The sequence below is a fragment of the Rhinolophus hipposideros genome, assembly GCF_964194185.1.
Source record: "Rhinolophus hipposideros genome assembly, chromosome: 9".
NCBI lineage: Eukaryota > Metazoa > Chordata > Mammalia > Chiroptera > Rhinolophidae > Rhinolophus > Rhinolophus hipposideros.
The window spans coordinates 15,533,194-15,638,261 of NC_138055.1; the positions used below are offsets into that span (position 1 = coordinate 15,533,194).

At 41.8% G+C, this 105,068-nt stretch overlaps 2 protein-coding genes across 8 annotated transcripts; both read right to left on the reverse strand.

The window, feature by feature from the left end:
- Positions 1-19,724: 19,724 nt before the first annotated feature.
- On the reverse strand, positions 19,725-104,843 carry TXNRD1 (thioredoxin reductase 1). Of its 7 annotated transcripts, none has more exons than XM_081061030.1 (16): positions 104,677-104,843; positions 100,076-100,136; positions 75,447-75,556; positions 56,241-56,363; positions 54,756-54,828; positions 53,288-53,407; positions 45,229-45,371; positions 44,682-44,797; positions 43,028-43,253; positions 40,494-40,586; positions 39,804-39,880; positions 38,406-38,562; positions 35,320-35,427; positions 32,636-32,731; positions 30,301-30,435; positions 19,725-21,689 (listed from the first exon to the last, which is right to left on the reverse strand). In XM_081061030.1, exons 4-16 carry the CDS (start codon positions 56,325-56,327, stop codon positions 21,627-21,629), a joined length of 1,494 nt encoding a protein of 497 aa, XP_080917156.1. In that variant the 5' UTR covers positions 56,328-56,363; positions 75,447-75,556; positions 100,076-100,136; positions 104,677-104,843; the 3' UTR covers positions 19,725-21,626. The 7 variants fall into 7 exon arrangements, with proteins under 7 accessions (XP_080917156.1, XP_080917151.1, XP_080917150.1 ...); XM_081061025.1 differs by lacking the exons at positions 100,076-100,136; positions 104,677-104,843 and adding exons at positions 57,195-57,517; positions 77,059-77,158; XM_081061024.1 differs by lacking the exons at positions 100,076-100,136; positions 104,677-104,843 and adding exons at positions 57,195-57,517; positions 76,904-77,138.
- On the reverse strand, positions 64,798-66,315 carry EID3 (EP300 interacting inhibitor of differentiation 3). The gene has a single exon (XM_081058888.1). The coding sequence runs from the start codon at positions 66,251-66,253 to the stop codon at positions 65,120-65,122; it is 1,134 nt and encodes a 377-aa protein (XP_080915014.1). The 5' UTR covers positions 66,254-66,315; the 3' UTR covers positions 64,798-65,119.
- Positions 104,844-105,068: the final 225 nt, after the last annotated feature.

Genomic DNA, 105,068 nt, shown 5'->3' on the forward strand with positions numbered 1-105,068 from the left:
GGAATGGAATTTCCCCTGAAGTCTCCAAAAAGAACGCAGCTTCTACCAACACCTTGATTATAGGCTTCTGGCCTCTACAACGACAAGAAAATAAATTTGCACCATTTCAAGCCACTAAGTTAAAAGTACTTGTTACAGCAGCAGTAGGAAACGAATACATGTGGTCCTAGCACGGGCCTGGGAAAGGCACAAAAATTAGTAATAGGAGGGATGATAAAAATAACTGCAAACTTCCACCGGGTGTTTACTCTGTGCTGCTTACCTACCTAGATTCAAGCTTCGCAACACTGCGAGACGCGTATTCCCATGTGAGAGATGTGAACCGAAGGCTCACAAAGTTTAAGTAACTTCCCCAAAGTGGCGCAGCCCGTGAGTGGTTGAGTCAAGATTTGGGTTTAGTCCAGAATCTGGCAAAGACGCTGCATTAAGACTTGCCCCAAAGCACATGGTGAGTGGCAGACGTAGGACCAACTGGGGGCCTCCCAACTGACTCCAGAGGACTCTTTCCTTAAAGTACATTCAGTGAGAAGGGATCCTTGTGCATCCACAGAAGGCTGGAAGCGATGGGGGAGCCAGGTCTGGAAGGGGATCAGGGTGGATTCTTCAGGCTTCTCCTCCAGGCCTGGCTGGAGGTGTCACTGCTTCCTGACCAGACAGGGCTCCATGTGGCCATTCTCGCCTCAGTGTGGATGGTCTTTGTCTCCGCAGCTGCTCTTTGGTGCTCATAACATCTCCCAGAAGCCTCTAGTCAACACTACCCTCTCGAGCTATAGATCCTTTGTCTGCAGGGAAGTCTGAGAAAGTGTAGCAAACTCCACCAGCCCTGAGTTGCTGGGGTCCTTGTAGTCTCTAGACTCTAGAGTTCTTCTCACTGAAAGAACAAAATGCCCCACAGACGGGTCTAGCGGAGCTGAGCTTTCTGGATCTACCACTGGCAATTGCAAGCTGTGTGTTGAGTGCCACCTAGTGGTGTCCTAGGGTTTCTCCTCAAACCTGGTCTGGAGGAAGGGCTCCTACCTTCCTTCCTCTTACGTCTCTCCAGAGAAGCTTAGGTGACTAAGAGGGTCTCCAGCTGCCTTGGGTTCCACGACACTTTAGAGAAGCCCAGGGCTAATTGGTTCCCTAAAACTCTGTGAGTTTACATTGGGACCGTCCCATGCTGGGCTCTGCCTGAGGGTCCACGGTGCTGGTTCCCGATCAAGACACAGAAGAGTGCTTTTTGTCATTTATCATCTCTGTGATCTGAATGAGAGTGGGGAAGGTGTGTGGGTGAATCAATATCTCATTTCGATGAAGAACTAATAAAGGAACTAATAAAGGAAAGGAACTGATAAAGGAGACTAATAAAAGAAAGTGAACTTTTAAAAAACTAGTGAGAACACACATTATTTGAAACTTCGATAAAAAGGACCAATGCCTCGAAAAACACAAATGACCATAACTTACTCAATATGAACTTGATGACTTAAATATGCCTACAACTATTAAGGAAATTAAAATTGTAATTTAAAAGCTCCCCAAGAAAGAAATCTCCAGACCCAGATGGTTTCACTAGAGAATCCTACCAAATGCTTAAAGAAAAATTAACACAATCTCTAAAATTCTCTATCAGAAAATATAAGAGGAGGGAACAATTGCCAATTCACTTTATGAAGTTAGTATTACCCTGATATCAAAACCAGATAAAGAAAAAAGAAAAGAAAAACCAGATAAAGAAAAAAGAAAGCTACAAATTAATATTCTTCATGAATATAGACACAAAAATCCTTAATGAAATATTAGCAAGTGGAATTCAGCAACATATAAAAAGAATTCTACACCATGACCAAGTGGGGATCATCCCAGGGATGCAAGGCTGATTCAGTATTTGAAAATCAATCAGTGGGGTCCACCACATTCACAAGCTAAAGTAGAAAAAAATCACATAATCATATAAATTGATGCAGAAATGCATTTGACAAAATTCAATGCCCATTCATGATGAAAACTCTCAGAAAAATGGGACTAGAACAACACTTTCTTAATTTAGTAGAGACACCTACCCAGAAAACCATACAGATCACATACTTAATGGTGAAAGATTGAATGTTTTCCCGTAAGATCAGGAACAAAGCAAAGATGTTTACTCTTACCATTCTTATTCAACATTGTGCTGTGAGTACCAGCCAGTGAAGTAAAGGAAGAAAAGGAAATAAAAGACAGACCAGAAAAGAAGATAGGTTTTCAGTTGACGTGATTATCTATGTAAAAAATTGCCCAGGAATCTACAAAAATATCCTCAAACTAATAAGTGGGTTGAGCAAAGACACAAGATACAAGATAAATATACAAAAATAAGTTGTATATCTATATACTGAACTGCAAAAACAATACCATTTACAATTGTTCACAAAAAGATCAAATACTTAGGTATAAATATAGCAAAACATGTACAGGACGTATATGCTGAAAACCACAAAATATTTATTAAAGAAATCAAAGATCAAAATACCTGAAGAGACATAACATGTTCATGGATTGGCAGACTTGATATGGTACAGATATCAATTCTCCCCTAACTGGTAAACAGGTTTAACCCAATTCCTACCAAACTCCCAGTAAGATTTTTGTGGATACAGACGAGATTGTCCTAAACTTTATATAGGAAGGCAAAGGAACTAGAAGAGCTGAAACAATTTTGACAGAGGAGAATAAAGTGGGAAGATGAGGGCTCAGGCAATGGAATATTGTTCAGTCCCAAAAAGAAATGAGCTATTAAGCCATGAAAAGACACAGAGGAACCTTAAATGTACATTAATTTTCCCCCATTACTAAAGGGGAAAAAAGTCCGTGTGTCATGGCTACATACTATATTCTTCCAATTATATGACGTTCTGGAAAAGGCAAAACTATGGGGACGGTAAAAAAATGATCAATGGTTGTCACATGGCATTTTTAAGGCAGTGAAATTGAAATTCTGAAAAATAAAATGGCTCCCCCTGTGAACGCCTCAGGACCCCACCTCTCCCATGAGCCCCTTGAACTGAGAGATAGCAAAGGGAAGGAGAACACGCTGGCTTAAAAGGCAGAAACCTAAATCATCTTCTTCGTGCCATCCTGTATTAGGAACCCAACACGAGGGCCTTTTGCCCTGGCTCCTCGATGGCACTGGTGTTCACACACAGTCTCTGCTCTGAGGCGCTAAGTAAGCTTGTTGTCTTTGCGATGGAGTTAACCTTGAGGTTAGAGGTAATAAGATCATCCATCCAGAAGAGAGTGTTTGCGAAACCAACAAAGGCTGAATTAGAGCCAGTCTTCCCCCTCCTTCTCCTCCCCCAGAATGAATCATCCCTCCTGTGTGTGCCCTCTGGGACACGCCACCAACACGTTATCAAAGTTTATTTCTTTATCTGTTTCCCTTTCCAAGACTCTGACAGGAACCCCATTCATTTGTCATCCGTTTAGCGAGCTCCCATCTATGAGGTTGCAGACACCATGTGAAACATGCACGACAGAGATGATAAGACGCAGACACAGCCCCTGGGGAAGAGTACAATTTAGGCATCTTGTGTCTTGCTCATTTCCACATCCTTGGCATTGAGCACAGTGCCTGTCAAATAAAAGACATGTTTGTTGAAGGAATGGATGAAAATCTCTAAATACCCCACCTCAGGTTGCAGAAAGTGCTGCCACGGAAATCTGTTCTAGTGCTTCAGCCATCGAGGCCTGGCCCCATGCACTCAGGAAGGGGCAGTGATGAGGACAGGAAGGGCCCTAGTCACATCAGCGTCAAAGCTGTCCTTTATCATCGCAGATCAATAGCCAGCCCTGCCAGCTCAGTGCTGACAGCCCAGTGCTGCTCTCTGTGTTAAGAGAGCTGCAAAAAAAAATGAGAACTGTTCTTCCAGGAGTGGAAATGATTGACAGTGTTCTTTCTTGTCATTTCTTTTTCTTTTAACAAAAACAGGACCACACAGTATGTACTACTTCGTAATTTTGGGGGTTTGCCCCGCCCTCACACTTAATAGCACTTAATGAATATTTTTCCATATTACTAAATGTGCAAGTCAAGCACAGATTTTTAAGGGTTGCATGGTGTCCCATTATATGAATGTATCAGCCTTTACTTAAGCTATTTCCCTAGGATGGGATGTTTAGGCTGTTTCTAGATTTTCATGGGCTGAATAGCCTTATCCTTCAATCCTTAGAAATTCCTGGAAGAGGAATTGCTGAGTCAAAGCGCACGTACATGTCAACTTTTGACCTTTATTACCAAACAGCCTAACGGCAGAGGTCCTCCATGCAAGGGATGAGCTTGAGTGGGCAATTTTATACAGACACACAGCTCTTAGCTGAATCTCTTGGGACCAAATAGATTTCAGAATTTTTCCAGGTTCTAGAGAAGCGCGACAGAATACATTCCAATTACCATGTCATACCGCCAGCAGGTTCCGGGATGGACCCACAATCCAACTCATTATTAATATTTTCTCGGTACACATAGGAACATTCACAATAAGAGAGATAAATCAAGACCACAAAGAGCCTCACGGCAGCTCAGGGCAGGTTTTGCCACGATATGAGTTTTGGAGCTAGAAGTATATTTTTGTGTGTGTTTTTTTCTGGGTTTTTGTTTGTTTTTGTTTTTAAAGCAACTTTCAGTGTTCAGAATTTTTGTGTTTGGGTTGATGGAGACGGGAACGTGGTCTGTAGTCATTCTGTAGCTTCGTGAGGGAAACTGACTTAGCGGGACAGAAGGAGGTAGTGAGGATAAGGATTACGGCATCAGCTCAGGAGGAAAATGCTTGTTTGGATCCTGACCCCCAACTACGAGGCGGGTGCCCCAGGCCAGTCGCTTGCTCTTTCTGGGTCTCATCTCTGAAGAATACACATCCCCCTGAGATGTGGAGAAGATTACAAAGGATGAAGCATATAAAGCGCTCAGCATATAACCTAACTCGTGCTGAATAGATGAGAGTTGTTATTAAATTTGCTCTAGTAAATGGCAGGGCCTGGAAAGTGAAAGTGAAAAGAAGCCCTTGTTTTTCGTGTAATGCCAGGTAGGGCCAGCTAAACACTAAGACCCTTCTAATCTGTCAGCCTCCAAAGTCGGCCCGTAGAATTCTGCTCTAACTCACCTAGGAGGAAGGCCTAGAAATGTGGGCAGAAGGAACGGCCCAACAGGAGCTGCAGTGGAATTTCTCTCAGTGGCCCCAAATGGGTTCTGCCTGCCACGGTGACACTTGGCATTCTGTCTCGCTGGCACCCCAGCCGGGTGGGGTCGAGCCCAGGCCAACTCCACCTGGACCTCCACAGAGACCTATTTTAGTGTCCCAGAGTATGGTTGTTGCAAACAAAGGCTTGGATAGTTCAAAGCTGCAGCTCCAGGAGCAAGTCAACCCAACACCTGGGCAGGGCACCAGCAGGTCCCACAAGGAGTCAAACTGTCTCGTTAAGGACATGGGACGTTCAGTGGGAAGAGGAGTGAGAATGGGCAAAGGTTCGCTTTCTGAGAGTGCCAGGATCCTCTGTCAGACCACAAGTGGGTGCCGGGGTTGGAGGGGGGGATGAAGGCAGCGGGAGAGCCTGGGGGGACAGAGCAGAGGGGAGGGGAAGGACTGGCACCAGGCTTCCTTCCACACGTTCCAACCACACAGAACTGGGAGACTAAAACTACGCCTGTGGGTTGTTTACTAAAATTGAGAAAGAAGAAAAAAAAAAGGAAGAAGAGAAGGAATAAACTTGGAAATAAAAGCCTGAAAAGCCCTCTGTCAAATCGCCACTGTTGACCAAGTTTGACCAGCGCAAATTGTGGCTCCTCTGTTGCTGGAGGCTCTTGGCACCAGAACCCTGAGACTGCTAGCTTTAGCCTCAAATAACTTTGTCAGGCCCCCACTGCTTCACACCAGGAGGTGGGGAGATGGAAATTTTCAGAAACCCCTTATCTAATGAGGCTTTCACAGCTCACCAAATAGACCCTGGAAAACAGTAAACTGGTTCATCTTTCTAGAAAGCACTGCAGGGGGTTCTTTAAAAGAGTTTAAAAATATTCTAGAATCCACTGAAAAACATTATCAAATGCTTCTTAAATACTCATAAGCCCACTAATTTTACACGTAACTTTACTTCCAAATGCGCCTTCCCACCTTAATCTATATAGATTTATATTGTTTAATCATAGTATCATTAAATTTCATCGATACCTTTTTCCTGTATTTTCCATAAACATTTTTTCATGTTTTTATACTCATGTTAATTCTAATACTAGCATTCATTTCATTGTATTCAATACCACAGATTTCTAAACCAGACTATGAAAAGTGTTTCACTATTATAAATAATGCTGCAACAAACATCTTCATGCCTATGGTATTTTCACATACCAACAACTTAAATTCATTTTCAGTTATTTATTCAATATATGTTTACTGGATACCTATTGTGTGAAGCCCTGGGGATAAGTGAACAAAATAGACAGCAGTTTTTTCTAAAGGCCAAGTCTGGGTTCCTAGCCTTCGTGCGATAGCACCTGGTCACCCCCATCTTGTCTTCTTCAAAATGCATGGACTGCTTTCAAAATTACTGCTCGGGTTACCAAAAAGGAAATAAAAAGAAAGAGTGTCTTTTGAAAGACCACACAGGACATTCATGGCTCTAGCCGGGGAAACGCCAGCATCCCCCACTGGCCACGTCTGCTGCCTGCCGATGGTTTCACATCTAATAATTACCGATGCCGATAGAGCACTTTCTATCGCCAGTTCCGTTGTCGGTGCCTTACTGACCTAAGTTAACTTCTTTATCATAACAATCACACAAGGGAGGTACTGGTGTTATCACCTCCATCTGAGAGCTAAGGAAACCACAGACAGGTTCAACAGCAAGCCCAAAGCCACGCGGTAAGTGGTTAAGCTAGGAATTGAATCACCCGTCCCTAATTCCTTTCTGACTGAAGAACAAAGCAGCCAATCCGTTCAGCCTATGGGACACTGTGGGGATTGGTAGCAGTGGTTTTCCCCTCAGTCCTTTTGGCACAAACGCCCCTAGATTAGTGCACAAAACAGTCCCTGGGAAATGTCCATTATGTCCTAAAATGGGGACATGGGACAGCAGAGGTAGGGAGGGGATAGGTTACGGAAGTCTCGTTTTGTTTCTTAGCCAGTAGATTCGTCTGCGCCTTATGCTTACATACACACACTTAACCCTTCTTAGCCTCTTTATTGGCCCTCCCTGACTCTAAAATGTCTCTCTGCATAAAACATTTCATTTCCATAATGTGGCCTTTCTTAGGCAGGGAGACTTCTTTTCCCTGCAAATATTGACAGTTTTTCCCCCCAGTTCATGAATTAACAGATGTCCCCGCTCAGTCAGCATTCCCTGCGCACATGTACGCCTTGAAATACACCTGGAGGCTTTTCACTGATTTTATTTGCAGAATGAACTGACTGGCTGCTGTTCCACGGGAACAAAGAATGAACAGACAGGGAGGGATCACAAGAGGTGAGGTTTTAATGCTAGTGCTTTGGCTGCTTAATGATGATGCAACTTAAATCCAAACCTTCTAACAAATAAACAGGAGGAAACGCAGACTGCTTTAGAATGGTTCGTTTTGCTTTCTCTTTGGGCGGGTCTGATATTCTGAAGGACGATTATAACTCGTTGTGTGATACACTACGGAACTCTTTCATGTACACAATCTCCTCTGGGCCCTACAACTGTAGGGGAATGATGGAGCCTGGAGGAGAAGGACAGACATGAAACAAAGATTTGTTTTTCCCGGTTCCCTCCTCCGCCTAGTTTTGTCTCTGCTCTAAATGCTGAGATAGACACTGTGCTGATCCACTCAATAGACTGGAAAAGCTAAAAGACACTCATGTTCCCAGCCTCCCTTGCAGCTAGAAGTGGCCATGGGACATAGATCTGGCCAAGGAGGTAAAAGCATAAATCTTTCGGGAAATGTTGGGACAGCTGCATAAAAGGTAAAGAGGTGGTTCCACCCCTCTTCTCACTGCCTTGAATATGGACTTGATGCCTGGAGCTGTGGCAGCCATCTTGTGACCATGAGGAAAAGGACGAGAGAATTGCAAAGAGCAGACCCAGAACCCTGACTCATCCGTTCAGTTGACTTCCTGGACCGTGTTCTGTTTCTGGAGCAATGCTGGCCTGGAAGGGGAAACCATAAGTCAAGGCTAGGATGTGGAGACTTAGGAAAGAGGATGACTAAGGGTAAAAAGGAAAAGGAAGGCAGCATGAATAACCGCATGTGAAAGATAGTCTCTTGTTGTTTCAACTCTTTTACCACATCAAAGAGAAAGTTTCGGTTGGATGCTATAGTTTCCTCACCATCTCCCTCTGCTCACTAGCCCTCTTTATCAGAGAGGCCTTGGGCTTGAGATCTTCAGGAGGCAACAGTATGCAGCCAGAATTTAATGTCAATGTTTCGTTTTCATTACATTTTTTCCAAACTATTTGTTTTTATTTAATTCCAAAAGCAAAAGGTATAAATGGGAATGCACAGGATAGTCACCAAAAGTTTAAAGTATAGTGTAAATACAGAGATGACAAAAAGTGTGACTGAGGTATATAATGACACATTCGGGCAAAGCTGTGAAGTTCAAGGGGCACTGCTCTCACCTCTGCTCTCTGCAAAAACAGACCTCCCTCCCTCCACCAATGAGGGAGGCTGGAAGATGCTTTCTTTGCTGACTCAGGCCTCTTGTTCAAAAACAGCCCTTGCACAGGAAAGGAAGAAAGGAAAATGAGCCAGGTGGAGGACACAGACCCTCATCAGGAAGGCTCCCAGCCATTAAGGGAATCTGTAGGGGGGACCCCGGCCCCCTGAGTTCCACAGAATGTCAGGACTGTTTGGGGCCTGTTTCTATTGCTACATCCATATCATAGAAGTTCTGTTAGATCATGTCTGACATATATTTGCTTCTAGAAAGAACATGTCACCTGGACACCATTCTTCTTCCTGCTGCATGAGGGGCCTGGGCACAGGTGTGTACACTCAAGCCTGCGCGACTGCCTGTGGGTGGGTCCCCATGTGTGTCTGAGCAAAGGAGCAGAGAAACTGCAGAAACGGAGCCCTGACTCAAAACGTGTACCCAGCACTACGCTGGCCTGTCTACCAGCACTGATAGTAATGAATAAAATACTAATGCATCTTACTTATGCAGTAATGAATTTCATTATAAATACAATCAATGCTCTCATTCTCCTCAGATACAACAAACACCTCATGAATCTAATGAATGAAGTTGAGAGAGAGCCATATACTGTCATTCTCCATACTAACTTCAGATTTCTGGAGATATACGCAGACTCTCAAAATATAACTCGGCCCTTATAACTCGAAGCAGTTTTAGTAGCTGTGTTGAATTCAAAAGAGGTGCGACATGTTTACCATTGCACAGAACAGTTCTAAGATTAATTTCAAAAGGGTCAAACGTCAACATGCTCAGAAAGGCCTGCGCTTGTCAGTCACTCTGGGATGCCACATGACAGTCACTTCCGCAGTAACAGGCTTGATTTTCCTGTGACTAGATTCTTGTTCATTCATTGGTTGGAGGGATCCTTAGACCCTCAGGCCAAGGTGAAGCTTGGGGAACCTACCTGAGCATCTTACACAGAGAGTTCCTCACTGGGATACAAAAACCTCTAAGCCCCAGGTGCTGCCTTCAAGTAAACAGGAGGGTCTCGCAGCCATGAGAAGACGGAGGCCACACCACAGAAAAACAGTGTGGGTCTTCCATGTTTGGGGTACATCTGTGTAGCTGGGTTTTTTTAATAGACTATATTTTAGAGCAGTTTTAGGTTCACAGCCAACTTGAGCAGAAGGTAGAGATTTCCCGGGTACCCCCGGCCTCTAAACACACACTGATCCTTCTGCATTATCAACTCCCCCATCAGAGTGGCATATTTGTTATAATCCCTGAACATACAGGGGCACATTATATTCACCCAAAGTCCAGTTCACATTGGGGTTTTTTTTTTTTTTTTTTATTTCACCGTTAATGCTTTTCTTTTTTTTTTTTTTTTTTAAAGATTTTATTGGGGAAGGGGAACGAGTACTTCCAGGCCTTTTTTCCAAGTCAAGTTGTTGTCCCTTCAATCTTAGTTGTGGAGGGTGCCGTTCAGCTTCAAGTTGTTGTCCTTTCAGTCTTAGTTGTGGAGGGCGCAGCTCAGCTCCAGGTCCAGTTGCTGTTGTTAGTTGCGGGGGGACGCAGCCCACCATCCCTTGCAGGACTGGAGGAATCGAACTGGCAACCTTGTGGTTGAGAGGACACGCTCCAACCAACTGAGCCATCCGGGGGGCATCTCAGCTCAAGGTGCTGTGTTCAATCTTAGTTGCAGGGGGCAGAGCCCACCAGTCCTTGCGGGAGTCAAGGAGTTGAACCGACAACCTCGTGGTTGAGAGCCCACTGGCCCATGTGGGAATCGAACCGGTAGACCTTGGAGTTAGGAGCATGGCGCTCCGACCACCTGAGCCACCAGGCCAGCCCTGGGGTTCACTCTAGGTTGTTGCCCATTCTAGGTAGGGGTTTGGACAAATGTATCCACCATTATAGAGTAGTTTCACTGCCCTAAAAAAAATCTCCTTTTTATATATTGATTTCTTTTCACTGAGCTACAAACTGTAAGCTTTTTTTGCATAGCAGTAAATATTTTCTACAACGAAATGATTTAAATGGCTGTATTAGTTGGAGTACAGGCTAAGCTGCTGTATCAGAGCTCCCGGCTGTGCTGTTGTCACTGAGTGGTCCAAATAAGACACATATTTCGTTCTCTCTCATCCAGCAGATGGAGGTGGGCAGGCATTCCAGGCGAGTCATCCAGGTGCCCTGGTTCCTTCCATCTTGTGGTTTCCCCCTGGTGCTTTATTTGCTGAAGAAACCAGATTGTTTGTTCACATTCTGTACCAAGTGTCACTACCCAGGTGTTCTTCTGGAAAATGGGGTGATATGCCCATCTTTCTGGTCCATCTGGGAGCTGAATGAGAACGTGCACGAAAGAGCCTCGGCTGGTGTGTGGCACAACGGGTGCTTTTATTTCAGAGGCTCAGGGGAGAGCAGTTTATGGTGGTGACAGTGAGTCGGGTCGTTTTGAATGAAGCACGTCTTGACAGTCCGTATGTGGCGGTGGGGAGTGCCCGCCCCAGAGCTGCCTGATTCCACAGCCCCCCGAGATGAGCCCAGCCCTGATCACCGACGGTTTCCTTCCCTTCCTTTGCTTACTGGTCCCGCATGTGGACCTCAGCAGAGTGCCACCAGAATCCTAGTAAGACGTGTGTAACAAGGCAACCATTAAGCTGTGTGTGCCACACAAGAGGCAAGGCACTCATTCCCAATCATGTTCCTATCTCCTCACTTCACCATGAGAAATTCATTTCACCAACTATTAGGCACAAATTCACTACAGGAGGTAGGAGGCCAGGGAAGGGAGGTGCCCGTGATAGAGCTAGTGACCACCCCACCCTCTGGAGAGGGGACTCATCCCACAAAATCCATTTCCCAAGACTGTTTCCACAGTAGGGATGGGGGTGCAGGAGAGGAAGGTATTAGTTCCCGACAACACCCATCGCGATATCACCTTACAGGGTCCCTAAATGGAAAGACACATTAAAAGGCCATTTTTTAATTCTGTAATTACTCTCTTGGGGGCCTAGGTGGGTTCCGGGTGGGCCTATGGGGGCCAGAGCATGGTGGCGATTTTCCCCCCGGGCCCCTGCACTTGTCCCGGTGGCAGACAAGCCTTTCCTTCTGCGTCTCCCTCCTGCTGGCCCAGCGCTCTCCCTAAGGTCACTCTCACATCCTGGAGTATAAACGGGGGGCTCTGAGTCACACTCCAAGTCAGCTGGACTGAGTCACCTGGGAGGTATTTAAAAATGTGGCGCCCCCTTCCTCCTTCCCAGACCAACAAACTCTCCAGACAGAGCTCAGGTCAACATTTGGAGGCTGCTGCCTGGGCGGGAGGGAGTAGGGGGCTGCAGTAGGAAGAGACAGACATTGCCGTCCTGAGCTTGAATCCCAGCGCTGCCCCTTTACTTCTTTGGACCTCCCAGGCTGAGAGTTGAGTTATCCCCTCCCCACCCCACCCTCCTCTTCCTCCTTTTCCTAATATTAATAGCCCCCACTCACCCAGCACCCCCTTGTGCCAGCCACAAAGCACAAGATCTAAGTACTTTGACATGTGTATTAACTAATGCGATCCTCACAGCAACTCTGGGAGGTGAGCACTATTACTATGTCCACTTTATTGGGAAGAAAAGCAGCACTGGAAGTCTACATCAGGTAGGCTGTGGCGTCCTCGCTCCCAACATTGCCTGCGGGAAAGCTGGCAGCGGCGTGGTGCCCTCTTGTTCAGCTTCCTCCATTTCCATTGGCTTCCTGCTCTGTTCTCCACAGTCGGCAACTCTGAGGCGCTGGCTGTACCCTCTCCTGTCTGTAGAGGTTCTTGTAAAACACGTGTCATTAAAAAGAATTGTTTTTAAATAATTTTTAATTTTTCAGTGACAGCTGGCATACATTAGTTTCAGTGTACAACAGTGACCAGACGTTTACATAACCTACAGTGTGATCCCCAATAAATCTAGTACCCATCTGACACCACACAGAGTTATTACATTATTGTTGACTATATTCCCTGTGTTGTACTTTACAGCCCATGCTGCTTTTGTAACTACCAATTTGTAACTACCAATCTTCTTCATCCCTTCAGCTTTTTCACCCTGCCCCCTAACCCCTCCCACCTGGCAACCAACAGAATGTTCTATTCATGAGTTTGTTTCATTTATTGTTTTTTTTAGATTCCACATGTAAGTAAAATCATATGGTATTTGTCTTTCTCTAATTTATTTCACATAGCATAATGCCCTTTAGGTCCATCCATGTTGTCACAAATAGTAAGATCTCATTCTTTTTTATGGCCAAGTAATATTCCACTGTATATATGTACCACATCTTCTTTATCCAGTCGTCTATTGATGGACACTTAGGTTGCTTCCATATCTTGGCTATTGTAAATAATGCTTCAGTGAACATAGGGGTACATATATCTTTTCACATTGGTGTTTTGGGTTTCTCCAGGTAAATACCCAGAAGTGGAATTGCTGGGTCCTTGTCTCTTGTTATTGCCTTCATTTCAAAGTCTATTTTGTCTGATATAAGTATTACCACTGAAGTTTTTTCATTTCCATTTGCATGAAATATCATTTTCCATCCCTTTACTCTCAGTCTGTGTGTGTCTTTTGATCTGAAGTGGGTTTCTTGTAGGCAGCATATGTAAAGGTCTTGTTTTCTTATCATTCAGCCTCCCTATGTCTTTTGATTGAAGCATTTAATCCACTTACATTTAAGGTAATTATTGATAAGTATGTAGTTATTGCCATTTTATTATTCATATTTTGGATGCTTTTTTTTTCTTCTTCCTCTTCTTAAAGAAGTCCCTTTAACATTTCTTGTAATACTGGGTTGTAGTCATGAACTCCTTTAGTTTTTTCTGGTCTGGGAAGCTCTTTATCTGTCCTTTGGGTCTACATGATAGTTTTGCTGGGTAATCTTGGTTGTAGGTCCTTGCTATGTGTGTCATTTTCAATGTACACAAGCAGTTGTAATTCTCTTGCTTGGTTTTTTTCATTCTCATCTACCCATATCATGGTACATCCCAGAACACTGCTGCATGTCCTCCATCCACTCAGGCCTACTCCATCCCTCAGTGAGACATCAGGATTGGCTCCAACTTCCCAGCATCACAATGATGTTACAACAGACATCTTTATGCATGTTCCCTACGGACAAGTGTAAGAATTTCTCCAGGGTTGATGTCCAGGAGTGGAACTGCGAGATCACGGGGTACACAGTGCTTGATCTGTCCCAAGCAGCAGGGTATTACCGCATCAGCAGAGCCCAAAAGCCCCCTCGTTAGGCATTGATCAGCTGATGTCTGCAGATCTTGTGAGTATCAAGTACCTCTCGTTATTCTAATTTGCCTCTCTTAATTACCCATGAGTCTGTGCATCTCTCCTATCATGTTAGACTGTGGGGCTTCCTCTTCAAGGAAAAACCAATTCAATGTCCTTTGCCCCATTTCTTTTGGGTTCCTGTCTTCTTGCTGATTGGGCAGAATTCCTTGTTGTCACCTGGGTCTAAGACCCTCGCCGGTTTCAGACAGTGAAACCGTCTTCTTCAGATTTTGTTTTCTATTAACTCTTTCCATGGTGGTCTTTGTGGTAAGAACTTAGGATGCGGTTGGCCTGTTTGATGGTGTTGCCTTACGGTTCATGCTCTGACGTCATGGTTTAAGAAGTCCTTCCCCACCTCTACGTCACAGAGATATTTTCCTATATTTACCATATAAACTTTATGGTCGCATCCATATACATTTAAGTCTTTAATCTGCTTCAAATCTACCTTTGTTATAAGGTGCTGAGGTTCCAGTTTTATAGTTATACATATAATGACTGAGCTGTTTGTCCTTCCCTTTTGATTTGGAAGCTCTGTAACTTTTTAGGTCTGTGGCCTTATTCATTCAAGCGCATAGGTGGTGTTCCAATGAAAGTACTGGATTATGGCTGTCAGATGGAAGCTGCAGCCTGCTGTTCCCCGCGATGGACACTGGGGGCACACCTCTTCGTGGACTTACACACTGTGTGAGCTTGGACAAACGACTGGATGACACCCAGCCTCATTTTTCTACTCAAAAAAATGGGTACAACAGTTCTAAGGGTTCTTACAAAGATTAATTGAACCGCTGGATGTAAAGTACCTTGGATGTGCGGGTCTTTCTTTCTTCTTGCCCGCAGCTCCCATCAATAATGCCTCTTCTCTTTACAGTTCCTCTAAGGGCCATTTTAAGGCCTTCATTCCACATGCACTGTACTTGCAGGGCGACCCCCACATCATTCCAAACATAAAAATGCATCCTCTTCCACGTTAAATGTAATGTTTACAAATGTATGGGACTCGGATCCAACCTCACTTGATTGGTTGAAATAATATTATGTACACATCTAAAGATTCGTCTATTGCAATTTTGCTGTGTTGGGCTTTTTCCTTCATAGTCTGAAGCATTTTTTTTTTAAAGATCTGAAATGTTCTTACTAGGTTTTTGGCTCATGGCACTTAGTGGACAAAACAGCCCTGCCTTCTCTGCCTCAGTAACACTAATCTTTTGGCTACTATCAGCCATCTGCCTCAGTAACACTAATCTTATGGCTACCATCAGCCATTGTGTAGGTACTGACTCGGAACACGGCCTCTCCTCCCTCCTGAGCCTGAGTCCCACCTTCCTATATTCTTGGGGTCCGTTGGAGGACCCCCCTGAGTGCCTGGCCTGAGCCTACAACTTGAGGACCTATGGTATTCTTTGCTAGTGCAGTAGCCGAGAACACAGGCCCTGAACCAGACTGGCTGAGTTCAAATTCTTTTTCTGCCATTAACTAGCTGCAAACTTAGGCAAGTTTGTTAACCTCTCTCTGCCCATCTCCCAATTTGTAAAATGGAACATAAATGATACCCACCTCAGAAGGGTTGTGGTGAGGACATGTAAAAGGAGTTCTATGTGCAAAGTGCCTGGATAAATACTAAATCCCTGTTTGCTATTACAGTTCTGTTGAGAGAAGTAGCCGTCTCCACAGGATGTACCCTAGTGTTTCCAAAACTGGCTTGCTCATAAAAATCACCCGGAGTACTTGATGAAAATAGATTCCCCAGGCCAATCCCTTTAGGAATCTGATTCTGTTGGTCTGGAGTTGGGCTCTGGAATCTATATTTTAACAAGTGCTCAAAACCTAGATTCAATACCAATTTTATATTCCAATAATCACATAATGTTAGGCAAATTATGGAATCTCCCTGAGCCTTTTTCTTCCTATGTAAAATGGGGATAATACTTACCCAGGTTGTTGAGAATTAAAATAATGTGTGTAATGCCCTGTAAAGTGCCTGGGGCACAGCTCCCCTTTCCTTTTTACCAGCTTAATCCCTCTGGCATAAAAACTTTAGACTGATTTTATTTTCTTTTTCCAGTTTCTTGAACCTAATCCTTATTTCATTTTTTTGCAAATTTTTACCATTTTGTTTTTTAATAAAAAGGCTCTAAATTTTCCTCTGGGCACCCCATAGGTATTCTCTTTTACTTCCAATTATTACAGCTTTAACTACCTCTTTGATCCAGGAACTTAAAAGAATGTTTCTCAATTTTCAGATGGGTAAGTTTTCTGAGTTATATTTTTGCTTCTGATTTACTGGAATCAGATATGATAGTTATTATAGCAAGAACATCTCTTAAGGTTTCTTTTGTGGTCTCTAGAAACATTTCATGGACTTAAGAGAAAAATGCGTATTTTCTATTTGTAGGGGCAGAGTTGTATAAGCCCTTTGATTGTCATTCAAATATCCTGTATCCTCACTAATTATTTTGGTGTTTTTCAGCGTCGTCTAAACTGGGGTCATTAAAAAACTCACCTTTGTGATTTTCCCCCCATATCCATCGATCAGCTATACTGCTCTTTAATACATTTATTTTAAAAGGAAGCCAGTGTCATTTGTCCCTTCAGCTCAATATGAATATGGATCAGCGAAATATTTGAGAATGAACATTATGGGCTGAATTGTGCCCCACCCCACAAATTCATGTTGAAGCCCTAAATGTGACTATTTTTTGGAGATGGGGCCTTTAGGGAGATAATTATGGTTAAATGAGGGTATCTGAGTGAACCTAATCCTATAAGGACTGGTGTCCTTGTCAAAAGAGGGTGTAGCACAAGAAAAGGCCATGTGAGGACACAGCAAGAAGGCAACCAGCCATCTACGAACTAAGATGAGATGCCTCAGAAGAAACTGAGTTTGCCAATACCTTGATCTCAGCCTTCGAGCCTCAAGAACTGAGAAAATAATTTTGTTGCTTTGTTGATGTTTTGATACAGCAGCCCTAGCAAACTAACACAACGAATGTTCTCTATGACCCGACCTTCAGTTCCGCCTGCCCGCTGGGGAGATGGGCCTTGCATGGGACTCACAGGGCAAGAGGACTTGCCTGAAAGCTCGCAGAGCTCAGACCGCACTCTTTGCTGAGGGCTCCCTGGGTCAGGCCCTTTTGGGAAACAAGCATCCTGACCCCAAATCCCTGCTGGACAAACAGCGTTCCTCCTGTTGTTTCTAGATCTCCAGCCCCTGCATCATGAGAGTCCCCCCAGGCCAACAGATGATCCGTGTGTCTGGCTTGTTTTGCTGAACTGCACAGCTGGAAGCTGGGGATTGAGCTGAGGCTGCCAAACGCCTATCTCCTCTTATCCCTCACAGTCGTGTTTAGATTAGACTTTCCCTTGCTTTCCAATCACCGCAGCTCTCAGTACAACAGCTCTCAGTACAATTCCAAGTACATCATAGAAACTTTACACGTTAACTGTGGAATGAATGAGCACACTGTCAAATCCCATGGATTTTATCGCTCTTTTCTTGATAATATCCATCACCTCATCTTTTCCATAACAACTGCCTCTTTTCAGGCCGCCTTTATGTCTTGCAAGTGCCTATGAATTCTTCGCTCCAACCCTCCTTCCCCACTCTTCCTCTTGCCAAATGGTGTAATCATAAGTTAAATTTTACCATATGTGTATTCTCTGCATAGTAAGGTCATGTTCTAAGCACTTAATGTGTTTCAGCTCATGTAACCCTCACAGCCCCCACAGGAAGGCACGATATTCCCATTTTACACATAAGGAAACTGAGGCAGAGCGAGTTTAAGCATGCATAACTTGGCCAAGAGGTGGCAGAGTGGCACTTCAAACCTGTGTTGCCTCAGTCTGGAAAGGGGTAGGGCGCTAACCTGCTCCCAACCCAGGTGCCCACCCATTATGCAAGGCTGGGATTAGGGTGAGCTGAGTGAAGAATCACGGGCACAAAAATGAACTCTGAATGTGTAAAGGCCTTACTTCCTTCACCCGTCATGTCCCTGCAGTTATGTACCTTCCCTGCTCCCCACAGCCCAGAATGGTCGGAAAGCGCTGGCCTGCTGTTTGGGGCCTTCCACGGGCTGCTCACAACTCACCTCTCTCATTTTGTTTCCAGATCTTGTCTGGTTGTCTGCCCAGAATGTCCTTACACTGCCCGTGTTTACGGATCTAAAGCCTGCCATCTCTCATCACAAAAACAATTCCCAAGAGATCCTCTCGCCGTTCTCCTTTGGGGCAGCTGCTGGTTTCTAAGAGCTCCTTTCTAACCTGCACTCGTGCCCTGGGGGCCTCATTCTGGGGACTCCACACACCCTCTGAGCTGTCCCCTGACGTTTAACTCTATCCTGAATTTCTTTCTGCAACTCCAGACTTGTGTGTCTAACTGCCTACTCAACATCTCTACTCACATCTAACAGGCATCTCAGACTCTGCACCCCAAACTCAAGCTTCATGATATTCCCCTTGAACCCGCACCTTCTCCCAGTTTTCCCATCTCAGTAAAATGGCACCTTCAGCCTTCATCCTTCCAGCGGCTGAAGCCCAAAACGTTGGGAGTTATCCTTGACTTCTCTTTCCCACCTCACATCCAATCCAACGCCAAATTCTACTGGTTCTAGTCTCAATGTGTCAGAATAGGATTAACTCAGCATTTATCTCCTGCTGCCACCTTGGACCAAGACATCGTCTTCTGTCCCCTGGATTACTGCAGGGGCTCCACCCTGTCCCAGGCCTCCAGCTGCCCTCAACGCATCCCGCAGGGGTCCTGGCAGTCGTAGGTGGAACCACAATCACGCCCCTCCACTGCTCAGAGTAAATGGTGCCTGTTCCTACGAGATCTAGGCACTCAGCATTAGCTGACGTTCTACATAATTGACTTACGTCATTTTTGCCTGTTTCCCTCAATTGTAACGTAAATCCCTTGAGGACAGGATCATTGATGTTTTGTTCACCGCTAAACTCACCTGTAACTACACATTCACCCACCTACCTAACCATACCCACTATCAGTGAGGTCTGTGTTTGTTTTAGTCACATGTACATATACGTATATACACACAAGAAAAAATTTACTATAAGAAATTGGGTCACACAAGTCGCATGATCTGCCGTCTGCAAGCTGGCGTCCCAGGAGAGCGGTGATGTAGTTCGGTTTGAGTCCAACGGTTTGAGAACAAGGAGCACGGAGGGCAGAAAGTGGATGTCCCATCTCAAGCAATCCAAAAAAGGTAGGAAGAGCCAGACTCTTTTTCCCTTCTATTAAGAGCGTTGGTGGGCTGCATGAGGCCCACCCACGCTGGGAGAGCAAACTGCTTTACCTAGTCCACTGATTCAAATACTAATTTCATTCAGAATCACCCGCACTGACACACCAGAAATAACATTTAGTCAAATATCTGGGTACCCCATAATGCAGTCATTGACACCTAATTTAGCCATCACAGTGTTTATTCACTTTGTATCCACTGTGCCTTGGACATAGGACAGTCCCATAACTTCGTTTCTTGTCTCTTTACTCAATCCCAAAGATAGGCAGCCAGGGGTATACGAAGTGCTGGGACCCAGTGTGAGCTGGAGTGGGGTGGTTTTGCCGCCCTAAAGATCAAGACTGACAGGTCCAATCAGGACCAATGGAATTTGAAAAGCCAACACCACTGAAATGGGACGTCAGCATGTCGAGCAGGCCTGAGAGCCCGGCGTCACTGCCGCTTCCTTGGCAGCTGGTTCTCAGGACCCTCGCTACAAAAGCGCGCACAGACTCCCAAGACCACATTCAGCAAGAAGGCACACAGGGTGGGCAGCAATACCTTTTAATGGTTAACATTGTGGTTTTTTCCCCAGAAGATTTATAACAAAAATACCTGGAACACACTATGAATTTCGATACATTGGACAATTACAGTATCTAAACAAGATAAGTCTTTAAAATACGATCCTTCTTGTGGGGGCTAGAACCTTCTATTTCACTAAGCGGAGAGAGCCACATGGTTAGGCACGACCATCTCACGCTGCCTACTGTTCTAACTTCAGAGATTGGCAGACTCCAAGACAAAACAGATTTAAAAAATAAATAAAACTCAACACAGTGAGCTGCTCCAGTCTCCCTCTCCTTTTTTCCCTTTGCTCATTTTTGCCGTATAACCAGATGGCATGAGGGCATGAGGCAGAGCCCTGGGGGACAGGGTTAGGTGCTCTGCTGACTCAATGCCAGCAGACGCGTGAATTCCCTGAGGTGACCAAGAGATGTACTTTGAGTCAACCACCTGATGTTGTCGCTGAGAATACAAGCAGAGGGGAGGGAATGAAAAGCAGCTACAAAAACTGCTGGTGGGAGGCCTGATGTCCACAGCACATGTTTAAAATCCAACTTATAGAGTGAGAAGATGGCCTAAATAGAACCCTTAGTCAGGACATTTACACAGAAATCTGTACCTGCAGAGTATTACCTCTTGGAAATAATGCAAGTTGGGATGGAAACGCAGCAGGAACACTTCTGCCCAAATCCCACCAGGTACAGTCATTCATTCAACAAAAGAAACCAAAACCATGTGGTTTTTAAATGAAAATCCTTCACATCCACCTGTCTTCAAAAATAATAATAACTTACAATATTAACAGCTTCCTAAAAAAAAGCAATTACCACAAGAGAGTTAAATCATAAGTGTGTAAAGACCTATTTTTCCTATAAATGTAGTTCTTAGGAAGGTACAGACACATAACACACATGAAAAATAAAGCCGTGATATTTTGTTTTTAGCATGAAGCTACTAACACTACCAAAAAAGTCTTAAACAAGTGTTAAGTGTTTTAGCTCACTTAAATCAATCAGCGTACAATACACTAAATAAAGACATTCACTGGTTTTCCCCATTTAAGGTGTACACCTGCCTCTATGATGAATAACAGTGGAAATCATCCTAGACTACCGAGTTCCATGCAATTGAATATTACTTCAAACAGGCTGGCCAAGAAGCCATTTCCTTTCCTAAACAGAACTAAAAATAATAGCAATTAGTGACGTAGCACCTGGGGGTGAATTTGGCCAGAGTGAATCACAAATGTACTTGTTTGGAACATGTAACTTAGTAGCGGGGAGACACTGCTGGACAAGCCAGTTGAGTACAACAACATAGTTGAGTCCCAGGCTAGTTCTCTTTCGGGGGACAAGCCTATTCGCCTCACAGTGAGCTAAATCACGTCTTCGGAGCGAGAAGGCACCTCATGTACCTCCTCGAGCCACGACTTGGTTTCGGACAAAATCAAGTTCTAATTAACATTTTTCATCTCGAGTATCATAAACTCCTTGGAGAAAAGAGGAGAAAACATAATCAACATGAGAAATCTCGACAATGAAAATAAGAAAACCCACAAGGTAAAAGTCATGCGAAAACTGCTTCGACAGTTGTTCCATCACGGCCCACCGCGTGGGCTTGAGGCCAGTGACTTCATGGACGCACCCTTCGATGCAATGCCGAAGGTCAGTTTGGAGTCCGTTATGGTGACCCCAGTGTGATGCTGTCTGCCTTCCAATCACCGCCTCCCACCCATGAGATCCAAGGGGACCTGGCATGCTGTACGCACAGGACACACAGGTCAAAGCCCAAGAACCTTCTGGAAAGCTCCGCCTTGGATTTGGGCGAGGAAACACGGCAGTGGTTTGGAATCTCGCCAACAGCATCCACACTGGGGCTTAACCTCAGCAGCCGGCCTGCAGGATGCTTCCCCCCGAGCGCTTGGTCACTGACAGAGTGGTGAATACCTGTGGGAGAAGACAGCACGAGATTCTCAGACACGGGAGCAAATGAGTTCACCCGGAGCACTTCCAATCACACCACCGAGCAAGAGGGAGCTAAGTGCTACTTAAAATGAACGAAACAGAGAAGTGATATGATTGCTTCCTCCATTTCTCCAGAGGATAGAGGGGGAAAAGCATTTTAAAACCAAGGTGAAAGAGAAAACAAGTTTCCATTATCTAATGAAGCATTTTATTAGCAGGAGGATGATTAAAACAAATTCGTCACCCTGGTTGCTTGTCTATTCTCTAAAAGAAATGCGTCAGAAAATATTCTGGATCCACAGAAAGGAATCAGGTGTATTGTTACAAAGACCCACGTGCCCATCCAGCTCAGGGGGCTTTATGCATAGGGTTAGAGCCCCACGTGTGCCCCTCCCTGGCCACCTCCACCCCACCCCCCATAAGCAGTGCTTACCCCATTCCTATGCATTTCGTCCTGCTTTCTTTTGTAGGCTTTTAAAAACTTTACATGAAAATGGCAAGATGGTATATGTACTCTTCCACTACCTGCTTTCTTGGCACAAATTCTGTATTTCTGGAATTCACTCATGTGGACACAAATAGCTCTAATTCTTCCATTTTTCAAGGAATAGCATTCATTTATTCAAATAGTGAGTATATTACGATTACACATCCAGGCTCCTTTGGCTGGCCATCCAAGCTATTGCCAACACGCTATTTGCAACATCTTGGGAGCAGGGCCCCGCGAGGCCAGGAAAGAAACCACAGCCAGTAAGCTGAAGCGACACCAGAGCCCATCCAGTGTTGGGAAACGTTCCAGTTCTCACCAGCTGCAGTCCAGAGGCCTCTCTGAGCCCCCGCCACCCCAGCCCAGGGCAATCAGCAAAGACGCAGAAAGCCACAGTCGGTATTCTTTAAAGGAGGACAACAAAATCCAGGTATCTGACAGATTCAAAGAGCTAAAAGGGGGAGGGGGGACCCAAAACACTGTCAACTTAAAATTCTATGGTCAACAACAAAAATCTACTTCCATGAAGAAAGCAAAATAAAGACCTTTTCAAACAAATAAAAGCTGAGTGACTGTCACTAGCAGACCAACATTACCAAAAAAATGTTCAAGGAAGTTCTTACAGCTGAGGGAATGGTGGTAATAAGGGGATGAGACCTTTTCCTACACAGGGGAAACCGAGTCACCACCACCTCCCTGGCCCGCCTGTTCTTAGGAACCAGTCTTTCCTTCTTTCATGATTTGGGGCAAGAATGCCCCCATCCTCCTGCCAGGCTGGGCTCTGGATCCCACCCCTCACATGCTGATTTCATACATCACCTGCTGCCACCCTTTTTCATTCTTAACCTTGCTTATTCTACTGGTTCTTTCTTAGGCTGCATTAATCTTGAACTAATTCTCCCTCAGCCTTATGGTCACACCTCTCACCACCACCGTCTCTTGTCCTCTTTACAGCCAGAATGTAAGCTGTTAACATTTATGATCTATTTTTATTCCTCATTTCACTGGAATCTGGCTTCCGTCCCCACTATTCCACCTGAACACCTTTCTTGCAGCTCATCAGTAACACTAACTGCCAAACCTAGAGGGCACCTTGCAGCCTTCATTTCACACAGCCTCCCTGGGGCATTTCTTGTTGCTCTCAGCTACCTTTGAACAATTCTTTCCTCTTCTTATTTCCATCAGATTGACATTTCCTGTTTCCTTATTTTGTGGCTTCTCCTTGGCCATGAAACACCAATTTCCCCAGCCTCTGGGGTGGCCAGAACCCCTGGGCTGGCTGGCTGCAGACCTCAACAACCTAATGTATTTACATCATGTGCTGCACAAACATTGCCACTGTCCGTGGGTGCAGGACATGACAAGGCCAGAAAGCACGGCCCCAGAGTGCCATCCTCCGTGCCCTCACCTTTAGGTACTCACACGCCAGCCTAGTGGTACCGGTCAGTCAGCTGCACGCTGTGAGGCTGATGAGTTCGCAGTCTCTCCAGCCACTGTCTCCCTCCTGAGCCACACACCGGCAGGACATACTAAACACCTCGGATGACACTTCCAACTTAACGCGACCAGCACTGACTCCTTCCTCTTCCCTTAACATGGCTGCTCTCAGGGACTGGCATGGATGCCCAGTACGTGGATACCCCGGCTGCACACTGGGAATTACCTCTTAATTCTGTCTTCCTGACTGTGGTAAGTAATCATTTACTAAGTCATATATTTCGCTTCTTGTCTGTCAAATCTCATCTCTTTGTTAACGCTGACACTTAGTTCAGATCTTTATAATTCTGACTGAACTGTTGTGAGATTTTCATTAGTTTCCAAAACGCACAGCGCTTTCAGCTCCCTCTGATGACCTTCCGTGTGCCACGCGTTATACATTTCCTCCCTGCGGGGACACAGAGACGGGGCCAGGGCTGGCTTTGGCCAAGGGCACGTGTGTGGAGGTGGGATGCGTCGCTTCCTGCACACCAACGTGTGCTTTCCTACATCGCTTCCCCGCTGCCAGGTAGCCAGCAATGCCCCAGGGAGACAGGGAGAGGCAGCTCCATCAGCAGCCTGGTCCTGGAGTGAAGATGGCGGAAACTGACTTGCCGCTGACCCATAGGGATGACAAAGCACCAGCCAGGAATAAACCTTTGCTTTTACAGGCGAAACGCACCAAAACAAAAACACCAGCCAAACTGTCCACCTCTACTGTCCAGGCATGAAAACATAAAAGGGCTTTGGGTTCACTCAATGAAATTTAGAAACGTGGTCGCCGAGTACAATTAAGACCAGTCCAAACCGTTTTGGTCACACCAAGTAAGCCGGAAGGTAACACTGTAAGACTCTATAATAGTCTATCTGTCCTACCCTATCAGGCCAACCTTCTCAAGCCATTACGTGTCCTGCTGAGACCTGGGGCCACAGCTTATTTGGGGGAGTCTTGAGTGAACTCACTCACTGAGTGACTGCAACCTTGTTGGCAGACCTACGCACCTGGGCAATTTTTCAGTCAGCTGCCCTTTTGGCACCTGAGAAACAACTGGTTTCCTTGTTTGTAATACAAAAAAGGAAGCGCACACACACACACAAAACTCAAGGCCAGTTTGACTTGTACCGATCAAAGCACCAGGAATCAGCATCAAAACTATTTTGAATAAAAGGGGAAAATAGCTGTGTAAAGCAGAAATAATATTGAGAAAAGCCTTGGTCAGTTTTAGCCCTAAGCAGTGACAAAGCCTTTTTACTTCCTTATACACCAATCCTTATACACCAATTCATCAGCAGCATCTCAAAAAATTCAGGCCCCAGTAATAATGGCCAATATCTGAAAACATTTAAAATATGAAGCCAGAAGAAACTACGAACAATTTACATCCAAAAATATAACAATTATAAGAGATTCATCTTTGTTAGCAAAGATATGTAAAAATCCCTGAAGCAGTTATCCCTTTTATACTTACTGGAGAAAAATTTACATTGCGTTTTGCAACATTTTCACTTGCACTCTTAAATTCAATGCTGAGGACATTGTAAACTAGTACAACACTTCTGAAAAGCAATAAAATTCCTTTGTTTAAAAAATATGTGACTGTGGAAGAGGACAGAAAGACAATATGCAATAATGAAAATAGCTGTAGTAGGATGATGATGCCATGGGCAATTTAAAATACCATCAAACACGCTCTCTTTTCAATTTTTACAAAGGAAGAGAAATAAAGAGCCAGGGAATGCATTAAAACAAATTTCAGGCTTGTGAATTTGCCAGCTTTTCTTTCTCAGGAATTAATTTAGAAATAGAACTTGTAGGAGATTTGGATAGAAAAATAAACCCAACAAGAATGGAAGCAGATTTTTAAAAAAGAGCACTTATCTAGTTCTTAATACATGCCAACAGATAACATGCTGATGTTGAAAAGATGGAAAAGCCAATGTACTGCCACTGTGGATTAGTTTACACGAAAAAACTGATGGGGTCAGTTTTTACAAAGATTTTATTTGCACATAGCTGCTTTACAATTTTCATAAAAACACAGTTTTACAAAGTGAGCACAGAGGCTGCCCCTTCATGCTTTTCTATCCCAACACAAAGAACACCTACAAAGGGCCAAATGTTGGCTGGAGGCATTCACTCACATCCGTATCTGGCCCCAATGCCTCCCAGCCTCACAAGACTGCCCCACTCTAGACTGTGATTATGTTGACTATTAAAACACAAAACTTTTGATGTGTGGCACTAAAATTCATTTTAAGACATCTCACAGGTGTCTTTTCTATTGTTCCTTCCTTCCTCTTGAGCTATTATATTTCCACTACAAATAAACTCGATGAGTTGAAATCATCACTCCCAATGATGTACGACCAGTTTCCCATTCAATTATTGCTGCTCCGCTGTCCAGAGTAAATGGCCACCATACTATCTTCACACTGAATAACGCTAATGATTACTGAGGCTCCCAGCCTTTAAAGATCCCTCTCGTACTGACACGAAGGGGCTTTCAGTTAAAACTAGAGTAGTCTCTCCTCCACTGAGAGCAATTACAGAAAGAAACCCTTTGGAAATGATTTTGCTCCCAAGAGCAAAGTCTCAACTGAGGAATTTGTCAACTTTTCTAATTACTCCCTCCTCAGAGCCAAAAGTTGCTCAATTGCCTGGGTTATTGTATCGAAATAGTATGTAAGACTTTATTCTGTAAGACTTTATTCTGTAAGAAGCTTCACTCCGTGAACCACGCACAGCTGGCCCCGGAAGCTGTCGCTAGTTGTGAACACTTTAAAGCAGTACTCAAGACCAGTTTCTAAATTATTACTTCTAATCCAGCCAATGGGCTGACATTTGTGAAATTCAATAAAAATGTATTAGGAAAATGAATTTTTAAAAGCCATGTAAAATTAAAACCCAGTATTTTATTATTGCATCAGGTACTGTCAAATTACTCAAGTTTCTAAACCTTCTTCATGCCCATGTTATTACGGACTAGTGATAAACATCCCGCGGCCAGCCTTTTGAGTAGCACCCCTGTACAGTACATGGTTGGACATGAAAAAACAGTAGGTCCAGCAGCAAATCCAATCACTGTCCAAGTCAGAACCCGGCACAGTCCCTAAAAATCGTGTCAGTCAAATTTCACCTTCCCTCCATCAAGAAACTTTAGATAAGACACATATAGTCAGGGACTAGAAAGAAGCCTTGGTTTTTCAAAATCTAGTTTCTAAGCAAGTGGTTTACAACCAGGGGTTTTTAAATCACCCGAGGAGCTTTTTCAAAATATACGTCCTTCCCCACTCCCATCCCCTTAAAAATACTGTAATGATGACCTTTCAGTCAAGCCACATCTTCTGTAATGAAAGACGGTGGGGAAACCCAGCTAACAGATGTAGTCACTGAGTGTGCCACATGCCGGGAACTCTCCACGGCACTTCCCACACAGCACTGCTCATCGACCCTGACAGTTAGACATTACCTGTATTTTACTTCACGTGGAAAGCAAGCTTCTAAAAGCTGGGGGGCGTGGCCAGGCGCACTGAAAGAATGTGCTGAGATTACAACCCAGGTCTATGTGTCTCCACCACGCTCATGTTGCCATCCGTAATCATTCCATGTATTAAAATCCACATCAAGATTGTAGAAAGGCCTGTGGACACGGAGTGTCATCTGTACGGTGGTGCCTTGGGAGTCAGTCAGACTGCTTGGGTGTGAATTCTGGTTCTGCCACGTCCGAGCTGGGGCAAGTTCCTCAACCTCTCTGTCCTCACTTGTCAGATGGGGATACCGCGGCCACCTACCTCATGGGGTTCACCTCAGGACTATGTAAGCTAACACACTGAGCAGGGCCTGACACACACACATTCGTGCTCCTGTCAGTGGTTTCCCCTGGAACCTGCTCCCCCTACTATTGCTTCCCACCGCAGTCCAAATGTGAATCATTCTCAGTTCTCCCTCTTCTCATTTCCAATCAGTTAGCCAGTACTGCCAACTCTATTTCCTATTTCAATGTATCAATCAATGTGTCTCAATTTCCACCGCCAGCACCCCAGTTCAGGCTACCCCCACCTTCTCTCTCTTGCCTCTAGACGTGCATGCCTCCTCTGGTCCATTTTCCACACCATGGCCAGAGTGATTTCTGTCAACAACGTATGTCATCATGTTATTCCCACTTCGCGCGCGCGCACGCGTGTGTGTACTAAGGGTGTCTCCCACAGACGCCTTTTACTTCGTGTTCCTTCTGCCTGGCTAACATCAACACATCCCCCTGGTCTCAGGCAAGAAATCCGCCCTTTACCACCTGCCCCGACATCCTTACTCCAAACACCGCGTTATACTACGTACCCTGATGCTAGGACTCGTCATGCTGAACTGTAATTGGCACGTCACTCCTCTGCCTCCCTGCTCTTAACTGCGTCTTAAACCCCTGCTGTATCCCCAAGTGACCAGCACTATGCTAGGCACGTAACTGCACAGCAAATGCATCTACAGAGTGAGACAGCACCCAACTTTTTTACCTCATTCATCAGCCACCAGGTTGGAAAAAAGGCAAAAAAAAGAAAGCCCTATCAAAGCAGTGGAACATGAGCTTCTGAGCTTCAAAGTCATAAGAGCTCCAACAGATGGAGAGGCACAGCAGCCAGTGTTTCAAACAGGTCCCCCAACGTGCCAGGTATTCATACCAGGAGAACAGGCCTTTGGCTGGCCTCCCTGTAGGCAGGACCTTCAGGAGGACGTCCTGCCCTTTCAAGGTAGCTCCCTGCCCAGCTGGCAGCCATCCTGCCAGGCTCACCACTGCTGGATCACAACACAACACAACTACAACCAAGTGGGGTGGCAGGAGTCAGGCCCACGGCAGTCTCTTTACCAGCCCAATGACAGCTGAGCCCAGATTAAAAAATTAGACACATGTATGTAAATTGGGAAGCTACCTTTTCATTCACATTGGAGAGGATTGTGGTAGCTTTTATGTATCTTGGACTAGCATCAAAATGTTTGAAGATGCTCACTGTGTGGGTTGAATTAAGTCCCCCAGAACGATATGCTCAAGTCCTCAGCCCCAGGACCCGTGAATGTGACCTTATTTGGAAATAGGGTCTTTGCAGATGTAACCAAGGTAAGATAAGGTCATGAAGAATTAGAGTAGGCTCTAATCCAATGACTAATGTCTTTGTATTAAGAGGGAAATTTGGACACAGACCCACAAAGATAAGGCCATGTGAAGACAGAGACAGAAATTGGAGTGGGGCATCTATAAGTAAAGGAACACCAAAGATTGCCAGCAACCACAAAAAGTTAAAAGAGGCAAGAAGAATTCTTTTCCAGAGTGTTGGGAGGGAGCCTGGCCCTGCTGACACCTTGATTTCAGACTTCTAGCCTCCAGAGCTGTGAGAAAATAACATTTGCTGTTTTAAGCCACCCAGTCTGTTTTACACTGTTACGGCAGCCCTAGGAAACTAACACACTCACTGTAAGTGTTTTTTTGGGGGAAAAAAAGAATTAACTGGCTCCTTCCCTAGGCAGATAGTGATAGTCTTAGTCATAACACTGAATAAAAGCTGTATCGCACATTCTTTAAGAGCATTAATCTAGATTCTTTTCAATTTTTATGTTATATTTTTGAAGCTTAGTTTTAGTTCACAAGACAGCAGTTTTCTATGAATGATGTCCCAGTCACTGAACATGTTACTATTTCATGCTGCCGTCCCAGCCAGGTGCTTATGAATTTAGAGGAGGATACTATCCCTAATCATAGAAACGGCAAAGCAAAAGGAACTCAAATATTCCTCCAAACTGACACTTCATACTCAGCAAAGAGTTCAGTTGTGCAAAGGCCATAAAGAACAGAAACCAACCAGTTAACAAGATGCTGAATGAAATCTGGCAGGAGCGAGCACGTGTGTGCGTGCGTGCACAATGTACATCGTGGAAACCATTGACTGTGGTGGCCAGGTAAGAGCTGCAACGAACTCCATACTTAACTCCATACTTAAGCCGGTGTCATATGAGATACCGCCTCCCAACCTTCACCAAGTTCTCCAACATTTTTGGTTTATATTCACTACTTAACAGTAAGCATCACAATATTCAACTCTTGGATAACCACTGACAAAGATGAAGAAACACTGACACCCAGAGGCACGGAGTGGTCCATTTCCAATTCTATTGTCCTTTGCTCAATCTTTTAAAAGCACCACTTTCTAATCTCTTTCTTTGATATACAGGCTAAAGAAACAGACATACCAGTTAGTCTCATGGTGGCTCCAAGGAAACCAGTACTGAAGCTCTTTCTGGGTATGAATGGCATTATTAGCTGACTGCCACGGAAAGAATTTAGGACATGTGATAAAAGACTTAAGGCACATCTCTACAAATCACTCTCATCGTTTTTACCATTTCATAGCATAACAGTACTATCCAGTTCATACCAGGAACAAAAAATATTTGAAAGAGGAAATATAGATTCTAGAGACAAGGCCTCCTTTTGAGGTGTTCCCACTCATTCATGCGCTGTGAGGAGGTACAGAAGCAGCTCAAGAACAGCAGAAAGAACACTGGCTTCAGAGCCCTAGACCTGCCACTTGGAAGCTGGATGTTGTGCACTTTTAAACAGAACTGTGTGAGTGCCGGTGACCCACCTCTGCACAGACGGGATGGATTCCAATGGTGCTGTCCAGCTGACGCTTGGTCAGTCCGCACTTGAGCGCGGCTGCAAAGCCCTGTGTAACTTCTCCAGCATTTGGACCCAGCATGTGGAAGCCCACAACGCGTTCCTAAGATATAAAACAAAGTAATAACATTACACTGATATATTTTTTTCCCTTCACAGCATGGAATAGGTCCCCAGTGTATTCTAAAAACCCCATTCAGAAATGGCCAAAGACTTATATTAATGCTTGTCGCTAAAAGCTGTTTAGGCTGAAGGTAACTCCAACAACGGCCCGTACATACAGGGTGTGGTGATCACATCGATCAAGAAGAAAGAGACAAGAACTGGCCACGAGGGATGAGGAGGAAAAACATTAACAGCAAAATGTCTGCAATTCGACAAACACCCGCATGTTCTGGAAAACACTTTCAAAGGACAATTGTGTCCTCGTCTCCTCTGTCTGGTTGTCTCAAAGCTCTAGATAAACAATCTGTGACAGCTGAAACGTTTGAGAGCAGTCATTCAAATTAAAAAATTGTAACTAAAGTTTTAGGGATAGATAGCAAATTAGACTTAGGACCCTTCCAATCTGAAAACGTCTGATACCAATAGAAAACTGTTTGGCAACTTGAAATACCTGTGTGGGAATTCTGGATAAATTCTAAATCCCAGACTCAGGTGAACCTCTGCCAAGAGCAGAGAAATGGGATGCATTCTACTGTTCAGACTTTCAGAGTCAGCACTGCCTGAGCTAGACTAGTCCTATCTCCTCAAAGCAGAGGAGGCAACTCGGGCTGTGGGGTGCAGAGCCTTACCTAAACTTCAGTCCCTCTATGGGAAACACTCAGCAAGGGCGTTCTGCTGCCACAGTACTGTACTATAATCCACACTGGCCTGACATTATGCATCCTGACAATCAGGGGTTGAGTATATGGATAAATAAAGCACGAAATATACTAGGTCTTAAAATATACTAGATGTACGTGTAATAATGCGGGTACTTCTCAAAAAATGAGATTAAATAAGTTGCAGGCTTCTATTTAACTGACGCTACCACTCAATTAAACCATAATGTTTATGGATGCACGATAGGTGGCAAACATATAAAAACATGAACAGGTGAGATACTCCAACATCAAGACAGTGTTGCCTCTGGGGTAGGGAAGAAGTGAGGGGTACAGGATCAGGAAGGAATGCAAAAGACTACACGGGCATAGAATAACAGTTAATAGCATGGGATATATATTGCCCGGGGTTGAATTCCAGCTCTGCCATTAAATAGCAAGTGTCCTTCCTGGCACAATTATTCAACTTTCTGTCTAATGTATACTCATACAAATAAACTTAATAAAATTTGTCTAAAAAAAAAAGACTCTACATGAAATTGTTCTTTATGTCAAATGTGTATAGCTTGCTATGGGGTTATCCTAATATATTCAGTTATTTAATATATCCATGATGACCTTTTTGCAGAGGATCCAGGTTTTCCTAAAACCCTGGGTTCTGTAAAAAGTAATCTGCAACCGTACATCTGTCTGAAGCAGTAATTTCTAACCAGGATACACAGCTTAATATTAAAACCCCAAGACAGGAAAATTATGAGTTTATTAGGCTTTTAACATATGGGTTCTTTAGCATCATTTCTATTTTTACTGAAGACATTTTTTTCTTAAAGATCCCAGTAAGTTAAAAACACCAGTTCTCATTCACCACACTTACAGAGTGTATGTGTACAGACATATGTGTGTCCTGGGCCACAATATAAAATGGGGGCAGCAGAGAGAGAAGTTTGAAAAACAGTGATTTATTTATTCAATCACTTTGTAAGTATGGAAACCAGTTCTGTGAGGTCAAGGAATTTGCCCAGAGGCCTTCGTTTCCGATTGTTCCATGCAGCAGCAAGCAATGAAGTCTTAAATCAGAACCCAATTAAGCACTCTTTCCCATGACAGCTTTCCCATTTATGCCAGCTGCTTAGGATATATAAACCTGTAATACTCCTATTCTTTTTCGTTCTGTCATTATTTTTAGGTATCGATGACTTAATTGGTTCCCTTTCACACACATAAACACCAACAGTCCTCAGGTTGTCCCTCTGGTTCCCTCACTAAGCAAGTTTTGACTGCCTGCCTCCTCTGTGAGGCCAACGGGGAATCAAGCTTTGCCACCACGGTCCTGGCCCTGGGATAACGTCTGCACCGCTGAGGTAAGACAGGTAAGACAGTAAAGGAAGGCAGTGTGTAGCACGTGATCAAAATAGAGCTACATATTAAAAACAAAATGAAGTTAGTTGAAAGGATTAAATGAGAATTGCATGCACTTACATTGTCTTTCATATTACAGACTATTTTTGCGTAGCATCTGTTGCTGTCTCTTGATGGAACCGTCCATTCCAATGGCCAAAAGTAACTATGGTAAACCTAAGAAGATACAAGCACAATTAGACCCATCATTTGAAGAAGGACCTTTGTCAAACACTAGCTGTGGTGCGAAGACAGTGGAGGCTCTTTAGTAATTAGACTTCGTTAAATATAAAATTCATGGACTAAGAATCTGGTCAGAAAGTAAATGACTTTAATCTCCTTATTGTCAGACCCTTTTGCTATAAGCTCATCCTTTAATGACATCTCAACCTCAAAAAAGGAAACCTTAAGTAACAATAACAACAAAGAACAAGCAAATGAGAGAATGAAGCCATATAATTACTTGCTGTCTTGCATAAAAATACCTAAAAAAACACCACAAACAAATCCACCAACACTGTCTTGTTATCTTATAGGAATGACAACTTTGGGAAAGAAACAAGTTAAGAGGCCAGGAACAATTATAGCAACTATATAGTTCTCTTGTAAAATACTTCTAAAGACATTTCCTCCTTTGGCATTATTCACCAAAAGTATTGAAGGGAAAAACAAAAGAGGGCGGGAAGATGGGCAAATGGAAGGACACACAGATATCCTCACTGATGCTTCAAAAACTTAAGTCCTGGGGGTGGCCAGATGGCTCAGTTGGTTAGAGCAGGAGCTCTGAACAGTGAGCCGCACCCTCCACAACTAGATTGAAGACAACGAGCTGCCGCTGAGCTTCCGTAGGGATGACCGGATGGCTCAGTTGATTAGAGCGCAAACTCTTAACAACAAGGTTGCTGGTTCAATTCCCACATGGGAGGCTGGGCTGTGCCCCCCCCCCCCCCCCCCCGCAATTAAAGACTGAAAACGGTGACTGGATTTGGAGCTGAGCTGTGCCCTCCACAACTAGATTGAAGGACAACGACTTGGAGCTGATGGGCCCTGGAGAAACATACTGTTCCCCAATATTCCCCAATAAAATTAAAAAAAAAAAAAAAAAAGCTTAAGCCCTGGATGACTAAAGGGACTTATTTTCTCTTCCAACTGCTAACCTCAATTAGAAACATATGATTGGCTACCTTTTGAAAACATACTAATGGTGTAGACATATAAGTGTTCTTTTTATATTATAAAATGATGTGAATTTTTTTAATGTGGGTTACAAAACTGAATGTATAGTATCATAGCATCACAATTACAGAGAAAAGATGATGAAAGAAATTAACCCAACTGCTAAAAATTGCTGTTACAGCCGTAACTCTATGAGTAATTGTTTCCTACTTCCCTTATTTTTCAAAATTTCTTCAACTCAAATGCATTACTCTTAAAATAAAAAATGAAAATTCTAATAAAATAAAATCCAAAGATTGTTAAGAAGTATGATGTATTAAGAACCTTAAAATTTAAAAACTTTTGCTAGGAACCTATTCTCAGAAAATAATCAGAGAAGCAGACAATAAAAAATTAAGAGATTCATCACTCTATTAATAATAGTGAAAAACTGTAAACAATCTAATAAAAGAATGGAGTAACAAATTATTGTATAGCATCCCTAAAAGGAAAGATTACATGAGCTATTTAAAAAACGGTGTTTTAAAGGGGAAATGCTCGTGACCTAATATTAATTTTAAAGGACAGAAAATGACATGTAACTTAATCACACCGTTTAAAAAAATTTAAGCATTATGTACCTGCACAAAATTACACACAATATATATGAACACATATAAATCACTTAGAGACCAGAATGTGCCAAAATATTAATAGTTCTCTCTTCATGAATTAAAATGTCCTCTTTTACAGTTTATTTTTCAAACTTCTTATGAGGATATACTATGTTTAGAATCGGAAAACAAAGGTTAATAATGTGTTACTAATAGACCAAGATATTATATGCTACTACTAATGCATATATAAAGAAAAAGATTGCTGAGAGATTTAAAATAGACTCATATCGTAAAGTTTACTTTGATTTACAAGTCTGGTCTTTTAGAAGACTTTACTAAAAACTTTTCCCCAAATGATTTAAAACAGCAGTCCGTTTGTGTACCATTATCTGTGTATATGAAAATAGCATCCTTGACTATATGATAAATGGTGAGTGGCAAAGTTAGTGTAAATTAGAGAGTAACGGTAGGGGGAAAAATACTAATACAACACAATAGAAATGTAGCTAACTTTTAATTTTCTTCTTTGTATTTTCCATATTTCTAACAATATTGTTTTAATAATAAACGAAATCAGTAAAAGTAGCTTTAAAAAGAAGTGTTATTGGGTCAACTGATGAAAGTGAAAAATAGAAGGTAGATCAGATTATAAAAGTATTGTATTGGTGTTAAGTTTCCTAAATATAACTATCCTGCGGTTATATAAAAAAAGATCCAGTTCATAGGAAACAAACACTAAAGTATTTAGGAGTAAAGAGGCACTGAACTTACTCTCAAATGGTTCAGGGGAACAAAATGCAATCAGAGAGGGAAAGAGAGAATATGAAAAGTATAAAACAAATGGGCAAAATATTAATAATAAGTGAGTCTGGATAAAGGGCATACAGAAGTTCTTCGTACTATTTTCAACTTTTCTGTATGCTTGAAATTACTTTAAATTTTGGGGAAAAAAATTAGTAGTAACTTAACATAGGTGTAAAGAGTAGAACTTACCTCAATATTTTCTTCCCCAAATTTCTCCACAGCTTTCTCTTCAGAAAGACCACAGGCACCATATTCCAAAGGAGTAAATACAGTTGTTGGAACATTTTCATAGTCACACTATAGGTTGAAGAAGAGTTATAATGAGAGAAATTATAACTCAAAAAATCGTCTACTTCAAAACGGTTCAAAGGTAGGGGAGGAAAGCAAACTAACAAATTTCTACCAAAACTATGGAAATTCCAGGTATAAACCTCTCCTCTGAGAACCATTAACTGATGGGATGACGTTTTAGCAGAGGTTTAAAATCCGGAAAGACTAGTCAGGAATCCGGATGGCTCAGGCGGTTAGAGAGCGCGCTCTGAACAACAGGGTTGTCAGTTCGATTCCCACATGTGCCAGTGAGCTGCGCCGTCTACAACGAGATTGAAGACAACGAGCAGCCGGAGGGATGGCCGGATGACTCAGTTGGTTAGAGCGCAAGGTCTTAACAAGGTTGCTGGTTCAATTCCTGTATGGGATGGTGGGCTGCGCTCCCTGCAACTAAAGATTGAAAAACGGCAAATGGACTTGGAGCTGAGCTGCGCCCTCCACAAGATGGAAGGACAACAACTTGGAGCTGATGGGCCCTGGAGAAACACACAGTTCCCTAATATTGCCCAATTAGAAAAAAAAAGACTAGTCATGAATAAATGAAGCACATGGCTTCTCCATCCACCTGCCAAATGATGTTACCAACAATAACATACGTTTTCTTTTGAAAAAGCAGCCAAAAACAATGCTAGTGTACCCAATGCTGACGGTCTCATTAAGGGTGATAGAAACTAATAGACTTCTTTGGAAAATCAATTAGGTAATACATATTAAGAGCCATAAAAAGTATTTTATACCTTTTGGCCCAATAACCCCATTCTTAGAAATCTATAGTAATAACTTTATAATATACGGAAGAAGTTACATGCATTAACTGAGCAATGCTCCAGTATTCATCAATAGTGGCAATACTGGAATGGCTTTAAAATGCAAATAAGGAAGTGGTTCTACAGCATGTACTCTCAGTGTAATATTATGCAGCCATTAGAATGAAATGAAAATGTAATAAAAACCACATAAACAAAAAAAGTTAATGATTATGACAGTATTTCCAAAGCATCTTTTGTTAATAGGCATAGATGACAAAAGGGTTCTGAAGTCAAAGAAGTCGTAAAATGCTGTGTTATACAAACAAATAGGTTTCTCAACTATCAGATTTCTCAGAGCCTTTAATGTGCTGAGGTGAATTGGGAAAAATATGTAAATGCCAAATATGTCTGTAAATGCTATTTGATAAAAACCTACCCTGTCACATTTGTACATAGAGGTGAGGCATTCTGCATTTAAAATATGAGAAACTGAATTCTCCCTCTCTGAAAACAATAGGGTGAAATCTTTAGAACGTGTCTCCCTCTAGAAACAATATAATCCTTATCTTCTAAGAACATAAACCTTTGGAATTCTGATGCAAAAGTAAAGGAAGACATCCACTTAGAGCCATGAATGTATTAGGGACCAAATTTACCTTCCTGATTTCAACAACTAGAAAACCAGACAAATACGAAGCAACACTTTTTAGACATTGGACAACAGCTGCAGGGCAGAACCCCGAAAAGGGCAGAACCGCACAAAGAGAACCCCTGAGATCTACAGGGAGGTCCTCCAGATTTAGGCTGAGTTCTGACCTGTGAGTGTCCCGTCAGATGCTAGAATATAGCGCTATACCCACACACGGACGGACACGGCCAGAGTTGGTTGACGGATCCATTAATATTTTTTTTCTTTTTAGGAATTTTGTGCTACAATGATTTCAAATTTATTGGGGAGCAAATTTTTCCATGTGTACCCTTTGGTTATTGTTGGTATGCAATAGTATTTCTTTCCATTTTAGGAATCCACAAAGATATAAGGTCAAAAACAAATCAAATACCTCTCAAGCTATATTTCTAAATATGCTTTCTTGGTTTACCAGACACTAAACTCTAACAATGAATATAAGATGCCACTCACTCAAAGAGATAGTTACGTTTATTTCAAATAGTAATACAAAACCAACAGACTGCTATTCCGTGGATGATCAGACAACCTGGACTCAAAGCCCTTTTTATCCTCAATCCTGTTAATTTCAAAATATAAGATTTTATTATGCTACAATCCAAACTAAACCCACGTACATTCAAGATGCTCGTTACAAATTTTACTACCAGCGTTCTTTGAGGTTTCCCTTATTCTAACCAATCTAATTCTACCCATGATGATTTATGCATAAGGAAAATGGATAGTGACTAAATTCTTTACAATTAATGTTTCTAGAATCCTTTTTAAAAAATAATTAGGGAGGGAATACTGATAATGGGGAAGGTTATGCATGTGTCTGGGCAAGGGATATGTGGAAAATCTCTGCACCTTCCTCTCAGTTCTGCTATGAACCTAAAACTGCTCTAAAAAATAGTCTTACAGTATATTTATTATTTTTCGCCATCTAGTCCCATGAAACACACCATAGAGTTTCAATTTCCTACAGTGACTTTTAAAAAACACTTTACAAACATTAATGTAACACATTCAACATTCCAAGAGCAGAATATATATTAGACGGGAAGGGGAATAAAGCCTGAATATTGGTTCAAGCAGCTCTGCACACTGATATTATTTCCGAGGTCCCCAAATCCTTTTATATAGCCTAGAGAGGTGCCATAAAAATATTACTTAATTTACTAATAACGAAACTGATGTACAATGCAACTATTATGAGTAGATGGAACATTACAGTGCTGAAACTTGATTCATCAAGCTCATTGTATTCTTAGTGTGATTCCAAGAGTGACTATTTCATAATAAAGTCACAAAGGTACAGCAGTCTTGACAATGTCTTGTTTGGAATACAGCTAATAAAACACATCTCAGATGCCATCATCAAAATAACTAAATAGTGCTCGCTTTGGCAGCACATATACTAAAATAACTAAATTATTCAAGACATGGAAAATCCCCAACTGTCCCTAAATAGGGAACTGGGAGTGTTATTAAAAACAGTATCTCAGTGGGACAGCCATGACACTCACCTTGACAGTGGAGCCAGCATAAAGCCTCTGAGCCAGCAGCCTTCCTGCCTGGATTGCTACTGGGGTGAGCTCCAGCTTCCCTTCCAGAATATCGCCAATGGCATAAATGTAAGGCACATTGGTCTGTTCTTCATCTGTGACAGGTATTTTTCCAGTCCTGCAAATCGATTCAATTCAAAAAAATGATCATTAATTACCATTATTTACTAAGTAGAACAAAATCCTCTTTCTCCCAAAGAAACCCCAAATTGTGACTCTAGCTGAGGGCCATGTTCTAATGTACTACCAAAACAAAACAAACAACAACAACAACAAAAACTCAGAGGAAGCAAAAGCTTAGAGACAATTCTGATTGCTATTTTGAAAACTGAAGGAATAGACAACGATAAGAAACCCTGGAATGGGAAAACTAGAACACAGTGGTTAAGAATTCTAAATTATAATCACCAGGTGTGTCAGTTACTACTTCTATGATCTCGGGAGAGCTATTTACCATCGCTAAGCCTCATTTCCCCTCCTATAAATGGCAACAATGGTAATGAAAATAACAGTAAGAAGGAAAAGAACACCATCATCTACCTTAAGAGGTTGTGAGGATTGAGGGAGAAAGCATATGCAACAGCCAGCACAGCAGTCAATGGCTCACAGTAAGTACAGAGTAAATGTCAGCCGTTAACATTATACAAAATCTAAACCTTGGACCCAACTGGAAACTGGGCTACCAGCTTATGACAAAAAATGAAGGAAAAAAATCTTCATAGTGAGATTAGATATCTCTTCTCCTGAATAAATGTGATTCCTGCAAAGAATAACAGCTTGCCCGTAACTCCAAGGGAGCCTGCCACTCACGGCACTCGTTTTTATTTAGATGTAAGAAAGGCAATACTGGGAAATACCCCATGCTGCTCCCATGAGAAGATCCCAGAGCCTCAGTTATCTGGGGCAGGGGTATAGTTTATAGTATAGTATATAGTATATATTTTAACTTTTAAAACCCTTGAAAAAATAAAGGTTCTCATACTTGCAGCTGTCACTAGAAATGTAGTGTCCTCTCTAGCATTCCTAAAACTTGGTAGCTTTCAACATGGTTCAAATCTACATATTTAATGAAGCTAAAGCACATACCTGCAAGTAACTGGGGGGCATAAGAGGGGCGTTGGATCTTCTTCTGTACACATATACATTAAAGAAACAAAGAGCAAGCCAGTATATCTCTCATTTAGATTTTGAAAAGGAGAAGAAAAAAAAAAACAACAGGAAAGAAGATTTTTTTCTAAGCTTAAAAGGGGAACTCACCAACTATGGAGAAATTAACTTTAAAAATCTAAAACTCCAGTATTAATATTACAGATACTTGAAAAAGTAGTCAGTGAAATATAATAAAGATTTTTTTCTTACTTTTCATTTATCTTTACCCCCACGGTTTCTAAACCAATTTTTCTTGTGCAAGCATCTCTTCCGATTGCCAGCAATACCTGAAAAATTATTAACATGTTGTGACTATTAACAAAAAGGCTTTGCATGAGTTATTTAATTCTCTTTTCTCCTCTTACTAAGCCAATCTGATTCATCCAGACCTGGAAAGAAGTATTTCATTAAGAAAATAATGCAAGAGTTTAAACAAATTACAATCCTTTTAAAAAAATCCTTTGGACATGATATAGCAGAAATCTTTATCCACTTCTTGTTAAGAAAAGGGTCGCTAACAATTCCTTAATAAACCTAAACAAGTTTAAAGACAAAGGCAGCAGAGCCCACGACTGAATTCACTTAAATATTAAAAGTGGTGGGCTGGGGAGATGAAAGGGAAGAATCTGGGACAGAGAAATTCTAGCTCATTTTAAAATGCTGATGCCTTTTTACAGCCATTTGACAAGCGATACTTTAAGTTGCAGTGGAGAAAGTCTGAAGCCATCCCAACACCAAAACAAATTACAGTATCACAAGTAATAAAGATGTCTCAGAATGGGAATAGAACCAAGGGTCTTGGAAAGAGCAAATTGCCATTTTAAGTACCCAGCAAATATCCAATAAGCGTATTATTTGCTTTCTAATGAAGTATGAAATGGACGTGGGTCCATTCCTTACCGTATTGTACTCTCCTTCGATGATTTCGTCACCACTGGTGGACTTAGCTACCACCCTGAGTCGGCCTGGTGTCCCTGCTTCAATCTGTTCGACCTAGAAAAGTGAAAAAGTTTTACTCCATAATAAAAACATGCATCAAGGTGGATAGTTGTATCCTCCCTTTCTAAGTGGGTAACGCAAAGTTAAAACACAAAATCTGATTTGAAAGGTCTTTCATGTCCCATCTCCCTCACCTTAATGTCGTCACTAGGACGGTGTGAGTCTTTTATTAATCCCCTTCTTTCTTGCTGCTAATGTTTGCTAGAGGGGCTTTCCTTCAAATAGTTCCAAACAGAATAAAATTCAGAGAGAAAAGTGAAAGAGAAAGCCAGAGAAAGCACTACAACTCCTAAAATCAAACCAATGACGCTTTCCCCAGTCTCCTACCTCATGACTCACCCAGAACCCCGAATGCCTTGGAGCCACTGCTGTGCCAAGTCAGAGATTCTCTTTTGACTACAGATGTTCAGCTTTGTCAACAAAGGATAGACATGGGGGTAGGTCAATCATTGTACAAATAAGAGCTAGAAAGCCCTAAAAACCGTAGCGGGCAAGGCGGTGTGTGTATTATCATAACTGGGGGTTGTCTGCAGTTGTTAGTTGTGTAAGGAGGAATAAGCAGGCCCTGTGCTATGCCAAACGAGATCCCACATGGCAGCCTACCGCACAGAGCAGTCAATGATAACCTACAGAAAGGGTAACGATGACTGAGAAACCCATCACCTGCAGGATTCTGCAAGTATGTGGTTAACATTTGACATCTCTGCATGGCAGCCAAATCATGGGTTTCTGTAAAATATTTACTGGGAGAAACCCTTAAAATCACCTGCAATTTCTACTCTACCTTTAAAATACAACCACTCTGTGTGGGAAAACTGTCAAGGGTCATTTTATTTTCAACATCAATAAATAGTAAAGATTCCTTCTTGAACTCCCTTTCTTATATATTTAAGTCCCTTTGACCATACTAGAAATGTCTTTCCTGTTTAAGGTAAAATGCTCTTCTTCGAGAAGAGTTGGATTGGCCCGTGGCTTAGATTTGCTTAAAAATCATAAAGGCCTCGTCCTACCTCTTACTTAATTCTTTCCTCTGCCTTACTTTTCTGTATCCAGAACGGTTTCTGCAGTTAGAACAATGTTAATTCCCACAGACTTTTTGCTCATACTATACTCTTTGTCCAAAATGCACCCTCTCCTTCCTCTCGCAGACAGCTTCTTCCACTCAGTCACTTTATAATACAGCAAGTGTTCACTATCGGCCTCTGGGGATCGGAGACACCCTGGCAAACTGTCGCGTGCATAAACACCGGCTTATCCACGAGGGACAGTCCACCAGCTTCTCACAGGGAACCACAACTCCCCAGATGTTAAGATGCTATAAAGGAAGACGTTACTTTTCTACCAGTAAAGCATACTCGTATACATACTGTTGCTGTTTTCTAATCATAGTCCTAACACAAATCATACCTCTACCCCCTAAAAAACAGCTACAGCAGTCAAGTACTGATAACTTCAGGAAATCTGCTCTTAACCCTCACAGCAATTATGAGATAGAAAGATAGTACCTGGCACAGACTACGTCTAAAAGAATCTGAGTGTAAGCCAATGTGGTCTTCACAAGAACTGAGATAGGTGCTGTTATCATCCCAATGTTACAGAAGAAACCGAAGCCCACAGAGGGTAAGTAATTCCCGCAAAGTCATAAAGCAAGAAACCGGCAGAGCAGTACTGAATCCAGGTCATTCTGACCCCGACACTCATACTCTGTCAACATCCGAGATTTCATGGTCACGCAAGGAAACTAAGTTAACCCACTGAGCAATTTTTAAAATGACCGCTAAGGTTCCTTAACTTTAACAAAATAGTCCCATCTCTACGTGCACTGCAGGAAACTTAATGTGACACAGGCGAAGTGCTCAATTCTGTCACTCTCATGTATCAAAACATTATGTTATCAAAACAAAACATTATGTCGTAATGTTAGTAAGTCCCAATAGAACCCTGGCATATTATGCGGCATTGTCAAAAGATTAAATTAGCATAAAAGGCCAACCCACGTAATAGTAGATAATCGTTTTCAGGGAAGCCAGAATAACACTGTGCATCTGCTGACGACACTGTATACTGAGGAAAAATGTCTTCTGGAAAAAATTTTAAACCCGTCTAGTCTTGAGCTCTTATTTAAATCACTGGTATGTACGAAGCAGCACAGTATAACACACAAGAGATGAAGTAAAGGAATGCATAAAGGGAAGCATTAAACAGGAGCGAACCAAAGGTAAGAAAGTTCAGAAGGAAATGAAGAAATTATTAATCTGCCAATAAGAACAGAGCTATTTAGGTGGTAGGCAGGTACAAGTTTACCTTTCTGTATCACACAATTATAGCCTTCCTAATTTATAATGCCGAAAGGAGGCTTCCATCACCCACCCAACTTTCTTTCTAGACTTTTCACGTGAGTACAGAATCAACAGACTTACAGGCAGCCCACTTACTTTTATTGGTACAAACTGTTTTATAAACTTGATACCATGTTCTTCCATATGTTCACCAATTTTGTTGGCCATGTCCTGGTCAAATCCTCTAAGGAGAATGGACCGCACCATAACAGTGACATCCAAACCAATGCCAGCAAGAAAGCCAGCACATTCCAAAGCCACATAGGATGCGCCGACTACCAGGGTCTTCCCCGGGCAATAAGGTAAGGAGAAAAGATCATCACTGAAAAGAAAGTGGTTTTAAAAAGGGAAGAAAAAAACAGGAAAATGTTCATATGTGTATAATGACCGGATCAAAGTAAATATGTTTACTTTCTTATGAACAAAAGAGTTTTCAGATTTAAAATATTCAATTAGCTACACACATCACATGAGAACTTTTCATAAGGTCTTAGACATGCTCCCTTTCCTGCCACCCAGTTGCTTTGCGGGTAGAGCTTAAGCTACCCCCAAACACAATAAACCATATTAACTCTGACAGAACAACTCACAAACAAAATGATGAGTTGTTTGGAATTAATTCTCCACTAATGTGTTTAATATCATCCATGTGCAAACGCCACCCTCATCTCACCACTCAGCTCTCTCCGTGGTGGAAAGTGTGTTACCTCTGATCTGGAACACCAATTATCAAGAGTGGGGAGAGGGATGGGAAAAAACTATCAATATACTGTTTTTTATTAATATAAAAATCTAACAATAAAAAGGAAAACCTGACAAAACCTTCTAGTTAAGTGAAGAATATACAAGGCATGAGAAGGATCACAAAAGCAGTTAGAAAATGAATTTTTTTAAATATGAGAAGGGAGCCTATTCAAGACAACAGTTGCCATCTGTGCTACCCCCATGAGACACAAAGGAAAAAAATTATATCCTCCCACCTCCCAAAGAGTCTGAAAAGAGTAAAAACACAATCAGAAACTCCTGGGCAAAAAGCATCCAAGAGGACCTATTTATCAACAACCTGTCTGTCTTTATGATTTAAAATACCTGAACAACAATTCTGAACAATTTATCATTTGATGGGCAAAAATAAATCACATAGCTAAACCTTGCTTGACTCACTTATTTCAGAAAGTCTATCTACACTGACACTGTGAGCATCTGAACAACAATGAATAGAGACTAGGGATGGATAAATCTAAATGGTCTGCTATATCCTCTAATTCTTTCAGTGTCCACATTGCAAGTGTTAGAGTAAGCGAATAGATGACCCTAGTTTTGTAAAAAAAAAAAAAAAAAAAAGTATATACACATGTATCACTTTACAAAACGTTTGTGAATATCCAGCTAAGTTTTATATGTTACACATTTATATTATATACTCACATATATATAAATTTCAAATACAAATATAAATTTAAACATATTCTGTATGCCGGCAGTGACGTTAACTCTGAGTGGTAAGATGACCAAGGTTTACAGTTTTGAATTTTTAAAATGTTCTCTCTTCTAAAAGCTTAACACAAGCTTAATCTTTCCTTTCTCTTTTTCCCAATCTCCTGCCCCTTTGGGCAAAAAGGAAAAAAGAAAAACAAACAAACAAACAAAAAACTACGTTACATTTTAGGAAATGGACTACAAGGGTTTGAAGAAAAAAGCAAAAGCATAAACCCACAATGGGGTTTTCCTCCCTGCAATGTCCCCTTACCTGCTGATGCAGTATTCTTTGTCACCAGGGATACCCAAGTAGCGAGGCCTTTCGCCAGTAGCAATGAGAAATCTCTCTGCGGAGTAAATTTTTTCTTTGCCTTTGTTATTTGTTGCCTACAAAGGAAGCAGTATGACAGCTTTCAATAAGTTGTTATCCTGTAGAATTGTAAGCTCTATAGTTAACAAAGGAGGCCATTCACCACATTATCCAATTTGATCTTCATAAAAATTTGGTAACGCGTAAGAGGTGTTAAGACTCTGCGTAATCTTAAGGGACTTGCTCAGGTCACAATGCTAGTACTAAGACGCAGAGCCAAGACTCACGTCCAGGTAACCTGGCCCCTAATCCAAATACCCTTAACCCTTTACCACACCACAAAAGCAAGCCCCATAAGATGGGATGGCAAAAGCATCAAACTGGACACTCTGCGTCCCATGGCTATTACTTTTATTAGGATAATCACCTTATTTTCTCTTCCCTCACCCCCAACCAAAGCTTAACACAAACAGACCCCAAAGAGCTCCTCAGGCTGTCACACAATTACCTTAATCCTATGAGGACCAACAAACTGCCCATATGCGTTCTCATAGGTGACTTTCTTCTCCCGCAGAGCCACCCGATAGCCCCAGTTCAGTGAGCCAATGTGATTCTGCACAGCTTCTGTCATTTTTGCCCAGTCATGTTTAACTGCATAAGAAAATAAGACGAAATGTTTAGCTTTCCAACTGCCTGGCAAAGATGGCTTCTCAGTAACTATTCACACAGAGTACAAAGATCAGGGCTTTTAGTTGAAAAGGGCAAATACTTCACTTCAAGCACATAAACAACCTTTTCACCTTTTCAGAAAGCTACCAGAATACTAAATAATGCGAGGCTTCCTGGCAATTCTTAAGACTGAAATAACCATTCACAACTGTTTCTCTAATTTATATAGAAATGAACAGGAATTTTACTTTGGATTGTAAATAGTAACTGCGGGGTTAACAAGGTGTGGTAAGGCCTAGGACTCTGCATTTGTAATAACCCCTAAGCGACTCTGATGGAGCCAGATTTGGCTTTACTAAACTGGTTAACAGTCTCTAAACCAGGGACTGCCAACCAAGGTCCACCACCAGCTAAATTTAGTCCATCACCACTTTTGTAAATAAAGGTTTTTTTTGCTTTGTTTTGTTTTTGTTTTTATTAAATTTTAAAGGGGAATAGTGGGGAACAGTGTTTTTCTCCAGGGCCCATCAGCTCCAAGTGGTTGTCCTTCAATCTAGTTGTGGAGGGCACAGCTCAGCTCCAAGTCCAGTTTCTGTTTTCAAACTTTAGTTGCAGGGGGCACAACAGCCCACCATCCCATGAGGGAATTGAACTGGCAACCTTGTTAAGAGCTCACGCTTTAACCAACTGAGTCATCCGGCTGCCCCTCCAGACGTTCAACAGCAGCTCGTTGTTTTCAATCTAGTTGTGGAGGGCACAGCTCACTGGCCCACGTGTGAATCGAACCTGCCACCCTGTTGTTCAGAGCTCGCGCTTGAACTAACTGAGCCATCTGGCCGCCCAGTAAAGTTTTATTGCAATACACCCACGATCATTTATTTACACATTATCAAGGGCAGCTTTCGTGCTCCACAGCAGAGTTGAGTAGTTTTAACAGAGACCATATAGGACCACGAAGCTTGAAATATTTACTATCTGTCCCTTTACAAAGTTTACTAAACCCTGGTCTAGAAAAAGAATTTTAAGAGTCTCTCTCATTGCCCCCCCAAATCCCAATCTCACCAGAGAGAGAAAGGTTCTTCAATTCTATCATAAAACTAATCTTCTGAGTCAAGGCACTAATATTAAATTTCAATGGATAAAAAAAAAGAAAAATCAATCCTTTGTCATTCATTAATTAATAACTTATCAATGACTAGGAAAAAATAGGATACAGATAAAATATACTCTGGTGGTAGGAACAGGGCAGGTTCTGAGAAAGCTGTGGTTTGAAAAGAAGGACAAGAAAAATCAACATATACTGAAAGCTTCTATCAAGGAAGTGAGGAGTGTGAGTCTTAGATTCAGAGGAGCCACACAGGAAGTGGTGAAACCAAGTCTATGAGAACCAAAGGCCAGCCTCTGGAAGGGGGAATGACAGCACAAAAACTGCTTTGTGGCATCCTAGAGAACAGATTATGGTCGATTCACAAAATCATAAAATGTTAGAACTGCAGCAAACCTTGAGAAATCAGTTCAATTTAAAAAAAAAAACTGCAGAGGCCACTGTGGTGGTGATGCCAAGAGGACTGGGGGCTGGGTATATGAGGGTATGGGGGCTGCTGCCAGGATCGGCCTATGGGTCTGGCATCCATCAACCACCACTATAGAAAGAGTCAGGTCTCATTGTTTCTCCACCAGGTATGGAACAGAATTCCATTGGTACATTAACTCACCCCCATGTGCCAATCATCTAGCAGCAACAATGACCAACATCTTACCAATCTCATTTCATATACCTCTTTTTTTAAAAAAACTAGGATAGTTTAAGCAAATCCCAGACACATTACTGGTGGTGGTTTTGTTTGTCATAGTGACTTAGGGACGCCCAAGGGCCAGTGAGGTTAAATATCCTTCACTATAGCTCCTTACAACTAGGAGCTGTCCAGCCCAGCGTGCCAAAAACGCCCCCACAGAGAAACAAGGAACTAGATCAAAGGGGAAAATTCATCTGTGAAATTTCAGCTGTAAAGCTACCAAGTGGATAATACTGTGCTAATCACACAGGACACACCATGTTCTAAAAGAAAATATAGTTGAGATTAAATAATAGCACCAATAAATTCAGTTATTTCAATGATGAGACCTAACGCAACCTTAATTCTGTTAAAGCCTTCCAAGCGTCACCTGATATCTAAATTCCTCAAACCCCCTTTCTACCAAAGTTCCTTTATTCTCTGGTATAGTAGGCAGCCACTTCCACACACCCCCAATCTCTGCGATTATGTTCAGGAAGAAGGAATTCAGAAGTTCCACCCATCAGCTTGGGATTCAGCATCAAGTCACTCCAGAAGCTCCTATGGTCCTGACCTTGCATTCCACTCTGACAACTGAGTTCCTGGTCTTGCAAAATCCCAATTCCTACTTCATACACTACTGGTGGTAACCACTGTGGGTAGTAACATGCCCAGAACCCCAGTTCTCTATGGCTGCCCTGCCTTCTGATATCCCCCAATCCACCACCTTCCTACATTCCCAAATATTACCTGGATACTCCATAATCCCACACTCAGCCCATCTGTTGGCACAACCCCAGCGTTTCTCCAAGACCTCCTGATTCCGCTGGCCTGGTCTACAAGTTGGAATTCAATGCTGAGCCTCTAGGAGCAGCCTATGGGGCTGACACCCGGCCACCACCACTATTAAAAGAAGTGACAGGGCCAGCCAGGTGGCTCAGGGGGATGGAGCTCTGTGCTCCTAACTCCGAAGGCTGCTGGTTCGATTCCCACATGGGCCAGTGGGCTCTCAACCACAAGGTTGCCAGTTCAACTCCTCGAGTCCTGCAAGGGATGGTGGGCTCCGCCCCCTACAACTAAGATTGAACATGGCACCTTGAGCTGAGCTTCCGCTGAGCTCCCGGATGGCTCAGTTGATTGGAGCGCATCCTCTCAACCACAAGGTTGCTGGTACGACTCCCGCAAGGGATAGTGGGCTGCACCCCCTGCAACTAGCAATGGCAATTGGACCGGAAGCTGAGCTGCGCCCTCCACAACTAAGATTGAAAGTACAACAACTTGACTTGGGGAAAAAAAAAAGTCCTGGAATTACACACTGTTCCCCAATAAAGTCCTGTTCCCCCTTAAAAAAAATGTAAAAAAGAAGTGGCAGACTCTAGCTGGCCAGGCAGGATTTGTGTTTCACCTGGGTGTGTCTTTAGGCCGATGCCAGTAGCTGGGTCATAAGCCATCTCTGTCGCTCCTGATCTGATCACGTCCCACCACAGAGAGCCAGGCTACACCCTTATGTCTGACAACAGTAACCAGCTAGCAGAACTACCCAGTATCTTTAACGTGTTCCGCGCACCTTCTCACGTGAACCTCAAAGCACCTGACGGGGCATGAGTTCCTTCCATTATATACACAGGGAAATGAAGGATGGATGAGCTGCCCAAGGCCACACACTAACTCAATGGTAGACACACACACACACGATGTATGTGAAAAGTCAGATGTGTGGTAGAATACATCCCCAAACTGCAAGCCCTCAATTGCAAAGCAATGATCTTGCTTTCTTTGTAATGACAATGGGATCCTAAAACTTCCAAAATACTTAATATTTTAAAGGTACATTTAATTCTTGAGCATACGAAAACTCAAATAGAGAAATCTGAAAAATATAAAGACCAAAAATCTTCCACAAAGGACCAATTCATCCAGTTTACGTGCCTGGCCCAGGTCCCTTTCCTCCCTCAACACGCTCAGAACTATTTGCAGTGTTAGAGAAGACAGTCTTCCCAGAAAATCGCAACACTGTTCTCTGGTCAAGGACATGAGATTAGATGTGTTTCTGTTTGAAAAATGCAAAACAAGTCTTCACGCTTTTATCTGTTGTGAATATGGCTCAGCAGACTCTAGAGATTTCTCATTTGAAAAATTTCCAAGTTTCTTTAGCCCTCTAAGATCTAATACATAAACATTTATCTGAATTCACTGACTCTTCACCACAATCATTCAGCACCAAAAGGATGGAGGTAATGACCACCCCCCTCTGCGGGGATCCTGGCAGGCAAGGCAGGCACTGGTAGGCCCCAGCTCACTTTGGAAGCCCAAGGCTTAATAAGAAAAGCTGAAGATAACAAACAAACCACCGGGCTTCCATTTGGGAAGATGAAGGGATTTAACTAGAGGGTACAGTTCTTCAACAGCTCTCAGCAAAGATTTGGGGATCGCTGCTGACAAATACAAGGGGCAGAAGGTGTAAAAATAGAAAACTGTATTTCTACTTTAAAATCTGGAAAAGGGAAATACAAAAGAGGTAAATGTTCAATTAGTTGGATAAATGATATGTGTAAGAAGAGACAAATAAAACAACTTTGATTTGGCTCAAGTTTTAAAACCTCAGGAAATTAGGAAGCTTCTGCTGGTTTTAATGTACACATGTGCACTATGGTGGCAGTGGCTATTTATTATCTCAGTTGCTGTACATTTATTAGTTCTTTATTATATAATTTAGAAATAAATTCAACATAATTAAGTATGCTAGTGCTTATCACTATTACATGGCAACTGCAGAGATATTCTTTTGCTGGAAAGAAGATTTCTCAGCTCACCAAGTTATATTCTACCACCCGATTATTGAATGTATTGGAATCATGCTGAATTGGCCTGTGAATAAAATTCACATTTAGTAGAGGCCTGTACTTATGTCTTACCTTTTTAAGATTGTAAAGACCTCTCTCTCTCTCCCTCTCTCTCTCTCACACACACTCTCCTATGTTTCTAACCAAATTAAGCAATCTGCTCCACTGACTTCATTTTACATTAAGAGTTGATAGTTTAAAGCTACCATCAACTTATAGAAAATACCAATGAGTACCAGCCCCTCCAAGAATGAATAAACATTTTATGACTCTAAGTTATATCTCCCCAGCACTGTTATTTACCTAGTCTTAAGGGCCAGTGGCATTGAGGATGAAGAAGACAGTCAATAGAAATTATAAATCAAAATTTGCTTCCGACAACCTTACTTTTTCTAGATTTCTTTTACAAATTCTTTTACAAATTTCTTTTACAAATTCTTTGCTTTTTCAGATTGATATTCTTGTTAAATGTCCTCTTTTAAGAGGGCACTAATTTGTTTCAAATATAAACTCCCCATAACATATGTTAACTGTTTTTCTACAACCCATTAAACAAAGAACCAAGAAATGTACTCAGCTGAAGCTACTATGATTTACTGAGATGATGAAAGAATTAAAAGGAGTGAGTCTGGGTGGAAAGGACAGAAACTAAGATATGTTAAGTGGCAGGTATTTTAATCACACTATTGTATTTAATCCTTGTCCACACAGGCAGTAAATGACAAAGGCAGAATTTGTGCCCAGGTCTACCTACTACAATAACCTGCAATTTAATGGGTCAGGAGGCTGGGGTGAAGGAAAGATCTTAACTCGATGTCCCCTTGGGAAAGAAGTCCCACTGAGAATACTGGTAGAATAATTTGGAATAATTTGTGTGGAATAATTTGGGGGCGTAGGGAGATTCACAGATGTTTTGGGAGTGGTTAGAAAAGAAAATGGATAGTTCCTAGGTTTTCCTCCCAAAGGCACAGAAGAAATACTGGAGTGTGGCCTACAGGTTACATAATCACTCACCCTTCTTGGGGAGAGCGTGGTAAGGAGAGGCGCACTCACAGCCATGTCAAAATATCTCACTGTGCCGGCCCCTACAACAGCTCCCGAAGCTCTGGTCCTACAAAGGAGTCGCCACTGGAGCCATCGTGGCTTTAAAAAGATGCTTTTGGTGTAAACGCCATGTGCTTTGAACTCCAAAATACCTCAGTCTAAATCCTGAGTCTAAACACTGACTATTCTTAGCTGTGACATGGACAAACCACTTCACCTGCTAGCTTCGGTTTCCTTGTCTGACAAATGGGAACAACAGGACCTCCCTCCAGGGATAGTAGGGTTAAATATGCACTGGAATAGAGATGGAATAGCGAATAAATGATCAGTCCTGACCTGCAGAACCTCAATGAAGCCATATGGTGCTGGGGAGTGGCGGAAGGTTGAGATGGGGAAGGGGGAAGATGGCAGCTCCCTCTCTGTTACAGTGACGGTCTTCACCTTCTCTCCCCATTTTCTTCCTACTATACCAGGAGCCATCAAAGGAGGCACCTATAAGCATCTGCTCCATCTTGCCCTCAGCAAAACTGTGCAGCTTGCTAAGCGAGTCTACACATCCCTCCGAGGACGTCCCTCCAAACCACCCAGGGTGTTCAGCTCACAGCACCAGCCCTCACACCCATTCCTCATCCGTGATCTCCACACCCAGACTCCGGACACACCAGGGTATTTCCTATGCTTCAAATATGTACCTTATTCATTCTCTTTTCACTGCCTAAACGAAGTGACCCCTACTCCCCACCTCTCCTCAGTCAGGGACACAACATTTGAGAAATCATCTCCATCACCTCTTAAATCCGTTTTTCAATTCCACCTCTAGGCTCCCAGGGTACCTGGTTTGTACATCAATGAATCAGTACATCAACGAGGACAGAATCCATGTGCCTACACGATTTGTATTGTTTATCTCGTATCGCCCCAGCAGACACTCAAGTGCAAACAGTTGGCACACTGATAGTAATATTATGTAACTTCATCAGTAGCTTTCTAAAATGTCTACTAAGCAGCCTAATAAATTAACAGAAGGGAGACCCTGTGGTTAGGTAGGTGCGTTAACAGCAGGCTCCCAGGAAGGGGAAGAGTGTGTTAATGGTAGACTTGGTTGGTGAGCATTTAGACACAGAAGTAAATAATAACTTGGAGTGGGGGCAGAGGAAGGAATAGAAGTGGACTATCAGTAGATTATGTGTTAAATTCACATTCCATAGGTCCAGAGAGTCTGCTCAACTGCCCTTTTCATTGGTCAAGAGTAAAGGACATGGGGCATGGCGTCTCAGAACCAAATGATGAAACTCTCAGGACCAGCCTCAGGCCTCCAAAGGTCATGGACAGAAAGCAGCCTTGTAAGGGTCTGAGGAAAGAGATAAGACTCCAGCATAGGAAAACTTTTTAAGTCACTAATTTTTTAAGATTCCAGACTTAGAAAAAAAGTAGTGTTAATTTTTAAATGGGAAGGAAAAGCATCAGCAAAGGAAGCATGACTAGTTTGAGTAAAAGCAAAAAATTTTTCAAAGCATGTATTTATAACTTGCTTTTAAATAAAAATAATAATTATTCATTAAAACTCAGAAAAAGCCACAAAATAATTTACTCTAGCTACTGGCTGGAAGATTTTCCCTCAAGTGTCCCTTACCTCATAGATCTCAAAACTACAATCAGGTAGGGGTTGGAGTTTCACCCTTCAAGGACATGGTGCCCTAGCTCATTAATTAGTCATGAAGCTGTGCTAGGCCTATTATTCTTCCACTAGATAATGCTATCTACTTTCGAAAGCCAACAAATTCCTCTTCAACTTTTCTAAGGTTTCTAGGGTACTCTAAATATTGTTAATCCAACAAGGACTAACCAACCCCTTCTCAACAAGCAAACCATCCCTCTACCCTCAAAGTACCAGCTCACGAAACAGACTTCTTTGGAGCGAGAGAAAAATGCAACAGCTTCAAAGCAAAGCAATGAAACTTGTACTCCTTTATGAAACTGTGATTATGAGAATTGATTTGAAAAAATTCTGGTTTTCTATGAAAGAAAGACACTCATAAGTGCCATGTCTGTTCTTACCGTGATACTTTTGGAGCTCCCTGACGTAGGATAACTGCAGTGATTTTTATCCATTAAAAATGTAAACACACAAATGAAAAACAACTTCCAGGTTACTGTTAGTCTCGTAAAAACGGGTGGTACATTGCAAGCTCAAACCCCAAAAAGCACAAACTGCAGAGTCACTATCCCTCCATACCTGTCTCCGCGACAGCCCAGCCATAGTTTCGGGAGTCTTGCAGGGCTTGCCCTAACAAAGCTGCTTGGTGCATCAGCTTCTTCGGTATGCAACCCACATTCACACATGTTCCTCCGAGACCTGCCAAAACACTGAGACGTCAGTTTACAGCAGCTTTGAAGGACCTCTCCGTCACAGAAAAAGGTCCACAATTATTACTGTTCTATGAACCATCCTAATGTATTCGCTTAATGTAGCCAATACGGTTTAGACAAGTTGATTCCTAAGTCTGTGACACTTCTATGTTCAGAGAGCCTTATGCACCAGTGACATCCTAAAACAAAACCAAAAAATGAGCAGATTTCCACAATTTCCACATACTTCAAAGATTTGAAATTAACTGACTGCTGATAAAAGAGGCCAGAAATTGGTATTTTACTCCGTGTACAACCCTATACTTGCTCATAGATACTGAATCTATGAGCAGGATTATCTGATAAAGGGGTTGTAAAGCTGGGCATAACTGGGACGCAGTGGGTCTGGAACGATGTATAAAACTTGGTGGACGTGAGCATTTTTGTTAACTGCATTATTTTATTATTAAGGAATCCACTTCTATGACCCTCATGAAGCCCAGGCTGGGTTAGCAGTGACGCGTTCTGGAGGTAACTACACCCCACTCTGGATGTTCTGGTTATAACCACTGTCTGCTCTCTCTGCCTCTCTGAGCTGAAAACCCAAACTCACCAGGGCTCCATCTCCGCCCTCCTGTTCCTGGAAGATGCCCAAGCCAACGATGTAGGAGGCTTTCTCAGAGGAGAAGACGACTTTGTCTCCCCAGAAGACAAACCCTCTACTTTGCTTTATGAGGCAGATAGCAACCCCAAACCACGGACAGGTTGGGACCTGCGCAGGCCTCAATATAGGAGCATTTTTAAGAAAAGGTGGTCTAGTCTTCAGCTTTCGCTGATTCTCACAATGTAAACTCCACAGGGACAGGAACTTCATGTCTGTCGTGTTCACCGCTAAATCTCCATGGCCCTGGTTCACAGTAAGTGTTCAATAAATACTTGTTGAATAAATGAAAAATGAATATATAATTCACCAAGACTCAGATGAAGCAAGGGCTATCTATTAAGGTATCTGATTCCAGTTTCTGTTGAATGTTAAGAGGTAGATTTAAAACAGAAATCCATAGATATAGACTTTAAATTTTTGGTTATTAAGCCCCTAAATATACTAGGTTACTCAAATTGGCTTTAAATCATCATAACAACTGTGGATAAGGTTTTGTATTATCTTGACTCTGTGCCAAAGAACCTACATTTTCAACATTTAACTGGAGTCCACTTTAACTTAGCCCAAGTGAAAAAGGTACATGTTTTTAGTTTGTTTTAATTTTTTAATTGGGTTTTAGGAGTCATTTAAACCCATACCAGGGAAAACACTGCTCTTACAAATTCACTTCTAAAATATTTTAAAAGCTTACCCCATCTAGTTCCAAGAGGGGTTGGAGTGACAAAATCCAGGACCATCACCTTTTTGTTATACTTGGCCGCCTCCTGGAAAACAAAATTATCAAAATGATAATCTGGAAGTAGGCTATTAAAAAGCCATGCTATTTTTATTAAGCTATAATGCCTAAAGTATAACCAGTTATTAATACCTAGACATTTCATATACCAAAATGATTAGTGCAACTTCAAGATAAAAACTGAGCAATATTCAGTCATAAGGGTAGCTTTAAGAACTATGAAGATTACAGTTGTAAAATTGTTTGTCAGCTGGAAACCCAGAGTCCTCGTACATAATTCCACTCAAACAGCAATAAATTAAGCAATAATCTGAGAAATATATGACCATTTCTAAGCAAATGGTTAAGTAGCCAGTAAAACAGATTTACTGATAGTAAACAACCCTTGACTCAGCCTGTATCCTATAAGATAATATTTTTTAAAGTACTTGTAAGTTTTATTTCGGTTTCTAGGCAAAACATTAGAGAAGTTTTTCTTCTGAAATTGTCAGATTTCCTAACATTTTTGTGAGAGGAGCCAGTGAAAAAGTTGATGATACCTATCAGGTTGCCAAATCTGTTTTAGGAGAATGATGACAACGGTCAAAAGTTCACTTCACATAGTATCCTTTATCTTTTTCAGAGAATAAGCTCCGTGTATTAGCAACTAGACCTCCAAAGAATATTTGAAAGGACTGAGTCTATATGTCCTTCAAAACCACCATCATTACCGTAAAATACATATATATACACCGAGTATTGGTCTTGAGTCATTTATAGCAAAGCACTGCTTGATACCAGATACTGGCCTGCTCCCAATTTGGGCAGCTTCACTGGAATCGACCGTTACTGATTCACCATAAGCCACACCTTAGGGGAGTATAAACACCTCTTCTTTTAAAAGAACCTCTTCAGGAAGACTGACAGTTCCAAGGGCCCCTTCACACATAGAAAATGCATCTCATGGCCAGGAGCCTCACTCCTAACCTTTATTTATACATACTCTACCCCATCACCCCCAGGGTACCGAGTTAGAGGTTATTCGCTTAGCTCACTTCATATACACAGGAGGCAAATTATTTTTACTAAGTTTAAGAAACCCAACTGTTCTCCATCTTTCTATCGGGGAGGAGGAATTCTGAATAGGGAAATCATCATAGTGAAAAAAACTTTTTTTAATATTTATAAAGACCAAGAAATGTATTTATCTAATTTCAAGCCATTTCCATACAGCCCTTATTATCTTTGAAAAATCAACCAAACTTAAAATGATGAAAATCTGTCCCCAAATACTGGGCCTAGTACTTTTATAGCAAGAACAGATAGTTCAACCTGGAAAAATGATTCCCCTTAACATGTTCCACTCGCGTTAACATGCACAATGTCCTACGAGTGGCTCAGACAAATCCCACCGAGAACGTGGAGAACTGTCGTAACCCGATCACACACAAGGAGCCTTGCCTTGGCAGCGGCCAGTCCTCCTGAGCCCCCTCCAATGATGATGAGGTCATAGTCGTAGGCCTCGGGAAAATCTTCAGAGCCATTCATTTTTAGTAGCTTTTGAAGTCTGCCTTCTTGCAAAGCCTAAAGAAGAAAAACGATGAGAGGGAAAATAACTTAAAAGCAGCAATGTCTGAAAGTTTTATAAAACCTTTCTTTAAGGAAAAGCAAATGAGAGTTTCAAAGAAAAAATGTTTGATTTATATGATAGCACACAAATGGAAATGTTCAATGTTCTCACATCAGATATGCACACAGATAGCCGAAGTGTGCACACGGTACCTTCACATAAGAATGGTCCTCACAGCCTGACAAAATCAACTTAGGACTAAATTGCATTTGATCAGACCTTTTTTCCAAGGATTTTTAAATGAGGTTCTAAATTAGGTTTTTAAAACATTTGTACTGCGTTTTTAATAGAACCATCAGTACAATTTGGTAGTTATCTTTACTTTCCAGTCAAAGGTAGAATAATGAGTGGGCTATGGTCTCAGATTAAAATAGGGCCCTGTTAATAGCAAATGAAACAGATTAGCCAAATATTTAAGACTTTTCTGCATTGTGTAAGGCATAAAATCTAGAAATTCAGAACAAAATCATTAATTGACATACATCTGCTTGAAAAGTGAAATGTAAAAATCCCTGCTTTTGCAGGGCATTTAAAATAAACAACGAAGGGAAAAAAAAGGAAGGGAGGTGGTAAATAAATAAATAAGCATGACTGTAAAACTCATTTCTTTCATCTACTTAAGCACGAAGCCTCTTATATTATATTTAGTGTTTAGTTTCTTTGTACTTGGCACATAACAGGCTTTATTATATAAATGTTAGACTTCTAATTTTAAGACATTTCATCCCCCTCGTTCTATTCCCTGTTAGCTTTGAACACTATTTTGGTGATATATTCAATATTACCTTTTTCTCCTGCCTACCATCAGATGTAGGGGATGAAAGACGGAGCCTAGGGTCAGTAGAATAGGACGCTTGGGATGTGGAAGGGGGTGCAGAGGAGGAAGGTGGAGCAGGCAGCGCGGCACTGTGGCTGCCCCTTGGCAGCACGGCAGGTACACATGATGGCTCAGGGACTGAAGGGAGAGCACCTGGAAACCAGCAACAGTGGGGACAAGACTGCATCACCCTGACCGTCTGTACAAAAGGTCTAACATGAGAGGCTGGTAAACAGAGCCAGTATTCATCAACTGGCATTATGGCAGAGGCTCCTCCTTCAATACAAGGCACTGTGGGGGGAAAAACAATGTGGTCATAATTGCCGTTCAGATCAAAGGATCAATGAGCTTCGCGTAACAAGTTACTCTCTAGTTGGCCTCAAAGAGCATAAGGCTGACTTCCTGGTTTGAAAGAAGTAACTAATAAATGCAGCTAGATGTTCTTCTGGAAAATAACCATTTTTAATCTCAGCCTCATTTTATCTGTATGTACAAGGAATGATCAAACAATACAGTGAATGTTTAAATTAAAAAACACACAACACATTCCAGTAAAAGACGCATAAATCCCCCTCGCTTCAAACTGGGGGAGTCACTGGGAGTAACTTATCCCGTCACTCTTGCCACTTTCTGAAGCAGTTTCTGGCAGTCCTCTTTCAGGAGTGTCTTTAGTTGCGGTATGGTGGCTGCCTCGATGTCCTTAATCATTTTGACTTTGGGGAAGAGCCAGAAGTAGTCACACACTGCCATATCCGGTAAATAAGGTGGATAAGGACACATCATGTTTTTATTTGACAGAAATTGCTGTACCAGAAGCGATGTGTGACAGAGCATTGTCATGATTGAGGATGATTTACCACACATTCTAAAACACACCTTCTCTCAACTGTAGCTCACTCCCACCTAACTGCACCGAACACGTTGAAACTTGTCACATACTGTTAGTAAGGTTTGACGCACTGGTTCCTGTTTGGAAGATCACTGCCTTTCTGTTGGATGGCACTCGGCAGCAGTGTTCACCATAGTGTTTTTTTTTTTTTACCACAACAGAGCCTTTGAAAGGCTCCATGTCACACATCACTTCTGGTATACGGCAATTTCTGTCAAATAAAAACATTATGGTGTGTCCTTATCCACCTTTTTCACTTGAATCTGGCCCCGTGTGACTTCTGGCTCTTCCCCAAAGTCAAAATGACCAGGAAAGTAAATGTTTTGAAGCGATTCGGGACACTGAGGCAGCCACAACAGCACAATTAAAGACACTCATGAAAGAGGACTTCCAGAACTGCTTCAGAAAGTGGCAAGAACTATGGGGTAAGTGTGTTCGAAGCAAGGAGGAGTATTTGAGGGGGGTTAATGGCAATGTGTCTTTTACTGTAATAAGTTTTTTAATTTAAATATTCACCGTATTTTTGGATCATGCCTCGTACTTAACACAGATGGTGCCAGAACATAGTCACTATCTGCCTAAAAGAAAACCACTGGATCTTGTTAACTACCTCCCCCAACATATCTACTAGAACAAAAGAAAGAATGTTGCATTGTCATGCTGAAAAGCGACATACTCCCTCCAATATTTTGCTCTGTACTGAAGTTCTGTGTCACACCTGGGTTCTTATGGTTCAATGTTAAAGTCAAATTATATCAACCAGTGCACAGATTTTTACAAAGAAAGCTCTGAGTGAATCTGAATATTTTCAACTCTGTAAAATCAGTAAGATATAGACAACTGAAACATTCAGCTGACCCTAGAATTAAACATGGTATCTTCAAATTTTTATCCAACTTAAAACTGAAATTGCCGTCATTCAGCTCCAATTAAGTGGTTCCCCACCTGAAATATAAGTAAGGCAATAGAAGACAGCTCCCCCAGACATTATAAGGAAGGAGCACACAGATGGGGTAAGGAGAGACAAGAGAATAAAGCTTCCTCCTTCCTCCTCCACCTACAACTGCTGGAAATAGTGGCTGCTGAGCATAGTGGCTGATATAGGAGTTCTCCAACTTGGTAGTCTCGGACTCCCCTTACAACCTTAAATTATTTAGGACCCGAAGAGTTCTGGTTAATGGGGTTTATTTATTAATATTTAGCATATTAGAAATTAAAACTAAGAAAGTGTTTTACTATTTTAAATTACTGAAATATTAAATATCCTATTGTTAAACATAATTTGTTTGAAATATTTTTAATTAGCAAGAAGAGTGGCATTGTTTTTATATCTTTGTAATTCTTTAACGTCTGTCTTAAAAGGCAGCTCATCTCTTTTCTGTGTTCAGTCTGTTGTTGCAACATCACCAGTATTGTAGCCTCTGGAAAACTCCATGGCAGACTCGCGAGAGAATTAGAGTGAAAAGGGCAAACACTATCTTAATATTATGAAGATAATTTTGACCTCAGGACTTCCTGAAGGGGCGTCAGGGGTCCCCAGAGGAATCCAGACTGCACTTTGAGAACCACTGCTATGGGACATAAGTGTAAATACACAAACTTCTCACCTGAAGGTGTTTGCTGGTCTTCCACTATTCCGCCCTTTCTTCCATCTGCCTCTCAGCAATGCCTTTCCCTGCCACCCCAGTAAAACACTGCTTCAGACTCCCCCAAAAGAGGCCAAAAGCAATTCAAGCGTGCCAGATTTATTTAAAATTAGAATAAGTAATCTTTATCCCCCCACCCCGCCCCAAACATGGTTTATATCCTTGGGCAGAGAGTTACACTGGGTTTTCTTACCATTATACAAGAGTTCTGGGGAACTGGCCTAGGTTAAAATACTTGCTCTACCACTCTCTAAGCTTGGTAAAACTTGCGATAATTGCCTAATACTTAGGAGTTTCTCTGTCTTTTCATTTGTAAAATGAAGTTAACATAACTCACCAAACTGCAGAGTTTAATAAATACATATTAACACAGTGGCTGGGAGGAAAAAGCCCTTTTAAATTACTAACGCTCCCCTACCTAAAGAAGGGAACCTGTCTGGGACTAAGTCAAAAAGCTGTGGAGTGTTTTACAGATGTCCCCTGCTCTTCCCTGCACTGCACTCCCACCCCCCACTTGAAATGCCCTTTCCCCATCAAATCCTGACCCAGTACATAGACAGACTGAAGGATGTTATATTATTTTTATTCAATGTCCACAAACACATTACCCTTTCTAAAGCATTCCATTAGAGTTTAAAAGGGTTTCTTTTTACCAACATTTTAAGACCCCAATGTAAGTCCCATTTCTTCCACTGTCTCCCTAAAGTTCCCAAACAACATTCTCCTTTGCTTTCTCCCAACTCCAGTAACCCATGTTGTCAGGGCACTTAGCACAGGCTGTTCCACCCCAGCCCCTTCATGTCCTTCAAGATTCAGCGGGAAGCCTTTACTTGACGGTGCCCAAGTTGGGTCCCTCCTCTGAGACCCCACTGGCATCATCACAAGGGTCCCATCAACTCTTCAAGGACAGACATCTTTGTCTTTCATCTCTGTATCACCAGTGCCAACTTTGCATGTATGTGATGTTCAAAAATATTTTTAGAACGAAAGACTTGGGTGCTAGTTCCTAATTTCTTGGGTATACTGAGAGTATGGGCTGCAGTTCAGTTTTCTCATCCACAAAAATAAAAGTGTGGAAAAACACTGAAGTACAAGGGTAGAGCACAGTGGGTTAGGAGCTTGGATTTTAGTCCAAACCTGAACCTGACTTTGCCACTTATGTGTGAACTTGCACAAGTTCCCTAAATTCTGCCTGGGTTCCTTGTTTGCAGAGATAAATAACTTCCACCAGGTTACCCACTGCTTGTTTCCTTTGAAATCCGACGACTATGTTGCTGTAGCAGCCACTGGGGTTCTGTACCTCAAGCCCCTTTGTGCTTTAGAGAATTATGGGCCAGGAAAGAAAGAACACTAAATGGTGGTTTAAATGCTACAGACTTTCTAGAAAAGACGGGGCTCTAGGCCTATGACAGGAGTTGGCAAATTACAGCCTGTGGGGCAAATCTAGCAGGCCTTTTCTTTTTACAGCCTGAACTGAAAATGGTTATTAACATAAAGCAAAAAAATAAATAAAAGTAATGCTTCATGATACATGAAAATTATATGAAATTCAAATAAAGTTTTATGGGAAAACAGCCATGCCCGTTTGCTTCAATATTGTCTATTGCTGCTGTTTTCGCTACAATAGCACAGTTGACTGGTTTCAACAGACCTCATATGGTCCACAAAGCTTAAAATATTTATTATCTGGCTTTTTGCAGAAAAAGTTCCCAAATCCTGGTCTAAGGAAATTTTGAGTCAATGTTGATGGGTGGTGCAGTGTGGAGAGTACCAAACAGTAATACTGAGGTGAGTAACCAAACAAAGAACCATCTTCCTGCTCAGGGAAACAGAATCTTGCTACATTACCTTCCTCCAAGGACAATCACGGAAGCTGATTCTCCATGATCAATTAATTATCTAGATATTCGGCTATTATGCACCTTAACTATCTAAAGCCAAGGTAATATTTAACATGTACTCTGTATCCAGTATTCTGGCAAATTATAACAGATTCCATTTCAAATGCCTCCTCCCGGGGCCTTCCCTTACCACTGAGGTAGCATGTCAAGCACTACCCAAGCAGTGTTTCCTCAGAGCAGTCATCATTAACTGTAATACTGCTGTCCCCACCCCCACCCCCAGTGATAGGCTGAACAACAGTCCCCACATCCGAGTCCAAATCCCCAGGACCTGTGAATACATTACTGGTATAAAGGACTTTGGAGATGTGATTTAAAGACCTGGTGATGGGGAGATTTTCCAGGATTATCCTTATGAGAAGCAGAGGGAAACTTCATTACAGTAATAAATGTGAAGACAGAACAGGCTGCACTGCCAGCTCTGAAAATGGAGGAAGAGACTGTGAATCAAGAAATAGAGGCAGCCTCCAAAAACTGAAAAAGGCCAGAAAACAGATTCACCCCTCAGAGCTTCAGTAGAAACCAGCCCTGTGGACACCTTGATTTTAGCCCTGAGAAACACATTTTGAACTTCCAAACTCCAGGCTGTAAAAGGTAATAAATTTATGTTGTTTTAAGCCACTAAATGGTAATGTTACAGCGGCAATTGAAAACTAACACACCTACTAAAATATAATTCCACGAAAGTTGGGTCACTTTCTGTCCACCACTTTTCCCCGCACTGCCTAGAGCAGTGCCTGGCACAGTGGGTACTCAAACAGTTAAGTAAATTAACATAGTGCCAATTCCAATCCCTTGGAAATGGATTCCCCAGAACAAAGGAAGTTATGTCTAGACTTAAAGGAAAGTGAATGAACCATGACAGAGTTGTCACCATGGAAGGAGGTGGCAGCATGGATTTCTGACCCTGATTCAGAGAGGGAGGCACTTACATGAGTGCTCACAATGAGACGATACTATTCTAGATGTTTTATATACATCATCCCACTTAAGCCTCACAACAGTCTTTCTTCCAAGCAGATGTCTTTCCCATTTAAGAAATGATAATCTAAAAGCCCTTAGAGATAAGAACCTTGCCCATGAGTCAAGAATGGAACCCATGTCTAAATGATTATAAATCTCCTGCTTTTCTCACTATACGTTACCCAGTTATTCATATTTCAAAGTACTTGTCACTTATATTTTCTAAATTTATCCTTACTGTATACTTAAGAGACAGGTATTATTCCCACTTGGCAAATAAGGTTTACAGGTTCAATAATTTGCCCAATTGAACCTGTAAGAGGGTCAGGATCTGACTGACCCCAGGCAGGTCCTTTGATCAGAAAGTGGTCCTGTTATATAACAAAGTTCTAGTAAAAAAAAAATGTTTTCCATAATATTCTCCTTAAGTTCAGTTGATTTTACTGAAACTGTGAAATTTAAGCAACTCTGTCTATATTAGTGAGAAACCAGATTTGCAGTTTGGTTCATATCTAATCTCTACAATTAGCTATTGGCCTATCTCCTTTTTTCTTCAATATAAAGCAGTCATTTTAATTTCAAAGTGATGAGGCAACCCAGGTGTCATGACAATCAGTAAAAATAAAAACAAGTTGATTTATATTTTAACAGCTATAACTTTAGAGAAGACACTAAACTTCTACCTTCTCTATTAATGCTTTTTGTCATCACTAACTTTCACATACTCCTAGTAAAGACAGTAGGTAGGCATATAACAGAGCAATTTGATGGCCATTAAAGAACTGAGACAAGATCTTTTTGCTATCATTAAGAATATCTTTTCTTTAAACAGCAAATTTCTGGAAAACCCTAGAAACTCAGCTGGTAGAGACATGCTCAAGTCTGAGTAGAGTCCGAGTAGCGTCTGAGTAGACTCAGCAAGGCCAAAAGATGCTTTCATCACTGCTAAATCAAAGGATGGTAGACACTGGGAAGGATCAGCATTCCTTCAAATGAAAACGGGGAAGGAACGACTACTTTAGAAATTAACCGGCCAAGTTTCAAGAGAAATTCTATTTTTGCTAAAAGCCTCCATTACTGAAGAACCTTCCTCCCACCCACATGTTAAGATCCCTCTTCTCGATCTTGATGTCATTCAGCCTCCTCTCCCTGCACCACGCTAGGCTTAGTTGGAAAGTTTATCATTACTACTATGCAAAATAGTTATCCACTTGCGAAATAATGTTTAATGGCAAAATCCACTACCACCAAAGATTAAATTCCTATAGAGATCAAGAAAAGAAGCTTATAGGCATACTCACTGCACCTTGAAAAACTGTTTCCTTAAAGACCCAATTTTTGTCAATAACCTCCAAATAAGCCAATAACTTATATTTTTAAAACAATTGCAGGTAATAAAAAAAAGCATTTATGGTTTTATCCCAAGTGAAGAACTTTGGCATAAATTAATCCTATATTTCAGTTTAAACAGGGACAATTTCCAGGCATTTAAAGCCTTATTAAGAAATGCAAAATTGAATTGGAAACAAATATTCAAGGCTGTTACATAATAAAACATCACTGATTCTGAAGGACACTGTGTACTAGCAGAAGTTACAAAGGGAAACTAGGGGCCAGAAAAGAAATTAACCAAGAATATCAAGACTATAACTGGTTGTTAAAAGATTTTTGTGTTTGAAGTAATCTGACAAAAATACCTTCTATCTCTGAGGAGACTAACAGACAAGGTAATTCAATTTGTGCCCCGCTTAACATTCAAATGGAATAGTTTTCAAAAACTTTTATGGTTCTCTGGTGCCAAAACTTCTCACAATCCCATATATTTGGTCTCCATATCCGCTGCCTAGAATACCATTCCTATATTTGACCAGTTCCTAATGACTTTTCAGCACTTAGTTGATGCTTTGTCTACTAGAGTAGAGATATTCGACTTTTGCTGAGTTTAATCACAGGAGAAATTTTTTTAGAATATGGATACCCACTCATTGACCTGAGCCCTCTCTGCAATGAAGCAAGGCATCTTAACTTTTTTTTATAGTATTAATGTTGCACATTCACTGCCCTATGGATGGTCTTTACCATTTTTTTCACCCACTCTTTCCCCAACCTGGTTAGGAGCCCCATATGGGACTCCCTTGGTTCCCTGTAACAGAGGAACACAGTATCGCAGGGCATCGTAACTTTTTTATTTGAAAATTATCAAATACCTTTTAACTTACGAAATTCAGAAATGATTTTTATTAATCGTCTCAAAGGACATTCAAAAAATTTTCCCATGAACATGCCAGTGAAGTTCTTTTAATAACAGGTCATCACTATCTTGTAAACTACCAAGAAAACCACACTGCACAGTAAACAATTTGATGTTCTTGAAAAATACTTTTTCACTTTACAAGCGAGAACAATAATATGTGCTGCTGTTTGGATTTAACTCTCCATTTTGACACACGTTAGAAAAGCCGCAAGATGCGTCCCAGACTGGGCACACAAATATTTAGCATGAATTTGTGATCATAGCCTCTGAAATTTCAAAAGTCGCCACAATGTTTCTCCAGTCCTGTAAACTCAAAGATATAACTCCTTGTTTCCTGCCGTAGGAACTGGGATCATTTCCCTCGCTCACTTGGCTGATGTTCATTGGCTCTAGTATCGGCAGCCTGTCTTGGTCAAGCCGTAGCCTCGCAAAACCATCCCTTATAATGAAAGAAACATAAAATATATTCTCCACGGTGCGAGAAAAAGACTGTGGATCAATCACAAACTCAAAATAGGAGACAGGAGTATCGGGATACTTTCGAAAGTAGGTTTGCAACAATCCCAGGATTCTTTCCACTTCTTTTTCCGTCGCCTCTTGGTGATTACTCAGGTCCACCTTCCTGAGCTTCACCGGCATCTCCCTGTTGTCTTCCATCCTGTGAGCCGTTTTCTGGTGCCCACGTCGGGGCTTTCGGGCAGAAGCAGCCTCCGCCGTGAAGGAACCGTAGATGAAGTGGAACGTCCCAGCTCGCACCATCCAGGACGCTGCTTCCTTCTGGAGGGTCTCCCAGAAGGAAAGGGCTCCACGGTCATCGTCACCGCCACTCAACGCAGTCCGCCCCTGATCCTCCATCAGGTTTAGACCCACAAACACGCAGAGAAAGTCACAAAACGCTACTTGATTGAAAAAGCGCATGTCGCAGTGCAGCTGCTGGGCTTTTTCTTTACCCAAGTCAGAAGCCAAAACAAGAAACTGGGCATCGAGCGCCGCTTCCCGGGTCCGGCTCACTTCGTCGAACAGGACGTTGGCTTCCTCCAGAGCCTCGCTTAACGAGTCGCTCGCCGTGTGCACGATGTCTTGGCGGTTCTGCTGGACGCTGTGCATGAGCTGCCGGTACTGCTTGCGGATACTGCGGCACTTCTCCTCGTCAGCCTCGAGCCCCAGGAGACTGGGAGCTACGTGGGCCTCGGCACAGCTGAGGTCGTCCGAGCAGCCGTCGGAGCAGCCAGCAGCCCCCAGCACCACTGCCACCTTCCCGGGGTCTGCCTCCGGCTCCGCCCGCTTCACCGAGCACGCACCACTGGGGACGCGCGCCGCCCGCGCCTCTCCCTCCTCGGTGCCTCCCCTCAGGGAATCGTTTGCGTCAGACATTGCCAGTGACCGGCGCAGCTCCGCAGGCGCTCGGCGAACGGCCTCCGCCAACGGTTTCGGACAGCGGCGGAAATTGAAGGGGTCGGTCGGCGCGGAGGAAGCTGTCCGCCCATGCGCGCTGCGGCCACCGCGGGAGGCCCCGCCCCCGACACCACGGGAGGCCCCGCCCCCAGCTCGCCCCGCCTCCCGACAGCCCCGCCCCGCGGAGCCCGAGTCCCGGGGGGCGGCGCGTTCGCGAACAAGCCCGCGGCGCACAGGGCACGGGACGCACGCAACAATCGCAACAATCGGGCCGCAGGCCACGCTCCAGCACGCGTCTCAGCGACAGCTAATTGTTTGAGCGTTAACTGACAGTATCATCTAGCTTTCGAAGAAACACTGGGACGATCGATGACAAAACTGTGAGGAAACCAAAGGTCCTGTGCTTTAACACTTGCTGTCACATCCTGCAGTGAAGTCGACCTTCGTTTTTGATTCTTAGAGATTAAAAAGTGGGGACTTTTTTTTTTTTTTGAACTAAATCTGGCTAGATTATAAACTACCCGTAGGACCAAGGACCGTGACATGCAGAACTTCCACCACAAACAGGCCACCAACTCTAAGAGTTCATTTACTAGTAGACGGTTGTTTGGAACTCAGCTCTTCATTATACAAATGTAAATTGCGCCCATTACCTTCCCGGGCCCTCAAAAGCCCAATGCCCTCCAACCTGCCCCACGGAGCGGAGGGCACCCTCGTGGGTGAGTGTGTCAGTGCTAGAGCAAGCTCGGAGGTATTACTCAAGCGATCTTTGCTCACCACCCAACGGTGAACAAATAAAACAGGTACAATCTCTACAAAAGAGCTGTTTATTCGGAAGCTTGCCAAAGGCTAAAGGGCGCAGACTGAATGGATAGAAAATCTGGACCCTAAAAGGTGAGCAAAGCAATGAAGGTTTTAAACACAATCTGTGATAAGGCTGTGAGAGCAAATGCTGTAAATCAGGTGAGTAATCTACACTGGTTCACTGGGAATTCTCCTACAGTCGGAGAGAGCGCTTAGCTTAGCAGTCACACCCGCAGCAAAGTACAGGTAACACTGGAACAGAATACATTTCGTTTTTAAAGAGAATATGCATGCTCAACCCGCAAGACCAAAGTTTTTAACCACTGCAACAGGCGTTCCTTTTAAAGGAGAGTGCGAGAGAGGGAAAGTGGGAAAGGGGGAGGGGGGAGAAAGGGAGAGAGGGGGAGGGGGAGAGGGGGGATGGGGAGAGAGAGAGAACACACCACACTTGACCTGTCAGCTCTGGTTTCAAGGCACACAGAAGTAAATTAGCCCTACCTAACTTCCTATGCATCTAGACTGGTTCCTTTTTCTTTGACATTAATAGAAAGTTTCTTGCAAATGCATAAACAGCAAAACCTGTTATTAAGTTATTCTAAAATAGTTATATTACTATTGTCCACCTTTATTTCTTTAAGTAGGGGTAATTCAGGAAGAAACATGCATTTTTCAAAAACACCATGCGTTATGGTTACTTGTGCATATATACCTATTATCCTGCCATTAGACTGTTAGCTTCTCTAAACCAACAACTTGGTTTATGTTCTAAGCAAAGCTGTTTTCACATGGATGCATTTGACTATGCACATTTAAATGCATACGTCGTAGATGAATGTAGTAGTTTTTTTAAACTTTGTCCCAGCACCTCCTGCAAGTTATTTGACAGCAAAAAATTTCAGATTAGTTTAAGAGATTCTCAACAATGAAAATAAAAGTTGACTCCTTTTCAGAAAGTCAACCTTATCCCTTCTCTGAAATACAGAAAAGGTAAGAAAAAAACAAAGTTGGGATCCAGGATCATCAAAGGGCCACATTTTCCCCTTAAGTCTGCCCAACTGCAAACTAATATTTAAACCTATTTTAAATTTAAGATGAAAAGAGTTAATCCCTAATCCCAAATCACAAAGAGTTTGCTTTTATGGTTAACTGTGTCCTTAGGAGCTTCTGATATCCACTTCAAATTCAACAAAAGCAATTTATAAAAGAACTCCAAAAGATAAGCCAACCTTCCCACCCTAAGGTGCCTATTTTCTCCTGCATCAGAAGAGGGAGAACAGGCTGATACCAATTTGCTCCATACAGAGCCTTTCATCTAAGAATTTCAAAACGCTTCAGAAAAATAATTCTCCTAACCTACTTATAAAGTATTACTAATACTATTTATAGGGATTTCTCAGGAGATAACAGCCCACACAACTTGCTCGAAGCAACAGAACATATCAAGACAAGCATATTATTAAGTTGTCATTTCTTTGCTGAGTTCATTCTATACTAGATCCCTGTCCCTAAGAACCTTCGTAACATGTAACTTCTATCATCCTCAGAAACCATACTTGCATATCCCACATTCTTAAATCTGCCTTTAGAGCATAAGGTTCAGATGTCATCTCAAAATAAAATCTCAACTCCAATGATTTTCCCTCATCATTTAAAGAATGGGATTTCTACACTTGTGCATCTTTAAATCACTAAACAGTGGCTTTCTAACCTAAGGTCAGATTACTAGTAATAATTATATAAATGCAGCTTACAGAAGAAACAGCAACACACAATTTCAGTTATGCTGATAAACTGCTCTATGACTTTTAACAGAAAGCAAAAGTGCACTATTACTTCAAAGAAGTCACTAAAGTCCACCTTCTTCATGCAGTAAGACGACTTCAGCCAACCAATGGCACAGAGCTTGGCCTCCAACATAATTTAGCTCCTCTCTCCACTACTTCGTCCTTTCAGGAGATGTTGCCAAAGGCTAAATAAGGCTCTCCATTTCCGTTCTTCCTTTTCTCGGTTTTTCCTCCAGTATTATTTGTCAGTCCTTTGCCAGGAGTTCAGATTAAGCTCTTTCCCACAACCCCCAGTGCTCAACCCAAACATGATGGGATGGATGTCACAGATCACAGGTCTCTCTCTTGAGCCAAATAAAAAAAGGACTCACATAGAGTCCACTATCTTTTTTAGTGGGGTTTTTATTGCAGGATTAATCTACAACAAGTAGATGTTTAATCTCTTAAAAGTCTTCTGAACCAAACCAGGAACAAGTCAGGTAGGATTCCCACACTCTAACAGACTGATAGCTGTTAAGCTACCTCCTCGACTTCTTCATGCCTTCTTTCATATCAGTTTTTCTCGCCTCACCCTTCCAAGGTATCTATTTAATATTTAGTCAGTCGTGAAGAGATGTTGTGAAAGTCCTAGTTTGATTTATCAAAGTAGCAGGATGTTAGGTATATTTTCTTTTTCATCGTAATTTCCTTTAACGTTATATTTGTGCGTGTACATTTTTGCTTTGTTTGGTTTTTCAGCATTAAAGGTAAACTTTGCTATGATGACGGCAGGTATCTGTGTTTTTCAAATGAGTTTCGGAAAAGACCACGGCCAATGGAGGCAAACCTGGTTCCAATCTTGACTTACTAGCTATTAGAATTATCTTAGGCAAGTTGCTTAACCTCTTAGCCTCCAGCTTCTTGCTTTGTAAGATGGGAATACTACTGCTTATATCATCAAGTCACTGTAAATATTGAATGAGAATTATGTGATAGATTTGACAATATTTTCAGCTGTTGAGTAGGTACTTAGTAAATCTTAAATTATCCCAAAGATAGCAAATGGTTCATAAACATTAGACACCAAACAGAAAACCCTATCTACAAACCAGTAGCTTCACTCCTGGATGTTTCAGGAACAGAAAAATATTTTAAAGGTTAAATCCATAAGGAGGAATATAAGAATGTATCTCACTTAACAAATAACACTGAAAAGAAATTTGCCGTGTAATAAAATTTTAAAACCTAAAGCTTCAACTAATGAAAGTGTGTATAGTTACTTTGAAGAATAAAACTCTCAACTAGATATTCTGAAGCCAGCCCACCAAAAAATCTGAGACTATATGCAAAACTACATGTGCAAATTTTTCTCAGGAACGGGTCCTTGGATTTCAGCAGATTCTTTAAAAACCCAGTGTCCAAAAGAGGCTTTGAATCACTATTCTATTCAAATAAGATTGCTTTATTGTTAGTGAAATAAGAGATAAAATGGCAATCAAGTCCCACAAAATAATTTGAAGCCAGTCACTGAAATATTTCAGAGTATATAAAATCTCCACCCTTGCTCCGTGGTCAGGTCATACACTTTATTGACACTTCAGAAAACCCAGTGCTGAGGACTTGCCAAGCCTCAAAAACTATTGTAAACAAGGGTGTGAGATGAGAACAGAACGCTTCAGGTTATAAGAACAATTATCAACTCTCTTGGGACACACCTCAGAAATCAGCAATGACCGAGAGCATCGTTTTGACAGACCAGGGGTCGGAAAGCACTGGGATGGCTTTAAAGGGGTAGCTGGGAAGGAACTCAGCTCTGGAGGCCTGGATTCCAATCAGAAGCAGGGCTTTATTAGTTTCCACTTACTTTCCTCATTTGTAAAAGGAGGCTATAAAATGTCTTCTCTGCCATATAGAGTGGTCGTGCCCCTTTGTAGAAAAATCATATACAAACATTTGTGGACAAATGTATTGTAAAGCATATACATCGCCCTACTGACTTGTGTTACAGGTAACAAAGAGAGGGCCTAGCTCAATTTCCAGAACACAGGTGCTCAATAAGTAGTAGCTAAATAGACAGTGTGACTTCTCACCTGATCTGCAGACTACTGTATTCTTACACTGCTCTTTAAAATTCTGAACTGCTGTATATGCTGCCTAGACTCTCTCCTGAACAAATAAGGGCTTGGTCTCTGATGGACAGTTCACCTTCACAAAATCAGACCCGTGGTAGCTAACTACCTCATTTAAGTGAGTCCCCTAGCCCTACTATCATCCATTCATTCAACAAATATTAACTGAATGCATAATAGGTGTTAAAAAAAAACAGAATATATAAAAATAAATTATTTTTGTCCTAATGGAACGTACAATTTAGTAGGCACAGAGGAATGCAGTTCCACTTGGCAAGCATCTAATGAATGAATTCCAATATGCCGGAGCTATGCTAGGAATACCAAGATTTGCATGGGCTCAGCCCTGAATCATGAGCACACCATCACACGGGGGAGATCAGGCATGTATCCCAATAGCAATAACACAAAGCCAAGTGCCAAAGTGTGAGTACACCAGAGTGAACTGTATAGAGGCTTAGGTTCTATTCCTGACTCTGCCACTTAACTAGCTGTGTAATCTGGGCATGCTCCTTAAATTCTCAGGGCCTCTATTTTGTCATCTGTAAAACTGGATAATACCACCTCTTTCATAAGACTACTCAGGATTTAAACAACTAGTTTTCAGCATTTAGAGTCTAGCACATAGGAGACATTCAATAAACAGTAGCTGGGCTCCTTAATAGGCAGGTCTTAAGTATTTGCTGAGCTCTATCTAATACAGACGTGGAATCACAGGCACAAAGAATAAGACTAACTCTCCACTTTTTATATGTAAGCCAAAATTATTCATTGGCAGGATTCCTCCTTTGCAGATGATTTATGGGAGTGCTATGGGAGCACAGAGGAGGAAAAGAATCAGCAAATCTGGCCTTGTACTCTAAAACAGGCAGTTAGAAAAGTGGGTTTAAGCAGGAAATCAGGAATTGAAATTAAGAACAGAATGAAGAAGGGAAATTTTAGGGACGACCGCTGTAACAGCATTTCCCAGCAGCTTCCTGGAGGTGAGGGAGCAGAGCAGAGATAACCAGAAAAGGAGGGGTGGCCTACACCTTTGAGGCTACAGAATACCAAACTAAGGAATGTGCACTTTATCGCGGATGCAGATCTGGGGCAGCTGAGAAGCAATTAGCCAGATAACTCCGGCAGCCGATGGACTGGAAGGGGAGGAAGATCAGAAGTGGAAGGGCAGTTAGGGACTGCTGAAGTGGTTTAGGCAACAGGAAATGAGTACCTGAAACAGCCTGGGCAAAAATTACTAGGGGCAGTAGGCACATATGTGGGGGAAAAATCAGGCCCTGGTAATTGAGTATTATTGCCTTGAAGAAATTAAGTCCCATGTTGCCAGTTTTAGTCTTATCTTCCAAGACTATTATCTCAAACTCCTCAAGTCTTAACTACGTATGTCCAGCACTTAGTATTCATTCCAATGTGCACTTTTTCATTCACGTTGCTTTTCCTCTCAATACCACCAACAGGCATTTATGCAAGTGGTTTCAAAAGTCTGGAATCCTGGAGACGTCAATTTACACACAGAACAGGTTCCCTATGAGAATACTTGCAATCTTGCCGTGCAGAACTAAAATGCTCATGAGAGCCAGATGTCTTTGAGCAAAAGGAACTCTGTTCATAGTTCTCAGAATTTAGCAGCTCCCTAGTTCCAATTTTCCACGTGGACATACAAGTGCTAACCACAGATAGCATAGTTCCCTATTTTTCTATTCAGGTATAAAGTGTTACTCACTTGCCTGTTGAGTTACCATTTTCTCTCTTTTTTTTAAATCAATACTTGTTTATTTGTTCAAATCTTTTTTCCCCCCTTTCTTCCGCCTCCCTCCCCCACTCCGGTCCAAGCCGCTGTTTCTCAGTCTAGTTGTGTAAGACACATCTCCCTGGCCCATGCTGGTATTATGAGCCTTGCATTCCCCTGGGGTGAGGCAGTCTGTCGCCAGTCTTCAGTCGGCCGCTCAAAGCAGCTCTCGCTGGCTGCGGGCCGCTCACGATGGCTGCTGGCCGCTCACGCTGGCCACCAGCCGCTCACGCTGGCCACCAGCCGCTCACGGCAGCACACGGTAGCCCATGGCAGCACACAGCAGCCCACACTCACGGCAGCCCGGTTCCAGGAAGAGCTGTTGCTGCAGAGGGCGCAGCTCATTGGCCCACGTAGGAATCAAACCGGTGACCTCGGCGTGAAGAGCACGGTGCTCCAATCACTAGAGCCACCGGGCCAGCCTCAAGTTACCATTTTCTATCTTTTATTATATTTTGGATGTTCAAGAGTAGTCCTTTGTTTTCCCCACTTCTAATTTAGCAACTGATCCTGACCAAACAACCTTATACGTTAAAGTAAGTCTCAGACTTGATATTTACCATAAGAATTACCTGGGGGAGGAGGGACTTGTGTAAAAAAAATACAAAGGCAGATCTAACCCCTTCCAGAGGGTTTACTTAACAAGACCTCAGGTAAAGCCCAGGCATGCATGTTCAATAAGCACTACCAAAAGATTCTGTGCAGGTGGTCTGTAGGCTACAGTTTTTAAAAACACACTTCTTTTACTTAAACCTTCTTCCTGGAGGTAGTCATCTAAGGTTAGTTCCTTCCAGGAGGCTTGTACAGTAAGTACAACGAAAGCAAGCTAAGTTCTGTTGTTGCTAATGTTATTTGAGGGGAAAGGGAGACAAAGGAAAAAACAATATTAAGAGAAGGAAAAGCATACATTTTAAAAAGTCCTTTCTCCATTATTTATGTTGCAATTAAAGTATGAAAACATAATTTTTTTAAAGGCGTGGACTTGAGGATTATAACACTAATCCTGTAAGTACTCAATTCTCCACTAAATAAATGCCTTTCTCCACTCAAACCCAATGTTCCCTAAAGATTTTCAGAACCCACCATTTAGCCCCAAATGTGGGCAACAACTGGAGGGAAATTCACAAATATTTCAAACTACTAGTAGTCCTTACCTTGTTGCGTCCCTTCTTCCATTTCTTACTACTCATTAAAAAACAAAAATAAATAAAATGATATAAAGTAGAGTGGTAAGTTTACGTAAAAGAGATATGCTAAATGACTGAATTCTGAGTTGGTGGTGTGCTTTTCATTTATGGCATTGTAGCTCCCTAAATGTCTGAAATTAACTACGATCATATGGAATTGAAAACAGCGATCATATCAATAAAATGGGTCCAAAGCTTATAAAACCAGTAATTCTTTTTACTCCCATTGATGTTAAGACCTGAGCCATCTGTAGAATTTATACAAAGATCAAATGCCTACATAACTTTTTAAGAGCAAATTTATGGCACAGGTGGAGCAAACAAAACAGTCAGACAGAAAGGAATATCAATAGACTTTTGTCTCATTTTCCTTGCAAACTAAAGGTCTGAGTGACAATATTTGTTTTTTCTATTTCACCATCTTGGACCTCCCTCTCTCAACACAATATATGTTAAATAAGCCAAAAGCCTTTTTATCTCTTTAATCATTTCCTATTCATTTGCTATTTCTCTTTGAAGTCTATCTCCATTTTGTATCCCCATTTTTCCAAAATCATAAATAAGATTCTCTTAGAAGAAAAATAAAAATGCAAATTGTTAATATCCTTCCCAAAGGCACACACATCTTAAATAGATTTTACATTTAACTGAGGCCTCATGTTTACTTTCTCAGAAGGCAATGTTCAAGTCTGAGATCTATTTCTTAGAAATTACAGATACAAACAGACAAGGACACAAAGATAATCAGCAAACATTAAAGCAGATGTATCAAGGTGACGACGGGATTACGAGGCTTTCTCACCTGGTAACCAACCACACCTGATGTAGAATATCGTCCATGTTGCATGTCCCCTTAAACACACACCCAGCTCCCAAGCATTTTGCCAGTACCTTAGGCCGTGACCCCTCCACCCCTCAGTGGGTGGTCCCAAGGTAGGAGGTAAAGTAAAGTTTTGCTTATCTCATTTCCCTGCCTGATGGTTAACTCTGGGCTAGAAAAGAGACACCTGAAAAGACACTCACTCAAAGGAGCAACCAGGAAATGCTGGCCCCTGGGCCGGGGGTTTCTGGGTTTCCCTCCCAGAAAATTAAAGAGGAAGATGATAGGGACGACCAAGATAAGCATTTCCTGATTCCCTTTTGTTAATACTCCCCTAAACAACACGTTCAGCAGTTCACACTGCTGCTAAAAATTATTTACATTTACTGGGGGAGAAAGAGGAGGAGCAACAGGAGGAAATGAACACTTTTAAAAATCTATTTTGAAAGATGAAAATAGTTACCTATTCCTTTGCCCCGTTCTGAAAGTTACCCAACGTCTCATCAACTTCGAGTAACACACGAGCTAGCCCCTGTGTGTCTCTTTGTCCTTTTCTAAGAACCGGCTCCGTGTAGAGGTTCGTCCACATGCACCCTGGTTTTGAAAGAAAGGCTGCGACCCCGGAAAGCCCCGGGGCCTCATTCCCACCCAGGTCAGGAGAGTGAAAGACGCATACCCACCTTCAGAGTTGGACCATAGCCGCCGATTTTTCTCCTTTTCACAAACACAACGGGTACGTCCGTTTCCGCGGTCAGTTCGGACAGCGCTCCCTCCAGGCCCCGCCCGTTCTCTGTGGCACAGAAGCAGAAAGGCGAGCGGGTCAGGCTCCCCGCAGCCGGGCCGCGGCGGGAAGTGCGCGGCCGGGGCGGGGCTTCCGTGGCCCCAACTGCACGCCCCCAGGCGACGCGCACCGCCGCCTGCCGTCGGGACAGCGCCCCCTGCCTCCGCCCGGACAGTGACCGAGGCCCGCCGTCGGGCTCGGATCCCGGACCTGGTACTTGGGCTTAGCACCTGGAAACGTGGCCTGGAGGCCGGCTGCTGACGCCCGAGTTCCGGTCGGATTCACATCCCGGCAAGTCTCGCTGAAACCTAAACGCCCTACGTTCCCAGTAAATCCAGAACGCAGGAAAGCCTCAAAAAAGGAAACTTAAGGCACAATCATCTCAGCTTTTATAAAACACCTCCCAACCTAACCTTCCTTTGAAGTCTGCATCTATACAGAATGCCCAAATCCAACTTCCATGTTCCTTTGAAATTCGGACCCATGGGGCAAAATTAAGAAACACTGCCCATTTAGGGTGGCATTTAAGAACCTTGAAGCAATACAGCAACACCCTACATGACCTATGGGAGCTTATGGTCCAATTTTACAAAGGGGTGAACACAGCATGAGTCAGTGATAGAATGCAGACTCCAGTTACACTGACATCAGGCCCATTCATGGGATAAAAACCACACCAACACTCAAAAGGATAGTTGTGTGATAATAATGATAATACCAGCTAACACTTCTATAGTGCTTTGCATATATTAACAACTTCACTACTACCTTTTTCAAGGGGAGCCTATCAGATCCATTTCACAGATAGGAAAACTGGGACAAAGGAAAACTAACTTGCCCAACTTCAAGCAGCGAGTTAGTTAGGGGACAAAGGGCCAGGATTCCCACCCTGGCAGTGTGGTGTACGCTGTAATCCGCTACCCTGTATTGTCTAATATAGTGAAATAAAGCGCGGGTTCCACTCTTACCTGTCCCGTTTAACTGTCTGGCAAGTCACATGATTCTGGGCCTTGGTTTCCCCACTTGTAAACACGGAAATACATATGATTTGCCAACCTCTCAGGATTTCTGAGGATTCAACAGTGCAAAAATTCCGGGAATGGCAACCTTAAATCGTTCTACTCAATGCTGTTCGAGGATCTGTCAATCTATTCATCACATTACCTACACTGCAAGACCCGTGCACTAACAAATGATACAAATGCCCATTTTCTCCGATATTTTGAAACCTGTCTCTACAAAAGAAGACCGAGAGGAAGGAAACCACCAGCCGACGGGGTGCTGGTGTCACCTACCACGAGCTAAGCTTTCACTGACCCGGGCGAAACAATAAAGGCCGCCAATAAGCTCACTTGCCTTAGAAAAGCCTCGCCCCTACTCAGACACGCCTTAAAACTTCTCCACTTCCTCTGCGTGTATCACGCACCCGGCAGGCGGATGCTCTCGTTTCCAGCGTGCTCACAGCCTGAGCACTTGGCGCTTTGGCCGTGGTCAGGTAACGCAAAGCTTACATGAACGCGGGCTGGAGGGCATCAGGCTCTTCTTCAGACGCCCCACCACCTTCCGCTCGGATGCAATGCGGCACTGAAGCAAAGAGGGAAATGAGTTGCAGGTTCCTAGTGGCTCCAGAAAGCCACGCCCTCCTCTAAGTGGGCGGGCCCACAGCCAGAGTCAGAATGACAAAGCAAAAATCCACTCCTCGTGCAGCGCTGGCAACCTACGCTTAATGGCTTAGCAAACTAGGTTCCTCTAACTGGGTGACACCACATCCTCTTCCTGTTCATAGCGCCCCCAACCCGAGAAAAGAGCAAAAACAATTTAAGGAATGTTTGGAACCAGAACCCAAATGTAAGTGGGTTTTAAATGCATAAAACTGGACTATGCCCTAAGGCGGGGACTCCAGAACTTGGCTGCCCGTTGTAATCACGTGAGGATCTTTAAAAATGCTGACGCCTAGCTCCCATCCCCAGACGTTTCTGATTTAATCGGTATGGGCTGCAACCTTGGGCATCTGAGTTTTAACTCCCAGGGAGATGCTGTTTGAACTGCAAAGTTAGGAACCCACTGCCCTCAGGTAATAGATTAGTCAGCCTGGCAATTCCCTAAAGGAAGTTACCAGGCTTTTAGTTAGGAGTCTCACCAACACATAACTTCCCCTTCTAATTCTTCCTCCTCATCCCACTCAAGTTTGGGTCTGTCCTGTCTGTTTTAAGGCAAACTGAGTGCATATTTAATTCCAGTCATGCCAAGCCACCTGGAGCTATCCAAGTGAGCCATGCGCTCATACTTCCCTGCTCTTACTCATATTCTTACTCAGCACCTTGCACTAGTAGATAGCTATGAATATTTACTGCATAAATGAATGAATGAATGCCCCCACTTCTTTGTCTGGATACTGACAAACTGACGCACACTGGGGTGAAAGGGTTGCTGGTTTCTTAGGGCTGTGAGAAGCCACAATTCCTTTGACCTGGCAGGCAACCACAGTGGCTCCTTTGAGCCCCTTCCAAGCCTCTCACCAATGCAGCACTAAACTGACAATCTCCCGACATGATAACCACTCAGCTTAACTGAATGCGTGCCTCACCTGATTCTGGAGTCCTTAGAACAGAGGATGGGGCTAGCACATAGGTGTTCAAGAAACAATGTGATTCAGACATAGTTTAGTGGTTACCAGAGGGTAAAGGGGGTGGGGGGAGGGAGATGAGGGTAAGGGGGATCAAATATATGGTGATGGAAGGAGAACTGACTCTGGGTGGTGAACACACAATGGGATTTATTGATGATGTAATACGGAATTGTACACCTGAAATTATGTAATTTCATTAACAATTGTCACCCCAATAAATAAATTAAAAAAAAAAAAATTAAAAAGAAAAAAAAAAAAAAAAAAAAAAGAAACAATGTGATTTAAGGGTCAAAGAATGAAAAATGTGATGGAAAGAAAGGTAGAACTAAGGGAGAAAATAAACAGTATTAACCATTTTATAAGGCCTTAGCTCATTTAATCTATACAATAACAGCCCACGAACCAGGATCATAAGCTCCTAATTCTTAAAAATATATAGAAACTACAGCTTATTTCAAAAGCATGTCATGGAAGAACTTTAAAATCATTTAACTTGAAATAATGTACTAAAAGCAAGTGATAAGGATTAATTTCTAATAACTTTGTGTGACAGGCAGATCAGTTACCATAGTTAATATTTTCTAACAGCATACCAAAAAAGGCTAGATAAGGCATTTTAACTTCACACTATTCTTAAGTTAGAAAATTATAGCACAAATCCCTAAAGTGGCTCCATGTAGTTATTTTTTTAAGTAAAAAAAAAAATCACCATTTAAAAAAAACCTTCACTTCTCTTTTAAACCCTTTTTGCCACTTTTAAGGGCTGAGATACCTTGCCCTTGGACAAAATAGAGAACTCCTTGATTCTATTTCGTTCCTGGTTAATGGAAGTGCCTCATTTCCCATCATGCAGCATTTGTTCTAGTCATACATGTTATCTCTCTTGACTGAGTTCATGTTATTCCCCCCCACCCCTCCACCTCACCCCCCCACCCCAATGATCTTCCCGCCCTAAGGGCCTACTTTTTCAAACCTCATCTGAAATGTCACTTTCTTTGGGAGGACTTCCCTGATTCCAACCCAGTGTTTAGCATTCCTCCCCTCTTCTGTATCTCTAACTACATAAAAATAATTACAAATCCAAGAGAGTTTTGGGACGGCAAACTCGTTTGATTTATCTTGTCTTCCTAGAACCTGCTATATATAAGTACTCAGAAAATGCTTGAAAAGACCCTCTAAGTTCCTGAGTTAACATCAAAGCACACTATAAACAGATCTATACAGGTGTTTGATCAAGGGTCCCATTGCATTAAACTACTGTTCCTCCTACAAATAAGCCTCTCTCACACACTGAGCTAGAATACCTTTCTTACACCCAAATCTTCTCTGTTCAAACCTTCAGTAGCTCTCTAGGATCCTCAAAATAAAGTCCAAACTCCTCAATTCTACTGATTTGACAAGGTCCACCCTTGTTAAATCTAGCTGTCCAGATATTCTGCACCATACTTAAGCAGCAAAACATTGCTGGAAAAACACACAGAAATTAAAAGTGATTTCACTTAAAGTCAAGACCACACACCTCAGTGTGTCCCCAAAGCTTCCCAGCAATCCTTTACATCTCAAGTATGGTTGTTTTCCCAGTTTCCAAAGTGACGATTTCATATTCAATTCTCTTTTCTCAAACATCTGATACACCTACACCTTGCCTTTGGCTCAGGACCTGCTTTATACTACAAGAAAATAGAAATTGGGCCAGCCTGGTGGCTCAGGCGGTTGGAGCTCCGTGCTCCTAACTCCGAAGGCTGCCGGTTCAATTTCCAAATGGGCCAGTGGGCTCTCAACCACAAGGTTGCCGAATCCCGCTAGGGATGGTGGGCTCCGCCCCCTGCAACTAAGATTGAACAGGGCACCTTTAGCTGAGCTGCCTCCAGGATGGCTCAGTTGGTTGGAGCGCGTCCTCTCAAACACAAAGTGGCCGGTTCGACTACCGCAAGGTATGGTGGGCTGTGCCCCCTGCAACTAGCAATGGCATCTGGATCTGGAGCTGAGCTGCGCCCTCCACAACTAAGACTGAAAGGACAACAACTTGAAGCTGAATGGCACCCTCCACAACTAAGATTGAAAGGACAATAACTTGACTGGGAAAAAAGTCCTGGAAGTACACACTGTTCCCCAATAAAAAAAGAAAAGTCCTGTTCCCCTTCCCCAATAAAATCTTTAAAAAAAAAAAAAAAGAAATCAACTAGATAGAAATCCCTGCTATTTCCCTCTCAATAACCAAGCTGCCATATCCCTTGCCTTCACTCCTGTTTTAATGAAGGCCAACTAATCCACTTGTGCAAATTGTCATCTTTTCTTGCATTCTCAATCTTCAAATATTTTACTCCTGAAATTAGCTTCCGTCTCTGTCATCATCGATTTCTTGTTCTCTACCTGATCATTCCCATCAGCATACAAACACGCTGCAGTTTTCCCATTTAAAAAAAAGCCTCCCATGATTCCAAGTGCCCCAACCCCCATAGTTACCACCCCATTTCTTTGCTCTCCTTCACACACACACACACACACACACACACACCAAAAAAATGGTGGGGGTAGAATTCTTTGTACCCTGGAGAAGAATAAAGTAGGATAGGAAGGTATAGGGGAGCAGGATTTTGCCACCCCAAAATATGTCTTTTTTTTTTTTTTTAAAGATTTTATTGGGGAAGGGGAACAGAACTTCTCTTTTTTTATTGGGGAACAGTGTGTACTTCCAGGACTTTTTTCCAAGTCAAGTTGTTGTCCTTTCAATCTTAGTTGTGGAGGGCGCAGCTCAGCTTCAAGTTGTCCTTTCAATCTTAGTTGTGGAGGGTGCTGTTCAGCTTCAAGTTGTTGTCCTTTCAGTATTAGTTGTGGAGGGCGCAGCTCAGCTCCAGGTCCAGTTGCTGTTGTTAGTTGCAGGGGGCGCAGCCCACCATCCCTTGGGGAACTCGAGTTGAACCGGCAACCTTGTGGTTGAAAGCCCACTGGCCCATGTGGGAATCGATAGGGCAGCCTTCGGAGTCAGGAGCATGGAGCTCCAAACGCCTGAGCCATTGGCCAGCCCCCAAAATATGTCTTAAAGAAACAAAAGGCTCAGGAAGAGCTTTTTATCCCATTCCCCTCCTTAATTGCCTAAAAGAATTTAGATAGAGGGCCTATTCCAGGAAGAAGAGCTATCAGAAAAGATAACTGCAAAGAATATGAAGAAAGTAGTGAGCTGGGGAGAAATTAACAAGTTCTTTGAGAGACCTTGGTCTTTTCTCTTAAGACCTTCAACTGATTGAATGAAGCCCACTCCCACCATATAGAGTAATCTGCTTTACTCAAAGTCTCCTGATTTCAGTGCTAATCACATCAGAAAACACCTCTAGTCTGGTGTTTGACCAAACAACTGGGCAACATCTTGACACATAAAATTAACCATCACACCATGGGACCAAGATGAAATTACCCAGGGAATGAATCTAATTTAGAAAAATAAATTAGCCCAGGACTGAGCCCTGGCAAAGTGCAAAGGAGAAGGGTCCAGCAAAGGAGCCTGAGAAGCAGCTAAAGGGAGGTAGGAGAAAAACTAAAAGAGACTAGACTTCTAGTGTCTCAGAAGCCAATGAAGAAGTGCTCCAAGAAGGAGGAAGATCAACTCTATCAAGTCCTACCGAGAAATCCTGCAAGATATGGACTAAGCCATCGAAGCCATTGCTGATTTTTATGAAAATGATGGGGGCGGGGGGTGGGGGGGAATGCCTAATTAGATTCAACAAGAAACAGAAAATAAGGAAGTGGAGGTAGTGTGTATAGCCAACTACTTTAAGAAGTTTTGCTATAAAAACAGAACAGTGGAAAAGTAGCTGAAGAGGGGTGCAGGATCAAGGAAAGTTTTTTGATTTATTGTTTTGTCTAAGAAGCAAATTAGTAGGGCATGTTTTGATGTCGAAAGAGTAATCCAGCAGAGGGAAATCTGGCAGTTCCCAAAGAGACAGGAGGCGAGGAGATCATTACAGAAGCAAAGTCCTTTGAATCAACATCCATCGCGCAACATAGACTTTGAAGTCACATCTAGAGTCTATCACTGATTAGAAATTCAAGTTATTCAACCTCTCAGCTTCATCACCCTCTTCCTACAAGACTCTCTGTGGACCTTCTATCTCTTTATCTCACCCAAACCTCTTCTGAATCTCTCTGCCCCAGCCCTGAGCCCTTCTTAAATCTCTTTAATTACCAAATGACAGGGCTTTCTTAAGTCCCAATCATTCATCAAATCTTAGTTCAAACATGCCTTTCTTGAGGAAGCCATCACGCAGGTCAAATCCCCTTATGAAATGCTCTCATGTTACCATGTAGTCTTTTTTTTTTTTTTTTTAAAGATTTTATTGGAGAAGGGGAACAGGACTTTATTGGGGAACAGTGTGTACTTCCAGGCCTTTTTTTTTCTTCCAAGTCAAGTTGTTGTCCTTTCAGTCTTAGTTGTGGAGGGTGCCATTCAGCTTCAAGTTGTTGTCCTTTCGATCTTAGTTGTGGAGGGCGCAACCCAGCTCCAGGTCCAGTTGCCAGTTGCTAGTTGCAGGGGTCGCAGCCCACCATCCCTTGCAGGAGCCGAACCGGCAACCTTGTGGTTGAGAGGACGCACTCCAAGCAACTGAGCCATCTGGGAGCTCAGCGGCAGCTCAGCTCAAGGTGCTGTGTTCAATCTTAGTTGCAGGGGGTGCTGCCCACCAACCCTTGCAGGACTCGAGGAATTGAACTGGCAACCTTGTGGTTGAGAGCCCACTGGCCCATGTGGGAATCGAACCAGCAGCCTTCGGAGTTAGGAGCATGGAGCTCTAACCACCTGAGCCACCAGGCCGGCCCCACCATGTAGTCTTTCTGCTTAGTATATCAGCACTGTCCAGCCCAGTAGCCACTAACGACACGACTACTGAGCACTTAAAATATGGCTAATGCAAGTGCAGATCTGAAGCTTTAATTTTATTTGTTTAATTAAATTAAATGTAAATAGCCACATGTGGGCAGGGACCAGGATTATTTATGCTCACCGTGGTGTTTCCAGAATTTAATACCGGGCCCACACATATAATTGCTCAATAAATATTTGTTAAAAGATTCAATCTGTAAAATGGGATATTACTAGTTAATTTGGGGATTCTATCTTTTTCCAAAGAGGAAAGGGAAAACAACCTTTATATGGTAATTATCAAAAGTTGCCAGTCCTCCTTATAAAGGTAAATTTGATCTTTAAGAATTTGATCTATCCCAGAGAATAGCTGGAATAATAAATGAGAACATACTGGGTGATCTGAATAAAATAGCATCTGTAATATGCCTAGGAGTATGCCTGGAACATAGTAGGTACTCAAAATGCAGTGACCCATGAGCTTCACAGAGGGGCAGTAAATAATGTGGGAAAATAGGAGAAGGCTTCAAAATGCAAGTGATCCCTGTAAGTGAACCATATTTTGAGGAATAATGAAGGTAGTAGTTAATGGGAGTAGAAGTAATCCTCCCAAATTTTTCACGGCTTATGATATGCCAGGCATAAATCCAGGTCTTTACATAACTAATTTAATCCTCACAACAATCCAATGAGTGAGACACTATTACTTTTTCCATTTTACAGCTGAAAAAGACTGAGGGACACAAAGGATAATTATCTTGCCCATGGTCACCTAGTCATAAGCGACAGAGCTGAGATTGACACCCAGCCCTTGGCTCTTACCACAATGCTGTTCTAGCTCTTAAACAGAATTTTTCTAAGGAGTAATATGTACAAAGACACAGCAGCAGGAAAGATACTGTATGTTATTGCATAGGATACAGAAACACAAGGGGAGACTAAACTATAAATATGTGTTAGATTCAGTTTGGAGTTCACAAGGCAGCTAGGCTCTTTTCCCTACATTCTCAGTTAATCCTCAGAATCAGGTAAGAGTTACAACCATCCCACAAAATTAGAAACTGAAATTCTAGGAAGTGAAGACGCTTGCCAAAGGTCACCAAGCAGGTGTGTTGGAATTGGGCTATAAATCTAGGTGTGTCTATCTCCAAACCCACTGTTTGACTTACAATTCAAAAATGTATATAGGGAGATACAGTCTATAAAGAGGTAAAAGAAACATGCTGTAGAGACAAAAAAAAAAAAAAGAAGCAGCATTAACTTTCTGACAAGGACCAGGGCGAACTTCATCCACGAAACATTGCAACATACAACCTGAAAACTTTAAAATACTGCTTAGGGGCCCATGATCTCTGTGAAGCCTTCTCTGATCAAATATATAGCACTAGTCACTCCTTTATTTCTTACATTGAGCTACAGTAAAGCCACCTGCTTACACGTCTGCAATCTTAGAACTGGCACTTATTGAGCACCTCTGTGCCAGGAGCTTTACATGTTCTCATTAAGTAGCTCCATAATCCTTTGGGATCTGTATTAGCACCTCCATTTGCAGATGAGTAAACGCAAGGTCTGACATCTAGTCCAGGATTTACACCCTCATACTGTCCTGTCTCCACCACTTAAGGGGCCGGTCTTTGTATCCCCAGTACCTGGCACAGTACCTTTCCCATAGTAGGTACTCACTCGAGGTTTGAATTCAATTGGCACTTCAGCAGGCTTTCGAATGTTAGTGACGTGGAGAAGAGAATCTATCACGTTCTGGTAAACCAGCTTTGGATGGTGGTGGGGAGATACCCTATTTGGTAGCATTTGCCAATTGTTTTTGTATAAATATTTCCACTCTGGCTGATTTCAAGCTATCAACTTGCTCGCAAACTTCCTGAATGTTTAACAATGGCTCTCTGAGCTGGTAGGAGCCGGTTCCAGCATACCACCCAAAAGCTCAAGGTCATCAGGTACAGCTACTTTCCCTCCTACCTCTCCTCTTCAGGGCAGCTCTCTATACTTAGACTTCACTGCAACCTCAGAAGACAAGGCTAAGGATTATTCTACCTCTATTAAAGCTCACCTTTATTGGAGCCCACCATCTATTCCAACTCCAAGCGGTCTGAGGGATCCCCACAGCCCTTAAACATACTCTCCATATTTTTATTGCTCTCCCTATCATGTATCCAGGACTATTCAAGTCATTCAAATGTGCTCAGGTCTTCTCTTTTGTAAATATCTGAGCTGATCCCACAGCCTCATCTAGCTTTCTACTAGCAAGCAGGATGGCTCAATAGTTAGGAACCTGCTCTGAAGTCACATGACCTGGCTTTTCTGCTGACATGCCCTTATACAAGTTCTGTTACCTCTCTGTGCCTCAGTTTACTCATCTGTAAAATGGCTATAAATATAGTACCTATAACTCATGTGGAAATTAGATAAGCAAGTAGATATAAAGGGCTCAGAATGTGGTAGGTATTCAATATATGAGTGATCATCATTATGTCCTTACGTGTGATGTAAATCTAGGGAGACATCAGTGTGGTTAAGAGGTTGGATTTTCCCCTTTTACAAGTCAGTTATTCACAGTACCTGTCAACAATGTGTTACACTAGACACTGTTCAAAACTGCATTCAAGGGGGTAACCCATTCCTCTTTTCTTTTTAATTAGCAAGGTCTATGGCTAAGCATGGCATTTTCCACAGTGCGTTCATTCTCATTACTCAGTTTGTTCTTTCCCTGGCAGTAGAAAAACATAATTTTTTAAATGTAATTTTCTTAAACAGCTTGCTAAAATAAGTGGAAAAGACATGAGAAACTTCTTAAAAAATAGTACATGCATTTTGTATTACATGTACATACACTCAAACTTGCAGAAATATTCCCCTTCCGCACTCCATTTGTTTTAGGTCTCTCAGTGTCCCACTTCAATTCTAGAGGAAAAACAACATTTAATGTAGAAAACCACGCGCCAGCAGAGCTTCAGGAGATACAGGCTCTATTGCAGTAAACTCTCAGAAGTCTCGTCTTATAAAATGAGATCAGCCACCCTCACCACCAGCCAAGAGGATGTGTGAATATTAATTAATAGAGGTAAATAGCCTTTAGATCCTACAGATGAAAGAAGTGTTACATAGCTTATTATTAGTATTAATCTCTAAATTCTTTAACCCTAATAGGTAGTAGATATTGAAAGGAACCTAGCTCTCTGAGTTCTCCAAGAGCCAGAATTTCAGAATCCCAAGACAGGTGACAACTACAAGTCATGGGGGAGGGCTGTAGTCATCTCATGGAGCTGAGCCTGATGTGGCCTTGGATCATCCTGGTTGGCAACTAATACTGCAGACAAGGATTTCAACTAAGAGTGACCTATGTTTCATTTATAACCCTAGATATACTAAGACCAACTTTTCCATTCTACAGACCGATGAGAACATTGTAGTTCCCCACCAACTTATTTCTGAACCCCTTTATCTACAAATTTACGATGCTTAGTCAATCTTTCGATAATCTCAGGAACTCTTTTGAGGCCTGTGTTGCAATGAATGAAGCTGGACTATCTCCTAGTCTCTTTGATGAGGGTGCAATGAATTTACTAGGCCTCTAGTTCAGTGTTCAGTCCTTGGCCTTTCTAAGAAGGCAAACTATTTTCCACCTCACTACCATCGTATAATGACGATATTATGGTGCCTCTATACTTACGATTTCAATAGGAGACAAATGTATGGTTTATATGGAAATTAATGAACCAACCTCAGCTGTTCCACAGGAAAAACCAAGACGTTAATTAGTATCACTAACTGAACTCTTATTTTTAGTGTGCACATGACTTCCCAAAATAAAGATTTCTTTCCCAGTCTCCTTTCAACATATATATGTCTAAATGACTAAATTCTGGACAGGATGTACATAAACTGTCATGTGCAACTTCTGGAAAAATGTTCTTGAATGGAAAGCACATGCTCTCCTCCTTCAACCCTTCTTCTAAGTGATGGCCGGAGTTGGGGTACCCATCTTGGAACACAAGTGGAAGACAAATGCTGAGAACCATGGATCATGAGACTAGGAGGACTCAACATTGGATCCAACACTTAGAATATGGTAAAAGCCCTGGACAGACTACCTCTCTCTAGACTTGTTTTAGTTGAGAGAGGAAGAAGCTTACATCTAGTTTAAGCCACTGTTTTTTGGGGGCTTGCTGTCACGTGTGGCCAAACCCAGTCCTAAATAAAACACTTTAGGTGACATTACACGAAACACATTTTCATTATAGGAAATTATACATAAAGAAAGCAAGAAAGTAAAGAAAGAAAAAGAGCCATTTAGAATCTCACCATCTGGATGCATCAAGATCTAAGGCTCTTCACTCCACAGACTTCCTTCCCCTGAGTGCTTGCTTTCATTCATTCCCACAGCTTCAAACCTCACCTACCAAGAGGAAACCTTCCCGTTCACGAAGACCTATGTACCCACCAGGTCACGAAGACTATATGCCCACATTGGACAATCACGACGTCTCCAAAATCAAATTCATCATCTTCCCTAGTCTCAATTCTGTCTCTTCTCTCAGTGAATAACACCACCACCCTCCCTTCTTCAGAAATCAGAGCAGCGTGCTTGACTGCTTCCTCTATTTCATCTTGCATGGGACTGTGATTGTCTGGCTTCCATATTAAAACTTTCCCCTTTGGGAGAACCTGTGTTTCCTCAAGGCCTGTAGCGCTGGCAAGACAGATGCACAATTATTTGAGTGATTATTCATATTTTGTGTATTTCTTTCCAGTCCATTTCCTATATGTTTTTTAAAACAAGATGTGACTATTCTACAAAAACTATTTTAAACTCCATTTTTCTTTAAACTTTATATTACAGAAAATCTCCCCCACGCTGTTAAAAACTCTAGGTAAATCATTTTTAATATCACATGAGTTAGAGCTACTACTGAGCACCGATTATGGAACAGTACTCAGCTACTACTGAGCACCGTCAGGAATAGTACTAAGCACTTTGCATATGCCCTCATTTGATTCCCCACTTTATAGACGAGGAAACAGGCTCACAGAGGAGCAGAGTCCTGCACTTGTGGAGACAATGACTAATGACCCACGATAGATAATGAGTGCATGAAAGGCAGAACTCATTTCATTACTGTATAAGAGCAGCACCTCCAATATTTGTTGAAACAATAAAAAGAATCAACAATTTACTAGAATGTATATCTGCCAATTAAAAAGAGATTTATCTTGCCTTAGAAAAAGCTGAACAAATCCATCCTTTTCCTGTCTCACTAAGTACACTGGGAAGAGGACATTAATTAAGCACTATGTTAGATGTATTACAAACATTATCCTAACTACTCAAACCAAGGAGTAACACTACCCCACTAGCATGGATTTGAATCCAGGTCTGCGTAATACAAAAACATTTTTCTACTTCTTATTTAAGAAAAATCCTTTTATAAAATATGTGTTACTTTCTTAAATAGATAGTCAACTTCCCTACCCTCCTTACATTCATTCCCAAACCAAAATTTACTGAAATAGCAGTATACATGTCTGGATGCTTATGGGAATGCTACATGAGCACTGGTCCTCTTCATGCGTTTACATGAAAAGCAAAGCACACACTAAGGGTCCGATCAGTGCAGTGGTTATTTCCGAAAATAGCACTAACACACGTGTAAAAAGCAGCCTGGTGAAAGGTGTGTGTGTGTGTGTGTGTGTGTGTGTGTGTGTGTGTATGTGTAAGTGTGTGTGTAGAAGTTAGAGGACACAACTATGACTGACAAGATCATGAGCACAAGTTAGATCAGAGAAAGAGTTCAGCATTGATTAAGAGCCTGCTGGCCTTTGGAGCCAGACGCCTTAGTTTCAAGTTCCAGTTCTGTCACTTACTGGTTGTATGAAGTTATCTCACCTCTTTGTGCCTTCATTTCCTCATCTGTGAATATAATCTCACAGAACTATACGATTGATTAACACTTCAAGTGCTTGGAACGGGCTCACAGAAATCGCCATATCAGAGCTTCCTGTTATTATTATTATTCCATGAGGAACATGAACAGAAAGTTCAGAGAACGAAATACAGTAAATGAAATACAATTCAGATAACGTAATGCAGCATATAGAAAAAATTTTGCCTCACTAATAATCAAAGAAATACAAATTAGAGACTCTTTTACCTCTCAAATTGTCTAACAATAATTTTTGAAAACCTATTGTTATTTCTTAAAACTTCATTGAGCTTGTAAGGTTATCAATTTGTACACATCATTTAAAAGGGCTCTGGAACTTTAGAAGTTTTCATATTCTGACCCGGAAATCTATTCCAGTAATCTATCCTAAGAATATAATTCTAAATACAGCAAAATCTTTGTGTACAAAGACAAATATTTCTAACCTGTTATTCTATAATAGCAAAAAACTGGCTACATACTATTTGCCCAACCATCATGCAATGGCTAAGTAAATATATGGAATATTTTATAGCAACTGAATAAATTATTCATAACTTTAATAACATGCAAAAACTTATTAAATAAAAAATCAAAACACAGGGTATATAAAAGATACACAAAATATTAATAGTGGTTATCTCTGAATGTAATTATATATGATTTTTATATTTTATTATACTGCAGTCTCCAAATTTTCTAAAATAAGCATTTTTACAGACAAAACCAAAATGTTTAAAGAATACTTTAAGCCTAATTCATAAAATAAACAGAACAATCTCCCATGGATCCCTACTTCCAGTAGGAAAAGATTCTTTACTTTTCCACTTTTATCTCTCATCATTCTGATTCACTCTAAATGAACAATGGATGATATTTTCTAATTAGTTTTGTTTACAGCTATGAATTCCTTACTTCCTAGTTTTTTCCACCAGGAAAACACCTATCCAATATCCTATCACAGCTACTCTGTGATCCTACAGCCTTTCCAGGTACCTGATTACACTAAAATTAGAATGGAGGCAGATGAAAACACGTAGAATGACCTTAAAGAAGGAGACTATGCCTTATTCCTCTTCATATTCCTGCCAGGGCTTGGCACATAAATAGGTTCCCAAAATACATCTCTTGTATGAATAAGCATCAATACCAAAGTGGTGAGATCTGAGCTAGGCTAGGGTCCCTCTGCATGTAAGGTGTTTTTATTTGTTTAAGAAAAGGATACTGGGGAACCAGACAGGCCTGGGCTTGACATAGCAACACTGAGCAAGTTACTAAAACGCTGGGCATCTACTGCCCCACTTGTAAAACAGAATTAAATCCAGCAACCTCACAAGGTGATTGTGAGGATTAAGCGAGAAAGATGTGAAACGCTGGCATTAAAAAGGAGTTCAAATGTTAGTTCCTCTCCCTCTTGCTGAAGGCATTAAAGCCATGCTCTCTATAAGCAGCCAGGGGACAAAGGCGATACACATCAGAACCCCAAGCTAGGGACATATGGCATCCAAACATACACTTATGGCAAACTGTCACACAAGTCGTTTCAAACCCTATATCTGTTTTCCACACTGATAGCTGAAGAATGGAAGCAGCTGCCAGGCCAAATTAAGATGAATACAGTGATGCTGTCTGTTCCTTAGATCAACGCCACTGGGCAGATACCCAAGCCTAAGATACAGGTTTCATATAGCAACAAGCCCTGTGACTGGCAGCTCAGCCACAGGGAGAGCCAAGGTACAGCCAGCATGGTGGCAGGTTGCACAAGCTCTGGTTACAACAGCCACCGTCACACCCAGGAACACCTATCATAATATCAATACCATGAACATCATACATAAGGCAGATAGGGTGAGGCATGAAAGGGTCTGAGGAGTTAGTCGGAGGAAGCTGAGGGGAGGGGACCAGGAATTACCAATGAGTTCACTGGCAAACCAACTATCTTCTATATTAATACTTTTCTACATTTTGTTTCCTCATCAGCAGCAGATGATATCACCTGTGGTATTGTACAGATTAAACAGGAGAACATGCATCAGCCTCTGGCACAGGGTGGACGGTATTCACGACTATTATCACTGCCCACATACACATGCCAATGCCGTGTCTTCCAGGTGCCGAGCTCCTCTCCAATACCAATCTCGGGAGATCATCTTGATGGTTGTTCTCAAGTAATAATCTTAAAATTTATATAGACTGGTCCAAAATACAGCCCAAAGAAAAGGAAAATGTCACGGTATCAGAGGAGGAGCCATGGCAGCACACCTTCCCTTCTTGATTTTCTCTGAGAGCTGGTACCACTGCACACACAGGAACTCGCTGCACAGTCACTCCACTACCACCCACTTAGGTGGTACACTGCTCTGGCTGCCCCCGGCCCTCAACTCTAAAGGAAGATAAAGAGGATTTTTGGAGCAGGGGGTGGAAAGCAAATCTAACTCTGTACAAACAGGAAGCACACCTGCCTCGTTCCCAACTGTATTTTCAGTGCTTGGTACAGAGCCTAGCACACAGTAAGCACTCGGCAAACAAGCTGGATGAGTAAATGCCGCCACCTGATTCTATACCAAATACCCCTGCCAACAGCCCCTCTGGCTCTTTGAGAATCTACTGTGATCCAGGCACTGAGAAGATTAGGCAGCCAAGGCTGGTGTGAAAGTCACGCCTACGGCGTGTTCCTCGGGGAACCAAGCAGACTCAGATAAGAGACCACACATCAGACCTGAGAGACAACATCAGCAATTCCAGCCCCGAAATGACAAGTTTCTTGAAGACATGGACCAGACTATATGTATCTCTCCTAAGTGACTGGTTGTGAGGCCCAGTACCTGTAGGGCAGTGTTCTTCCTACACTGGAGACAAGTACATCTCACAGAACCCGAAGTTCTTAGATTAACACTCAACTCCCTACTTGCCTTAGAACACAGGATGTCAAACTTTCGGTGTCAGTACCCCTTTACACTTGAGTGAATAATTACTGAGGCCCCCAAAGAACTTTTGTTATATGGGTTATGGCTATCAATATTTATATCAGAAATTAAAACTGAGACACTTAAAAATATTTACTTATTAATTCTCTTAAAATTGACACTAATGAATCCATGACATGTCAACAACAATTTAATTAAAATAACTATATTTTCCAAAACAAAAACATGTAGTGAGAAGGTTGTTATTATTTTACATTTCTGCAAGTTTTTTTAGTGTCTGGTTTAATAAACAACAGCTAGAGTCTCACATTTGCTTCTTCATTCAATTTACTGTGATATAGGTTATTTCCGTAGAAGTATATGATGAAAATGCAAAGTCATATGGGAAAAAGAAATATTTAATAGATTTTTTCAGATAAGTGTGGATATTCTTCTTTGATACTACACCAAAACTCAACAAGCAGTAGTTGATTAAAAGTTACCCGCAGAGACACAACCAAGATGGGGCAGTAGGTAAACACTGTGTTTACCTTTTCTCACAACTACATCAAAATTACAGCTAATCTACAAAACAACCATTATTAAGAATCACCTAAAATCAAGCTGAACTGAAGCCCTTCAACTAAGGACTCGCAGAAGAAGCCACCTCCACCCTGGTAGGAAGGGCAGAGACGCAGAACGGACTGGTCCCACACCCGCATTTGTCCATTAAAGATTGGGAGGGATATTTCAGACGTGGGGGTCCCCCTAACCCCAAGAAGAGCGAGAGGTCCCAGGCCAGGGATCCAGTGCCGGGAGAGAAGTCCCATAATTTCCGGTTGTGAAAACCAGCAGATTGTGACTGAGTGAGACACAGGGTGGCTGGAGTTCCAGGTGCTCCTCCTAGACCACGCACAGACTTACCCACCAAGGGAATCACTGGCTCTGAGCTCCAGTGGCTGGAGAGGCGGCAGGGACATATGGTGGGGACATGAGTTGTCTGGCTTGGGGTGGGGGCTGCAGAGGTGGCTTTCTCCTGGACGGAGGAGCTGGTGCAGGCCACTGTTTCTTTGCTGAGCCCTCTGCCTTCCCTGTGTGCAGGAGCAGGTGGCTGCCATTTCTGAGTCTCCGCTTTCGTTCTCCCCGTCCTGGCGATTTGAGACCACGCCCTGCTCAACTTACAGATACAGCCAAACCACTTCCAGTGGTTTTTCATACAGACCGCCTGCCTTAGCTCAAGCTGCAGAGTTTCCTAGGGTCTCTCAAAGGTTCGTGGAACCCAGACAAGCAGCATCTAGCTTGAGAGTGTGTACCTCTGGCCGAGCAGCCCTAAGCCGGCACTAGCGGCTTAGTTTCGCAGCTTGGCCTCTCCAGGCGCTTCCAAGCACAGCACGGGCAGCAGTCACCTGTGAATGTCTTTGGGGCTCCTGCCAAGTGGCCCCAGGTGGGGCATGGGCTGGGGCTGAACTTGACCTGCAGTGGATCCCCTCCAAGGTGGTCCTAGGGCTGGAGCCCCCAGTGGCCAGCTTTAAAATGAGTTGGAGCATCACCCAGCTGTCTCCAAGTATGACACACTCAAGGGGCAGATTGGGCAGGCACCAGAGTCCTACTGAGGCAGATCCTGCTCTGTAGGATCAGCCCCTGCACAATAACTCTTCCACTGTAGTCAAGGCCAGTCCTCACAACCAGTGAGCCCAAGGGTCAGTCCCTCCCATTGATGTGCAATTATCAACCAAGGCTCAACTACAACAGGAGGGCACACACAACCCACACAAAGGACACACTTGGAGCGCGTGGCTCAGGTGACCAAAAAGACTGCACCACTGAACCCCACAGCACACCTACTACATAAGGTCACTCTATTAAGACCGGAAGACATAGCAGATCTACCTAACACATAGAAACAAACACAGGGAGGCAGCCAAAATGGGGAGACAGAGAAACATGTCCCCAATAAAAAAAATAGAACAAAGCTCCAGAAAATGAACCAAGCAAAATGGAGATAAGCAATCTATCAGATGCAGTTCCAAACTGGTTATAAGAATGCTCAATGATCTCAGGGAGAACTTCAACAGAAATAGGAAGCATAAAAATAGAAATGGAAAGCATGAAAAAGAACCAGTCAGAAATAAAGGATACAATAATGGAAATAAAGAATATATTACAAGGAAGCAACAGTAGATTAGATGAAGCAGATCCAACTTTCCATGTAGAAGATAAGATAGCGGGAAACACCCAACCAAAACAGCAAAGAGAAAAAAGAATCCAAAAAATTGAGGAGAGTTTAAGGGGCCTCCAGGACAATATCAAGCATACCAACATTTACATTATAGGGGTACCAGAAGGAGAAGAGAGAGTGCAAGGAATTGAAAACCTGTTTGAAGAAATAATGACAGAAAACTTCCCTAACCTGGTGAAGGAAATAGACTTACAAGCTCGGAAAGCACAGAGAGTCCCAAACAAGATAAACCCAAAGAGGCCAACACCCAGAAATATCATAATTAAAATGCCAAAGGTTAAAGACAAAGACAGAATCTGAAAAGCAGCAAGAGAAAGGCAGTTAGTTACCTACTAAGGAGTCCCCATAAGACTGGCAGCTGATTTCTCAACAGAAACTTTGCAGGCAAGAAGGGAGTGACAGGAAATATTCCAAGCGATGAAAAGCAACAACCTACAACCAAGATTACTGTACACAGAAAAACTATCATTTAGAATTGAAGGACAGATAAGGAGCTTCCCAGACAAGAAAAAGCTAAAGGGGTGCTACACCACCAAACCAGTATTAAAAGGAATCTTAGAGGGACTTCTTTAAGATGGGGGGGGTCGGTTAAGGATGGGTGAAAGGGGCAGGGATTAATAAGTACAAATTGGTTGTTATACAGTAGTCATGGATATATAGGGTATAGCATAAGGAATATAGTCAATAATATTGTAGTAACTAGGTATGGTGCCAGATAAGTACTAGATCTATCAGCGTGATAGATGAGAATGGAGTTGGGGGAAGGGCGGAAAAGGTGAAGGCAATAAGAAATACAAATTGGTAGTTAATACAGTATAGGGAATAGAATCAACAATGTTGTAAAGATCACGTAGGCTGCCAGATGGGCACTGGACTTATTAGGAGAATCACTTCATAGACTATGTCCAAGGTGCTATACACCTAAAGCTGAAGTAGAATAATATTGAATGTCAACTATAACTAAATATATAGGTATACATACCGTATTTCCCTGAAAATAAGACCGGGTCTTATATTAATTTTTGCTCCAAAAGACGCATTAGGGCTTAGTTTCAGGGGATGCTCGTAGTTCACTGGCAACACGGCTGTCAGTGATTTTATCCCATGAATTCTTCACCCAAGTCACAACCTCTGGCAGGCGAGGCTTCACAGAGTTTCTTCGCTGATTTCTCTCCATTCTATTTTCAATGTAGTCACTGATTTCCATGCACAAATGGTCCTTGAATGGCTTGTTTATTGCAATATCAAGAGTCTGGAGATAGGCAGTCATTCCTGCAGGAATCTGATCCATTCTCTCAGCAAGGAAATTCTTCATGTCTTTAGCGCGGTGAGTGCTGGCTGAACCCCAGACTAGCAGACTTCTTTGGCCACCTCACAAAACAAGTGGCAGCATTAAATATAGACCCATTTCCTTATAACTGCTTGTGTGCACCAGGCTTTTTTGGTTTCAAGAACATAAATGCCTGAAACATGTTCATCTTATCTTTCTTGCCCTTAGTGATGATTAGAGGTGGGGCTTTCTTTACATACAGACGAATTGCCAAAATACAGGTAACATGTGCTCTTTCATAACCAGTGGAGGAAACGTAGATTAACAAGGCACCCCTCTGATCAATTGTCGTTTGAGATCCTTGGCCCATACACACTGCAGTTTCATCCATAGCAATCATGTTGGAGAGCTGGTATTTAGAAAAGTCGATGCCATCAACAAAGGACTTGAACGCAAGTGCACGTTTCATAACTTCAGCATCTTCTAGCTTGAACAGTGTTGTTCTTAGAGACAGTTCATATCACTGAAGGAAGCCACCCAGCCAGTGTTGTGATGGTTTGAATTCTTCTGGGGAGATTTCTAACTGTGGTGCCATTGCAAGGGCAAAAGCTTGAATATCAGCCCTGCATACAACCAAAGCCTTTGCTCGCCTGTCAGCAATCCATTCACAGATGATGTCTTCCAGCTCAGGAAATAATGGTTGCCGACCTGACCCACATTTGCACTTCTTAGCATTTCCCTCATCCTACTGTTGACTGAGCTTATTGTACTCTAATCAGGATTTTCAGACCATTTGGAGATCCAACTTCTTCTCTTTGCAGAAAGCCATAAGATTCTTGCCCCAGAAGTTCTCCACGGTTCTTTCTTGTACTCGATGGAACAGCTCTTTCTTTTTGCACTCATCTTGTCTGGGTGACAAAATATTATTCCCTTTAAATCTACCATTAAATCAAGTGTTAATTGAAGACTTATGAGACAGAAGTGGCAACAAAAATGATGACAATTAAGAATGATGGTCCACACAAAAGTGACGAAATTCAGAAAACGTTTCTTTATTTCACATGAGTGCATTAAGTACGTCCGTTACAATACACGACACACTGAATTATGAAGATTCATATGAGACAACCACATCTGTTCGTTATCAAGTGCACACGTTATTCATGCGTTGTGTCTGTACTCTGATTGGTCATTAGGCAATAGTCTCGAGTTCATCTCGTCAAAAGGCACCCGCTTGAGTATTTACAAACATTTAATTATAATTTATATTGTCATTTATTTTAAGTATTAGTGTCAATAATATTATTTATATTTAATTATATATTAACATTATTATTTTATAATTCAATACGTCCGTCACGTGTTGCAACAGATGTACTAAATGCATCCATCTGGCTGACGATCTTAACTGGGGTTTATTTTTGGGGTAGGGCTTATATTACGAGCATCCTGAAAAATCATGCTAGGGCTTATTTTCTGGTTAGATCTTTTTTTGGGGGGAAATACAGTAGTCACGGGATGTAGAGTACAACATAAGGAAGATAGTCAATAATATTGTAACAGCTGTGTAAGATGTCAGAGGGGTAAATAGCTTAGGGGGTGCGTTATCACTTTATGAGGGGTTTAAATGTCTATTACGTTGCTTTGTACACCTGAAACTTAATTAAAAAAAACTCTGCAATCACATTCTACTGTAATTAGATTAAAATCCATAATCAAAAAAAAAAGTTAGCTGCAACATGCACTCTCAAATCATGTAGATAAGCTTTTCATACTCTGTCACGTTCTAATCCATTGGTCTATCTTACACTATGAATGGATATTTTACCGATGAAAGACTTTGTAAGATCATATATTGATCATTCAAAAAATATTCATTCACTAAGTTATGCAGATCTTCCAAATGTTGACATGTTTCAGCATACAATATCACAAAAATTACATTCATAAATATTACCACCAAAATCTTTTAAGTATTGAAAAGCTATGACGCTCTCATGGCAGATATTATTATTATTTTTAATATATATTTTAGATTCTTTTTTTTATTGGGGTGACAATTGTTAGTAAAATTACATAGATTTCAGGTGTACAATACTGTATTACATCATCTGTAAATCCCATTGTGTGTTCACCACCCAGAGTCAGTTCTCCTTCCATCACCACATATTTGATCGCAGATATTATTAATATAACTTTCAAAATACTAATTTTCACCTGAAATCTCCAAATTTATTATTGGCAATGAATACTATCAGTTGTTTTCCTTAAAGTAACAGACTCACTTTATACGTTTTGGGGGACATGTCTGCCAAATACCCAAGTCTGAATAACCAGAGTCTGACTATCAGTCATTTGTTCAACTATATGTGGTGTTCCATGAAAAAAGCTGCTAGTTCAGTTTGCAACTCAAGCTACTAATTGCACAAGTGCTTTTCTTTGAGACAACCATCATACCATCACACTTTATGTAGCACAAAAATCTTTATACATAATTCCCTCATCACACAGAATATTAAAAACACATATACTCAAACGGTTGACATTTTAATAGAGTTAATAATTTTTACTACTTCATCAATAGTAGTCCTAAATAAACTGACATTTTCTTTTACTGTGATTCTGTGATTGTGTGGTAGTGAAGACTATAATATAAACTAGTATAGTTCGGTGTTCCTACTTTAATCCGTGCTAAGACACCAGCAGTTTTATCCATCATTGCTTTTGCACCATCAATGAAAATGTCAAAACAGTAAAATGGTAAATTACACCTTAACATTACCATGCAAATAGTTTTGACCTTGAGGATGCCCAAAAGGTCATAGGTGTACTCCCAGGGATCTGCAGAGTACATTTTGGGAACTGCTGCTTTACTCTATAAATCCTGATCTGTTCCTGCAAGCTGCCCAAGTTCCAGACCGTAAGTGACCCTGAGAAGGAAGCTAGCTAGCTGCTTCTGTGTGATGAAGCAACATGTGAGGGCACAGAGGACCAGCAGCTTCCTCATCTACGTAGCAAGAGGCCCCTCCTTCACCTACAGAAGCTGATTCTAGTCAATCCTGTTCCAACTACATCCTTCAGGTTTTCTTAGGCAGGACATTAGCAAAGGGTGAGTGGAAGCTCCTAGCCATGCACTACAGATCCATGGCCACTTCCACAAGAAAGGGAAAGAGCTTCCTGTCTGATTAGTGTTGCCAGAATGAACATTTCAAAGTAGCTGATGCTTGCCTTTACTGACCTCCCATCTGCCTTTTAGCATCCTTGTCAACCTCCTTGCCTTCTCCTGTCCTCCAAGCTCCATCCTGCCCATCCTATTCCAATGTTACCTCCCTTATTTGTGCTATCCTTAATGGACAAGTTCATTTGTTTATCTTACTCATTTAATTAGCTTGTTGCGTTTTGTTTGTTTTTTTCCTAATTCACACCAAGCTGCAAGTGACTTAACTCTCCCAGGAAAATTTATATTTGTAAAAAGCTACATTTCAGCCAAGATGAAATTTTAATTATTGGGATTTCCTTCCACATACTATGGAAAGTTCAGGGGCAAGAGCCTTCCTTGATGGAGGAATAGAAAGGTCATCCTAAGGCAGGCAGACAACGTGGTATTATAGAAAAAACACACAGACTTTGGAATTAGACAGGCCTGTGTCCAAATTATAGATCCACTACTTATATGACTTTAGCGAAGTTATCTGACTTCTCTCAATTTCCTCAATTTCCTCATCTATAAAATGTGAATAATATCTTCCTTGCAGAGTTCTTGTAAGGATTAAAGACTTTCTATAAACCCAGCATAATCCCTATGAAACAGCAGGCATTCAGTGAGTGGCAGCTACTGTCTGATTCTCTCTGTGTTAGGGAATCTGTCTTTAAAAGCATCAAATAATAGTTTCCAGCCCTACAACTACCAACTTCCTCCTGATCCAAGAAATGAGTTTTCTATCCCAGTTAGCATCTCTAGCTGGGTCTCTTCTCTGTTGTTTTATTCCTTTGCAGACGGGACTGAGACTATAAACGCCCAGGACTCTACTTCTCCAAGCCACTAGGCATGAAGAGTACCTATGCTTCCTGACGTGGAGGGGCCTACTTTTCCGAAAGAAACGATGATGCTGAGCACTTGACCAGATTCCTGCAATGTTTGACTGATGAGTCTTTGGGACTTAGACCTATGAATAAAACACATGAGCACCGTGGTCCTCAGAAGAGGCTTTCTGTTTTACTCCACCAACCTTTTCCTCGGATTTCAGCCACATGCAACTATTTCCTAATGGCTGCTTTTATGAATCTTTATCCCTGTTGGTCTTTATATGTCTTTGCCACAATTTCTGAGTGCATCTCAAATTTATATATTATTCAAGTACTATTCGGTATGGCTTACCAGACAGGAGACAAATTTGCAAAAATAATAAAGTTACCATAAAACCAGCAAATATTGTACCTATAACTAGACTTAAAGTTAATAGTCACAATGATTTCAACAACAGGAAACTCAGAGTAATACCAAGGCTATGAACTAGGTAAATATGATTCATCCTAGGGGAATGCCCCATCTAAATGGTCTAAAGAAAAATCAACTGGTAAGAACTCACTAAACAATGAAAACCTCAAGGAAGAAAAATAAAAGCCAGACAGAATACATTAAATGTGCTCAGGTCAGCAGATAGAATTCACATATTAAACAGAATCTTACCTGCCTGATCAAGTTCGAGCAAAAGATAAGGAACATGCACTGAATTAAATAACTTCTTTACCTGGAAGAATTTGAAAAACAAGGGGAGAATGTCAAAAACCAATGGTAATGAACAACAGAAGACTCTCTTATCCAGCTTTGTTACTTTCCTCCTCAATCAGCCTCCTCCTTTGGAAACTTTCCAGTTCATTTTTACATAACCCACAAGATTCTCCCAGTTGATAGTAATGCCATTTAAAAGGTTATTTGAAGTCTCTTGATTGTACTCTATTTTCAATGATTCACCTGTATGGCTTTATAAAATACATTTTACATGTTTAGTGACTCACTCAACTCCACTATAAAATGGGTTTAATACTAACCATGTTTAAAAAGCCACTGGAATACTTAATCTTTCCAAAACATTATGAGGCAACCCTGAGAAAAACACATATCCTACAATAATCAAAGCATTATTTTTTTTTTGGCCCAGTAACCTTTAACCAACAAGTCATTTACAAAAGTCATATGCTCAAGATTATACAAATTATACCAGTAAAAAAGCAAAATTTTACTTGACGGATAAGAATAACTTTTGCCAAATTTATACTACTGAAATAACATTTAAATTACTGGTAAAAGAGACTTTAAAGTGACATTTACATACAATTCACAAACAGCCTGCCATTAATACTTTGGGGAAGTTTAGAGCCACATTCCTTCAGTTTATACAATAAAATGAAAAAGGCCAGAGTAGCCTGGAGTTCACAGAAATCATCAAAGGAATATATTCTTATCCCATTCTAATTTAACTGCTAAAATAGTAGGCTTCCCACTGTACAGAAGTACAATGGAAGATTTCTATTATCAGTGCAGGACCAAATACAACATTTCTACAGAAATGAGAGAATAAATTCATTTACACCTCAGTGGCCTTCCTCTTATACCCCTTTAAACAGCACCTATGCCCCAGTCTGAATTCAGCTCCCCCGGGCAACATACATTTAAAAAGATAAGAATCCTTTTGACGAATGATGGGGTAAGTAGAGTGATTTTAAGGATAGGGCAGGAAAGCTGTAGCTGGGAGACCACCTGGATAAAAGTCAATCCATATTCCAAAGCTCATTTTCTAAAACTAAAGAAGTTCACACACATATAAAATCACAGACATGTAAGATTTCCTTAGCCACTTTGTTTTAAAAATAAACCATTTACAGTGTGTTATCAAAATAAAGAAATACGTTTTCCAGATTTAGAGAGTAAGTCCTAAAAGAAGCTCTAAAAAATAATTATCAAAATTTGATATGTGAATGTAAAATATCCTCTCTAGATGCCAGAGTATACATTGACCCCACATGACCCCACTTCAAGAAACTATTTTGCAGGTTATTTCAACTCCGATTAAACTTTAGCATTGCTCCACAGTACAAGATTAAAGATCTGCATTGAATAGTAGAAGTGCTAGTTTCTAGAGTATTCTTATTGAGAGGAGTAGAGGATGGTAAACTTGGCCTGTAAAATAGACACATTACTGAGAAATGGTAGTGAATCTGGATATCAAGCAATAGATAAGCCGTAATGAGACATCATTTGCTAACTCCAACTGCATGCTTCTGACTTCCTACTGAAATATCAGTAAGAAACAAATACCACATTTTCTGAAAAGGTAGGGAGGGTTTATCTTTGCACTTTAAACCCACTCTTCACGTTTCAAAGCACACAGGGTAATGTGTTATGCAACAAGCAGGAAACTAAACTCATGTAGAAGTTAATTCTTTGTGGGCATCTCCCAACTTGATCAATGCAAATTATATTACTCAACCAAGAGAGAAATATAAATTAATCAGACCAAGTGTGAAAAAAGTGTCTCCATTCTCATTTACTCATGTTACAATTGGTAAACGAGATGATAAAAATCCAAACTGAAGGAAATAACCTAGGGAAATTCTACTTAATGGAAATTTTAAAAAAACCAAAAACATAAATGTGACTAGCCAAGTATATAAGTTATGCCCCGCACAGAAGAAAATCCCTGTTTTTTACCAGGAGAGGCAGCTAACCATCTTTCATGGCCAAAGACACTGAAAATTAATTTCCATGCCAATTGGCACAAATCTGAAAACAGCTTTTATATTATGTATTTGGAAAAGCTAAGGAACTGCTATTTATCAAGATAAAGCCAGAAGATGTTTGTTGAGAAGATTTGGCGTATCCAGTAATTATTCAGATGACAGACATTAAGTAAAGTTGCCAGAATAACTTTATATTTTAATAAGTATGCAAATACCTGACACAAGTTTTATACGCAAAGTTGATCTTTCCCAGAGTACATTTAATAAATAGAAAAAGAAAAAGAAAAAGCCCCTTTCAGACACAGGGAAGAGAGCTGAGAAATGAAGAAGTTAGTAGAATTCAGAGATAAGATAGTAAGGACAAGAGTAATGATAGGTCAAAAAAATCTGCAATTGCAAGAAACAGGAAACCTAACTGCCCATTGCTAGTAGCAACCCTGACCGCAATAGCCCAATCCTTTTTCGCAGAACTAGAACAGAGTCAAAACTGGAGTTGTCTGTTCTTTAAAAGTGTTTTAAAATATAAATACAGTGACCGAATCGTGCCTGGCACATAGTAGGTAGCTATTATTAATATAACGTGTACTATACGCTTCCAAACGCTTTTCCATAGATTTGAAATCATTTGGGCCTCATGATAAAGTTGTGTATTTAACAAATATAGTAGTAGAAAAGGTGGCATTGTCATCCTTATTTTGTTGTTGAGTAAACTGAGATTTACAGAATGAGAACTGAGATGTTTAACTCTCCACGTTCCTTCTACCATACCACCATGAGTATGGAGCTTTGAAGGAAGAGGCTAGACTAGAAAGACTAACCACTCTTTTATAGGACTGATTGTTCTTGGAAGAGAGTCAGATATTTGTTGATTGCATCCAACTGATGAAAGGAAGATCAACATCCAAGATTTTAAGTCCTGATAGGAAAACAAGAAAACTAGTTCTTCTATTTAACAAACACTTACATGGCATGCACTATGTGCCAGGCATGTTCTATGGCTTTTATAAATATTAATGACTATTTATGAATATTAATGACTCCTCATAACAAACATGAGACAGGTACGATTAGTATGCATGTTTTACAAATGAGGAAACTGAGGCACAGCAGGTCAATAACTTAAGGTCACATGGCTAGTAAGTCACAGAACCAAGATCCAAACTCTGACTTCAGAGTCCCCGCTCTTAAACATTTTTGGTAGCAGATAAAATTAGACAACCACATTAGAGCTACAAGGAACCTCAACAACCAAGCAAGTCCAAGCCATTCATTTTAAAGATTAAACAAGGGAGAGGAGCCTCAAAAGCGGACGAGATCACCAGAGCTAAATAATTTAGCCCCCAGAAGCCAGGAATTATTATATTCAGATTGCTGAACCTAGCGCTCTTCTAAATTCTCTAACACTTACTGCATATACTAATCTTTTAGAATTTAGCATGGATTATCTTAGTTCCCTTTTCTTTTTAAGCCCCTGTTCTGCCTTCTCAGTTTGACTAAACCCCCTAAGGGATGTCACTGTGTCTCCTACCCCGTTGCCACCCTACACCTCATATGACCTCCTACACAAAAGGCAGCTCCATGGCATTGTCAGGGACGAAGCCTCAGGTGGCAAAGATGCAGTCTGTGTTCAGTGAGAAACAGAAACAAAGACGAAAGGTTCTGCCAATTTTAAGTGTTTCCCCCTTTTTTCTTATTTGGAAAAACAGGAGAGAGAGAGAGAGAGAGAGAGAGAGAGAGAGAGAGAGAGAGAGAATCAAAGAAGGCTGTCTCTTTGTAAAGCTTCCAGAATACAGAGGCTTCCGAATTAAACCTCCCTGAGAGCTGAAAAGTTCAGTCAAGAGATAGACAAGCTGAGAGAAAACAACTTAATAAATTACCCTACAGGTGAGCCTGGACACATGGCCAGTTGGGTTTACCTAAGAGCCCCGTGTGGCTAGTCCTAGAGCTCCCCTAAGTATAATTTAAAGCTAAACTTCAGTGACCTTTAAATGCCCTCAACCTTCCTAAAAAGCACTAGAACAGGTTTGTCTTTCAGTTTTCACCTTTATCCTGTGGTAAAATCAGGGTGGATTAAAACAACCCTTCCCTGTGGCTATGATCACTGAGATTTTGTTTCTGATTATCTAAGATTAGAAACCAAGCAGGCACAGTTTATTCTTTGTGAAGTCATTTTCCCCATAATAGACCAGAGCACAAAGAGATACTTATCAAAATTCAGGAGTCCGCTAAGTAAGAGCTCCTTGGGAAGTATTCCCTATAGACATGCCTACAAGAGCAGCAAATCACCCGGTTTGGTAACTCCTCACCCTAACTTTCCGTGACCCTGACCCTGACTGCCTGAAAACACCTAGTACTTTACAGAAGTTCAGAAAAAAGATGACTCAAGCATATTGTTTTCAAATCAACACTCCCCAAGTACTCTGAAGCAAGTTACATTTCTACACAACCTTTACTAAACGTGAAATCCTGTTGTCTACACCCGAGCTCAAAAGCCAGTCAAATTTCTATAATTCAACAGTGTGTGACAGCCTCTGGAGGTTAAAACCTTACCTCAGCACAGCGCTCACAGGTGGATTTACTGAAGACGACCACAGGGTGGCTGTCCACATAGGCCTGCAGCAGGGCTCTGGGGTCTCCGATGGCCTCGCTGGTGGCTCCTGAGGGGCCACTCACACCAGCAGCTGGGTTTTCTGGCAAAGTGCGACTAGGGAGTTGATCCTTAGCTAGAAGTAATGGAAACCAAGATGGCAATTATCAGGAGGGAAAACAGGATGATGCATTTCTAATATTAGGCTCACTCTAAAAGCCTTACCATTTTAGCTTCAAGGGCCAGAATAAAGACTCTGAGGAAGGACTCTCACATGGATGATACATTCAGTCTGTCACCTGCCTGGAGACTTTGGGCAACCCACTCAGTATTCCCAACTCATTTTTGTCATACT

Excerpts from the sequence above, each read along its gene's own strand:
- TXNRD1 (XM_081061025.1), bottom strand. The coding sequence starts at position 57,485 with ATGCCAGTTGATGAATACTGGCTCTGTTTACCAGCCTCTCATGTTAGA. Across the intron at positions 53,408-54,755 it reads CCCTCTTGGAACTAGATGGG|GTCTCGGAGGAACATGTGTG; the intron begins GTAAGCTTTTAA and ends GTGTTTTGGCAG. Across the intron at positions 45,372-53,287 it reads CTGGGCTGTCGCGGAGACAG|TTAAACATGACTGGGCAAAA; the intron begins GTATGGAGGGAT and ends TTTCTTATGCAG.
- EID3 (XM_081058888.1), bottom strand. The coding sequence starts at position 66,253 with ATGTCTGACGCAAACGATTCCCTGAGGGGAGGCACCGAGGAGGGAGAG.